Source organism: Megascapheus bottae, chromosome 13, assembly GCF_031878675.1.
Source record: "Megascapheus bottae isolate mThoBot1 chromosome 13, mThoBot2.hap1, whole genome shotgun sequence".
NCBI classification, from domain to species: domain Eukaryota; kingdom Metazoa; phylum Chordata; class Mammalia; order Rodentia; family Geomyidae; genus Megascapheus; species Megascapheus bottae.
In genome coordinates, this window is record NC_143521.1 from 19,206,481 (window position 1) to 19,346,695 (window position 140,215).

The window sequence follows — 140,215 nt, forward strand, 5'->3', positions numbered from 1 at the left end:
CTTCCAGCTTTTTCTGTGTATATGATCCTGAGGAATCAAACCTAGGACTTTGTATGCATGCTAGGCAAGTACTCTACCACTAAGCCACATTCCCATCCTCACTTTATCTTATAACTCAATCAATTTTGCAATTGCTCTTTATTTTATATTTTTATTTGTGGTAATAATGCATTATACATCTTTGTTCCTCCTGCAGAATATAAAAAACACATGCAAACTTTCTTTGAGTTGTGTTTCTGGGCCTTTATTAAGGACGTTTCAACCTGTGCTAAGGAGCCCTAGTGTATCTCCTATTCCTTCCTTTGAAGGTTTTAGAGTACCTGCTTTTATCTCAAAGTCTTTGATCCATTTGGAATTGATTCTGGTGCAGGGTTTGCTTGTTTATTCTTAAATGTCCTTGGCCTTTGTTTTCTATTCATGTATGTGATAATGAAAAATGTGACTATTAACAGTTTGAAGCCAGTGACCTGACTTTTACTCTTGATTTAAAATTTCTTGAACCCATATCCCCTGACAGCATTTAAATGTCCACAGACATACTTGGATATCACCAATGTTGAAACCATTCTTCCAGATTTTCACATTTTAATTCATGCACACATTGCCACGGAAGTTTATTAGAATATAGTCTCTGGTTGGGTAGTATCTGACTGGTAGACCTGCATTTCTAGCCAGTACACAGGTAAAGATGGTGCTTCCTTTCTATTTTTCGACTATCATGCTTCTTGACCTGAACAATTCCAGATGATAGCTCCAAGCTACTTTGGGTTTATTATATTTCAGGTAGTTTAAAGTGTTTTCTTTTATGTACTTGGATTGGTTTTAACTCAGGGCCTTGTGATTGGTTGGATGGTTCTCTGTCATTTGAACCATGCTTTCAGCCTGGCTTTGTTTTTGCTGGTTATTTTGGCTATGGTGTTTCACAGACTTTTCTGCCTGGCCTACCTTAGAACCACAATGTTCCGGATCTCAGCCTCCTGAGTAGTTAGACAGTTTATTTTTATTTGAAAATGGTCAGCAGAAATAGTATATACAGCCAGGTGCTAGTGGTACTATTGCTTTATATTACCTGATTAATTTACTGCTACCTTTTTTGAACTCAGCATCATGCATGATGCTCTCCTGCTCTCCTACTGGGTCATACATCCAGACCTCTTCAGTATACGTTGTTTTTGAGATAGGGTCTTGCTTCTTTTCTGGACACATGCCTAGACTGCAATCACTTAGGCTAGACTTCCCATCATACTAGGATGACAGACGCATGCTGTTGAGATGAAGTGTTGTGGACTTTTCCTGTCTGAGCTGGCCTGGAACTGTGTTCTTTATCACATTCTTCCACATGGTTTGAGTGACAGGCATGAGCCACCATCCTCCGGCTTATTTCCTGATTCATTTCTTACAAACTTCCTTCATGGCATTTCATTTAAACAAGCTGTATAAACTGCTAATAAAACAACTGCTGTATGATATTCCATATTTATGGGAGAAAGAATTGTGCTTAAAAGATAAAAATGATGAAGAGCACTTGATTAATGAGATCCAGAAAAAAATCCCTTCTTCACTACAAATGATTTTCATACCTCTAACATGCTTCTCCGTAAGTCTCACAGGGAACAATTTCATTTGGAAATTTCCACTGGGGAGAATAAAGCTTTGCCTCTCAGGTTAGCAGGCAGGATACTGTTTCTCCTGGGCCCTCGCCAGTGCACACACTATGCAGACAGCATTCCTTGGGGTTCACTTGGGCAGTACTTGCTCTGATGAGAGCTGGCCAAGCTTTGTGTACCCCACCTGACTCAAGGAACCATTCCAGAGAAGGCTTTCCAAAAGATTCGTAGTCTGCAAAGTGTGCAAGCTGAGACAAGCTCAGTTGGAGTGGGGAACGATGCTAAAAATTAACCAAAAAGTAAGAAGGAAAAGAAGGGTGGCTTTTGTATTATGTACTCTTTTCTTTAAAGGGATTTCCTGCCATCTTTGTATCCACAAGTACAATGTACTGTAAATAGAACACACACACACTCACACACCAGTTATTTGGGACTATAAGCTGATTTGAATAGCAAAGTGAAAGCCCTTTGGCCAAGCGTGCTACTTTAAAAAAAAAAAAAAGAGGTGTGGAGCTGGATAATTGGGGAACATGGAAAAACATCTCGCCATATTGTTGATATCTCATTATATTCCTAACATACTTTCATGAAATTCCACTGGGAGAAATATCAGGTAATGTAATAGTCCCCAAGTTTCAGCTCTTGGTTTGCTAGGATCAGAGCACAAGATGAGCAGCACTTATAATTTCATCCTCCGGGTTCTGTGCTGCTATTCTCAGTGTCTTGATCCTTCAGGTCTTGGCTTGAACTCTTTCAGATATGCATAAACTCCTTATTCAAAGGGTGTCCAGGTGAGCTCCATAGGCATCTACACCTAAGGAATTTGTTTCCTTATAGTTTTAAATCAATTTTATCTTTATTCTTGTCAGGTCCAAATGAAACCTCGTGGGTAGTTAGGTGTTTTGTGATCACAAAGTACAAACAGCAATGGCTTATTAAAATGTGTTATTTCTGGTTTGCTGACAACTTTTGATATGGAAGGAAATGAATGGTAGTGGTTTAAAAATTAATGTTTTCCTGCTGTTGCTTTAACCATTGCTCTGTGGCTTTGGACAGGCAATAGCTGGCAACCCCACTCACAACTTTCGAGAATACGCCTTGGCTGCAGGACTGCCTGTAGTAAGTGTGTTAGTGGTTGGCATTATTGTGAGAATCCAGGCAGAGACATTGTCTTTGTTACTTTGAGACTTAATTGGAGACATGCAAAGCATGATTTCCTTTACTAAAATATTAGTTTTAAATTTTTAAGTAAAATATTAGTTTTAAAATTTTACATAAAACATTATTTTTAAAATTTTAAGTAAAATAGTATGATGGATATGAGGGAAGACAAGATATGATAAGAGACGGGGCCGGGAGTTTGGCCTAGTGGTTAAAGTGCTTGCCTAGCATGCATGAAGACCCGGGTTCGATTCCTCGGTACCACATACATAGAAAAAAGCCGGGAAGTGGTGCTGAGGCTCAAGTGGTAGAGCTCTAGCCTTGAGAAAGTCCAAGGACAGTGCTCAAGCCCTGAGCCCAAGCCCAGGACTGGCAAAAAAAAAAAAAAAAAAAAAAAAGATATGATAAGAGGGTTTTCTATGGGAGCTCAGTGCAAGTGCTTGTTTCTCTAAGGCAGAGGTAGTCTCTTCAGTTCATGCTTGTCTTCATCTGGGTCATTTGCCTCAGTTGAACCACTTGCTTGAACTCCACATTTTCTCAACCACTCCTTGGAATACCCAACCCTCTCTGGCTAGCACCATTATCAGCATGCCTGTGCATATCAGAGTGATGGCTGCTCAGCTGTGCCATTGGAAGCAATACCAGATCAAAAAGATAGAGGGAGCTAGTGGTCAAGTTCATGTCTCAACTTGGTACAATCTACTGTAGGCCAAGCTATGGGTTAGAGAGTGGACCTTATACAATTATTTCTTGGATGGGGAAAAAATGATCTAGGTATTAGCACTACTTTAAAGCTGTATTTTAGAGAGTAGACAAGGTGATAGGTGAAGTGTTGATGGCAAGCAATTTGAAATGGAACTGTCAATCTTTCCTTTCTCTAAGTTTACATCATCAGATGCAATGACCAGATAATTGCTTGTTTCTTGGTACTTGTTTTCTAGTAACACCTATAAGGACAGAGAACCAAATTACAACATGCATGGTTCAGCTTTTTTTTTTTTTTCAATTAGGAACAGGTACCACAAACTACTTGTTCTCAGAAAGCAGCATCAGTCATCAACTACAGGAAAACAAAGATGGTGGGCATTTGCAAATGTGTTCAGTGGATCGTGTGATGTATTTTTTTTTTGTCAGTCCTGGGCTTGGGCTCAGGGCTTGAGCGTTGTTCTTGGGCTTTCTCAAGCCTAGAGCTCTACCACTCGAGCCACAGCACCACTTCTGGCTTTTTTTCTGTGTATGTGGTACCAAGGAATCGAACCCGGGTCTTTCTGCATGGTAGGTAAGCACTCTACCACAAGGCCAAACTCCTGGACTATGTGATATATTCTTGACACAAGGCAAATAATTCAGTTACCTTTTGCAATTAATTCAGAATGCATTTTGCAATTCAGGCCTCAAAGATGAAGGTCCACATTAAATGTCAAGTTGACCAGGGGCTCTGGAGATCCAGGGTCATTGGGGATGATATAATTGCTACTAGAAGCTTCACATGTTCTAGGAGAAAAGTCAGTCATGTAGTGGACTTCAGCCAAAGACTTGTCTACTATTTTCTATATGCCACGAATTCAGTTCTGAATACAAACTGGCTATTATACTGGTTCTAGCAGCAAGAGCATATGGGAAGCCACATCTTTACCTAACCTGTTATGTAAAGAGCACACAACCAGAACCTTCTGTTTATACTTCTGCCATTGTCATTAAACAAATTGTATAGTTAAATGCCTAAACATCATGGCCTAAGATCAGAATTAAGCTTCCCTCTTGAAACCTGTAATTAGTTGCTGAATAGAACAATTATATTGCATTGTCTTTCTGTGTTAATGATATTTTTATTGTTCATCAACATTTGAAATATATCACATCAACTTTGGTTTGTGTTTTTTTTTTTGCTTAACTATATGAAAATTTTAAAAGTAAAACAAAACAACAAAAACAGTATACCTGGCCCTGGCAGCTCATGCTTGTAATCCTAGCTATTCAAGAGGATAAGATCTGAGGATTGTGGTTCCAAGTCAGTCCAGGCAGGAAAGTCTGTGAGACTCTTACCTCTAATTAACCACTGGAAGCGGAGCTGTGGCTCAAAGTAGTAGAGTGCTAGCCTTGAGCAAAAGAACTTAGGGACAGAGCCTAGAACCTGAGTTCTGGCCTTTGTACCAGGGGGAAAGAATCTAATGGACCTTTGAGAAGCCTTCCTGGCACTCTAAAGCATGTGACATTATTATTATTATTATTATTATTATTATTATTATTTATTGCCAGTCCTGGGGCATGATCTCAGGGCCTGAGCACTGTCCTTGGGCTTTCTCAAGGCTACAGCTCTACCACTTGAGCCACAGCAGCACTTTCAGCTTTTTCTGTGTATGTGGTACAGAGGAATTGAACCCGGGTCTTCATGCATGGTAGGCCAAACTGCTGGCCTAAGTGATACTATTTTTAATCAACAGAAAATATTAGTGTATGAGATATAGGTACAAAATCCAGCCATAAATCAATTATAATCTATTTTTTTCCAGCAGCTCTTTCATATGTGTGTGTGTTCACGTGTATGCACATGTGTGTTGACACCAGGGCTTGAACTCAGGCTCTAATGTTCTCATTCAGCTTTTTTCACTCATAGCTGGTAGCCTACCTCTTGAGAGCCATGACTGTTTGGCTTTTTGTTGGTTAAATGGAGATAGAGTAACAGATTTTCCTGTCAGATTTTTCTAAACTTTTATACTTAGAACTCTCAGTCTCCTAATCACTTAGAATCACAGGCATGGACTACTGATACCTAGGTCAGAAGCTCTTTCATATACATGAACTTTCTTTTTTCTACCTACTCTCTAGCTTTGTCCCTAAGTTAGTTGATGTATTTTACTTTGTGACAGCTGAGACAAAATACCCAAGATAGCAACTTCAGGGAAGAAAGATTTAGTTTGCTCATAGTTTCAGCCAATAGTTGCTTGGCTCCATGAACTTAGGTAGAAGATGATGGGTGATGGGAATGTGGTGTGAAAGGAGAGGAGGTCAGGGCAGGCCCAGGTACAAGAAACCCCCAAACTACGCCCCCGACCTCCATCTAGTCTCCACCCCCTAAAGTTTCTAGAACAAGTAAAACACCACCTGCTGGGGGTCTATACTTTTAAAACATGAGCCTTGGGGGAATGTTTCATTTTTAAACTAGAATGCCCAAGTTACTATTCATCTGTGTGATGTCAGCCAGGCTCTGTTGTATTGGCTCCTACAAACTTCCTGTCATGGTGTCAGATTTCTCAGCGAATCTCAGCTTTTGTAAGATGTTGCACATTCTTGGATTCACTTTAGATATCACTTACTACAACTTGTTACTTCTGGAAATGAAAAACAAGTTGAGACCTAGAGAAATGAAATGACTTGCTTAATAATCAAAGAGGAGGAAAACAAGCATAGAAGGTGCAACATCAGTCCTGGAAGCCATCTCCTTGGTCTGTGACCACCCTGTGGGAACAGTACGTTCCCCTACTCTTCTCATGGTCTGGCCTTTCTCTCTGTGATTTTTTTTTTTGCCTACCTGAAGTGAACAGTGATGACTAGATAACATCACTGTGTTGGGAGCTTTAAAAGCAGTTCTGAGCCAGGCACCAGTGGCTCACACCTGTAATCCTAGCTACCCAGGTGGCTGAGATCTGAGGATTGTGGTTCTAAGGCAGCCAGTGTAGGAAGACTCTAATCTCTAATTAAACACAGAAAGTTAAGTGGGGCTGTGGCTCAAATGATAGAGCACTAGCCTTGAGCAAAAGAGTTCGGGCACGGAGCTCAAGCGCTAAGACCAGCAATACTAAGTAAGTAGATAAATAAATAAGAAACAATCCACACATGTGTGAGTTCTTTGCTAGCAGAACTATCTCTAAAAGGAATCTATACTTCATAGATGGTGGAACATATTCCAACTTGACTGTCTATACTGAACAAGATACTATTTGTTTCTTTGCATTAGCTCTAAAATTAGAATTAAACAGAATATCACCATTATCGGTACCTATAGCATTATTCTAATATAAGCACTGAGACTGAGTCTGTGGTTCAAATCTAGGCTAACATCCCAGGTTTGAGGATTATGGGTAAATTATCGAATCTCACTGTGGTTGAGCAACTCTGTTTTCTCATCTTAAGATGAAGATCATAATAACTCTTCTTATCCAATAACATTGCAGTGAGGAAGAAATGAGTTTATTATGTGAAAAGCATTTCCAATAGTGTTGATACCTAACCATTGCTGTTATTTTTATAGTCTGAACTAGAATTTCTTATCAAAAGGAATTTATGTCAAGTAGATAAGTATTTATTTATACTATACTTATGCCATTTGCTATTGTGTAACATATAAATCACAGAAAGAGTTGAAAATTGTTGAGACAATTAAATACTTTTGGATCTCAAGAGAGTGTTCTACTGGAAACCCTGGATATCTCTGGCCTAGTTTTCATGCCCTATATTTTACTCTTTGCCTCTTTCAGCTTTATTTCTCAATCTACCATCAATCACTTGGGTAAAGGACAAGCCCCTCTCATCTCCCTAAGCAATACTCCATGTGCTAACAAGCCAGCTTCCATTAACATCTGTGGTCTAAAATATGGATAAGCATACAACAGATATCTTCAGTAATTAAGATTTTTTTCCTATCTAGTTCCAGTGGGATATTGTGTGGTGATCTCTAATAGGTTGTAACAAATTACATTGCATACTCAGTGGTTGGAATTTGTTGTTGTTCTTTTTTTAATTGCTTGATTGTGAAGACTATAAATGCCATTCAATGCTTTGTTGTTGTTGTTTTAACAGTGTTCTGTGTGTAGATGGAAATGCACCAAGACATTTTCTTTCTTTTCATTTTACTTAGTTTGTCACTGGAGGATTTTGCATATGGTCCTCGTTACCATGGGGAACCAGACATTCCACTGAGGTCTCGAATGTTCCATATGTCAGAGTCCCATGTGGGCTGCGGATGGTGTTGAAAATGAAGGTTATCTCTGCAGGGCTTTAGACTAAGACATAGCCAATCTAATTTAGTAAGATGATTCATGTTTCAGAGGTTACTTTCATCAATATTTATGTGGTTACAAAAGTAGTTGAGACAGCGCCAAGATGATAAGAAACTGTGAAGATCCAAATTCGTTTTTTCACTTAAGTACTAATCACTCCTTTTCACATTGGAGAAGGCAAAGTGCTCCTCTAGTAAACACTGGACATGTAATGATACCATAAATACAAATGTATCATGGAAATTGTTAGCAAGTTCATTTCATAACTTGTCCTAGCCAGGGATTTTAAAAGCAATTACTAAGTTCATTAGGAGAGTTCTGGCAACATCTTAGCATTCACTTATTATTTCAGAAACAATAATCAGCTAGCTACATATTGTTTTGAAGGAAAATGGTGGTTTTAAAGACAGTGAGTTGGTAGTAGTTTCTGAAGAAACTTGTGTGAGCTTGAATGACTCTTAATAAGTGTGGGGAAATGGAAACCTATGCTGTAGAAAAGGAATCCTAACTCGTGGCCCAGTGCTCATTTGCTGGTTTTGGGACCCAACCTGCCTGTCACCTGGTTGGAAGGTTGATGGGTCCCCGGATGTGCCTGATTGTCCTCTGGTGAGGAATGGCTGGGGGCCTTCATTCGACCCTTTCCTTTCTCGGCTTGTCCTGGTCAGGCCTGTTCTATCTCTCTTGCAGGTCAGGAGGGACAGAGGACTAAAAACCCCGACAAATAAGTATAGTTACTTATTAAGATTTGAAGAAGAGCAAATGCATTTCCTAAGTTATCCTCAGAAAATTAATATTACCTTCATTAACAGTGGTTGGAGAATGTCAGAAGTCCACCTAATACAGGGTCTTATATTTGAAGAAATCAGGTTAGCTATTTGCTAACAAACTTGTGCAAGAAGTTCCATGACAACTGCTGATATTACTGGAACTACATTTTCCATGTAGTCATTTAGGTGCTATGTTGTCGGCAGTCAAATGGGTCCTGGCTCAGAGCTCATAATTAATTTTACATGGTGAATCGATTTTGTTAAAAAGGAACAATTTAAGAACCAGTCCTACTTCAAGGATAATTAATGTGTAATTTTATGTCAGCTTAATCACTGTTATTGATGTTATTATGTAGGAACATTTGATATGTGATTGCCATTTTAAATCAGATTTTTAACCAGATTATTAATTTAACAGATTATTTTCTACAATGTAAACAGTCCAATTCCCATTCATTAAACACCTTAGGACAAAAAAAAAAGACTGAGATTCCCTGAGGAAGAAGTATGACTTCCTCAGATTGTCTTTAGAGACATGACTACAGCATTCCCATTTCCTGAGTCTCCTGCCTGCTGGCTTTCCAGATTTCAGGCTTGTCAACCCTTGAGTTGTGTGTACCAATTCCTAAGTCAAATCCTGCCTCGCTCTCTCCCTCTCTTGTCTTTCTGATGATCTCTGATCTATGAATTATACTCATCAGACTTTGTTTATGAGCACAGAAAAATTTTATCTTGATGTGACTGTGTAACCTGTCTTAAAGAATTATAATGTCAAAACCGCAATATTGTGGTAACTCTTCAAAGGATATATTTCTTGGCCTGGATATGTAGCTCAATTTTCTATTTGTTTTCCATCACATGCAAGGCCCTGGTTTCCATTCCTAACAGAAAAATAAAAGCACAAACAAATAGTATATAATTTTAACTTATGGGCTTATATTTTTTGTAACACATATCATAAAAATTATTCTTGGTAATTAAGTATATTTTCCTAGCATCTGGTTTTGTTATTTTTAGTTTGAGCACTGCGATTATCCATAGTTATAATTACTTTTTCTATTCTTCTCTCTCTTTATATTAACTATGTAATAATATTTTGAAGTCTGGTTACAATATTCTAATATATGAATACTTTTATTTTTGCTGAATAGAAAATGCCACATTTGAATAGCACACTTCTGATTTATGTTTTATTTAATAAATAATTCAATGTCCATATTATGGACATAACTGGAAATAAAAATTGACAAATGAAGAAAGGCAGGTGGTTATAGCTCACATCTGTAGTCCTAGCAACTTAAGAGGCTAAGCTCTGAAGCCCACAGTTCAAAGCCAGCCTGAGAAGGAAAGCCTGTGAGACTCTTATCTCCAATTGACCAGCAAAAATCTGGAAGTGCAGCTGTGGCTCAGTGTCAGAGTGTACAGAGTAGCCTTGAGCACAAAAGCTGAGGGATAGTTCCCAGGCCCTGAATTCAAGCCCTAGGACACACACACACACACATATACACTTAAAAAATTTCATTTAACTAATAAGTTTATTTATCTCCTTTTTGCTTGAATCTACTGTGTTGAATCCTATTTATTTATTTCTCCCCTCAAAACTACCTTGAGCCACAGTGACACTTCTGATTTTCTGGTGGTTTGATGGAGATAAGGATCTCATTGACTTTAGTGCCTGGTTTTGAACATGACCCTCAGATCTTAGCCTCTGAGTAGCTAGGATTACAGGCGTCGAACTAATATTTACTTTTTTTGACCCACAAAAACGTCACCTTGCTGTAAAAAAAGGTCACCTTTGTTTCTGAGCCTATCCCTTTTTAAAATTTAATTTAATTTAATTTTCTATTGTTGGGGTAATGCATAGAAGGGTCACAGTTTGCCAGTGGTAGGTGCATTACTTCACACACATTGACACCCCTTTTCATGTTTTTGTCCCCATTTCCCTCTTTTTTTTTTTTTTTGATGGTCATGGGACTTGACCATCAGGGTGTTGTCCCTGAGCTCTTCATCTCAAGGCTACCACTCTACCCCTTGAGCCACAGCCCCACTTCCAGCTTTCTGGTGGTTAATTGGAGATTAGAGTCTCATGGACTTTAGTGCCCAGGCCAGCTTTGAACTGTGATCCTCAGATCTCAGCCTCCTGAGTAGCTAGGATTACAGGAGTGAGCTACCATACCCAGCTTTGGCTTATTTTTTTTTTAAGTATTCTTAATGCACATTCATTAATTGTTAAAAACATTTGAAAAGTTTTACAATTCCAACTGTTTAGCTTTGTGGTAGTTACTCTTTATGAATAATTATCTTCCTTAAGCTACATCATTATGTGCTACACAAAACAGAGTTGAAAGATTCCTATTATTTATTCTGTTTAAATACACAAATCTTTACTATTGTGTTACGAATGCCTATACTTATCAGTACACTAGTCCTGGGTACAGGTTTGGTGGAGCCATCAGGCTGTCTTTAGTCTGGTGAATTGTTTGCTACCGTAGGTTGGTATAACCCTGTGACTTGCACAACAACAAAATCACCCAATTTCTCATAAATGTGCTCTCATTGAACACTGTGGGACTGTGGTTTGCTTTAGCATGATAACTCTAGGCATCTCACTTTGAAGCAGATGCTCATGAAGCAGAGATTGCCCTGCTCTAAATTGTATAAAGGGAGAAAAGAAGAGATGTGAAGTTTAGCTACATTAACAGTTTAAATCTGTTCTATTTCTAAACTCCATTGGCCTAGAATCATTTACGGAGGTCTTGGTGCATTTTTTTCCCTTGTTCTTTCAATTCCAGTTAAAAAGATTACTCTAGTTAGTAAGAAACCAACACATAAGACTAGTGTATGTCTGAAATAATGAATGGAAAATGTTGGTTCTTCAGCAGAGGCTTATTGTCTAATATTTGCCTTTGTTCACTTGTCACTTATTAGGCACTTATGATGTGTTTGAGATCTTGGAGTGATGAGACTACAGTGGTAGGATGGGATTCTAGGGGAGTTTATATTTTGGTATAGAAAATAGAAAATAAAATAGGAATGCAACAAGCTTTATGAAGGAAATGAAACAGAGGGTGGCAATCTGTGTACTTACTTAGAGACGGGGAAGAAAGCAACAGTTCTTTCCAGGCCTTATTTTGGAACATTTGATCCATCCTGGAAATTCTCTGATGATCACATTATATATCATGATAGAAAGGAATGCATTTTGTGTTATTTCTCCTCCCTCTCCCCTACAAATTCTCATCTTGATTGCACTCCCCTGTCTCTCTTCTGTGTAGGTAGCAACCAAAATCTAACAGGTGTTTCTTAAGAGTTCATTATGAGCCAAGAACTTGTTCCTGTCCACATTTCTTTACTTTCTGGCACTTTAACCTTTAAATATGCTGAAGTTGCTAGCTGTTATTTGAAAAAATATTCTTAGACTTCTCCTCTTCCTAGTTCAATATTTTATTTTCTCAACATCTCTTATCTATCTCTTTTACCTACTCTGTTTCTTCCATTTTTGCTTTAATCATCAGTAACCTCATAGTCTTTGCTAGACCTTTTGTTTTTTTTTGGTCAGTTGTGGGGTGTGAACTCAGGACCTGAGCACTGTTCCTATGCTATTTATTTACTTATTTCTTAAATTTATTTATTGTGCTCAAGGCTAGCACTCATCATTTTGAGTCATAGATTCATTTATAGTTTTCTGGTTGCTGATTGGAGTGATGAGTCTCATGGGTTTTCTACCTGGGCTAGCTTCAGATCCTCAGAGCTCAGCCTCCTGAGTAGATAGGATTACCGGCCTCATACACCAGGGCCCAGCTTTGTTAGCCTTTTTCTTATGATTTAGATCATTCTTTTTTCCCTTATGTAGTCACTTATTCTGCCCCTTTCTTATTCTTTGATTTGACTTTCATTTTTTTCCTTAGTTACCATTTCCCTTTATTTTTCAAGGTTGTTTGCTCAGTTATTTAATTCTATGCTGCTGTCCATTTGTCACAGTAATTAAGCAAATATGCAATCTAAACTTTTACCAACGTTTATAATTATTTGATGTATTGGTTGGATTGACGCATTCTGGGTGGCTAACCTTGCCATGGAGCTCTATCTGATTTGTTTTCAATGAACACATTTTGTATCTTCCACTACATATTTTATAAATATGTTCTAATTGTGCAGGGACTGAGTAAAGATTGTGATTAAGTATGCTCCAATAGTACCAAACAAAAATCCAAACTAGCCTAGTGGTAGAGTGCTTGTCCAGCATGCACAAAGACCTGAGTCCTATTCCTCAGTACCACATATATAGAAAAAGCAGGAAGTAGTGCCTGTGGCTCAAGTTGTAGAGCTCTAGCCTTGAGAAAGACTAAGGACAGTGCTTAGGCCTTGAGTTCAAGTCCCGGGACTGGCAAAAAAAGAAAAGAAAAATATTAGAAAATCTGAATTGGAAAAGATAATACCACTGAAAATTCATGTGAAGAAAAAAGTATACTTCTTGTCCTTACTCTTTTTTTTTTTTTTGCCTGTCCTGGGCTTGAGCTCAGGGCCTGAGCACTGTCCTTGGACTTTCTCAAGGTTAGAGCCCTACCACTTGAGCCTCAGCACCACTTCTGGCTTTTTTCTATGTATGTGGTACCAAGGAATCGAACCCAGGCCTTCGTGCATGCTAGGCAAACACTTTAACCACTAGGCCAAACTCCCAGCCCCTCTTGTCCTTACTCTTAAAGAAAGGTCCTTACTCTTAAAAAATATGTAAAAGCCCATTATTAGAAATTTCTGTCAGTATAGATTTAGAAAACAATAGTGGTTTTCCTCTGAAACAAAAAAGATTTATTTTTCATTCCCAAATAGACTAGAAAAATTGGAGTCAAATCAGCTCAAATTAGTTCTAAAGCAACCAAACAACTCACTACCATTCTATAGGCAGTTCTATGTTCCCAAGCATTGTGCTTCCATATTCACTTTTGTATTTTATTGTCAGGGTGATGTATGGAGGGGTTACAGTTACATTCATTGGGTAGTGGGTACATTACTTCTTGAATATTGATACCCCTTCCCATGTTTTTCTCCCACTTTCCCTTGTTTCTCCCACTCATCTTATTTTTCCCTACCTACTCTTCACTCATCATCTTGTTGCTTATTATTTATCAATATAAGTTACCTCATTTGTTTCTGAAATGCAACGGGGGCACAAACATCTTTTTTGGTATAGCTAACCATTTGGTGTCACTGTTCGCTCTGTTTCTTCCTCCATATAACTGACTAGAACACAAGCCATTTGGTTGGAAAAGCTGTCACATTTGGAAAGGAGCAGCCAAGCAGGGAAATTAAATTGTTTTTCTTTGTCTGCCTGCTGTTCCAAGTCTCTGTTGGCTTTGCCAGCTATGTGGAGGAGAAGTGTGGGGCTTGTTCAGCTGTCGGTGAGCGTGAAGGAGGAGGGGTAAACTTACACCAGCCCATCATTTTTTTTTTTTAAGCCATGGAATCAGTTACTAAAGGCTGGGCTGGCACTGGACAGGTTCCAGCAGGCAGGTGTGCTGCCCAGAGGAAGCAACAGATGCTTTCTGAAGAGAGAAAGTGTTGCCAGCGTTGGGAAGGTAGTTAAGCTGGCCTATTAGATGAACCTCATACTTTCCATTGTTATATCTCAGGCAGTAAGAGACTTTGTGGACAAAATAACCCTAAGGAATACTATTCACTGAATGGTGAATTTGTCACAAGGTTAGTTTGGTCATCCAACAAGGGTGAAATGAGGAAATAGTAAGAATTTCTTTGTCTGAGTCATTCACTCTAGATGGCCTTGGAGTGTTAGGTCAAATCTGTTTGTGTTTGAACGAGAGCATCGATATGGGATATATTAGAAATGTAGTTCTAAGAACAGCATGGCTGGAAAAAAATCCATACTTGATTAAGAAAAGTTATTGAAGGATATAAAGTTTCCCATGGAGAGTGCTGAAAGATATATGAACCATGAAGCTCAAAAGCTAATATGTATGGGAGATTTAAATGTTTGCCAGATATTCAGTGCTAATGTGTATTTATTTCTAGACCTATTGCAGAGATCAGGGGTACAATTGCTGGGAAACTAATTTAGTGGTTTTAGGACTATGACCTTTCCTATTGGAAAGTGAGTTTGAAAACTATTACTAGAAGAAATTATGTTTAGTTCAGGATTGTCTGTGTTACTATGCTAAGGACTTTGAATGCGCTACATCATTTAGTCTTTATAACATTTATGGGGAATAATTATTATCACCTCCATTTTCTGAATAAAAAATGAATAGTTATTGAAATAGTTTGCCCAAGGTTATGCAGCTGGAAATGGCAGATACTGTTTAGTTTGTTAACTATTTGTTATGTGATATGCATTTTATTCCTAATATAAGTTCAGAAAAAAAGGGGGAGCACTTTATTCTCTTTAAATCTGTTAGTTGTTATAAAAAGGATTATTAAGCCATTGCTAGATTTCTAAAGATCTAGACACAGGAAAAAAAATCATTCCCGGTACAGACCTTTGCAAGACAATGTCAAACATGACCGTAATATACAAGTTTTATGCAGATGGTAGAGATTAGCAAGGTAATATATAAAACATTTACTGAGACTTAGTCATGTGCTAAGCCCAAATTCATCATGTTTCATGGTTTTGAAAACAGTCTCTACCTACCACTGACTAGCTCCGTGAAACTTATTCCTGTTACTTCATTTCTCTGAACTTCATATTTTCTCATTTGTAAAGCAAGGATAAGAGACATTGCCTACTTCATAAGGCTGTTGTAATGGGTGCCTCTATATAAATGAAGATCTGGCACAGAATGAGTTATCATGCTATGACTGCAAACACCATCACCAGTCCCAGGGAATTCTCTCCAATTCTTACATTACTATCTGCCACACGGTATTCTAAAAGCTTTTTGTGCATGAACTTACTTCATGATTGTAACCTATGTGTTAGGCATTGTTAACATCCACACTTGATGAGTGAGGATTCTGGGGCCAGGTTTATGCCCTGGCTCTGGAGTCAGCTTTCTTTGCCATTGGGCCAGGGTTCATAGCTACTGTAAATATTCATTCCAACCTCAGACAGCTAGAAAAGGCCAGAGATGGAATTCACACTATTATTTTCCCACTCTTAAGTCTAGACTGCATTTTGGGGGGGTTATAATTTGGGGGACTGATGGAAGTTAAAGAATTGAAAGCAAGGCTGTACCTATCAATCAGAGATATACTAACAGGCCAACACAGGCATAGTTTCTAGTTCTGTCAAAACTGGATTTTTTTCTGAACTTTAAGAATTAAATATACAGAATAAAATTTAACAAATGAAATACTAGAAATAAACAAGAAAATCTATTACATTAATAGAATAGCAAAAACTAACCATGAACCAAAGAAAATCTCAACAAGGATAAGTTAACAAATGGAAACTCTAAAAGTTCACTTTATCATGACAAAAGAAAGTAGAAGCAAAAGAATTGAAATGTATGTTTCTTTCTTATGGTCTCTATTTTTCTGATCATATTGAAAAGAAATATTTACAAAACTGTATCAATCTTACAGAAATAAGGTAGCATTCTGAATTATTTGGTTTTCTTTTCACAGTTGATCCTGGGTAGCAAGGAATGGTTCAATACATTATGTAAATCAGATTATCTTCTCAGCTGTCACTGAAAACTTTCAATATCCTATTTTCTACCTTTGGAGATGAAAACTACACTATTATTTTTGATAGCCCCTCCACTATACACCAAAATTTCCTGTTCCTATCTAACTGTAGCTCACTACCATTGGTCAGTTGTTTTTCCCCATCACCCTTCAAGCTCTCCCCAGCTTCTGATAACTACCATTCTATTCTCAAGTTTTAGAAGATCAACCTTTTCATATTTTATTTATGAATAGACTAAAAACTATAATGGAAGAAATGCTAATGATTGTAATAAAGATGCCATATGATGGATATCATTTATTTACTGAGGGTTTAAAATCTAACAAAGCACAACACTGAGAACTATGTACATACATACTAGGGCTTGAATTCAGGTCCTAGGTGCCATCCTTTAGCTTCTTTGCTCAAGGCTGTCACTTTACCACTCTACCACTGAAGCTCCATTTTGAGCTTTTTTTTTTCTCCCCCTTTGGTGGGTTGTGAGACTTAACGCTGGGTTTGGGCATTGTCTCTGAGCTCTTCAGCTCAGGCTACTGCTCTACTCCTTGAGCCACAGCCCCACTGCTGATTTTCTGATGGTTAATTAGAGGTAAGAATCTTGTAGACTTTAGTGCCTGGGCTGGCTTTGAACCTCGATCCTCAGATCTCAGCCTCCTGTGTAGCTAGGATTACAGGTGTGAGCCACTACATCCAGTTTCATTTTGAGTTTTTTGTGATTTATTGGAAATAAAACTCAGGTTGAGTTTGACTTGGTCTTCTTCCTGAGTAGCTAGAATCAGTACACATTCTATTTTCAACACTCAAAAGTGTGTTCATTCAGACTTTATTATGAACCCATAGAATGCTAGGCATCTTTCTAGGAGGTGGACTTTTATCAGTGAGTGAAAAAGATAAGGTCTATTTTCTGCTAAAGTTTGTAGTCAACAACAAATAAGGAGGAAAAAAACATAGAAATAATAAAAGCCTGTCAAAATTTGTGATTTGACAAGTTGACCTCTTTACAGTGGTGAAACCAAAGAAGCAAGTACTAGAAAAAGAGAACCACCACGAGAGACCTAGGACAGGGACGTAACTCTGGGAGATCCAGTGTGTCACATGTGGTCACTTTCCCCAAAGAATGCAAACTGAAGGAATAGTGTAATAAGTAAGGAAAGAACTTAGGTTATTTCAATAAGCGGGAAATAACAAGGCAACAATGTTGAGAAGAAGTAGAACTGTATTATCCCACATATAGGGCACTGATGTGAGCTTTAGATTTAAACAGAAGAAGACTATTGGGTCAATCTGTGGTCTAATCATTCCTTATGTCAGTCCAGGTCTAGCCAGTGGTAGGAAAAAGTCTTTATTGCTGGAGGGGACAACTGGATTCCCAAGAGATGATTGCTCTTTCTCCTGGATGAAATCTCCAAAGAGGGAGTGTTTATCAATCACTCCTGTCCATTTTGGAAATTCAAGATGACAGCCTGTTTAGGACAATGCTTAATGACTTTCACATGCCTGTTGGGTGTCTGGAGCAGGATATTGTGCAAGCTGACAGGAAAATACGTCACGCAATCTCATCTTTGTGCACTTTGTGCTGAAAGACTAGGAGATGAAGGTGAAGGATCAACCATTTTTGTGTACACACTACATGAGTGACCAACTCATTCTATGTGCAGAATTAAGTATGAGTCTGACCCAAGGTTTTAAGATATAGTATTGCCTTAATTTATGGGTCCAAATAAGGAGTCTGTGCTTTTTAGCAAAAGTAATTTGTAAGTACCTACTATTAGGGAGTTTCAAGTAGGCAGAAAGTTGACTTTAGTATTCTGGTAGACCATCCAAATGAAATTGACCAAGGAAGAACAGTTGGTGAGAGTGAGTGCTGGAAATGGAGATTTAGGAATGGCCTTCCTAGAGAAGAGAGTGGGGGCAATAGAGTTTGTAACTCAGTAACTGAAAGAACATGAGAGAGGCGATTGAAGGGCAGGAGACAGATTCTTTAGAAACAAGAAAGGATCGAAACATGAGTTGGTAATATATAAAGGATGCTAGGCCAATGGAGAAAAGTGACAAGGCAGTGAGAGTTCTATATGCTGTAGGATTTAACTGGAGTTGCAGCAAAGAAGCCAAATGCAAGAGAAAGAAAGGGATGAGTGGGCAGGAGATAGACACAAGGAACACGAGAAAACAGAAATGAGATTATAGGTTATCAAGTACATTCTTAAGAATAACAAGCCTCCACTTTGATCTCATAAAGTCTCTGGGAACAGCATAAGTTCAATGAAAATGCTAAGGAAAATATTGAGTAATCTGCTTTTGAAAGCAGCTGTTACCTTTCAGGATACCACAGAACACCTAAGAGATTTAGGTATGAATTCTTGAATATGAATGAGAAAACCCGAGTTCTCCAGTATGAAAGCTTTATTTTTTTCATCTCTCTTCACATTGAGATTTATTTTTGCTGTCAGTCAGAAAGGGAAAATTTTCCCTAGTAAGTAGGGTTTGAAGCAAGGGGGAAAATGAAATATACTCAGTCACCAAGCTCCATTTGTATTAGGAAAATAGCATTTTGGCAGGGGAGATGTTATGACTTGTCAAGGAGATTAATCTCAGCAATGAAAAGTCCTAATCAATTGGCAAAAACTTGACTCTTAGATGGATAGGTTGGCTTGAAATTATAGCTATTGTGGGAGTGAACAGACATACAGACAATCTACAAGAATTTAACAGAGGAAAGTCACTAGTATTTGTAGAATCTGTGTAATTGGATTTGTTCAGTATTGGTGTGTTCCTACTTTACTCAACATAGCAGAATAAGCACACACACGAGCTAATGTAAATAGAAAACTATATATACTTACAATAGCATTGCTATAATCTCTTCATTGGTTGAATGACAAGTAGAGAAATAGAGATTTTTTTGAATAAGCAGAAAAGAGTTTCTAGAAATAATATTCAAGAGCTCAAGTTTTTCTTAAACATTTAAGTGGCATTTCAATTGAGGCTATATTAAGAAGCCAGGTGCTGGTGGCTCATGCCTGTAATCCTAGCTACTCTGGAGACTGAGATTGAGAGGACTGGGGATTCAAGGCAAAGCCTGAGAAAGAATTTCATGAGACTCCATCTCAACCTAAAAATCTGGGAATGGTAGGTAGCATGTACATAAATAAGAGGGTTGTGGTACATATGGGCCTGGGCAGAAAGTGAAACTCCATTTGAAAAATAACAAAAGCAAAAACTGCTGTGGGTGGCTCACATAGTATAATGCCTAGTAAGCACAAGGTCCTGAATTCAAAATCTAGCATTGGGAAAAACAGCAAGGAAGGAAGGACGGAAGGAAGGAAGGAAGGAAGGAAGGGAGGGAGGGAGGAAGGGAGGGAGGGAGGGAGGGAGGAAGGGAGGAAGGGAGGAAGGGAGGGAAAGGGAGGAAGGGAGACAGGGAGAGAAAGGAAGGAAAGGGAAGGGAAGGAAAAGAAAGGAAGGGAAAGGAAAGATTTTTTTATAAGGGGGCAAACTCATTCAAATTGTACTCTTTTTTGCTTTTTTTTTTGCCAGTCCTGGGCTTGAGCTCAGGGCCTGAGCACTGTCCTTGGACTTTCTCAAGGCTAGAGCTCTACCACTTGAGCCTCAGCACCACTTTCGGCTTTTTTCTATGTATGTGGTACCGAGGAATCGAACCCGGGTCTTCATGCATGCTAGGCAAGCACTTTAACCACTAGGCCAAACTCCCGGCCCTCAAATTGTACTCTTTTTTTTTTTTTTTTTTTTTTTTTTTGTCTTTTCTTTTTTTGGCACTGGGGATCGAACCCAGGACGTTGCACTTCCTAGGCAAGCGCTTTGCCACTGAGCTACATCCCAGCCCTCAAATTGTACTCTTAAATTGTTTTCTCATTAAGGGATCCTTCAAGAAACATTTGTTTAAGGACAGAACCATGAAGGATATGCTTTAAATATTGGCATGTTCGACATTTAATTACCGTAACTGGTGGTAAAGGCAAATGAGTCCAGAACACAGAGGTTTGGCTTTGATGAAGCTTAGTTGCTTTTTACTTCAAGATTAGTGTCAGCTTCTTATGACTGAGTGTAATAATTACCAGAAGGCTTTGTGGGTAGTAAATAGTCATAAAGAATAATGAAGTATATGAATGATACCTTGTATGCTGCTGTACTTACTACCATAGTAAAAATCTGTTGAAAAATCCTGTAAAGGAATCAAATGGATGAACTTAAGAGATGGATATAGATTCCAAAATATGCTACTGCTAACTACAAAATAGTCACAGCCCAATTCCTCGATATCACTCATATTTTGTCAAAACTGACAGATTATGTACAGTGTTTCTTGCTCTAAAAAGAATTTTCACTTTATTTCAATAATGAAATTTTTAGGGGGGTGGCTTGTACATAAACTGCCACTACTTAATCAAATTGTATTATCTCTCCTTTCAAAAAATCATAGCAACTTGAGCACACCATCTGTTCTTTGTCTGTATTCCTTCTGTGCCTTTCTTAAGCTAGAAGAATGGGTCTTGAAATTCTTACAGGACTCTTTAAAACATTTGCTGCATATTTTGAGAAGCATCTGGTTGGATGAGGTCCCGAGTGCTGTGTTTGTTCCCAGTTGTCTTGTGTGTGCCATGTTTCTTGTGAATCTAGTTTTGTTAATGTTGGGGGTAAATGCTTTTACATTTGCTTTGGTATACAGTTATGGAGAGACTAGTAGGCCGAAGCAAGATGCTAAGGGCCATATTAAAGGCATGAGTCAGTGTCAGGGAAATTTGATTAACTTACCTGCCATCTAATTTGTACAAGGTTACCTGGAAATTGGTGTTTGTTTCTTTAGCTTGATGATTTCAAGATGACCTTGGCCCTTTAAGGAATCTTGGATACCTTGAATACTTGCTTTAACTTCTGCTCCAGTTTCATCAGGGAGACTTCAAGAGAGCTATAATTCACATAGTTGTTTTTTTCTTTTTTTTCAGCAAGCAAGTCACCCACCTGTCAGTAAAACACGTTTTCCAGGGGGGAAAAATGAAGAGCCTTATAAAGGAGCTCTGAATCTTACAGGGTTATAACTATCTGTTAAGTGAACTATGAAAACTCACTACTTTTAAAATTTTCATAGTTTTTGATATTAAATTAGCATGCATGATAAAAACATATAAAGGAAAAATTCAAATTCCATCATGTTCAGAAATAATAGCTGCTTCTTCTAAGATGGTCACTATATAATAAGCACTGGGCTAAAGTATTACTTAGATCATTTTTTTAACTCTTAAGATGCTTTTACTAGCATAGACACTATTGTCCTAAATAGATAATGAAAGTAAAGCACATTTTTACCTTTCTTGCCTGATTTGAACTGTGTCCAGGGTCATACTTCCTAACTTATATAGTTAACTCCTAACAATTTACACTTTAAAACCATTTAGTCTTCCATCAAGCTTTTAAAAAGGTGATCAAGGGTCTTTCATAATTTGACTTACTTTTGTACACTTTTCATGTAACACATTTCATCTTATACCATTTATAAATTTTTGATAAACATGTGTAAAAATATATTTTAATCATTAAACTACAAAGTCCTGTGATATCTCCTCACATAAGCTTACTTGATCTACTAAACAGTAACAGTAGGGAGAAAGAGTTAAAGTGTCATGTGGGTACGTGGTGACTCTAAGGGAATGACCTTAGGTCAATGACCTAGGTATTCTTTCTACCCCATTTTCAATCTCTCCCTGTAGTGAGGCCTGAGCTCAAGGTGTCAAGTTCTTGCTTAGTTTTTTTTTTTTAATTCAAGTCTGGTGCTCTACCACCTGACTCACACCTCCACTTCTACTTTTTTGCTAGTTAATTCGAGATAGGAGAGTTTGATTTGTCTGTCTGGCTTGGTTTCAAATCTAGATCTTCATATCTCAGCCTCCAAAGTAACTAGTATCACAAGTAGGAGCCACCAGCACTCTACTTCAATGATACTTTAAAGTAACAATAATACCAGCAGCTCAGTACACACTGACAAGTCCCTACAGGAAATTGCCCATAGGCAGAGGATGCAGGAGAAAGTAATGGACACAAAATTTTGTGAGCAGTTGTTAAAGGATACTTCAGTATTGATCGTAGAACCACCAAAACCAATTTTTAAAAAATCAAATACCACATCCTGTGAATAAGATTTCCACATATTTCCTTCCAGCTCTTTTCTACAGAAGTTTGTAAGAGCTTGTCATTTGGTTCCTTTCTAGAAGTCAAAAGCCTTTATTAAATCAACAATTTGCATTCTTTCCCATTTTGAATGTACTCCCCCCATCTCCTCCATTTCAACTGTATTCACACTGTGTTCCATCCTTCTCTTCTCTTCCCAGGGTCATCAGTTGTGTGGCACTTGTGTGTTTAGACAAAGCACAAAGTCAGGTTCAGCTATTGAAGCAGCATACCCATTACCGAAGCCCATAGGACAGGGGCTCCCATGATTCTTAGCTTGCAGAACAGAACCATCAGCATCAACGTGATTTTTTTTCATGCACTGCTTTATAACTGATTTTAGTCACTTTAGATGAAGAAAGTATTCAAAATGCGAATAAAGTTGTGGGTTTTTTTTAACTTCACAGTTCTTTTCTTTTTTTAAAAAAATTGGTTGGAAATATCAAAATTGTACTGACAACATTTTAGATGAAACACTCTAATTCAGTTTCTGCCATTTTGAGATGTCATCGGTAATAACACATACTGACAAGTTTTCTATTTTTTTTGTCCTTTAAGTTAGGATTTGGCACTTGTATTAAGAATCTGAGTGAGACCAAATGGCACATCCAACTGTGGTGAAATACCTGTCTTGTAACTTGTTATAGAGACATCCTAGAGCATAAATGGGAAAAGGGGTTGTTTTCTGAGACCATTCCCTCCATCCCTGCCCTCTACCTTGAATCTGACTTGCTCTTCTCAGAGACAGATCCACAGAAAATTCTGCAAGGGTAAGTCTAGACAAAATACCTTTGGATGGTTTGAGCATATTCTTTCAGGTTAGGTCCTGTTGCCAAGGGGTTAATTGGACTCAAACATCTCTCCCCATGAGGTTTGTGAGTCTGTGATATAAATTCCATCTGTTTCTTGAAGCGGTTTATGGGTTTGGCAATATGATGTGTTGGCCTGACAATTGCTTAAAAAAGTCCTTTTTAGGCTGATACAGGTATAATTTTTTATAGTATCCAGATTTATTTTCTTCACCATCTAATTTTAAATTAGAAACCACTCCAGCCCTGCATTGCAGATACTAAATTTATTCAGAAAGTGAATACCACATAACCATCACTTGACCAAAAAATGTGTAACTTTCATACTGGAATGGAGAAATAGAATATTCTTAGTCCCATTTTAATGCTATAAGAATTGGAATGCTATTGTTTTGCAGTATCTCTTAACTATACTTCCCCATTTTCAAGGGAATGTCTTCAGTGGACTTGAGGTTCGGAGACAATCCCTGGCTTATGTGGACAATGTATACTTGAGCAAATCAGGTTTTGTGGCTGTTGTAGCAAATATATGATAGAAACAGTTTAGAAGAGGAAAGATGAGATTTGGCTTATGGTTTAAGAGGTTTCAATTCATGGTCAGCTTGCTCCTCCGCTTTGAGACATGTTAGGACAGAATGTCATGGTAGGAAGTACGTAGTAGAGTAGAACTGCTCTTCTCATGGGAGCTAAGAAGCAGAAAGAGCCAAGAACAAGACCTACCCCTGGACGCTCAAAGAGACTAAGCCTTCAACACATGAGCTTATGGAGAGCTTGTCATATTCAAATCCTAAGAGTACTTACTTTTCACGAATACCTTTCATACTGGTAAATTCATATTAAAAAAGCAAACAAAACAGGGCCAGGAGTTTGGCCTGGTGGTAGAGTGCTTCCTTAGCATGCATGGAGCCCTTGGTTCAGTTCCTTGATTACCATGTACACAGAAAAAAAGTTGAGTGGTGCTGTGGCTTAAGTGGTAGAGCTAGCCCTGAGAAAGCTCAAGGACAGTGCCCAGGCTCTGATTTCAAATCCCAGGAATGGCAATAAAAAAAGAGTAGAAACAAATGCAGAGGGAAGAAAATAGAAATAAGTCAGCCAGAGGGAGAATTGAAATTAAAAAGAAGGAAATCTGTTCTGTCTCTGTCTGTCAGAAGGAAGTGTGTGCTTAATTCTGGCTCTCTCAGCGCATACACACCCTGATTTGAAATTTTACATCTAGATAGTTTAGCTGTATTCCTTAGTTGATAAGGACTTCCTGCAGGTCTACCTGCTTCAATCTTCTTCTGTCCTCTGAAATATTAGCTTTTTATCAGTTCTTCCCTCCCATTTCTAGTAGGTCTGTACAAGGTAAGATATCAGATGTTAGGGTTTAGCTCTGATTCATCTTTCATTAACATATATCTAGTACTTCCCTTGGTTCTAAATAACCTCATTGCTGGCCAAGGAGCTCTGTTCCTTCCGTCTGCACAAACTACCCAGCAAACTTGCTTTCTAGACTGAAATTGACTCTTGAGCTTCATTTATATAAGGAAAGAGAATAAATGTTCACTAAGTGTCTTAGTTCTAGTCAAAGAAAACACTAAATTGGCAATGTTTGGCCATAATAAGGCAGAGTACCTGTTCTATGAGGATGCTGCAGGAACTAACATACCTGCCCATTCCCCTAGCAGATGTACGAAGTCTTCAGCCCCTCTCAACCACCGGAGGAGGTGTCATTTCCCATGAGTTAGACAGCAGCAAGTTTCTGTCTCTAGAGCAAGATGATAGGGCCTTAGGCAGCTTTGTGGACCAGGTAAATAAGTCAGTAATGTTTATTTCTGGGAAAAATATAGGACTGTAACTTGTTGATGTCTGGTATCCACCGTTTTCATCATGGTTCCTTCTGGGCTTTTTGATCTATCTTCTTCAGGTCATTTGATCATTTAAGCATTTTCTATCAACTACTCTAATTCTAGGATTCCAGATTAATATGTTTGTATTTATTTAAAAGAGGAATAAAAGATACTGTCCTTAACTCTGCCAAGACTATGGACTATTCTACTATGGTAGAGTCAGCAACTGACATTGCCACCTGCTTTTGTGTATGCCTGATATCTTGGGCTAATGTCTATTCCACCAGATACCTTTTAATTGTTTTTTATTGTGCCTAGCCTCCCAAGAGTCAGATAAAAAGCCCACTATCCACCTGTTTTTTCACTTAGAACATTTCTCTGGCTCTAGTTCCTGTTACCTCCTCCAAATCTCTCATTAGCCATTACAAGTCATTGTATTCCTTAAATTTACTTGAATTCCACTCCTTTCTAGGTCCTCTCTTCTAGCTCCTCTTCGAAGTGGCACCTTTGTTGTAGACTATCATATTGGCTCTTTTCTAATATTTCCTAAAGGTAGTATTTGAGTAAATGCCTCTGACAAAAGGCCTCAGGATCATGACACTAATTATGGCTCTGGCTTCTTCATGACTGTAGACACTATATCATCACTACCTAACAAATATATAAATTAGACACAGGAAAGGTTACTGTCTCTATATGGCAGTAATAATCTTCTCTAGATTATTGACACATCAATAATGGACTTGCAGTCCATTCTGGAGTGGAAACTCAGTGCTTCATTGTTAACCTTGTTTGTTTGCTCACCAATGGTGTTCTACCACTTGTGCCATGCCTCCAGCCCAACTTTATGCTTGTAAATTGTCTGGCTCTGAACAGTAATCTTGCAGGTCTCAGCTTCCTGGGTAGCTAGTAAAGCAGTTATGAACCACTGGTACCTAGCTTTACGGCACTGATTTTATGGGATGAGCTGTATCAGCTTCAAGTAGACATTAAGAGTCTGTGAGGCAGTGGTTTTTCTATACCTGTTACCCAGTGGGTTGAATGATACCCATAATGTCAACTGGTGCTAGAGCTCAGGCATTCTGCTGCTGAATTACACTTCTGTTATACTGATTGTTTTTGAAATAGAGTCTTGTTTCCATTGTGTCTGCACATCTGTGAAATAAGGACACTGGATCTAACTGGCACCATCTTGGCCAGTATAATAGGGAATTGGGTTAACTGGTACCATCTTGTCTTCATGGTAGAGAAAGGTGAAGTTCCCTGCCCCCCACGTGATGGGCATGTCTGAGTTCCTAGAGGCAGGGGCAGGGACTTGGCAGTGGATTACTGGACCTGTCAGTCTTGTGCCTTAACTCATGAGACTCTAAAGTTTCTGGTGACACTGCCGTCTGCCTCTGAAGCCATTTAGGTCTAGACTAGATTGGGCACCATTATGCCATGCCTCATGTTCCCTGGTTCTCCTCAGTCACCATGGCATCCCACTTTAGTGCTCCATTGGAGTTGATCTTGTGGTATTATCTTTCTGCTCTTTCTTTCCTCTCTTATTCTCATGGCTCAATTTATTTTTTTATTTTTATTTTTTATTGTTGGGGTTACAGTTATATTTGCCAGAGAGTAGGTGCATTTCTTCTCACACATTGATATCCCTTCTCATGTCTTTGTCCCCATTTTCCTCCTCCCACCCCCTCCCAATCATCTTGTTTTCCCCCTTCACTTTCCTATTTCAAATAATCAAATAAATGTATATACAATATGCCAGGTAACAAACAGAGATACTGTAACAAGATAACATTAATCAAAGGGCAACAAAACAGAAGAGAAATAACATAGTACCTTAAGAACAACAATTACATAAAGTTCTTGTCTCTATATCCTAGAGATCCTTTAATTTAGCCTTATCCTATATGACCTTATGTATCTAGGTTTTGAGCTATTGTAATCCTTTGCTAGGAGAGTCCTAGATGTGTACTAATTATTACAAATGAGGGAAATTATTGAGCCTATAATCCTTTGGGTCTGGCTTACTTCACTTAATATGATTTTTTTCCCAAGTCTTTCCATTTCCTTACAAAATGGGAAATGTCATTCTTTCTGATGGCTGCATAGAATTCCATTGTGTATAAATACCACATCTTCATGATCCAATCTACTGAGGGGCATCTGGGTTGGTTCTTTGCTATGGTAAATAGTGATGCAATGAAAAATTATTGTGCTATTGGCTTTAGAATGTCCTTGTTTCTGGACATTTGGGTAAATGCCAAGGAGTGGAATTGCTGGGTCATAGGGGAGCTCTATTTTTAGCCTTTTGAGGAATCGCCATACTGCTTTCCATAGTGGTTGAACCAGTTTGCACTCCCACCAACAGTGTAGTAGTGATCCCTCCTGGCCACATCCCCTCCAGCATCTGTTGTTATTAGATTTCTTGATAATGGCCATTCTAACTAGAATGAGGTGGAATCTTAGAGTTGTTTTCATTTGCATTTCTTTTATGGCCAGAGATGTGGAGCATTTCTTCATGTGTCTATAGGCCATTCTTATTTCTTCTTCAGAGAAGTCTTTAAGTCTTTGCCCCATCTATTAATGGGATGGTTGTTTCTTTGGAGATTAGTTTGGGAGTTATTCAATTTTTTGAGCTGTTGATATTTGTCTGTTGTATGGCTAGTGAAGATCTTCTCCCATTCTATAGGCTTTCTATTTAATTTGCTAGCTATGTCCTTTGCCATACAGAAGCTCTGCAGTTTAATGCAGTCCCAGTCCCACTTATCCAGACTTTCTCTGATTTGTTGTGTTTCTGGGTCCGTATTAAGAAAGTTTCATCCTGTGCCAAGGAGATCTAGTGTATCTCCTGTTCCTTCTTGTAAAGTTTTCAGGGTATTTGCTTTTACCTCAAGGTTTTTGATACATTTAGAATTAATCCTGGTGCAGCATGGCATAGAAGTGATCCATTTAGAATTAATCCTGGTGCAGCGTGACATAGAAGGATCCACTTTATCTGCAAGTGCTTAACCAGTTCTGCCAGCACCATTTGTTGAAGAGGCTGTCTTTCTTCCATTCTATTTTTTTTTTTTGCTAACTTATGAAAGATTAAGTGGTCATAGGTCTGCAGGTTGATTTCTGGATCTTTAGTTCTATTCCACTGGTCCTCAGGCCTGTTCTTTTGCCAGTACCAAGCTGTTTTTGTGACTATAGCTCTGTAATAGAGTCTAAAGTTTGGTATTGAAATTCCTTGAGGGCTGTTCTTTCTGCTAAGGATTGTTTTTGCTATACAGGGTCTTTTATTATTCCATATGAATTTTTGGATTGGGGTATTGATGGGTATTACATTAAACATGTAGATAGCCCTTGGCAGGATTGTCATGGCTCAATTTCTAATAGTGTTAAGTGCATTCTGGGGGAGGTGGGGCTGCAGGTCTTTGAGACAGGGGTCTACCTACAGTTACCAATATAGAATTCCAATTCAGCCTCTCAAAATGTGGCTTCCCTGTTTCTCATTACTGAATTCCTGTACAACATCTATACTTTGACCCATCTATTTTGTGCTACCCATCATAGGTGTGATGACAGGCATAGACTACCATGTTGAAATTAAGGCTTCTTTTCATTAAATTGAGTTTTGTTGACTTTTCTGCTGAGGGTGGGATGAGGTCTCTGCCAATCAGCTTCCCAGTTAAATGAGGATTGAACAGGTATATCCACCATTCCCAGAGAGGAAGACTTGTGAATTTTCTATGCAGCCTGGCCATATACATTTATCTTTCCATCCCCTGCCTCTCCAGCAGCTAGGATTGTAGGTGTGGGTCACTAGCACACATCTCTGAACAACTTCTTCATGAATAAACATACAGCAAGCACAATTTGTAGGTATGTGTGGAGCTTTGAGTCTTCGTTATGAATTTGTTCTAAATTATAAAATGATGGCACAATTGAAGTTTCAAGTGAATTTGATATACCTGAGACACCAACATAAACACAAGTTAGTAGAAAAGCTGTCAGTCAGGGAATGGTAACCTGTAGAACTTACAGAAATCAAAACCAGCAGGACAGTGCAATGAAGGCAAGGAATTACACAAGAATGAGGACGTAAAAAGGATGAAAATGGGGACATCACAAGCCTCACAATGTTAAAGGAAACAGAAAGGAGATGTATCAACCAATCAGAAAATTGTCCATTTCTCACTATGAAACACAAGGCCAAGTTCTGTAATGAAAAGGATGGTTCAAGGTAGCCAAGGCAACAGAGATGGGTGGAAGTGCTATTTTCCCCAAGGCATATCTCTTCCTCTGTTATTTCCTCTGCCATGTACCCTTCACCTGTTATTTTTCTCTTCTAATAAATTTGTCTATCATCTTAATTTATGTTCCCATCTTGCCTCAATTCATCTCTTACCAGACACAAGACAGGGGTTGTTTAACTGCCCTAAACTTTCTGATAATTTTTGGTGCACCAGCTGGAATGCATTAAAATTATACATAAGGTTTAATTTATAGTTGTATTAAAGCAGGGTAGACAGATGATAATGAGACAGGGAAATGAAAATTAATAAACATTAAAGGGCCAGACTCAGATATTAATATCAAGAAGTAAAAATGGAACAAAATAAAAGAAAAGAATAAAAGGAAATAACTATTCTCCCCTCGTAATATTTTAGATGTTAAATTTCAAAAATATGAGATATGGGGGCTACCTTTATTTTTCATGTCCTTTGAGATGTTTTTTAAAAAGCTTTAAATACTTTAAAAATAAATAAAGAGCAATATGAAGGTATTCTTAGCAAAGAGAAGTCCCAGAATCACCACTTGGCGTGTAGTTTGGAAAGCCTAAATCTAATCTCCATGTTTTAAAATGCTAATTAACATCCATTCTGGACAACATTGTTGAAGGGCTAGGGTATTTTGTTCTGTCTCAGAAAATAGAAAGGCCATAGATCACAAACACCATTTTGAGTCTTCGAATCCTATTTCCTGCATGGGGAGCAGAAAATATTTCTCTTCCTCACCCCACCCCCAAACATTTCCTCTACTTTATAAATCCTTTTTAAAATCTACACCTATGAGACTTTTCTTATGATACCATTTGAAATGTTTGTGGATTTCAAGTAATTGATTGTTCCTAGACACTGGGAAAATGAGAGACCCTTCAAGTCCCCACCCACCAGCAATGTAACGGAGTGGTGACACAGAAAGGCCAATGCAATTGGAAGAGATTGTATCACGTACATTTCCTGTGGAGAAGGGTCATGCCATAGCAGGCAAGACTACAGGGCTGTATCAGGCTTTGCTTAAGGGGCAGTAAAGATGAAAGAGAACAGCCTAGGGCTGAGTCTGACTCTTAATGAAGTTTTGTGAGAAAGGTCATGGAGCACAGGGGGAAGGTTTTATGTGGATTTGAATCCCCATTATCTAGAAGATTGTTCAAGTCCTCTAGTTCCTGAGACTGGAGATTTGAGGCAGGAAAAAATATGTTTTTGTTTTTGTTTTTTTCAGTAGGAGTTGAATGGGAGGGGAAGTGGGCTCTTCCTGGATACTTTGCATATGTACTGCCAATGTAGTTCTTTATCATTCTTACAAATTAGCTAACAAATTAGCTAACATTGAAGAAGACAACTTCTTGCTGGTTTCACAAGGTTTCCGCCAAATGGCAGGGACATTTAAAAATAATATGATTAATATAGTAACAATAAAATTGTTGCTCATCAGTACTAGGATCTGTGAATTCCTTAGATAAATCAGGGATGGGAAAAGAGCTCAGGAAGTTGTCTTAAGAATGTCTGGACAGGGAACTGTTACCATAAAATATGAACTGTCTTTCTCTATGTATATGCATACATAGAAGGAGAACCATTGAGGAGTTTAGTTTTTTTCTTTCTGAGGGATTAACATAAGCAGAACACACTGAAAAACACTGAACAAAAGAGCCGCAACATTTGCCAGTGCCAGGGAGCCTGAAAGCAGTTTATGAAAATATCTGCTCAAATAAGACCCAGTCTGTCTTTCAGGAGGCTGAGATTGGAGGATCCAAGTTCAAAGCCAGCATGGTATGAAAGTTCAGGAAACTCTGGATTTGAGCCTAAAAGCTCAGGAGCAGTGCCCAGGCCCTAATTTCAAGCCCGACACACACACACACACACACACACACACACACACGTGCACACTTTCTCTCCCCCCCTCTCCTCTCCTCACCCTCACCCTCTCCCTCCCTCCCTCTCCTTCTCTCTCTCTCTCCCTCTCCTTCTCCCTCTCCTTCTCCCTCTCCTTCTCTCTCTCTCTCTCTCTCTCTCTCTCTCTCTCTCTCTCTCTCTCTCTCTCTCTCTCTCTCTCTCTCTCTCTCTCTCTCTCTCTCTCTCTCTCTCTCTCTCTCTCTCTCTCCCTGTCTCTGTCTTTCTCTTTCTCTTTCTTCCCTGTGCAGCTCATTCCCCTTATCAAGGTTAGACCAGGAGAGACAAAAGGATCAAATAGAAGGACAAAGGTGATCAAAGGTGCAGATCTATGCCCTCTCGCACCTGAACAGTGCATGGCAGCTGCCAAACTGTTCATGGAGCTCCTCAGTTCTAAGCTATTTAGAAGATTGCCCTACTGGACCAAACACCAGTTCATTCCCCTACAGTTTTCACATGCATTTGGCCTTACTCAATGCTTTAATTCACCCCTTTGAGATGTAGGTATAGTCCCTGCTTAGGTAGTTGTCTTGATCCAGCTTATCTGCCTCGTGTTTCCAGATGTACTTACATTTGTAATAAATCTCTTTCCTACCCTTCTATTCTTCTTTGGTCACTTGCTGTATCTGAAGTAGCTGTATCCAAGGACCAGAGAAACACCTGGAACCCCTTACCATTTATAACAAAATCTTTTTTTTAAATATTCTAGGTTCTTTTATTATAATCCTAGCTACTTAGGAAGCTGAGAGTTGAGGATCACTGTTCAAAACCAGCCAAATGAAGAAATTCCCTGTGAGAAACATACGTACAATTACCACTCAAAATCCAGAAATTGTACTGTCCTTCAAAGTATTAGACTGCTAGGTTTGTACAAAAAACAAAAACCAAAACCAGGAACAGTACAATAAATGAAAAGGAAGGTGAAAGAGAGAGGGCCCCATTAAAGAGTTTTGAAACATGGCTCCCATGTGGAATCTTACCTGCTCAGGCCACTGAGATTGAGGATCAAAGTTCAAGTTGGCAGGAAAGTCCATGAGGCATGTTTTAAAGGGCAGCAGTGTTGGTCTTGAACTTGTTGTGTTTGTCTCATGACTAGAGCTCTACTGCTTACTGAATCTTTTATTTTTATTTTTATTTTTTATTGTAATTAGTAAAAGGGTTACATGATATTTGCCAGATAGAAGGTGCATTAATTCACATACATTGATACCCTTTCACATGTCTTGGTACCCATTACCTTCCCCCCCACACCCCACACCTGTCTTGGTTTTCCCCCCTTCCCTATCAAATTTCAAATAACCAAATACAAATAAATTCAATATATCAGATAACAAAGTGAGATACTGTAACAATATGAGATAACCAAGGGACAGCAAAGGAGATGAGAGACAACATAGTACATTAAGGACAACAATCATTCATTGTATGGCTTTTGTTTCAATATCCTGGAGGTTCTTTCAATTAGCTTCATACTATATGGCCTTATGTATCAAGATTTTGCTCTATTGCAAATCTCTGCTAGTAGAGCTCAAGGTTTCTACTGATTATGACGAATGAGGGAAACCACTGAGCCTAAGTTCCTTTGAGTCTGGCTTACTTCACTTAATATGATTTTTTTCTAAGTCTTTCCATTTCCTAACAAATGGGGCGATGTCATTCTTTCTGACAGCAGCATAGAATTCCATTGTGTACAAATGCCACAACTTGTTGATCCACTCATCAACTGAGGGACATCTAGGTTGGTTCCATATCTTTGCTATGGTGAATAGTGCTGCAATGAACATTGTTGTGCTAGTGGATTTAATATGCCCTTGTATAACAAAATCTTAACTTGTCTTTAAAAGTTCTTTCTTTCTTTCCTTCCTCTGTAAGTTTCTTTTCTTTTCTTTTTTGGCCAGTCCTGGGGCTTGAACTCAGGGCCTGAGCACTATCGTTGGGCTTCTTCCTCAAGGCTTGCACTCTGCCACTTGAGCCACAGCACCACTTCCAACTTTTTTCTATGTATGTGGTACCAAGGTATCAAACCCGGGTCTTTGTGCATGCTAGGCAAGCACCCTACCACTGGACCAAATTCCCAGCCTACTCTGTAAGTTTCTAAAACAGGTTATCAAGTAGGCAGGGCAGAAGCTTAGTACCAAGAACAGAGAAAAGGCTGTACTTCTCTACCCATTTCTACCATAAATTTACAGCTTGGGGCATCTTACAAACCTAATCCTTAAGGCTATTTCTAATTTCTATTTTCTTTAAAGTAACTTTGGCACTCTACATTGCTTAAGAGGAAGATGAACAGCCATGGGACACCTGCCCAAGTTTTCATGATGGAGTCAGAGAAATGAAATTTGACAAAAAGAAGTCTTCTGCCATATAAAACTGCCTACAAAGCTGAAAACACCCCACTTTGATAAAGGCCACAGCACAGAGAAGAAATTTCTCCTTTGTATCTTCAACAAAAGTAAAAGATTGAGTCACAAAATAGAATTTGGCATATTGGTTATGAGTTGTAGAAAAAAAAACAACTGAATAATCATAGAATTAAAATATCTAAAGAACATAGAAAGAAACCACAATCACAGGATAGAAAAATAGACTCGTTAAAGTAAAATGTGCACTCAAGGCTGTTGTGAGAATGCTTATAAAAGAGAGCAATGGCTATTGGTATTGGGCACTTACTGAATGCCAAACACAGTACCAAGGTAGAAACAGGAACTTGGCAAGGCCACCTTACATGCCCAGGCCAATAGCCAGTAGGTAACAGAGGAGAACTCACATGGAAGTCTGCCAAACTCCACAGATTGTCTGCTAGGCATTATACTGTGTTACATATGATAGGACAATGCACAGATCTAGGAAATCAGGAGTTAATTCATAGATGACAGGAGCATACAGGGGAAAGGAAGGACAAATGAAAAACACTGAAAAATACATACAATATATTATAATGCTTTCTTGAATTGAAAAATATTCCAAATGAAAGACCTGATCTAGATTCAAAATTAATCAATTATCCTAAAAAAAGAACATTTGTTATGCAGAAGTAGCAATGAAGGATGAAATATAAAAACATTTGACAAAAATGGCAGTGTTTACTTCTGCTAAGAATGTGGTAAGACAAATCTTCACATTCATGAGAATATCAAGTATTATATAAAAAGTATGTATCCTAAGGAAGTAATCTTAAGCTTAAATGAGAACTCATGCAAAAGTCTGTCAATAAAATTAGAAAGGAAATATTAAATATTTACAATAAAAGGTTTACTGCCAATTAAGTTGTAAACATATAATCCAGAATATTTTAAAGTTCAATAAGATTATTAAAATAGAAAAGATATAATCTACTATTTACAAGTGTTTTGTGGTAGGGGGGTTCCAGTACTGGGGCTTGAATTAAGGGCCCTGTATTCCCTTTTGGCTTTATCATTCAAGACAGGCGCTCTACCATTCAAGTCACACCTCTACTGCTGGCTTATTGCTAGTTAATTGGAGATGAGAATAGCTTGGATTTGCCAGCCCAGCCAGACTTGGGACTGGAATCTTTATGTTTATATATAAATATATAACTAGGATTATAGGTATGAGCCACTAATACTTCTTTCTAAGCAGTTACCAAGGGACACTTGGCTGTTAGGATAGATAATATATCAGTGTTTTAGCAGAATATGTAGTCACATCATCTAATTATTTATTTTCTTACCTGTTTCTCTTAAATATCTTTGGAATTTAGAAGAAGTATTATTACTTTCTTTGTAATACAGAGAAAATGACTAAGGGGAAAGGTTTATAAAATATTATGCAGACAGTAATCCAATGGAGGATATTGAAAGCTGTGGGAACCAATTTAAACTTAGCATGGAAAATGATGGAGTTACTGTTACCTTTTTTTTTCATCTTTATATTTTATTTTTTTATTGTAATTAGTAAAAGGGTTACATGATATTTACCAGATAGAAGGTGCATTAATTCACATACATTGATACTCTTTCACATGTCTTGGTACCCATTTCCCTCCCCCCCCCACACCCCCCACCTGTCTTGGTTTTCCCCCCTTCCCTATCAAATTTCAAATATCCAAATACAAATAAATTCAATATATCAGATAACAAAGTGAGGTACTATAACAATATGAGATAGCCAAGGGACAGCAAAGGAGATGAGAGACAACATAGTACATTAAGGACAACAATCATTCATTATATGGCTTTTGTTTCAATATCCTGGAGGTCCTTTCAATTAGCTTCATACTATATGGCCTTATGTATCAAGATTTTGCTCTATTGCAGATCTCTGCTAGTAGAGCCCAAGGTTTCTACTGATTATGATGAATGAGGGAAACCATTGGGCCTAAATTCACTTGAGTCTGGCTTACTTCACTTAATATGATTTTTTCTAAGTCTTTCCATTTCCTAACAAATGGGGTGATGTCATTCTTTCTGACAGCAGCATAGAATTCCATTGTGTACAAATACCAGATCTTGTTGATCCACTCATCAACTGAGGGACATCTAGGTTGGTTCCATATCTTTGCTATGGTGAATAGTGCTGCAATGAACATTGTTGTGCTAGTGGATTTAGTATGTCCTTGTTTCTGGATGGTTGGGTAAATGCCAAGTAGTGGAATTGCTGGGTCATAGGGGAGTTCTATGTTTAGCCTTTTGAGGCACTGCCACACTGCTTTCCATAGTGGTTGAACTAGTTTGCACTCCCACCAACAGTGTAGTAGTGATCCCTCCTGGCCACATCCCCTCCAGCATCTGTTATTAATCGTTTTCCTGATCCTGGCCATTCTAACTGGAGTGAGGTGGAATCTTAGAGTTGTTTTGATTTGCATTTCTTTTATGACCAGAGATGTTGAGCATTTCTTCATGTGTCTATAGGCCATTTTTGTTTATTCTTCAGAGAAGACTCTCTTTAAGTCTTTGGCCCATTTTTTAATGGGATGGTTGTTACTTTGGAGGTTAGTTTTGGAGTGATTCAATTTTTTGAGTTGTTGATATATTTTAGATATGAGGCCTTTGTCCGTTGTTTGGTTGGTGAAGATTTTCTCCCACTCTGTAGGCTTCCTAATTAATTTACTAGCTATGTCCTTTGCCATACAAAAGCTCTGCAGTTTAATGCAGTCCCACTTATCCAGCCTTTCTCTGATTTGTTGTGATTCTTGGTCCTTATTAAGAAAGTTTCGACCTGTGCCAAGGAGGCCTAGTGTATCTCCTATTCCTTCTTGTAAAGTTTTCAGTGTGTCAGCTTTTACCTCCAGGTCTTTGATCCATTTGGAGTTAATTCTAGTGCAAGGTGACAAAGAAAGATCCAACTTTAGTTTTCTGCAGGTGCTTAACCAGTTCTGCCAGCACAACTTGTTGAAGAGGCTGTCTTTCTTCCATTCCATTTTTTTTTGCTCCCTTATCAAAGATTAGGTGGCCATAGGTCTGTGGGTTAATATCTGGGTCCTCAGTTCTATTCCATTGGTCTTCAGGCCTGTTCTTGTGCCAGTACCAAGCTGTTTTGATTATTATAGTGCTGTAATAGAGCCTAAAGTTTGGTATTAAAATTCCTCCGGCGTTGTTCTTTCTGCTAAGAAGTGTTTTTGCTATACGGGGTCTTTTATTATTCCATATGAAATTTTGGATTGCCTCTTCTATTTCTTTAAAGAATGACATTGGGATATTGATGGGTATTGCGTTGAATTTGTAGATAGCTCTTGGCAAGATTGTCATTTTCACAATATTGATTCTTCCAATCCAGGAGCATGGGAGGTTTTTCCATTTCCTTAGTACTGTTACCTTTATAGGAAAAAGAGTAATGGAGTGAAAGATCAGGAAGTAGGGCAAATGTGTGTCAAAGGAAATTATATCCTAACGCAGAGGTCAGAACCTGGAGTGATGGCTTCACTAGATAACTTCCTTAGAGCTGGGTGGTAAACTTGTTTCCCACTGTTTCAGAAAGGATGGCTGTAACAAACCAAAAAGGAAACTGATGAAGCAGTGTCCCAAACATTACAGGCTGATAATATGGGGAGGTTCACATCTGTCTTGAAGTAAGAGCTCACCTTCCTCATTCTATGGAGAGAAAAATCTTCCCTAAGAAGCCACGAAGACACTTTCCAAACCTGCACATTTTAAACAAGTATTGGTGTCCAGGCAGGGATGGGGGACCTCAAGTCTTCCTGTTCCATCTAAGTTTCTGTCCAGTGCCTGGTTGTTAGCTTGGGTCTCTTTTTCAGTCAAAAAGGTCCTGGTAGGAGCTTCTGAGTACTGCACATTGGATCTTCTATTTCCTCGGCTCATTGCTGGCCCTCTGTGTGTTTATAAAAGATAACAGAGAACCTTTTTTCTTCAGTCAAGAGCTTGGCTACTATTTGGGAAGTGTTCAAGAAACCTGTGACAACTATAAAGTATGAGGTTGTTCAATTCTACAGTGATCAGATAATGATAATGTGTGTGTGTGCGTGTGTGTGCGTGTGTGTGTATGTATGTATGTATATATATGTGTGTGTATATACACTTATTTAATTAGGTATGATAAAGAATTCCCTTCTGTTGCTTGGGGGGGCCTTCCTTCTTGTTTGGGAGGTTTTAGAGATTACTCTAGCTTCAGCCTGCCATTGTTTCAGCTCAGCAGTAGACAACACCTGCCAGTGTTGGGTTTTGACTGTCAGTTCTGCTGTAGCCTCCGTAGGCTCTTGTCCCAGGAATCTAATGGATTTGGCCTAAGATTCAGTGGAGGACAAGTGGGAAGAATTTAATTCAGAAGGGAAGGATCTGACTCAATGGCTGTTGCCACTGCCTTGTCTGTCCATCTTCTCTTCCCCAGGTGACTCTCTCTGTATTTCAATGGCTTTGAGTCTAGAGGTTTTTATATTTGGGCTGTGCTCTGAATTGATGATCCTATTATATAAAGCTGTTTTGGAAGGTGACACTTTATGGGTTGAATCCCACAACGTTCTGATAGGTTGTTAATTTCTAATCAGGTCCTTTCTTCAAACTTCTCCTCAGGGTCATGGGAAAGTTATTGAAATTGGAAGAGATTAGGGAAGGGCAGATGCAAGATGTTCAGAAGCAATGTCTCTTTCACATTTGGTCTTGGCCTGCTAGGCCAAGATGCTATCCAGGAGTTATGGGTTTTGAGTAATTTATTCTTTCACATATGCATTTGTGTTTATTAAAAATACCAATAGAGATCAAGTAAGTTTAAAAAATGTGTTGTAGTCATTCCAGTACACTGTCTTATACAGGAGAAAGGCACACACACAGTTCTACCAGAAAGATGGCCTGTTTTAATTGCTAGTTTGAGATGTGCTCAGTGGCCCGTGAAATCACTTCAATTTTTGTAGCAAATTCAGGGAGACAAGAAGTAAGAGCCAGTGGGATTAAGTCACCCAAGAAATCCAGGAATAGCTAAGGGATAGGAATTTCCTTGGGTTTCTCTTCTAACTAAAGACTCTCAGTCTGTAAGTAAGAGATGAACCAAATAGGACTTCTTTTTCCCTTTAATTTGCTCATATTCTTCACAGTCTCTAAACACATCTCAGTTATCTCTTAATACTCTTTTCAGTTGTTGGCTATTGGGTAAAGAAACATTCTTCTTTGCCACAATAGATTAGTTATGTTTTCAAAGCAAATGCCACAATCTGGTTTGATACATAGAATTAAGTAGCCAAACAAATAGTTCTCTTCTTTTCTGATGATCCTGTAGGATTCCTTTGGCAGGTCTAATGTTATTGCATATTGCTGTCTATTTTTGGCAAAGCACCAAGATAGCCCATACCTGATTATAATCCAGAGACTGAGACTGTCCTTGAAATCTTGAAACTGCATAAATATTTTCGTATTAATCCTATATCCATGCTCAGAAAAGCTTTCAGGCACCATGTTTTTGCTATTTCAAATAGTCGAACATTTTACTATGCAACAAACAAATGTCAGACAGATGTAAGTAAATAAGGGTTTTGCTGGCCATTGTATTTATTGTTTGCTTGTTTTTAGATGTCTTTAATAGAGTTTCAAGCAACAGAGAACATGCAGACTTAGAATTCTCTTCAGGTTTGGAAGTATATTTGGAAACAGTTTTCATAATTTTTGTGTGTTTTGTTTCAGATTGTTTTTCCCCTAAATACTAACCAGTTCCTCTAATACTGCTAAACAGTTAAGCTGCTGCTTTAAGGAAAGAGTTAGCTATTGCCTTTCAACTGCATGTAGGAGACTTTTACTCTATACTTAATGCTTTTCAAGGGATCTATGGATATCTGTGCTGTATCGGGCTACAAATTCAATGTTCTACCCAGGAACATAGGTAAGAAGGAAGAAAAGACCACATAGACATTGCTCTGATAGGAAAAACAGCACAGCCAGCAACAGCAGGTAGAGGTCCTGCTCATTAAGTTATCATTTTCCCTTTTCCCTTTCCTATAAATTGATACAGATTGATTCTGCACAGCATTGGGTATAATTAACTAGGAGGAATCATCCTTCTTTTTCTAACTTAAGGTTTCAAGGAGGTCATCTATAAAAGTCCTTCAATATTTAATTTAAATAGTGGAAGTTGGTACTTTAGTTATTTAGGATATGATGTTGCTTTTGCAATGATGACTGCTCAGAACATTTGGCTATTATTTTTAATGGGGAAGCTTTATTTCACCTTTATTCTTTTTGAGGTCTTTGGTAGCTCTGTTCTTGGTAGTAGCATAATATGGTACAGAAAATATTGAATCAGGAATAAAGAAAATTTCCTCAGATTCAGTCACTACCAATATAGACTCACAGGGGAATCAGAGATCCCTAATTTTGTGTCAAGTCCCTCATCTGTAAAATGAGGGGTTTGGAGTAGGCAACTTGTGCAGAAGTCAAATTCTATGATGGGGCAAAATTTCATATCACTCTTTGTTTTGATATTCTTTCTTGTTTTGTTTTATTTTCCTTGCCAGTACTGGGGCTTAAACTCAGAGCCTGGGCACTCTCCTTGAGCTTTCAGAAGGCTAGTACTCTACTACTTGAGCAACAGCACCATTTCCAGATTTTTCTGTGTATGTAATACGGAGGAATGGAACTCAGGGCTTTATGCATGTTAGGCAAGCACTCAACTGCTAGGCCACACTTCTGGCCCATGTTCTTAAATTCTTTACACTGGAAATTTTTTATTGTGAAATTTTTTTTCATATATTTTTATTGTAAGTAATAGAAGGGTTACATTATATTCACCAGATAGAAGGTGCATTACTTCACATACATTGATACCCTTTTCTCATGTCTTGGTCCCCATTTCCCTCCCCCTACCCCAGCCCCTCATCTTGTTTTTCCCCCTTCCCTATCCAACTTCAAATAACCAAATACACATATATACAATATATCAGATAACCAGGTGAAATACTGTAACAATATGAGATAACCAAGGGACAGCAAAAGAGATGAGAGATAACATAGTACATTAAGGACAACAATCACTCATTATATAGCTTTTGTTTCCTTCTTCTGGAGGTCCTTTCATTTAGTGTCATTCTATATGGCCTTAGGTATCTAGGTTTTGTTCTATTGTAACTCTCTGCTAGGAGATCCCAAGGTTTCTACTGATTATGACAAATGAGAGAAACCATTGAGCCTATGTTCCATTGAGTCTGGTCTACTTAACTTAATATGATTTTTCCTAAGTCTTTTCATTTCCTTACAAATGGGGCGATGTCATTCTTTCTGACAGCAGCATAAAATTCCATTGTGTATAAATACCACATCTTGCTGATCCACTCATCAACTGAGGGGCATATGGATTGGTTCCATATCTTTGCTATGGTAAATAGTGCTGCAATGAACATCATTGTGCTAGTGGATTTAATATGTCCTTGTTTCTGGACAATTGGGTAAATGCCAAGTAGTAGAATTGCTGGGTCATAGGGGAGCTCTATGTTTAGTCTTTTGAGGAACTGCCATACTGCTTTCCATAGTGGTTGAACCAGTTTGCATTCCCACCAACAGTGTAGTAGTGATCCCTCCTGGCCACATCCCCTCCAGCATCTGTTTTTAGTAGATTTCTTGATCCTGGCCATTCTAAATGGAGCGAGGTGGAATCTTAGAGTTGTTTTGATGAGTTGTATTTCTTTTATGACCAGAGATGTTGAGCATTTCTTCATGTGTCTATAGGCCATTCTTATTTCTTCTTCAGAGAAGACTCTATATTTTTGGCCCATCTTTTAATGGGATGGTTGTTTCTTTTACACCGGAATTTTTTTAAACTTAACACATTCACTTGGATTTTTTGCTTAAGGCTGTCATTCTACCACTTGAGCCACATCTCCATTTCTGGCTTTTTGCTGGTTATTTGGAAATAGAATCCTACAAATTTATTTGCCTATCAAACTCCAATAGTCAGATTTCAGCCTTTTGAGTAGCTAGGATTATAAGCATGGGCCACCAGTACCTGGCCATACTACAAAATTTTAAGCTATTGTTTAACAATCTGAGATGATAAACAATAACATAAATATTTGGGGGAAATTTCAGAAAATCAAAGAATGTATTTAAATACCAAAAATTACTTCTACCCTAACCAAGGGTAATTACTGTGACATTTGTTCTATTGGTGACTAGTTTTGTTTGTTTGTGTTTGCCAGTACTTGGCTTAAACTCAGGACCTCATGCTGTTGGTTAACCTTTATTAGCAACTTATGCTCTACTCTTTGAGCCATACTTCTAATTCTGGATCTTTGTTGCTAATTGGAGATAAGAGTCATGTGGATTTGTTTGTTTGGCTATGAACCTTTATCGATAGATTTTAGCCTCCTGAGTACCTGGAATTCTAGTCATGAGCCACCAGTGCCCCGCAAGTTTCCAGTTCTCTTCTTTTGCACACATACATGTGCATTTGTTACCATTTTTTCAAACAGGGACCCATATCATTATAAATACATTTTGTAGGTAAACTGCATTTTCAAAAATATGTAGTTGAATTCATATATGGTTTGTGTGCGATTTAGTTAACCTCTTTGTATTATGACTTTCTTTTCTTTTCTTTTCTTTTCTTTTCTTTTCTTTTCTTTTCTTTTCTTTCTCCAGTCCTGAGGCTTGAGCTCAGGACTGAGCCACTGTTTTTTAGCTTTTTGCTCAAGGCTAGGGCTCTACCACTTGAGACACAGCACCACTTCTGGCTTTTTCTGTGTATGTGGTACCAAGCAATCGAATGCGGGTCTTCATTCATGCTAGGCAAGCCCTCTACCACTAGGCTATACTCTCAGTCTCTTAAGACCCATTTTTATGATGATAAATTTCCTTCACTATGACTGAATAACATCTCTTATTAGTACAATGCCTGAAGAACAATCTAGCTGGTTTTAGCTGCAGTTATATATCTATAAAAAAAGTTCATTTAAGAATACTTGCTATTTGGGAACTTAGGTTATTCCATTTCTTTTGCTATTGTATATGATGCTATATTGAGCATACTTCCACATGAATAGATTTTGAGAGCCTGTGTGATGATTACTTTAGGAGAACAAATATTAGTTATCTTTTGCTGCATAGTAAGTCAGTATAACATTTAATGTACTCAACCATTTATAAATACCATCTTACTACTTTTTTTTAAACTATGCGAGTAACTTAGTTGGGTGGTTTTGGCTCAGGATTTTTAATGAAATTGTCATTGGGGTGTCAGCTGGTGCTACAGTTAGATTTGTTTTTCTTTAGTCGGTTATGGGACTTGAACTCTGGGCCTGGGCCTTGTCCCTGAGCTCTTCAGCTCAAATCCACCACCCTACCCTTTTTTTTCCCTCTTGTGAAGCGGTTTATATCAGGTATCTTGTAATAACAGAAAGCTGACAAATACATTAGAGAGAGAGGAAAGATCTCAGACAGCACTGGCAATACATAAAATACACACATGAAATACACACAGGTAGAAAAAGGAATCCTTTGAAAGTCTCTCTGAGAATCCTACAATCTGGGTCCATCTGGTATGGTGATTACCACTTTTAAGGTGAGGTTGTTTTTCTGGTCCATCAATTGGCATCCCACTTAGTTCTCATGCAAAATACTTCTCACAATTAAGATGTAATTTATATATATATATATATATATATATATATATATATATTGGGGGGAGGAGAAGAGTCATAGGGCTTGAACTCACCCTGGGTGCTGTTTTCCCTGAGTTCTTCAGCTCAAGGTTACCACCCTACCCTTGAGCCAAGCCCCACCTCCCATTTTCTAGAAGTTAATTGGAGATAAGAGTCTCAGGTCATTTTGTGCCCGGGCTGGCTTTGAACCTTGATCCTCAGATCTCAGCCTCCTGAGTAGCTAGGATTATAGGCGTGAGTCACCGCCCAGCTATAATTTATATTTTAATGAGTATAAGAGACTGAATTTTCAGTGGACAATTTTTTTTTAATCAAAGTCTTTATAAAGCAATGAGTCTCCAAGATGGAGTATTTTTGGCTTCTGAGTCTTTCAAACTAGATGTTTGGTTGTGTGAACAAATCCAGAGCCTAAGATGTGTAGAAGTGAAGTTTTCTTAGGCAGTGGCTCTCTCTGATCATTTCTCTGGGACTGATTTTTGAGGTGTGGGGTCTTCCAGGCCAGCTGAGACTGTTTCTTCATTGGAAACTATCTCTGGAGGTCCTGGCCCAGATGGGACTCCTGAGTTGTCACTGCCACTGGGATTCTGCTTGCTGCTTTCACAGTCTTCTGTAATGTTACTTAGGTTGTCGAAAATTTCATTCTCATCAGAGAATGGAAAGGAGAAAAAGGGACATGTGCTCTGATGAGGGTGGCCCAAAAAACTATTCCAGGTGCTGCGGGGGCAAGGGTGTACTTGGACTTCTTGTAAATGCACCATAGCAAAGCAAAGCAGCCGATGAGTAGCAGGAAGCCCGCAAAGACAGACACCATGAAGATGATGGGCACGATCCAAGGCGGAGTTTTGTCATTAGTTCGCTCACAGACAGGCTCACTCCACTGCCCCATTTGGTTTCGAACAGGAACAACGCCTTGAACTTGAATGCAGTAAGCTGTCCAGGGTTCCAGGTTTTTGAGGACCTCGAACTCATTCTGAAGAGTAACTTAAATCTTCTCCGCATGTCCATCTTTCCAATACTGCAACTTGTAAGCCAAGCAGTGATAAAAGTCCTTCATGGTCCAAGTTCCTGGTTCATTATGATCTTGGGGGGCTGAGAAATGCATGTGTAAAGAATCAGCAAAGGCTTCTATATGTAATCCAGGAGGTCCAAGAAGGGTGTCATCCACAGGAGAGAAGAGGATGGCCACCCACTTTGAACGTTCATTTGCGAATTCAGCCCTATTCTCAAGGTGTAGTTGCCATATTTGGAAAGACCGACGAAATCACACTGCGTGCTGTTGGATACATTCGGAATCCCCTGTAACTACTTTTCTGCTGAGCTGTGAAAGCCAGGTTCCCTTTGTCAAAAGCAGGTGACTCCCACTGTAGAATGTTCTTGAAATTAACAGAGTTCATTTTGACATTTTTAGGAGGGGGTAAGATCGCTAGTGCTGTAGAAAGGAAGGAAATTTTCAACTCTTTTCCTCAAAAAGGTGGCCCAAGAAAAGCCTCACATTCCATGCTTAGATTTCCATGGCAGCCCTGACACCAGCAGCCCACTGTGCAGCCAGCATGCCAGGATCCAGGCCAGGCCCCACATGGGGCTGCCCCCTTTTTTAAAAATATTTTTATTGTAATTAAAAGAAGGGTTACATTATATTCACCAGATAGAAGGTGCATAACTTCACAAACATTGATACCCTTTTTCATGACATGGTCCCTATTCCCTCCGACCCTCCTCCCTCTTATCTTGATTTCCCCCTTCCCTATCCAATGTAAAATAACCAATTAAGCACATATCAAATATATCAGATAACAAGGTGAAATATTGTAACAATATGAGATAATCAAGGGATAGCAAAAGAGATGAGAGATAACATAGTACATTAAGGACAACAATCACTCATTATATGGCTTTTGTTTCCTTCTCCTGGAGGTCCTTACATTTAGTGTCATACTATTTGGCCTTATGTCTCTATATTTTATTCTATTGTAAATCTCTGCTAGGAGAGCCAAGGTTTCTACTGATTATGACAAATGAGAGAAACCATTGAGCCTATGTTCCATTGAGTCTGGTCTACTTAACTTAATATGATTTTTCCTAAGTCTTTCCATTCCCTTACAAATGGGGTGATGTCATTCTTTCTGACAGCAGCATAGAATTCCATTGTGTATAAATACCACATCTTGCTGATCCACTCATCAACTGAGGGGCATATGGGTTGGTTCCATATCTTTGCTATGGTAAATAGTGCTGCAATGAACATCATTGTGCTAGTGGATTTAGTATGCCCTTGTTTTTGGACAATTGTGTAAATGCCAAGAAGTGGAATTGCTGGGTCATAGGGGAGCTCTGTGTTTAGTCTTTTGAGGACTGCCATACTGCTTTCCATAGTGATTGAACCAGTTTGCACTCCCACCAACAGTGTAGTAGTGATCCCTCCTGGCCACATCCCCTCCAGCATCTGTTGTTATGTGATCCTCTGCTAGGAGAATCCTAGATGTGAACTACTTATTGCAAATGAGGGATGCTATGGAGCCTGTGCTCATTTGGGTCTGGCTTACTTCATATAATATGATTTTTTCCAAGTCTTTCCATTTCCTTACAAATGGTGTGATATCACTCTTTCTGATAGAAGTCAAGCATAGAATTGCAGCATAGAATTCCATTGTGTATAAGTACCACATCTTCTTGATCCATTCATCCAGGTTGGTTCCATATCTTTTCTATGTTAAACAGTACTGCAATGAACATCATTGTGCTAGTACCTTTAGTTTGCCCTTGTTTCTGGACACTTGTGTAGATGGCAAAAGTGGAATTGCTGGGTCATATGGGAGCTCTATGTTTAGTCTTTTGTGGAATGACCATTACACTTTCCGGAGTTGTTGAATAAGTTTACATTCCCACCAACAGTGTAGTAGTGATCCCTCCTGGCCACATCTCAGCCAGCATCCGTTGTTATTAGATTTCTTGATCATGGCCATTCTAACTGGAGTGAGATGTAATCTCAAAGTTGTTTTGATTTGCATTTCTTAAATCGTCAGAGATGTGGAGCATTTCTTCATGTGTCTATAGGCCATTTTAATTTCATCTTCAGAGAATTCTTTAAGTCTTTAGTCCACCTTTTTATGGGATGGTTGTTTCTTTGAAGATTTGTTTTTGAGAAATTCAGCTTTTTGAACTATAGGTATATTCCTCAGTATAATAAAGGCTGTATATGACAAATCTATAGCTAGCATTATACTAAATGTCAAAAATACAAGTCCATTTCCTCTAAAGTCAGGAATGAAACAATGATGCCCATTCTCTCCACTCCTCTTCAATATAGTATTAGAATGCCTAGCCAGAGCAATAAGGCAAGAAGCAAGCATAAAGGGTATTCAAATAGGGAAGGAGGAAGTGAAACTTTCCCTCTTTGCAGATGACATGATTCTGTATTTGAAGAACCCTTTATACTCCACTCCAAAGTTACTTGGGCTGATTTGAAACTTTGGCAAAGTAGCAGGGTATAAAATTAACCCTCAAAAACCAATGGCTTTCCTTGATGCCAACAATGAGAAGAGGCAACTCCTTTTGCAATAGCCTCAAAAAGAAAATGAAATACTTAGGAATTAACTAAGGATGTAAAGAACATTTTTGCTGAAAACTTTAAAATCCTGAAAAAGAAAATCAAAGCAGGGGCCGGGAGTTTGGCCTAATGGTAGAGCGCTTGCCTTAGCATGCATGAAAACCCTGGTTCGATTTCTCGGTACCACATACATAGCAAAACCCCGGAAGTGGTGCTGAGGCTCAAGTGGTAGAGTGCTAGCCTTGAGAAAGTCCAAGGACAGTATTCAAGCCCTGAGCCCAAGCAAGAAAAAAAAAAAAGAGGGTAATGGGGACCAAGACATGTGAAAGGGTATCAATATATGTGAACTAATGCACCTTCTACCTGGCAAATACCATGTAACCCTTTTATTAATTACAATTTAAAAAATTTATCACCTTCATAAAAAAAGAAAAGAAAATCAAAGCAGAACTATGGAAATAGACCCCCCCAATGTTTCCGGATTGGAAGAATTAACATCATGAAAATGGCAATCCTACCAAGGGCTGTCTACCAATTCAATGCGATACCCATCAATATCCCAATGGCATGCATAAAGGAAATCGAAGAAGCAATCCAAAAATTCATATTGAATAATAAAAGACCCTGTATAGAAAAAACAATCCTCAGGAGAACGAATAGCACTGGAGGAATATCAATACCAAACTTCAGACTCTATTATAGAGTTATTGTAATCAAAATTCTTGATACTGGCCCAGGAATAGGCTTGAGGACCATTGGAATAGAACTGAGGACCTAGAAATTAACCCACAGACCTACAGCTACCTAATCTTTGATAAGGAAGTGAAAATAAAAGAACATGAACAAAAGACAGCTGGTTTAACAAATGGTACTTGGCAGAATTGGTTAAGCACCTGCAGAAAACTAAAGGTGAATCCTTCTATGTCACCCTGCACAAGAATTAATTCCAAATGGATCAAAGACCTTGAGGGAAAAGCAGATACCCTCAAAACTTTACAAGAAGGAATAGGAGATACACTAGGACTCATTGGCACAAGATGAAACTTTCTTAATAAAGGTCCAGAAACACAACAAATTAAAGAAAGTTTGGACAAATGGAACCGCCTTAAACTGCAGAGCTTCTTTATGGCAAAGGGTGTAGCTAACAAGTTAAATAGAAAGCCCAGAGAGTGGGAGAAGATCTTCACTAGCCATACACTAGACAAGGGCCTCATATCTAGATTTTCTTTTTTTCAAAGACCAAATGAAAATTTCTTGTCTCCATTTCCTAGAGTTCATTTTGATAAATATTATTTATATGATCAAAGGCCCATAGTTACTGCACCTTTGCGTCCCTCCCCTAAAAGTAACCTTTTTTGATCTCACTGGGTGTGAATACCAACTGTCTTGTATAATGTACTGTGTCCTAGTGCATTTTAGATTTCGCTTCCTCACGTGACAGAGAACAGGTACCAATTGTCTCCCTGTGCTTGGCCTACTTCACTGAGATTATTTGTTCTAGGTCCCTCCATTTTCCTGTAAACACCATCATATTATTCTGCCTAATGGCTGTGTAAAATTCCATTGTGTTTAAGTACCCCATTTTTTGATTCACTCCTCTATTGTCGAGCATCTGGGCTGTTTCCACAAGTTAGCCATTGTGAATAGCGAAGCCGTGAGTATGGATGTGCAAGTGTCTTCAGGAAGATCTTTTTGGAACCTTGTGGCTCCCTTTCCCTGACAGATGTCTCAGTTCCCTGTTCAGAGGTCAAGCTGGACTTCTGTACAGGATATGTGAAGGTCGTGAGAATGTAGAGGATAGCTTGCCCAGGGCAAGGTGACCTAAGACAAAGCAAAGGGAAGCTGTTTGTCTTGTCATGTAACGTTGGGAGTCTTGCTCCACAGTATGTTCATATCTTACTGGTTACACAGGTGACGGCATCAGCATGGGAAGGGTTGATTAAGGATAGATGGGAACATCAGGACATGACATCATTGGGGAACCATCTTGGAGACTGGCTGCTACTGATGATAATAATTCCACATTCCTAGAAATTAGGAGATCAGTTTAGCAAGTGCTCTTAATAGAAAAAGATCACTTTCATTGTTGATATTATTTATTGTTGATATTACTGATATTGTTGATATTATTTATTGAATGGTTGAACTGCCTACCTATATAGGAATCTTGTGGGAAAATCAGAATTGCTCTTTCCCTGGAGATATTGGCAAGTTTTTTAAGGGGGGCATGCTGGGGGTTGGATGTGGGGTTTGAACTTAGGGCCTGGGCACTGTCCCTAAATTCTTTTTGCTCAAGGCTGAGTCATGACGGTAGTTACGGCTTTTGAGTAGTTAACTGGAGGTAAGAGTCTCAGGGAGACTTTCCTGTCTGAGCTGGCTTCCAACCATGATCCTCAGGTCTTGGCTTCCTGAGTAGCTAGGATTACAGGTGTGAGCCACAGGCACTCTGTCAGATATTGCAGATTCATTTTTTTCTATAATTTCATAATTTGACTCCATTTCTACTGCTTCTCTGTATTTCTCTAGAGATACTGTGCTTTTCTCAATCTTTGTCCTTTGTATGATATGATTGTCCTTTCTAGTTCAATCCTCATATGTAAAACAAAACACTTGCATTAATAGGTTTTTATTAAAGATTTAAGGATTTGAGGAGGATTGTAGTCCAAAAAGTTCTAAAAAAAAAAAAAAGAAAGAAAGAAGAAAAAAAACCTTTTCCAGGTGTCAGTGGCTCACACCTGCAATCCTAGGGACTCAGGAAGTTGATTGGTGGAGACTGTGGTTTGAAAACAGTCCAGGCAGGACAGTCCACAAGACTTTTTTCTCCACTTAACCACCCCAAAAGCTGGAAATGGAGATGGGACGCCCTTAAATAAAATAACACGCTTACATAAAATAACTACCCTTAAATTAAAATACTCAGAGACAGTACCCAGGCACTTAGCTCAAGCCCCAAGACTGGTGCAAAAACAAAATTAAAGTTTAATATTGGGCATTGCTGTCTGAAAATTTATCCAGGTCTCATCTTAAGACATTTCTTATTATTTATTTCCTCAAACTCCAGTTTGCAACATCTAGCCTCCTTCCTCTTTTCCTACTTAGTTTTTTTCCTCCCCTCTTTTTATTACTCGAGTTCTGTTCCCTGTTAGTCTGAGGAAACTAAACTTTCCTTTTGAAGTAAAATTTCCCTCTTATTCTATTACACCATTTTCTTCTAAAAATTCACCCATGAGCTAATATGCTTCTGACATTCCTGAGACTTTAAATACAAGTTTCCTAGGCAAAGAAGTATATTTTCTGATATTTAATAAACATTAATAACATTATTAATATACTATTAACAATATATTAATAACTATATTGTTTCCTGATATTACATGTTCCTCTAATTTGCTAAAATGTTTTAAATAATTTTCATTTTACATATAGCAATTTTATTTTACTTTCTCCATATTTTTTCTTCAGTGTTTTTATTTTAACATAATAGTGAATCCAGACTGCTTCAAGACTAGTAGAAAGAATTCATATATGTACTTATCTATATTTCATCAGGTGCTCCCACATTTTAACCTTATCACTTTTATTTTGTATATGCCTATGTGCTAGTACTATTCTTGTACTGAGGGATCCATTCTTGGCTCACGCTTGAGGCCAAGTGCAAGCACTTACAAGCTGTTTGGTGGTTAATTGGAGATAAGTGTCTCACAGGGCTAGCTTTGAACCATGATCCTCAGATCTTAGCCTCCTGAGTAGCTATGAGTCTTTTATGATCAGGAGCCGCCAAGGCCCACCTGTCACATTTACTTTAGATTTTGAGTGCATGTAAACTTGTTTGAGTCCATCTGGGTAGACACTGGGGTTCCTTATCACTAAATATTTCAATTTGTATATTCTAAAATCAAGGACACTCTCTATATTCTAAAACCATGGACATTCTCTTGGAATATCAATATGTACCGATGAAATATCAGATGATTATCACAGATAATTTGTAATATATAGCCTTTATTTAGATTTGGTTTTTGGTTGCCCCCAAAGAGTCCTATGAACAAAACAAAACCCAAGGTTACAGATTATATTTGATTGCCTCAACTCTTCAGTCTCTTAATCTGGAACTGTTCTTCAGTCTTTGTGTTTCACCACTTAGATATTGTGAAGGTTGTGTTACTGATGATCCTTCACTTTAGAGTGTTCCACATCTGCTCATGGTTAGGTTCAGGTAATGTGAATCTGGCAGAAAGCACTGAAGTGACACTTTTCTCCCTTACTGGATTCTATCTTGGGACACGTGCTGTCAATTTCTCCCATTGCTTATGAAGGGGAATATGTTTTTAATAACATTTTCTTCTTTAGAGTCATGGAATGATTCTGAATGGCTACAATGTAATGGTCTGCTGGGTATTTTGAATTTCTTCATTATCAATGTGTTGATTTATTTTAATTTTGAATTAATCTTCTTTCCTGAAATATGCTTTCTTCTTTCTACTTATTGAAGTCTTCTAGTCTTAGTTCAGATTTTATTTTCTTCATGAGATCTTTATTAGCCTATTCAAAAGTTGAGGGGTTTGGGTTGTTTTTAGTTGAATTCTTATAATCCATTTTTTTTGGTTGGTTGTGGGGCTTGAACTCTGGGACTGTGCACTGTCCCTGAGATCTTCAGCTCAAGGCTAGTGATCTACCACTTGAGCCATAGCACTACTTCCAGTTTTCTGTTGGTTAGAGATAAGAGTCTCATGGTATTGAGGTTCACCTAGCATGCATGGAACCACATACACAGAAAGAGCTGGAAGTGGTGCTATGGTTCAAGTGGAAGAGCACTAGACTTGAGCAAAAAGTGTTCAAGGACAATGCCTAGGCCCTGAGTTCAAGCCCCAGGACTGGTAAAAAAAAAAATGAGAATCTCATAGTCTTTTGTGCCTAGGCTAGCTTTGAACTTTAATCCTCAGATCTCACCGTCTTGATTGGTTAGGATTATAGGTGTGAACCATCGATGCCCAGCTTCCTATAATTCTTGAACATAAAAAAACAACCTAATCTTACCTTGTTATTTGATATATTGTATATATGTTTATTTGTTTATTTTGAAATAGGATAGGGAAGGGAGGAAACAAGATGAGAGGAGAGGATGGGAGGAGGGAAATGAGGACAAAAGCATGAGAAAGGGTATCAATGTATGTGAAGTAATGCACTTTCTATCTGGTGAATATAATGTAACCCTTCTATTAATTACAATAAAAATATATTTAAAAAAACAACCTAGCATAAGGGACTGGGTGAAGCCCCAGTTTAGCCTGTTAGACCCCCATTCAGTCCTTAGTATAAACAAAGCAAAGCAAAACACAAAAGATTAACATGAAATCTGATACAATGTAGGAAGTCAGTAACTACTTTTCATCATTTACATTGTGCTTTAAATACTTAGGTGCTTCCTGAACATAAGAGGCTTTTGCCTGTAATCGTACTACTCAGGAGTCTGGCAGAGGATTAAATTTTAAAGCCAGCCTAGACCAAAAAAAAAAAAAACAACAGTCTTTGTGACTACCTCCAAAATAGTCAGCAAAAAACAAGTCAAGTGAGCGACCTTGCAAACTGAGCAATCACAAGGTCCTAAGTTTAAACCCCAAGGAGAGTACATTTATTTGTATCACAGGTTTTAAGATCTGAATTAAAGAAGTTAATTAAAAAGTAATTCTAGAAAAAAATGAGAAAAGAAAGTTTATGTAACATTCTGATGTTGTACCAGAACTACTGTTTAGAGCTTCAGAAATACTAACTCAGAGGCATTACAGGCACAAAGAGGAGTGTTTGGGAATTAACACAGATCTCTATCACTCAGCTGAATAGAGTTCTGGATTGGCTTTACTTGTTTTGTATGTTGATTTTTCCATGGAAGAATTTGCATGAAAAAGGAGTCTCCTCCTAGAACCAAATGCAAATATGGAAACAATTGCTCTGTCTGTTTTGACCTAATGGGCAAACACCCTGCCAGGAAGTCGTCTAAACCTCATGAATCCTAGAGAGGTAAACATACTGATTATTCACTCAGTACATGTATGTACTATGCATTTTCTGTGTAGCAAGGATTTTATTGACATTGAACATGTAGAAATTAACAAGACATTAGAGAAGTCAGAAAGCTGTTTTTGTTTTGGTTTTTTTCTTTCCCTTGGTGAAGCATGGCACCTTCTACCTATAATCTCAGTTCTTAGAAAGGGTAGGCAGGAAGATTGTGAGTTCAAGGCCAGCCTGAGCTGCTGCCTAACCCTGTCTCAAAAAACTAGTGTTGGGCATATAGATTAGTGGTAGAGCATTTACCTAGAGTGTACACATACTGGCACTTAATCCCAGCAACAATGACAAAAAATCAAAACAAAAACCAAACTATCACTACAACCGATAAATAACAAAGAATGGAATAGAGAAAGAAATGCTCTTCTTTACTGAAGTAGCTGAAGTCTACTTTAAGTATCCTGTCTTCAGGTCTCGTAAAAACGAAAAAATAAATCAGCTTAAATCTACCTCAGATCCTTAAGTTTATAAAGGCAGAGATATGTTTTTAAACAATTTTTACTTCAGTAAAAATACTTTAGGGCTAAACTCTGGAGCCCTTTATCTGGCCAATAACAAAGTGCCAAATCAATTCATATGCAACTTGAGAGTCTCCTCAAATTCTAGTGGCCAACAGGTCACTAATCATGGGTAATTAGCATTGTATCCAGTGCTCTCCCTGTGGCCCATAGGAAACAAAGGAAAGTTCCAGTACTACCCACCTTATTATTTTTTGTTTTTGTTTTTTTTTCCAGTCTTAGGACTTGAATTCAGGGCCTGAGCGCTGTCCTTGGGTTTCCTCAAGGCTAGTGCTCTACCACTTGAGCCACAGCACCACTTCTAGATTTTTCTGTGTATTTGGTACCAAGGAATAGAACCCAGGGTTTCATGTATGCTAGGCAAGCACTCTACCACTAGGCCAAACTCCTGGCCCCTACCCACTTTATTTTGCATATCATTACCTTATTGGTGTAGTGTAAGATGATGTCTATTTGCTTACCCATCCAATAGTATGGAACTCATGTATGGTTTTTACAATTTATGAGGAATGGCACATTTTTCCCTCTCATTTTGTTTCTTTGGCTATAAATTTCAAGGTTTTTGTCGTAATTTTTCATCCTAGAATTCTGAGTTTGATATTTCGGATTTTTCCATATATTTGTGAGAAAGTATATTTGATTTTCTTTGTCCTACTCTAACAGCCTGACATATATACTAATGCTCAGCTTAAGGATGATTTGGACCTTATATTGGGTAATGGTTCCACAATGCCTATCAGCATTGTAGCTGTTTGTCTAAGTTCATTCTGTGATGTTTGCTAACTGATGATATTGCCTCACAGAATGTATCTCACAGAATGTATGTATCTCACAGAATGTGTGTCTGGAACCTGTATCTTCAGGCATTCTGCTTTCTGGAAGATTATTGACTATTTTCTACATTATTTGCTACATTCTAGTTTGAGTTAAATGTTATTTATGACCTTTAAGATACTGATAAAAAATAATGAGAGTAAGAGAATTAGAAAAGAATCCAATAGCCTTTCATCAAAAGTTTCTGTTTTTCATACGGTAACTGACTTCATTTCAGTAATTAGCTTTTTTTTTTGTCTACACAGATGCTTAGCTTATTCAACCAACTCTAGTAATAGAAAAATGGGTCCTCTTTTATGCTTGTGACCACAATAAAAATTTCTGTGGACTACTTCACACTCCTTACCATAATAAAATTCTCTGCCTCTGTGAGTTCACATAAGCAATTCTCTTTGTTTTCAGGTATTTTTGGTCACACTGCTGCAAACTAGTAATTAACACACCCAAATAGTGCCAGAGAAGTAGGGTTATTGCTGTGACTAAACCTAACCATGTGGTTGTTAAGCCTTTGGAACTGGTTTGTAAGAGGAATTTGGAAGGTTTGGAGAAATAGGCTAGAAAAAGCCAATGATGCTGTAAGCTGAACTTCATGGGCAATTCTGGAGGGAGTTCAGAAGACCAGAATACCTACGGAATGCGAACAGAGACAGCCAGACACATGAGGTTTCAGATGGAAACACAGGGCATTCGTGTTATATTCTAGCAAAGAATCTGTCTACAGTTTGCTCATGTCCTGAAACTTTGAGTGAGGCTGAGTTTAAAAGTAGTGAATTAATTAGGATTGTGGAGGATTTTTCACGACAGCATAACATTCAGGCTATGTCATAGTCATTGCTAACTGTTTTTTAGACAAGTTTATACGGAGAATTGGGAACAAAAAGAAGAACAAAAGAAACTGGGAAAAAAAGGAGAGGTGGATTTGGCTAGAGAGAAAGTTGAAAGTTCTGGAGGAGGCTGCAGTTATAAAAGAGATTCATGAGGCTCAGATGTGAGGCTCGTGATTCAAATCCAGCCTGGGTAGAAAGACCTATGAGATAATTATGTCCAATTAATCACTAAAAAAAAAAAATCAAACATGGGCTGGGAGTTTGGCCTAGTGGTAGAGTGTTTGCCTAGCATGCACAAAGACCTGGGTTCCTGACTCCTCATATCACATACATAGAAAAGGCCAGAAATGGTGCTGTGTGGCTCAAGTGGTAGATCTCTATCCTTGAGAAAGCCCAAGGACAGTGATCAGGCCCTGAGTTCAAGCCCCAGGACTGGCAGAAAAAAACAAACAAACATGAAACTGTAGCTCAAGTGGTAGAGTGGTAGCTTTGAGCACAAAAACTCAAGGACAGTGCCCAGGTCCTAAGTTCAAGACCCAGGACAGGCACAAATTCCCTTACTCCCTCCACAAGAAAAAAAACCCAAAACAAAAACTGAAATAGATTAATGAAGAGGACAATGATGGAAGGAGTGACATGTTTAAAGTACATTATACTCATAAGTTGACATTTTGAACTAAAACCTCTTTGTACAACAAAGATATTAAAGATTTTAAATATAGCTATTTAAATATTATATATATATATTAAAAAACGATTAGAACTATTGAAGAGATGCCAAGTTCTATTTACTGGGACAATTAGAAAGGTTCCTTGAAGATATCTCAAGAATTGACTATGGGCCAGGCACGGGGACTCACACCTGTAATCCTAGCTACTCAGGAGGCTGAGTTCTGAGGATTAAGGTTCAAAGCCAGCCCAGGCACAAAGAGACCTGAGACTCTCCAATTAACTTCTAGAAAAGTGGGGCTTGGCTCAAGGGTAGGGCAGTAGCTTTGAGCACCCAGGTTGGGTTCAAGCCCCATGATCCACAGAAAAAAAAAAAAAAAGAAAAAGAATTGACTAAGTCCCACCCTCAGACTCTAGGTTCTAAAATTATTTACTCTTTTCATAGACCTTCTACCAAGAAAAGACTGCCCCTGGAGTGCCCTGCTCGTGCAGTCTCCTTCCGGAAATGTATTTCTGAGTTCCGTTGCTCATGCACTCAAGCTAATGCAGCTGCAGTCCAAGTACCTTGGCTATTGCTTGAGCTGGTGTCATCCAGAGCCTTGTTCACATGAGGTTGTTTTTGCAGGCATGTAGAATATAAGAGCTTTGAGGTCATGGAAACCTCCACGAAGATTTCCAAAGAAGGCCTGGGAGGTGAGGAAATATGTCAGCATCCCTGAAGGCAGGGATGATGTATAAAGCCGGAGGGTGATGCTGGAGATGCATGGAAGACCTGGGGTGTGGGAATTGTTAAGAACATGAAGTTATCTTCAGAGCAAAGCTTCAGGCAGCGTGAAGACTAGAGTGGTGGCTCTCATTGGCAGTCCAATAGAGGTAGGCCCCCAAGGCCACCACGGCTCAAATATGCCACTGCATTCCCTGCATGACAGCATGAAGCTGCAGATTTTTGTGTTTGCCATGCTGGGTTTTTGTCTTGCTTTCTCCATCCTTCAAGTCTGTGTTCCCATTCCTCCCTTTCGGAATGAGAGTACTCACTCCGTGCCATTGTTTCTTGGAAATATGGAGCTTTCTTTTTGATGTTAAAAGGACTCACATTGAGGAGTTTGTCTCAGAAGAGTATCTGGGAACAATGAAACTTTGAGGACTTGGGGTGGATTCAATTAATTTCACAGCATAAAATAGCCATGAAGCTTTGTTGGGGGTACAGGAGCAGATGGTTTAAAGATGTAGTGTATCCCCACAGTCTCAGAGGTTAAAGCCTAGGTCCTGCGATAGAGACACTATTTTGAGAGTTTCTGAAAGCACCAGGTGATGCTGGTTGGAGGAAGAAGGTGAATAGAAGTGGGTTCTTGGGGCTATCTCTTTTCCTGGCCGCTTCTTGCATCTACCTTTGTCTTCTTCCTTCCACCATTATGTAATTATTATGCTTCATCCACTCTCCCTACCACAATGGACTGAATCTTCTGAAACGACGAACATATTTTTTCCTTCCTAAAAATAAAAGCAAAGCTGGGCTCTGGTGGCTCACTCCTATAATCCTAGCTTCTCGGGAGGCTGAGCTCTGAGGATTGCAGTTCAAAGTCCGCCTGGATAGGAAGGTCTATGAGTCTCTTCTTTCCAATTGACCACCAAAAAACCCCAAAACCGAAGTCCCCCTAATTTTTCCATATTATGACATTTTTTGATATGTTCCTAAAATCAAGCTGTATTTTATTTTTTAAAATTTCCTAATGTATAATATGATGAATAATCCCAAGATATTGGTAATTTTATTCATTCACACTGAGTACCAGTTAGTTCTTGGAGATGTTTGTCTTCTCATATATCGTAATTTTTTCACATCATAAAATTTGGTAAACAGTAGACGTTTTTAGGACATACTATAATTCAACAAATAATTTTCACAACGTTAACCACTGTGCTACCCTTCAAGAGATACTTCTAGCCATAACTCTGCTATGTAGACATTCAACATAATATTGTAGACACTCAACATAAAATCCTTAGCTGTTTAAGAAGACATCTTTAGTAGAGAAACTGTCTACTGCTTCATTATTATGAGCCTTGGGTCATATTTGCTTCCCTTCTTTTTAATTTTTTTTGTGTGTGGGATGTTACGGGATTTGAACTCAGAGCTTTATCACTTGAGTTATGCCCCATATCTTTCTTGCTTTACTTATTTATTTTGCTCTAATTTATTTTGGGGTGGGAGGAGAGGGAGCCTGGTTGGTCTTGAACATTGAGGGGAATGCTGTACGGCAATGAGGCCATTTTCTATCTGTTGCAAGAGTTGAATTAAAAATACAAGCTATATTTGCCAGTAAAGGTGCTAGGTGAAGTTAAAGGGATAATTATTTTGCATAAAAATGTTAGAATGTCTAATTTACTGCGTAAAATAGATGTGTTATTTCTGTTAAATATTTCTTTGAATAATTTATGAAACTCTCTTGGAATAAACTTTTCAATTAGGGTTTGATAGAAGAGCATTTTACTGTCTCTATCTTTCCCAGAAGTTGTCCTTTATATGTTTCAGAAACTATACATTCAAACTAGAAATGACCATTAAAAAATATATAAGCCAGGAGCTAGTGGCTCTCGCCTGTAATCCTAGCTACTCAGGAGGCTGAGATCTGAGGATCATGGTTCAAAGCCAGCCCAGGCATGAAAGACTCTTATCTCCAATTAACCACCAGAAAACTGGAAGTAGCATTGTGGCTTAAGTGGTAGAGTGCTAGCCTTGAACTGAATAGCTCAAGGACAAGTACTAACACTGAAAATATCAACAACTAAAATAGAATTCTAGAAACAAACTTTTGAAGCTGAGTGACCTGTCTGTAGGCCCCAACGAACATATATATATATATATATATATACATATATATGCATATATATATATATGTTTGCAGATTAAGTGGAAATACGTCAATGAAAACTATTTTGCTTTTTATTGTTCAAAGGATTCAGTAAATGAAAAATAAGTAATGTCTAAAACCTATGTTTCAAAATGTTTCAAATCTGTTTCTCATAGATATATTATGCTGGGTAAGGATATAAAGTACAGAAGTTAAGGAAGAAGACATATTCTAGAGTATGTTTTTGGTTTCTTTGCATTCATTTCCACTCCAACACTCCCCCCAAAAGCAGTTTAGAACCCTAGTCTGTCTGTCTGTCTGTCTGTCTGCCTGCCCGCCTGCCTGCCTGCCTGTCTGTCTGTCTCCTCTCTCTCATTTTCTCTTTCTCTCTCCTTTCCCTTCCTTCCTTCCTTCCTTTTTTTGGTGCCAGTTCTAGGACTTGAACTTGGGGCATGGCTTCTGTTCTTGAGGTCTTTGGCTCAAGGCTAGCACTCTACCACTTGACCACAGCTGGAGGGATATTTTATGGTTAATTGTCTTGGACGTTTCCCACTTAGGCTGTCTTTAACAGTAGGCCTTACATCTTTGAGTGGCTAGGATTACAGGCACAAGCCAAGGGTTCTAGCTTATTTCAGTATTTCACACTGTGGTTTTAATGAATATAGATGCTTTAGAGGCAGTCAAGTTAAAACAATATCTTTTTTATTAAAGAATTTATTAACATTGATTTTTACATCAAATTTCGAATGACATGTTCAACAAACAAGTATTCAAGAAGGGAATATCTATATGCAATCACAGGCACTTAGTTTTTAGAACATAATCAAAATTAGTCTAAGGGTTTGTATATCATAGATACATAGTAATCAATGTAATTAAACTTTGTGTCTATAGAGTCATAAGTTTTTAGGTCTATCTAGTTGTTTTCATATTTCCCGTACCATGTCCGTATCATTGGGTATGCAAATATTGAGTCCTCGCTCTTGCACTGCTTAGCTCTAATAGCCACATATTAAGGATACAATGCGCCTTTTGTTCCTTTGGTCTTGACTTGTCTCACTCAACATGATTCGCACTAGATTCATCCACTTCCCTGCAAATGCCATTATTTTATCTTGTCTGTTGGCTATGTAGACTTCCATTGTGTATATATACCACATTTTCTGTATCCATTCATCTGCAGTAGGGCATCTGGATTGTTTCCATCGCCTGGCTATTGTAAATAGTGCAGAGATAAACATAGCTGAGCAGGTGTCTTTATTATATCTTGGGTTATGATGTTCGGGGTAGATGCCCAGAAGTGGTATGGTGGGATTGTAGGGAAGGTCAATTTTCAGTTCTTTAAGAAACATCCACACTGCTTTCCAGAGTGGCTGAACTAGTTTACAATCCCACCAGCAGTGTAGTAGGGTTCCTTTTTCTCCACAACTCCGCGAGAATCTATCATTGTCTGAGTTCAAAATCTTGGCCATTCTTATTGGGGTAAAGTGGTATCTCAGGGTTTATTTTATTTGAATTTCCTTTATGAACCAACATAGTGAAAATGGTTATACTGCAAAAATTGATATACAAATTCAATGCAATCCCATAGACATTCTTTTTTTCTTTTTTTATTGTAATTAATAGAAAAGTTACATTATATTCACCAGATAGAAGGTGCATAACTTCACAAACATTGATACCCTTTTTCATGACATGGTCCCCATTTCCCTCCCCCTCTCCTTCTGCTCATCTTGATTTCCCCCCTTCTCTATCCAATTTCAAATAACTAATTAAGCACATATCAAATATATCAGATAACAAGGTGAAATATTGTAACAATATGAGATAATCAAGGGATAGCAAAAGAGATGAGAGATAACATAGTACATTAAGGAAAACAATCACTCATTCTATGGCTTTTGTTTCCTTCTTCTGGAGGTCCTTACATTTAGTGTCATACTATTTGGCCTTATGTCTCTAAATTTTGTTCTATTGTAAATCTCTGCTAGGAGAGCCCAAGGTTTCTACTGATTATGACAAATGAGGGAGACTCTTGGGCCTATGTTCCTTTGAATCTGGCCTACTTCACTTAATATGATTTTTTCTAAGCCTTTCCATTTCCTTACAAATGGGGTGATGTCATTCTGTCTGACAGCAGCATAGAATTCCATTGTGTATAAACACCACATCTTGTTGATCCACTCATCAACTGAGAGACATCTGGATTGATTCCATATCTTTGCTATGGTAAATAGTGCTGCAATGAACATCATTATGCTAGTAGATTTAGTATATCCTTGTTTCTGGACAATTGGGTAAGTTCCTAGTAGTGGAATTGCTGGGTCATAGGGGAGCTCTATGTTTAGTCTTTTGAGGAACTGCCATACTGCTTTCCATAGTGGTTGAACGAGTTTGTGTTCCCACCAACAGTGTAGTAGTGGTTCCTCCTGGCATCTGTTGTTATTAGCTTTCTTGATCCTCGCCTTTCTAACTGGAGTGAGGTGGAATCTTAGAGTTGTTTTGATTTGCATTTCTTTTATGACCAGAGATGTTGAGCATTTCTTCATGTGTCTATAGGCCATTTTTTATTTCCAAAGACATTCTTTACTGAAATAGAAGATACAATCCAAAGGTTCATATGGAACAAGAAAAGACCTAGAATAGCCAAAACAATTCTAGGCAAAAGAGCAATGCAGGTGGTATTACAATACCAGAATTCAAACTCTACTATAGAGCCATAATAACAAAAACAGCATGGTTTGGCACAAAACATAGACCAGAAGATTAATGTAACAGAATAGAAGATCCAGAAATAGCACCACATACGTATAGTCAACTTGTTTTTGACAAAGGAGCCAAAAATATACAGTGGAAAAAACACAGTCTATTCAATTATTGGTGCTGGCAAAACTGGGCAGCCACATGCAGAAGACTAAAAAATGACCCCAGCCTTTTGCCAAGCATGAGCATTAACTCAAAGTGGATCAAGGACCTCAGTGTCAGACTGGAAACTGTAAAACTGCTACATGATAGAGTTAGTCACTGGAACTCATAGGCACAGGCAAAAGATTCCTGAACAGAATCCCAGGGTCACAACAGATTGGAGAGAGACTCAATAAATGAGACTACCTAAAAACGAACAGTTTCTGCACAGATAAAAGCATAGCCACTAAAGTGGAGACAGCCAACCAACTGGGAAAAGATATTTACCAATAATACATCTGACAAATGCTTAATATCCAGTATCTACAGGGAACTCAAGAAACTAACCCCCAACCTCCAAACCCAACAAACCATTCACTAAATGGGCAAAGGAACTAAAGAGAGACTTATCAAAAGAAGAGATTAAAATGGCAGAAAAGCACATGAGAAAATGTTCATCACCCATGGTCATAAAACCATATCTTTAGGGCGGACTTTCATCTGATGTTCCTAGTGTCTTTGCAAATGAGAGGCAAAGATAGACTTGAATACAGATAGGGAGAATATCATGTTTCCATAATATCTTTTGATATGAAGAGATATCATCCCTTTATGATATCTCTTGTCATGGAGAAGGCAGCCAACATGCTAAGAGAAAAACAGACCTTTCTGATAAAATTGACTCTGCTGACTTACTGACCTTGAGTTTCTAAAACTGTGAGAAAATATATTTGAGTTTCTAAACTACTCATTTTAGGATATTCCTATGGTAACACTAGAAACTCCCACAAAGTATATAGGGTATATGTGGCTCATTAGTATAAAAATGCTCAGTAGTAAGCATTTATAGTGAATGAGATGTATTCTCATGCCTATGTACTAGGTACTTAGGACTATCTGTGTAGTCTACATATATTAACTGATATCTTTATATCTTTATATATATTTAATATTTTTATTGTAATTAATAAAAGGGTTACATGATATTTGCCAGATTGAAGGTGCATTAATTCACATACATTGATACCCTTTCACATGTCTTGGTACCCATTTCCCTCCCCCCATCCCCCCATCTTGGTTTTCCCCCCTTCCCTATCCAATTTCAAATAACCAAATACAAATATATCCAATATATCAGATAACAAGGTGAGATACTGTAACATTATGAGATAACCAAGGGACAGCAAAAGAGATGAGAGATAGCATAGTACATTAAGGACAACAATCATTCATTATATGGCTTTTGTTTCACTATCCTGGAGGTTCTTTCAATTAGCTTCATACTAATGGCCTTATGTATCAAGGTTTTACTGTATTGCAGATCTCTGCTAGTAGAGCCCATGGTTTCTACTGATTATGACAAACGAGGGAAACCATTGAGCCTATGTTCCTTTGAGGCTGGCTTATATATATTTTTATATTATCACCTTTTCTTAGATGAAGAAACTTGAGTCTCAGAAAAGTGAATAAGACTGGCTGTAAGAAGTCAAGTTTGAAGTTGAAGTAAGGAAGTAGTTTCCAGAGTCTATTCTTTTTCTACTATACTGGAAACTGCACATTGCCTAGAGACAGGTCACTCAGCTACAAAAGTTTGTTTCTAGAATTCTATTTTAGTTGTTGAGATTTTCAGTTAGGACTTGTATTTTCATCTTGAATATTAATTACACTAACAAATTTCCACAAAGTTGGTGACTTAAAACAACAAAAATGAGTTTCCTCAGTTTTAGTAGCTAGCACTCTAAACTCCCAGGTCAAAATCCTCTCTCCTTCCACTGCTTCCACTTCTTCCTTCCCCAGCTGGTCCCCTAGAATCTAGTAGAGAGGTTGTCTTGGTGTTTCTTCTAAACCACTCTAATCTCTATCCATTGCGTTGTCTCCTCCTTTTCTGAATATGTGAATTCCCTCTGTGTGTCTCTTATAAAGATGCTTTCTGTTGAATTTATGACCTAGATAACCATGAGGATCTCCTTATCTTAGGATTCTGAGTGTAATTACATCTGCCAAGACCTTTTACTAAATTAGACATGAAGGTCCTCTTGGGGAGGTATGCTCTAGTCCTCTTGATGTTGCTTTGCCTTGGATTATTTACATAGACTAAGGAAGAAGCTAAGTAACAGGAAAACAGGAAAGAAGAAATGGAGGGGAGGGAAGGATTAAAGGAAAGGAAACAAAATTGTATCCAGGGATTCTGCACAATATGAATGACAATATGGATCAATATTTGCTATCAAAGTTGAACAGATACTGTGATTTGGGAGAGTTGACTAAGCAAAATCTGATCATTGGGGAAATATGGTTAATTGTTTAAATAATATATGAAGAAAGGATTTTTGAGGCAGTTGATATATCTTAAAATTACAAGGTCTTTAAGAGTATAATTCAGGTGCTGGAAGTTTGGCCTGGTGGCAGAGTGCTTGCCTAGCATGCACTAAGACCCAGGTTCAATTCCTCAGTTCCACATATATAGAAAAAACTGGAAGTAGTTCTGTGGCTGAAGTGGTAGAGCTCTAGCCTTGAGAAAGTCCAAGGACAACGCTCAGGCCTCAAATTCGAGCTCCAGGACTCAAAAAAAGGCACATCATAAAGAAACAAATTATAAACTACATAGACATAAAACATATGATGAGCTATATACTCTATAGACATAATGTTTTATTATATATATTACATATATATTAATATGTATTTATGACATACAAACCCTCAGCTTAATTTTTATTATGTTATAAAATCTATGTGCCAGTGGTTGTTTTTTCATATATTTTTATTGTAATTAATAGAGGGGTTACATTATATTCACCAGATAGAAGGTGCATTACTTCACAAACATTGATACCCTTTTTCATGTCATGGTCCTAATTTCCCTCCCCCTTCTCCCCGCTCATCTTGATTTCCCCCCTTCCCTACCCAATTTCAAATAACCAATTAAGCATATATAAAGTATATCAGATAACAAGGTGAAATATTGTAAAAATATGAGATAACCAAGGGACAGCAAAAGAGATTCCCTTCTTGAATACTTTTGTTCAACATGACATTTGAAATATGATGTAAAAATCAATGTTAATAAATTCTTTAATTAAAAAATGAAACATTAAATTTAAATCAGAATCACAGACTTCAATAGATCTAGTCCAATGCCTTGTTTTTATAACTACAAAATATTGCATTTCAACATAGTTTTGTATTCTTACAAGATGAAGAAGCAGTTTGTCACGCAACTATGAGGGAGTTTGTCACTAGCACATTAGGAACTGTGACTGCAAAACAATGGGTTCTACATAGAAATGTCCATTACTTGTCCCAAATCTAGATTTATAAGAAATTGAAAGATTATTCACAATAAAAGGTTGGAACATTCTTAAAAGCTTTTCATACCCTAATCATAGTGTGACAATAAATATGAGCAAGCAGTTCATTTAAAAAAAAACCCACTATAAACAGTTTAAAGAAGTTCTAACTCAATAACAAGGAAACAAAACACTCAACACATTTGGGCAGTGATTAAAAAGAATAAAACCCAGTATTGTGAAATAGGTAAACGAAAAGGCATTCTCATGATTGCTGGTAGGATGTAAATTAGGACCACTTATTCCATTCAAGCTGGATGCATGTACATCGAAGTCTTTAGTTATGCAGATCCTTTCTCTTTTAGGCAGTGATCCTAAGGAAGTAAAAATGCATATAGGCTTTATTCTACTGTTGTTGCCTCCAATTTGTAAATAGCAAAATCTATATTCAACATTATGATATTGGATGAACTGTTTACATAGTATCCTCACATAATAGCAGCAGTGATAACTGTATAATTGTGTAGGAATACATTTTCTAAGTCTCCATTTTTGGGGGGTGGAGATTTTACCAGTTTTGGGGCTTGAACTCAGGGCATGAGCACAGTTCCTGAGCTTTTTTGCTCAAGTCTAGCACTCTTCCATTTAACCACAGTTCCACTTCTGGCTGTGTGTGTGTGTGTGTGTGTGTGTGTGTGTGTGTGTGTGTGTGTGTGGTTAACTGGAGACAAAGTCTCATAGACCTTTCAGCCCATGCTAGCTTTGGACTGTGTTCCTCATATCTTATCCTTCTGAGTAGCTAGGATTACAGGAATAAAGCACCAGGCCTGGCTCCAGTTTTTGTATTTTGTTGTTATTTTTGTTGTTGTTGTTTCAAGAGTAAAATTACACATGACATGTCTCAGGAATGTATTTTCTTTATACCGAGAACCTCTGTGTTAGCTGGGTACTGGCGGCTCACACCTATAATCCAACAACTCAGGAGAATGAAATCTGAGGGATTATGGTTCAACACCAGCCCTAGCAGATAAGTCTGTGAGTTGCTCATCTTCAACATAGTCAGCAATATATTGAACTAGAGCCATGGATCAAGAGATAGAGTGCTAAGAAAAAAGCAAGCTGAGAAGAATGTGTGGCCCAGGGTTCAATCTTGGTACTCCCCCTGCCAGTGAAGTTTTTGTGCAAGTTTTAATAGTTAAGAATGAATAAATAAAAATATCTTATCCAGTACCAATGTAATCCTAAATACTCCAGAGGCTGAAAATGGAGACAAGTCCATGAGATGCCCACCTCTAAGTAACCAACAAAAACCAGTGGAACTGTGGCTCAAGGGGCAGAGTGGCAGTCTTGAATGGAAGAGTGAAGGCATAGGTGGCCAAGCCCTGAGTTCAAGACTCAGTATGAGCACACAAAAAAATCCATAACTTGAAAAAAGATTGGCTGAGTGATACATTTACATAAGAGGACCTCTTATGGAACATAAAGATGAATATCTATTGATATGAAAATTAAATAACTGATAACACACTGACAAAAGAAAAGAGGTTACAGAATGACATGATGCTATTGTGAAAAGCATATTTTATTTATACATGTGATTTGGGTCTATATATTTTACAAACGTCTTCTAAATGTGAATATTATTGGTTGTATTATAAAGGATATAAATAATTTTAAAAGACTTAGGGAAAGACAGTCTGATTATTTTGAATTTTGTATGCATTATTGTATGCATTAATTCTTTTTCTTTATTTTTTTAATATCTGCCTTAGCCTCTCAAGGGTTGAGATTATAGACATAAACCAGCTCAGTTGTTATCATTTTCTACTGATTAATTTTTATGTCTTTGAACTACATCTAAAAATAAATGAAGTGTTTTGGAGGTGCTTAAATATGCTCTGCAATAAGTTTTCCATTTAAAAGAACCAATACATTAGGTGGTGTTTTGCAGGCAAAATTTTGAGATTTGGCTGAATAAATTTTGCACTGTAAACACATATAGTTAATAGAAAACACACATGGAGAAAATTTTATAATTTATTGGCATAGAAGAAAATAAATTTCTAAAGCTAAAAAGGCAAAATCCCAGTAATGCTTTTCTGCTTGTTTCTGAAGAACTGCCACTTGGAATTTACAATGGATATCAAATTGACAAATCAAGAATGTGGTTCAAAAAATAGAAGGAAGGGAAAATAAACAGGTATTAAAATGAAGTGGAGTTTTTTTTCTGATCTTATTATTTTTCTATTCCTGAATAACACATAGCCAGGACAATTATTTATATTCAGTTTAATTTAGTGCATATATTTTGAATTCAGAGAAGTCACCATGTTCAAAAAAAAAGCAAGTAAACCGGCCACTGAGGGTAAAAAAATCACTCTCATGATCAAGCAATTTCTTGACACATACATAAGAGAAGCTAGTAGCACTCAGAAACATGATATGGATAATGTGATTATATAAATATAGAGTATAATATTATGTTAGATGTGTATATACATCATAGAATGTTTAGTTAGATCAGGCTAATTAGCATATCTTTCCCTTTTCATAACTTTGTTTTTGCAGAATATGGCTTTTTTTTTTGCCAGTCCTGTGGGTTGAGCTCAGGGCCTGAGCACTGTCCTTGGGCTTTCTCAAGGCTAGCGCTCTACCACTTAAGCCACAGCACCACTTCTGGCTTTTTCTATGTATGTGAGGTGCTGAGGAATAGAACCCGGGTCTTTGTGCATGCTAGGCAAGCACTCTTACCACTAGGCCAAACTCCCGGCCCCAGAATATGGCTTTTTAAGAAGAAATAAATGATTCTTGCAGTCCTAAGTATTATCTTGGATTACTATTTCTTGTAGCACCATTTTTGTTTCCTAAAGTTGATGATGGTTTTACTTTTTATTAAAGGATTTTCCTATACAATTATTCTATTTTCCACCTGACTTTCAGCTGATCCATTTTGCTGTAAGAAAATGCAGCCCACTTCTACAATGGAACAAAACACATTGTCTATACTACTAAAAAGAAAAAAAGCAAGCAAGCAAGAAAACAAGAAAGCAAGCACACAAGAAAGAAAATGGAACTCAATGTTCCAGGGCCTTGATGACTGCTGAAGGAGTTCTTTTGTGTATCATCCCAAATTGGGCCCACTGTTTCTTGGATCAGAGTCCTTATTCCTCTTAGTATACATTTTGGTGTAAAGATTAGCATATTCTTAAGTACTAAAAGGTGCATACAGAATAATGATATTTGGCTATCCATATCTGATTGTGACATAGTTAGTGAATTGGTAGGTCATAAAAACAGGTAAGGATCTCTTAAATTATAAGAAGAAAAGAGAGATAAGCATAATATTTTAACATTTGACCAATATGTGTTCCAGAAAAGAGACTAAGAAAATATGGAGCAGGATATTAGATAGATGGTATGTAGATAGGCTTAGCTTTCCAAGGATTAATAGAATGTTGTTACATTCTTCCTGAATTTTTCTTCATGTGCTCTAATATAAGGTCTCTTCTGAGGTGTACATTTTTATCCCTCTGGAATCAGCCTTTTGTTTTAGAGTTTCTTGTGACCTGTCAATTCATGAAACCTATCCTAGCTTTTGATCATGCTTTAATTGCATGTCTTATAATCATCATTCATCAAGTACATGTTATGTGCTATGGGAGGTACAGCACAAATATAAGAGGGTGAGGCTCTGCCCTAAATAAACCTAATTTACTGGAAGAAAAAGATCACCACAAATATTGAGAAATATAATATAACATGGAACTATATAGCAGTATAGTCCTGTAGTCCTTGGTTTACTCTGAATAATGGCAATATTTTCAACTCATAGAAGGAAGACATTTTGCTAAGAATGACATGTTACAGAACTCAGTCTGTTCTTGAATATGGTAATTTTATACACTGACTGGCTAATACAAAGGCAGGATCTTGAAGAACAAATACTCCAGAGCCTTAAAGTTTAAATTCCATGTCATAGTAGGATGAAAATTTATAAAACATATGAAGTATTTGTATATTCCATTGCACTTTATCTCTTGGATCCCTGTTCTATAGATAAGGTGCCAAGGTGCTGATAATACAAATTTTATCTTATGTAATAATAGTATTATTTTCACATAAACTGTAAAACTTTGATTTTTTCATATATTTTTATTGTAATTAATAGAAGGGTTACATTATATTCACCAGATAGAAGGTGCATTACTTCACATACATTGATACCCTTTCTCATGTCTTGGTCCCCATTTCCCACCCCTCATCTTGTTTTTCCCCTTCCCTATTCAATTTCAAATAACCAAATGCAAATATATCCGATATATCAGATAACAAACTGAGATACTGTAACAATATGAGATAACGAAGGGAGAGCAAAAGAGATGAGAGATAACATAGTACATTAAGGACAACAATCACTCATTATATGGCTTTTGTTTCTATATCCTAGAGGTCCTTTCATTTAGCGTCGTACTATATGGCCTTATGTATCTAGGTTTTGCTCTATAAACTTTGATTTTATAGAAGTAGAGAGTAGGATGCTGGTCACTAGAGGTTAGGAGATGGTAGGGAGGAGTTGGGGATGTTGATTAAAGACCATAGAAGATCTGTGAGATAGGAGAAACAAGTTCTAGAGGCCGGCGTGTTGATGAAAGGTAGTAATCAGAGCCGTAAGTGAATAGGCTCCCTTTGTATTATCTAGGCTCACTTCTCATTACTTTTCTTGTATTCACAATGTTTTCCAATTGAGGCTCCTTTACTCTTAACTTCACTAACCCTACTCCTCTACTCCAACAGAACTGCACATCCATTGGCTCTACCAAGCACCACATTCTGCTTAAAAAGAAACATTTGTCAAGTTGGAAGTTAAAAGTATCTACTCGTGGCTGTATTCCATATTTGCCTCTCCTGTTGAAATGTGTTTCAGAAAAGCAAGAGGGTGGAGAGGGAAGGAATCATTTCTTTCTACCAAGATTTGGTACATATGTTTTCTGCTCTGCTTTCCCCACCTACAAGTGTGATCACAGAGACAGAGCAGGGCATTCTTTGTCCTTGAAGAAGATGATGAATGGGCATTTTTGTTGGATCTTGGGCTTTTGTGAAAACGGTGCTAAATCAGACAAAGAAAGCAGGGATGGAACATTTTAGCATCCTCCTGCCTTCCCCTTCTTTCCATCCCCAAGAAATTTAAAAAAAGTCCCACTGAGAATATACAGCACATTCCAAGAGAATTGATCACGAGTGTGTTTTAGCAGTCCTTAAGGTTTATAAAGAAAAAACCAAATGAACCTGGCAGAGCCCACATTCATATCTTTAGCTTTCCAGTTGCTCCTATTATTGCTCTGGGCTTCACCATTCTTATTACTGCAAGCATGTCAGCATGTTTTCAAACAAAAGCTTGGCTACCATTTCTGAAAAAGCCATAAGAACTAAGCTCCCTGTAAAAACTTAAAGGAGGGCCGGGAGTTTGTCCTAGTAGTTAAAGTGCTTGCCTAGCATGCACGAAGGCCCGGGTTCGATTCCTTGGTACCACATACATAGAAAAAAGCCGGAAGTGGTGCTGAGGCTCAAGTGGCAGAGCTCTAACCTTGAAAAAGCCCAAGGACAGTGCTCAGGCCCTGAGCTCAAGCCCAGGACTGGCAAAACACACACACACACACAAAAAAAAAAAAAAAAAAAAAAAAAAAAAAAAAAAAAAAAAAAAAAACTTAAAGGAAACATTTAAAAACCCAAGCTGCCCAGGTTCAAGCTGAACTTTATTAATGGCTTTCTTGAAACCAAATAGCGGTCTTGTGAGGCTCAGTAGTGTGATCTGGAGACACTGAAGGCCTATGTACTTCCTTGGAGTCCAAAAATGCCTTACTTGAGCTGGCGACATTCCCTGGTCTGTGCTGTCTGAGGCCTTTACTGGTCCAGGTAAATTTTACTTCTTGTTTCTTTCTCTTGATTCTTTTAGCAAAGAAGAAATATAAGACAGCACCACCCTGCCTTGTGATTTAAGAGCCAAATGAAGACCCTTCTTTATAAGAAAAATGGACACATTTTCTGTATAGGGCATCCATTTAGCTTCATGGAGACTTGTCCAGTTGTGATTCTTTAATTAAGAATACAATACTACCCACTACCTATTAATAAGCATTAATTTCTAATGGATATCATTTCTTCACAGAACCTAGAATGTATTGGCATCTTTCTGAAAGGAAAATTTATGAAGCATCTCATCATTTCTAGGCTTGGTGATCAGAGCCACAGATGAATAGGCTTACTTAATTTTTTTTGTGGTAGTACTGAGACTTGAACTCAGGGCCTAGTTGTCATCTCTTTGTTTTTTTTTTTTATTCCATGCTGGTCTACTACTTGAACAACAATACTTTTGGCTTTTGACTGAGTACTTAGAAATAAAATTTTTATGCACACATTTCTGTTCATGTTGGCTTTGAACTGCGATCCTTGGATCTTAGCTCTCGTGAGCATCTGGAATTCTAGGCATAAGCCACCAGCACCTGGCTAGGCTCTCTTTTTGAAAAAATAATTTTTTCCTCTTTTAATTTTATTTCTTTTATTTCTCTTTTGTCTATATGGTACTGAGGAGTTAAACCCAGTTCCTTGTGCATGCCAGGCAAGCACTCTGCCACTATGGCACATTCCTAGCCCACAAGCTCACTTTTGAATAGCCTGTTTCCAACTGGAATAGTAATGGTTTTTATTCACTCATTGAGCTAATATGATGTTCGGGGCACTATTCTGGGAGACCAATGATGAGAAAGGAAGAAAAAAAATTTCCAAGGAACTTGCAACAGAGCTGTGAAGGCAAACAAAAATACACACACACGCACACACACACACACACACACACTTTTATTTTATGCATTGGTAATCCCTCTACAAAAATTAAAGCAAGATTATAGCTATACATTAGTGGGTGGATATATGAGTGGTAGGTGTGGCAATTATTTCAGATTTTTCAAGTAGGAAGAAGTTCCTGAGGATTTGCCATTTGATGGGCATGTAGACGTAATGACACAATGAGTGATGGATATCTAGAAACACAGGATAGCCTCTATAGGATAGACTGAAATTAACAGAAAATATTAAAACTAAATTATCAAGGGTAAAATGTATATCTTATTCCATGACAGGCTGGTGACTCCCTTGGCCTATGAAAAATAGGCGAAGATAACAGGAAGTTGGTTCTGCCCAGAGGCTATAAGACATTTGTCACCTTATAGCTTCATAGAGACAAAGTAACAGAAGTTAGACTTATGGCAACAATTTTCCTAGGTCCACAGCCTGAACAGTGATTCTGCAGGAATGGTTGGCTAGAGCAAATCCATGCAGTAACTTGCAGAGCTGTGAGCATAACTGGTTAAAATACTTGGTTTGATATAGTTTTAAATACTGCAGCATTGAGAAAGCAACTAATCAATACAGGGATCCAATCTCTTAGGGTCTTCTGGACCCTATAATCCTAGCTACTCAGGAGGCTCAGATCTGAGGCTAGCAGTTCAAAAGTCTGTGACACCCTTATTTCCACTTAGCCACCAGAAAACAGGAAATGGTGCTATTGTTCAAGGGGTAGGGTGGTAGCCTTGAGCTCAAGAGTTCAGGGACAGCTCCCAGGGCCAGAGTTCAAGCCTCATGACAAAAAAAAAAAGGAAAAGTTTTACACCTAGATCAGTTTGAAGCCAGCTAAGCTAGCCAAATCTACAAGACTATTACCTTCAATGAGTTATCACAAAACCCAGAACTGGAGGCATGGCTCAAGTGGGGAAAAAAAAAGAAGAGCGGGAGCTCAAGGCACTGATTTCAAATCATAGTACTAGCACCAGACAAACAAGTAAAAAAGGGAGAGGAGGAAAGCAAATAGAGTATGGATAGTAGATACAAAACCAAAGTTCTGATCATTTGTTGAAAAGTGTAGCAGCTGTGAAATATAATGTAGGGAAAGAAAGGGAGGGAGGGAGGTGGGGAGGGAGGGAGAGAGACAGAGAGAGAGAGAGAGAGAGAGAGAGAGAGAGAGAGAGAGAGAGAGAGAGAGAGAGAGAGAGAGAGAGAGAGAGAATGAGAATAGAACTGATACACTGCTGCTCCTATACATCTACATTCTTGAGATAGTAGAATTCTTACAGCATCCTTCTGTTTTGTTTTTCCTAACAATAAAGTAGGATACTTAACTGCCTTAACCTGCTTATGCTAAGAATTACATACACTCAAGCACCTGGAAAATTTGCAGAGTACCATACCTGTGGAAAATATAATTATAACATTTAAAAACTGGTCAAGGTCTTTGCTAGTAAAAAAAAGAATTAGAATTACACATAGGCGATTTTCTACTAATTTACCTCAAATATGAAAATTACTCTCATATCTAGTGAATATCTACTTGAATATAGGTTAGAATACCTCTGAAAGGGCACTGCCAAGGGTATCTGCTCCTACATGTAAATTTTGAGTTCATATGGCTTGACACTCAAACAGGAAAGGCAACAGATTCTTGGGCAACAGACTCTTACAAGTGCTTTACTACTGTGGCAGCTCAGGGAAAGATTTGGGGGCTCTTAGAGATGTTTTTTTTTCTGCATTAAAGGAGGAATCAAAGCAGAAAATAAAGCATAATCCATCTGATTTTCTCTTTTAGAAAAACATCAAACTTAACAGTGATCTCCTCACTCCTAGCCCAGGCACGTTGTTTATTCCGTTTTAAAAGAAGAGATAAAAGAAGTAGAAGCTCTTCAATCTCTGGTGCCCACTCTACCTACATCATTAGAAAGGTTGTTATAATCCACTGAAAAGGGATTTGTATGACCTTCATTCAAATTGTCATATCTTTTTGTGTGTGTGTGCCAGTCCTAGGGCTTGAACTCAGGGCCTGAGAACTGTCCTTGGGCTTTTTTTCTCAAGGCCACTTTTTTTTTTCTCTGCCACTTGAGCCACAGCACCATTTCTGGCTTTTTCCCATGTATGTGGTGCCGAGGAATCGAACCCGGGTCTTCATGCATGCTAGGCAAGCACTCTACCACTAGGCCAAACTCTCAGCCCCTCGAATTGTCATTTTAAAATAAAGCTGCCACTTATATCATCCACTCAAAGTAGCCTTAGTCTTATGTTCCAAATTAAGCCACAATAAGACCTAAAGTGGAACAGTTGGGTGACATTATTAAGGTTAATGTGGCTGCTGGCTTCCTCAGACTCCGAAGCAGAGGGGATTGAGAAAGGAACCATTTGTTTCCTTTCTTACATTGTTTCTCGTCCAATCAGGCAAAGGGACCTTTCTCCAGCCTGGATTTAGCCCTCCTGCTCTCTAATTTTGGAACTGGACCTTGACTCTATCTGGGACTCCTTGCCAGGTACAAAGTGGTCTTGTGCAAGCTGACAAAGGACCCAACGTTGGTTCTAATTGTTAAACAGCAACGGGTTCTTCCTTTCTTTACTATTTTGGTGGTCCTATCATCAGATGTTGTGGGAAATTATTAGTGGAAAAATCAAACTATGTCTTCAAAAAGATTCTCAAAGGCAGGCATAGCTGTGACTAATCACACCTGCCAGGATCAGGCTGGGTTCACTCCATGCATTGTCTTCGTGATATCAGTACTTGAATAGTTCTCTTTCAATTGGCTTATGTTCTTCCCTGCTCTCCCCTTTAAATTGTTAACTGTACAAAGAGATCTCATTTGGACATTTCTTTTGTTTTCTATTTGTGCCAGTCCTGAGGCTTGAACACAGGGTCTAATAGTTATCCCTGATCCTTTTTTTTTTTTTTTTTTTTTTTTTTTTTGCTTAAGGCTAGCTCCCTACCACTGAGACACAACTCTACTTCTGGCTTTTTGGGGGCAGTTAAGTGGAGATAGGAGTCTCACAGACTTTCCTGCTTGAGACTGGCTTTGAACTGTGATATTCAGTTACCTACGTATCTAGGATTACAGGTAGGATCCACCAGTGCCTGGCTTTCATTTGGACATTTCTGTATAAGCAGAAAATGTACTTCAATCAGGTTCATTCCTTCTTTTACACTTTCTTATTCCTCACCCTCCTTAAAAAAACTTGTTGTTGTGTTCTGGTCTTAGAGCTTGAACTCAGAGCCTGGACACTTTCTGAGCTATTTTTGCACAAGCCTCATGCTCTACAATTGAGCCACAGCTATTATGTGTGTATATACACACACACACACACACACACACACACACACACACATTTGTTTATTTGTAATAATATAGGGAAGGGGGGAAAACAAGATGAGGGGAGGCGGTGGGGGGAGGGAAATGGGGACAAAAACATGAGGAGTGTCAATGTTTGTGAAGGTGCACCTTCTATCTGGTGAATATAATGTAACCCTTCTATTAATTATAAGAAAAAGAAGGAAAAACAACGATCCACAGCACCACTTACAGATTTTTTTCCTGCTAGTTAATTGGAGATAAAAGTATCTCAGACTTTCCTGCCTGCGCTGGCTTTGAGCAGCGATCCTTAGATCTCTGCCATGTAAAATAATTTATAATAGTTTAATTACTCTTTTTTTTTCACAAACTCATATAAAGTACTCCAGTCATAATCAGCCCTCTTCGTCCTCTTCCATCTTGTTGGTTCTCACCTCCAAACGACACACCACTCATTCTACCTGAGTTGTATTATTTTTTATTTTCATATTATCCTTTGCCTTTTTGTTCATTAAGGTTGCTTATATCGCTTTCTTAGCAGTGATCTTTGAATTCTAAGGAGAATATTTGGACAGTCGAGTGTCTAAACAAATGCATGTATGGTAAGAGATAGAGGATATGAAGATTTCCCAGGGAAAATGGGCCAGGTACTATTAACCTAATAAAGGTGTTATAAATCCAGTCAGCTTCAGAAGGTTTGCCTTAAGGTAGGAGGGCACCATGGGATATCATAAAAGGTAGGCCCCCGTCCTGTGTCATCAGGGGACTGGACGTCTCATCTGACCACACTTGAGTCAGAGCTTTATTTCCTCCTGTGGATCTCATATTCAATAATCCTCTGGTTGATCACCTGGGGAGTCTTTTAAAATTACACTCACTATCTTAGTAATGAAAGGAACTCAAACAATCTGTCATTTTGATATGAGCCTTCTTTGCACCAGAACCAGAACCAGGGGAATGGAGGAGAGAGGATAAGGTCAGGAAAGGAATTAGAACCTGGAAAGCTTTGCTTTGTTCATTATTGGGAATCACAGATCCCAGTTGTAGGGACTCTGCCTGCTCCAGAAAGAATTTGGAATGTGTAGTAAAAATGGTATTGATTTTAATAACAGAAAGGCTTTTTAGAGCTGTCTTCCTAGCTCTAAGTGGAGGACTCCATTCAAATGTGTAAACAAACCAGTAGGGTTATTTTTCCTCCTTTTACTTGGTGTTTTATTTCATTTGATTTGATTGTCCCACTGGCACTTGTACAGGCTCAGGCCTTCTTGTTTAATTGATGGAAGATGAGCCTTCTTTCCTGGAATCCTTAGACCATACAAAAGTTGGGTCAGGATCTTCTTTCTTTTCCACTGTCTTATTATTCTTCATCAGAATTGACAACAGCTTCCTCTGATCTCCAGAAATATACTTGCTGGTCCTGGGGCTTGAACTTTGAGGTTGGGTGCTGTCCCTGAGCTTCTTTTTTGCTTAAGGCTAGTCCTATATCACAGGAACCTCAGCTCCACCTCTGGCTTTATGATGATTACTTGGAGATAAGAGTTTTATAGGCTTTCCTGCCTGGGCCAGCATTGAACCACAGTCCTCAGCTTGCAGCCTCCTGAGTAGCTAGGATTATAGGCATGAACCACTGGCGCCTGGCTTACATTTTCTTATTTCTTTTATATGAAAGGAATCTAATGGATAGAAGAACTGTAAGATGTTGAAGCATTTTCTCCCTTTAGACATAAAGAAAACCAACTGTTGGCCATAAAATTTAACACTTCTCAATTTCATTAGAAAGATTAGAAGCAATATAATCCAATATAATTGTATAATACAATATAATTATTTTAAAATAATAATATTGTTCTGGTGTTGGAGGAAAGTAAAAATGACTTAGGAATATTACTGGAAAATCTAGAGTGAACATTTGACCATATAATTTATTCTCCAGACACTATTCTTAGACACTAAAGGCCAAATTAAAATAATCTTAATTCTCAATTTTTAAAAAGCAATCTAACTTCTTTTTTAAAATAATTTTTAAAATTTCAATATACAGAGGAGTTACAGTTATATTCACCAAAGAAGGTGCATTACTTCTAACACATTGATATCCCTTCTTATGTTTTTGTCCCAAATTCCCTCCCCCACCTTCCCCTCATTTTTCCCCTCCTATTTCAAATAAACAAGTAAACATAATATAATATAATACACCAGGTAACCAAGTGGGATACTGTAAAAATATGAGATTAACCAAAGGGCAACCCAAGAGAGAAAAACATAATACATAACATATAAAGTCACTTATAATTAAGCTCTTGTTTTCATGTCCTAGAGGTCCATTAATTTGGCCTCATCCTATATGGCCTTATGTATCTAGGGTTTGAGCTACTGTAATTCTCTGCTAGGAGAGTTTTACATGTGTACTGATTATTACAGATGAGGGAAACCATTCAGCCTATGTTCCTTTGGGTCTGGTTTACTTCTCTCAATATGATTTTTTCCAAGTCTTTCCATTTCCTCACAAATGATGCGATGTCATTCTTTCTGATGGCGGCATAGAATTCTATTGTGTATAAATACCACATCTTGTTGATCCAATCATCAACTGAGGGGCGTCTGGGTTGGTTCTATATCTTTGCTATGGTAAACAGTGCTGCAATGAACATCGTTGTGCTAGTGGCTTTAGTATGTTCTTGTTCCTGGACCAATGGGTAAATGCCCACTAGTGGAATTGCTGGGTCATAGTGGAGTTCTATGTTTAGTCTTTTGAGGAAACGCCAGAGTGCTTTCCATAGCGGTTGAACGAGTTTACACTCCCATCAACAATGTAGTAGTGATCCCTCCTGGCCACATCCCTACCAGCATCTGTTGTTGTTGAATTTCTTGATCCTGGCCATTGTAACTGGAGTGAGGTAGAATCTTTGAGTTGTTTTGATTTGCATTTCTTTTATGGCCAGAGATGTTGAGCATTTCTTCATGTGCCTATAGGCCATTTTAATTTCATCTTCAGAGAATTCTTTAAGTCTTTAGTCTACCTTTTTATGGGATGGTTGTTTCTTTGAAGATTTGTTTTTGAGAAATTCAACTTTTTGAGCTGTAGATATATTATAGAAATGAGGCCTTTGTCTGTTGTATGATTAATGAAGATCTCCTCCCACTCTGTGGACTTTCTATTTAACTTGTTAGCTATGTCCTTTGCCATACAGAAGCTCTACAATTTAATGCAGTCCCATTTGTCCAAGCTATCTTTAATTTGTTGTGTTTCTGGGTCTTTATTAAGAAAGTTTCAACCTGTGCAGGAGACCTAGAGTATCTCCTATTCCTTTTTGTAAAGTTTTTAGGGTGTCTGCTTTTACCTTGAGGGCTTTTATCCATTTGGAATTAATCCTGGTGCAGGGTGATATAGAAGGATCCAACTTTAGCTTTCTGCAGGTGCTTAACCAGATCTGCCAGCACCATCTATTGGAGAGGCTGTCTTTCTTCCATTCTATTTTTTTTGGCTCCTTTATCAAAGATTAGGTGGCTATACGTCTGTGGGTTGATTTCTGAGTCCTCAGTTCTATTCCACTGGTCCTCAGGCCTGTTCTTGTGCCAGTTACTATAGCTCTGTAATAGAGTCTGAAGTTTGGTATTGAGATTCCTCCTGTGCTGTTCTTTCTGCTAAGAATTGTCTTTCCTTTATGGGGTCTTTTATTATTCCATATGAAATTTTAGCAATCTCACCTCTTAACCCATAATGCTGACTTTCTGAGTCACCATTGATTTCAACTTTTAATTCTTTGAGCCTCCTGATTTTTCTGCTGAAATACTGTGTTTTATTTTTTCCCACCTTTTGAATAGCCACTGGTCGAGAAATATGTTTTTTTAACAGATATAATCATTTATCTACTCTCAATCATAGAAAGCATATATTGTCATCCTTCAAAAACTTAAGGGATTCTTTTCTCATATTTTTACTGTGTCTGACTTTGTTACCTGGTATATTGTATATACATTTATTTGATTATTTGAAATAGGAAAGGGAAGGGAGGGACAAAATGATTGAGAGGGGTGGGGGGAGGAATATGGGGACAAAAACATGAAAAGAGGTATCAGTGTGTGAGAAGTAATGCACCTACTATCTGGCAAATGTAACTGTAACCCCTCTATACATTACAATAAAATTTTTTAAAAAATTTAAGAGACTTTTGTAGGCATGCATGAGCTATTTTTTTCAGGTTGTATGGAAGTTTCCTAGTTCCCATTTCTTTTTAGGACACTCAACTAAGATTATTTACTTGGTAACTATCCAAAGCCAGAAAACAGAGAAAGAAGGAGTACTAGAAAGACTATGTTAGTACTGACACGAATTGTCTGGCAGACATATTTTAATGCTGTGTTTATTTCAGAACACTTCGCTCAGAAGAATTGAAGCTAGTCAACAAAAATGGTTAAGTAGAGAAAATGGGAGGCTAGTCCCTACCTTTGAGAATATCTCCCATCTAGAGGGTGGTCAATGAGTTTGGCCTGCCTGGCAGATATCAATTTCAAGTGGGCCTGCTACTGTAGCAGCTTTAAACAAGCAGAGGCAGACTGCTGCTAGAACATCCAGCAAACTCATCTCCAGATCAGACTCTGCCATCCACAGCTTAGTCCTGCTTCACTTCTCAGAACTTGAGACTCAGACTGGGCCACAGATGCTCAGATGCTGCTTCCAGGACCTGAATTTGCTTTGAGTTTGACATAGACACTGATTGTCAATATTTTTTTTGCCAATCCTGGGCTTGAGCTCAGGGCCTAAGCCCTGTCCTTGGACTTTCTCAAGGCTAGAGCTCTACCACTTGAACCTCAGCCCCACTTCTGCTTTTTTTCTATGTATGTGGTACCGAGGAATCAAACCCGGGTCTTCATGCATGCTAGGCAAGCACTCTACCACTAGGCCAAACTCCCAGACCAGATTGTCAATAATTTTGTTCTTGTGATTAATAGAAGGGTTACATTATATTCACCAGATAAAAGGTGCATAACTTCACAAACATTGATACTTTTTCTCATGACAATTTTTTAAAATGATTCCATTATAATGTTGGAATTCTTAGCCATATCTGACAGATATCTTTCCCCTTTTTCTTCTTTTCTCTGTTCTTCTGACCCTTTCTTTCTCCTCTTTCTTCCACTCTTTCTCTCTCTCCTTTTCTTTTTTTTTCTTTTTTTTTTTTGTGTGTGTGTGCCAGTGCTGGAGCTTGAGCTCAGGGTCTAGGGCACTTTCCAGCTTTTTGGCTCAAGCTGGCATTACACTTCTATCCACCATTTGAGACACAGTTCCAGGTCTGGCTCTTTTTAGTAATTAACTGGAGCTAAGAGTCTCAAGGACTTTCATGCCTGGAATGGCTTGGAACTGTTATCCTCAGATCTCAGCCTCCTGAGTAGCTCTGATTAGAACACAATCCACAAGTCCCTCGCTCTTTCTTTCTTTCTTCCTTGTCGTCTTCCTTCTTTCCTTCTCTTTTCCCTCCCTCCCTCCATGCCTCCTTTTTACCCATCTCTCCTTTTCTTCTTTCATTCTCACTTGTAAATAAATTGTTTTTGCAAACCTAATCTTATTGTAATGCTCAGGGTTAGGCATAAGATTTGATTTTAGAGATATGCCATGTTTGACAGAAGATCTCCAAGACTCAGAAAATAAGCTAAGGAGACAAAGTAGGGGAAAAAGTTTTTAGTTATATTTTCATGCTTCTAATAAATGCAATCCTTTTAGTCCTCAGATTTATTTTTCCTTTTCCTTTATAATCAAAACCAGTATTGCTCAAAATCCAACATCTGTTGGGGTTCTGTGTTTAATTAGCTCTTTTTTTTTTCAGATGGCCATGAACTTTTGTCTTCATGTGCATTTATCCTTTCTCTTTTCAAATATCCTTGCTGGCTTATTATATTCTTCAAAATACTCTCCCTTCTCATATTTTACAAATGAATAGTTTTTTAAGTTTTTTTGTGCAAAACCCTTTTATTCATTTTGAAATGTTTCTTTTCTCTAATTTGTTTTACCTGAAGTAGAGTCTGTTCACTTTTTTTTTCTAGAATGTCATGTCTGAAAGGCATGACATTTCCTCCTGCTGCTAAGTGCATGCCTTTTCCCCTATGCTCAAAAGTAGTGAAGTTTCTTGTAATCTATAGGATAAATGTTCTTAGTATTTCCTAAGTCTTCACTAGCCCAGCCTTATCTTACTGTCCACCCTTCTCATGGTTTTCCATGTTTTTTTTCCTAGTGCTATTTTCTTCACTTTCTGGTCTTCAAGTGGGTGTAACCAAACTTCATACAGTTTCTTGAAATTTCTGAAGCATTTCTGAAATGCTTTCTATACACAAGGATTGCAACAAATTTTGTTATGAGGTATAATTTCTTGCTCAGGTTTCTGTGAGTCATATGATACAGTAACTTTCTTTACAACAAACAATAGCGTTGATTCTTCTTGATAAATCCCAATGCCTGGCACAGAATAGATTTCCAGATGTACACCAATTGAATACTATAACATTGTTTCTCTTTCCTCTATCCTGATTCTCTTCTTTATTACAAAGGTATGTGGTGGCTGGCCTATACTGGCTGAGTGTTGAGCATTCATGAAGTTTGCAAGCTTTAATTTTAAAAGTGAAATCTTATAATGAGGTGCATTATGCTTAAAGCAAAAGTAATAAATACTTAAAACTCATCATAATGTAATCATTTTGTATACATTTTATGCAGAAAATAATGTATACCTACTATTTATACCTAGTGCACACTTACTGTGTGGTAGAAAGGCAATCATTTTGTGCTAAGGTGTGGTACCGCTCAGTAGTGAGATCGAGGATTGACACCGTAGGATAATTTCCACCACAAATCTGTCAATCAAACTGCAGATCAAATCTCAATGTACTATTTTGTTGGTTATATTTAAACATGAGAAAGTAGTTGTGAGAAGGTTAATAATGAAGATCAAAGTTAGAAAGTACATTTTATACATAGCACCTACAATGTGAAATAGCACCAAAAATAGGGGAAATCTTTGTTTTTGATATTCAAAAATCATATCATTCATCCAAAAAGTTTAACAAAATTGGGGAACAATTGAAGTTTCAACAAAGGCCTTATTTTTTAACTCATATTCATGAACACAAACCAAGATATTTCTGCAATTGCATTCTTTAATCATGTTCAACAATTGCCACTTTAGGTTGGCTACAGAAGACAGCGGTAGGAGAAAATGGAAGAAATGATTCATTTGGTGAGAATTATTTGGCTTTAAGGAATTGAAAATAGTTTCTTGCCCTCTATTCTTATTTGTAAATTTTCCATACAGTTTTTCTGTCAAAAAATAATAAAAAAAACTATGGGAGTATATACAATCTATGTGCAATTTTCTTAAAGATTTCCCCCATTTATTAATTATTATTTATCTTTTATGATGTCCTCCCCCCATCTTCAACTTATTTAACGCAGGTCTTCTTTTTCTTTTTCTTTATACTGTTGACCATTAATATATAGCCATCTAAAGAGTTTTATAATTGTATGAGGAGGGTAGTAAGGGTGGTGGCATAATTTCATAACATTTAGGAGTTTGCTTAGAGAGGAACTAATGTCTTAAACACTGATGTTTGTAATAACATTTTTAAAGTGGATTGTAGTCCCCCAATTGTATAAGACGATTGTGCACTGGGGGTAACTGAGCACTATACTGGTATGCTGCCTGCTCAGCGCTAGATTAACTATGACTGGATGTCCCGTTTTACTAGTAAAACACTTCCGTGGAAGTCAAAGTAGCTCTAAGTTTTGTGAGGTCTGAAACTTAGGTTACTTAGTGGGGCCCACTTTAAAAAGAAAATACACAGTTATGTGTAAAATATTAGCTTTCAAAAGTGAATATTTAGGTCTGGAAATGTAACTTAGTGGTAGAGTGCTTACCTAGCATGCATGAAACCCTGGCTTTGATTGCTCAGTATCACCTACACAGAAAAAGCCGGAAATGGTGCTGTAATTCAAGTGGCAGAATGTTAGCCTTGAGCAAAAGAAGTTCAGGGACAGTGCCCTGAGTTCAAGCCCCAGGACAAGCAAAGAAATGACTATTTGGAATACAAATGACAGAAAATTATAAATTTTACAAATATGAATGTTTTCATATGACTATCAAAACTTTGGGGAAAGTTCATAACTGTAAGAAGGTAATTTTTGTTCTAGTGGTAGAACAACAGCCTTAAGACAGAAAGCTTAAAGACAATATCCAGGCTCTGAGTTCAAGCCCCAGGACTGGCATCCATCCACACACACACACACACACACACACACACACACACACACACACACACACACCTTTAACCCACAATTCCTAAAGAAGTGTATTATCCTACAAGTTTCCATTTCAACTGGTATGCCGAAACAAGAAAAGAAAAGAAAGAAAAAGAAAAACAGAATGGCATCGAAAAGGAAGATGAAGATCAATCATGTACAAATAAGAAAATGGCTTTAAGAATATGCCCGTAACTCATTCATCTTCAGCAAGATGGCTGCTTTTGACAAACTCCAACTTATTGGAAATGGCCACAAAGCAAAGGAGAGCCTGCACTAACTAAGTATCCATAATGCATGCTCACCTTTACAAAACAATACATTTGGTAGGAGATATTTTTAAAAATGAAGTTTCTGTCTTCTAAAAGTTAGGCCAAAAAGTATTTGTTCTTTTCTAAATGAGTAACACTATGTTTGCAATTTATTAAGTACTTTATGATTAGATTAAACACTAAACCTTCTAAAGCCTTGTTATGCAAGGCTTTTATTTTATCATATTACTTCTCCTCTATATTCTTCTTCCCTGGAATGTGTTTTCTTTTTTCTGCCAGGCCAGTGGTTGCCAGCTCTGGATGTAAAGTAGAATCATTGGAGATCATGTTCAAAAATACCCATATTCTTGCCATGCATATAGGTATTTGCCACTGTGGGAAATAACCTAAATAATGCTGATGCTTGATGAGAAAACCAATATATCAAAAGAAAAAAATCTCAGGGCAAAGCCTCTTTAGTTTAAGAATCCACATTTCCACAACTGTGCTAGAATTTTGAAAGGAAGCCAGTCAACAAGCATCATAGCTCCACCTACTGGGAGAAAGGGCCATTAATAAACTAAATAAACTAAATTCAACTTTGATTAACAACTTGTTTTCTAGGTTTGGATAGACTGCTATAACAAAGATTTCTTAAACTCGGAGGTTTATGAACAACAGAATTTCTTCCTAGAGTCTGAGAAGCCCAAGTGGAAGGCATCAGTGCATGTGGTGTTTGGGAAGAATTGGAGCCATGTACTCTGTTGAAGGATCTGTTTGAGACTTCCTTCATAAAGATACTAATCCCGTTTGTGAAAGCCTTGCCATTATGATGTAATTACTTCCAAAGACCTCCTACTGCCATATTGACAGGATTTCAGTATGTGGAGCTGGAAGGACACAATAATCATACATACAATAATCATACTGCAGTAGTTAATAGCTAACATATTTTACAGTTAGGCCCTTAGCCCAGTTCTGTAGCTGGCTATTGTGAATTGTGTTGTTATGAACATTGAGTATGTAGGCATTTATATACTGGCTTTGATTTTGTGTGTGTGTGTATGCCAAGAGTGATAGAGCAGAATCAAATGATAGTTGCAGGGCCGGGAGTTTGACCGAGTGATAGAGTGCATCCTTAGCATGCTTGAAGCCCTGGGTTCGATTCCTTGGTACCACATACACAGGAAAAGCTAGAAATGGTTCTGTGGCTCTAGCACTAGAGCTAGAGGACTAGAGCCCTAGAGCACTAGCCTTGAGTAAAGTCCAAGGACAGTGCTCAGGCCTTGACTTCAAGTCCTACACCTGGCCAAAAAAAAAAAAAAAAAAAAAAAAAAAAAAAAACACAAAAAAACTCGAAACCAATGCTAATTGCTTTTAGTTTTTTGAGAAACCTCCACACTGATTTCCGTAGTGACTCATTTACATTCTCACCAACAGTGTATAGAAAGGTGGTCTAGTCCCTCCATCCCTGCATCCTCTCCAGCACTTGATTTCCTTTGATGGTAGCCATGTTGACTGTGATGAGAAGGAATATGTGTGATTTGGATCGACATTCCCTAGCTTGCTACAGATGCTGAACGTCTTTTCACATATTGATCGACCATTTGTACTTTCTCTTTTGAAAACTGCCTATTCAATGTACTTGCTTGTGTTAGATAGGCTTCTTGGTTTTGTTTTATACTTTTTCAAAATAGGTTTTTGAGATAGGACCTCACTGTGTGACTCAGGCTAGTCTAGAAACTGCTATGTTGCCCAAGCCTGGTTTTAAACTTATCTCTGGGGATATTTTTGTTAAAGGCATTGATATTATTTATTGTTAAAATATTTATAGTGTGGCTGGGAGTTTGGCCTAGTGGTTGAGTGCTTGCCTAGCATGCACAAAAACCCGGATTCGATTCCTCGATACCACATACATAGAAAGAAGCCAGAAATGGTGCTGAGGCTCAAGTGGTAGAGCTCTAGCTTTGAGAAAGTTCAAAGACAGTGCTGAGGCCCTGAGCACTGGCAAAATCCCAGGACTGGCAAAAAAAATATATTTTTATATATATTTATAGTGTTCATTTTGTTAGCTTATATTGGTTGCTCAAAACATTTTCATTATGATATTTTTATACTTAAATACAATGTACCTTGCTCAAAATCACCTATTCAATCACCCACTATCTTAAAACAATCTCAACAGCTTTCATTGTTCTCTTCTAGTGCACGGTATAAATTATTTCAATCATGTCTACTGCCTCTATACTTTACTTTTTCCCTGCCTTAGGGATTTTTTCCCCTAATACTAAGACTTGAACTTGGGGACTCTTTTTTCATATATTTTTTTGTAATTAATAGAAAGGTTACATTATATTTGCCAGATAGAAGGTGCATTAATTCACATACATTGATACCCTTTCTCATGTCTTGGTCTTGGGGACACTTTTTTAAAAAAAAAATTTATGTGTGTTATGGGGCTTGAACTGGACCTGGGCACTGTCCCTTAGCTCTTCAGCTCAGGACTACTATCTTGCCTCTGGGCCTGGGTGCTGTCCCTGAGCTCTTAAGCTTGAGGACTCTTATATATACATACTCACTCAGTTGTTTTGCTCATGGCTCGGTGCTCTTCCACTTGAGCCATGCCGCCAGCTATCCTTTTGCTGGTTAATTAGAGATGCAGTCTCTAATTGAAGAATTTTCTGCCTGAGTTGACTTTGAGTTGAAATTGTTTGGACCTCAGTCTTCTGAGTAGCTAGGATTACAGATCTAAGCCCTTGAGGCCTGACTGGGATATTTCTTTTAAGTGAAAAATTTTTCCATCAAGTGTGTGCTTGAGGTTAATATAGAAAGACATGATAAATGCTGGCTTCTTTTACTTTATTTCATTATTTTCAAAATAATGAATTCATTCCCTAATGTGTTTCAATGCTGACTAATGAGAGTCTTTTATCATAGCTAAATGAAGTTGAAGAATATTTGATATGCACCATCTTTTCTCATTATTATTTTCACTGATGTTCAGATCATCTACTTTCACCCATCAGAGCTTCTTGAAATTGTTTTATAAACTCTTTAGACTTAATCCTCATTGCTGTTTTTTGCTTTGCCTTTTCGCTTTCTGCCATGATATGTTGTATTAATCTCATATCTTGTAGTTTCCATTCTAGATCTAAAACAAGTTACTTCTCCAGGGAATTCTGGTTATTTGCAGTGAAAAATGGTATTGACAAACACTAAGATGACAGGTGTTCATTTTGTTATTGAATTGTCATTGGAGACATATATATTTAAGATTAACATGTATCGTGAGTTCATGCAAATGAATTCAGAGCTGTCTTAGTCTGTTTGAATTGCCATAATAATATACTGTAGGTGGTTGACTTCAGTAACTGAAATTAGTTTGGGAGGTTCTAACATACCAAGAGAGACTGCATTAAGGAGTCTCCTTCTGGCCTGCAGACAGCTGCCTTCTTGTTTTCACATGATCTTTTCTCAGTGTGGGCACAAGGTGAGGGGAGGTTAACTAATTGAATTTAACTTAAAAATATACAAATGTAGGATCCTTGAAGATCATACTCAATGGGATGTTTTCATGCTTTAAGTGTGACCTATGCATGCCACTTAATTATTTGCAGCCTCATGTTCTTAATATAAATTGGGTCAGGGAACCAAATAGCTCTTTAAAAATACCTTTATTTTATTTATGGGTGCTGGTGGTTGATGCCTGTAATCCTTGCTACCAGGAAGCAGAGATCTGAGGATCACGGTTCAAACTCAGTCCCAGGCAGAAAAATCTATGAGACTCTTTTCTCCAATTAATCACCAAAAGGCCAGAAATGGAGCTGTGGCTCAAAGTGGGAGAATGTTAGCCTTGAGCATAAAAGCTCACGGACAGTGTCCAGGCCTTGAGTTGAAGTTCCAGGACTGGCAAATAAATAAATAAATAAATAAATAAATAAATAAAATCTGGGCACAGTTGGCTAATGCATGTATGTAATCCTTGTTACACAGGAAGCTGATATCTGAGGATTATAGTTTGAGCCAGCCCAGGTAGGACATTTCAGGAAGTATTTATCTCTGAGTAACCAGTAGAAAGCTAGAAGTAACGCCGTGGCTCAAAGTGGCAGTGCACTAACACTGAGTGATAAAGCTCGGGGACAGAACTCAGGCCTGAGTTCATGTTGCTAGGATGGGAACCACCACAAGGACCTATTAACACAGAAGTTCAATTCTCACTTGGGCAGGTTTGAGCTAACCTGAAGAAATCAGGAAGATACCTTCCCCCTGACCCCTGACTGCCACTACAGCTTTTTTGTTTTTATGTACAGATGTACATAACAATAAAAGCCAGTCCTGAGCTTGAGCTCAGGACCTGAGCACTGTCCTTGGACTTTCTCAAGGCTAGAGCTCTACCACTTGAGCTTCAGCATCACTTCCAACTTTTTTTTTTTCTAAGTATGTGGTACCAAGGAATCGAACCCGGGTCTTTGTGCATGCTAGGCAAACAGTTTACTACTAGGCCAAACTCCCAGCCCTGACTATTTTTTTTTCTTGCATTTGTCTTTGTTGTTGTCATTGCAACAGAAGGGTTTTTGCTCAGGGCTTTTTACTTGATAGACAGCGTCTGTATTGCTTGAGCCATATTTCCAGGCCAACTTCTTTTGCAAGACTCACAGGCAACACTTTAAACAAGAACACTAAGTATTCCTATCATATAAAGGTATGCCATTTTCCTCTGTACCACCTCATTTTAAGCTCTAACGAAGAGAATTTTCCTAATTCTCTTAGCCACAGTGTATTTTTTAATCATTAGTAATTTAGAGATGAATATGCTGATAGACGCTATGGTGAAGTGGTTATGCTGAGAATCATCAACTATTGAAATAATGAAAAGTTGGAAACAGAACAGAGAAAACCCAGTTGTGATTGCAATGACTTGTTAGAGAGCAATTATTGTTTGTATAGAGGAGGGTAAAGGAGCTTGCAGAACAGAAAAGAAGATTCTGCTTTAGTGGCAATCATAACTGCTCTTACATTTGAGTGTGTAGGAATTCTTGGGGCCTTTTTGTCTTTCTTCCCTCTTCCCTTCTCAGGCTTCAGTGATCTTTGAATCTGCAGTTGTGAGTAGGTAGGAGTAGTTTGCACATTCATTCATCAGATGCACATTACATACTTTATAGCAGACGCTCTGAAGATATGGTAGGTTTGTTGGGGAGAAGATATGTGGGAGGTTATTTGAGTTCCTTTCTCTCTTTGCCATTTAAGCCCAGAGGGGTGATGACTAAAAGGTTTAATGAGATACTGGAAACAACTCAGACCTATTCATTTCCACAAAGATATGATCATTTGGTAAGAGAATGAAGATGAAAAAAGCCATACTATTAATGAGATGTCTACAAGAACAGCATATTAAAGCCTTTTCAAGGCAATATAAGTAGGAAAGGATTCACATAAATATGGAAAAATTTAAGGAGCTAATATAGTGGGTGGTCTGACTTGATTATCATGGAAGGAGCAGGATGAGATAAAGGAGTTGCAGAGCACAGCATCTGTTGTAAATATTTTTCTCTTGATACAATGTCATAGACTCATTTCTGAGACTTATGAAAAGAGGTGCTTCTACTTCTACCAAGGCCTTGGCCTTGGGGCTACCACAAAGTCTTGGTATCCAGATGTGAGGCAGCAGTAAGGAAAGGAAGATTTCTTGTATCTTTGTTCAAGTACAGTATCCAAGGTTTGGCAACATCAGAAACATTAGAAGATAGTAGTCTTGACTCAACCAGCAGGATTGCCTTTCCATGTTTTTGCTTCAAAGAGAAAGCAGCAGCCTCAGGTGAGTTCATAGACAGTGGGCTTTGATAAGTGAGTTGGAACAGGAAGAACTGATTGGATTCTGGATAGTAAATATGACTAAATAGTGATTAGGATATATGGACATGGTCTCTGACATAAATAAGATGAAGTCACTTCAAATGAATCATGGTTATTAATATCAAATCAAATTAAGACTTGGAGAAATTGGGATCATATAGCCTGAAAAGTACTTGCACTGAAGGATAAAAATAGTCAATGTTCTAAGTCCGTACTCTTTTGGAGCACTAGAAAGATCTGAACACCTAAAGAGCTGAGGAGCATCTAGAAATTAAGCTTCTTTCTCTGTCTTCAAAGAAAGGCAAAACAGCTTTTTGGCAGTTAATCTTTTGGGTCTGTTATACCTCATCTATTAAGAAAACGAAGAGCCAGCTAGGTGCCAGGAGCTCATGCCTATAATCTTTGTTACTCTGGAGGCTGGATCTGAGGGTTGCAGTTAGAAGTCAGCCAAGGCAGAAAAGTCCCCATGAGACTCTATCTCCAATTAACCACTCAGAAACTGGAAGTGAAGCTATAGCTTTTAAGTGGTAGATTGCTAGCCTTGAACAAATGAGATCAAGGTTAGCACCTAGGTTCTGAGTTCAAGTTCCACAACCAACAACAGTAACAAAAACAAAGAGAAGATGTATGTAGTGATAAAAGCCTTTAATCCCAGTGTTTGGGAGGCTAAAGTAGGACAAGGCACAAATTAGGGCCAGCCTGCATCCCACAAAATGAGGCCTGTCTCAAAAACTGAAAAGGGAACAAAGTTAAGAATCAATTAGTAGGTAGGAATGAAGGTTTAAGAAGTAATGAAAAAAATAAAAAACAGAAGTAATGACATGAAAACCAGAGAACTGGGGAGGAAAAATAATAAGAAGATAGTGGCCCAAACATCTAGAAAACTATCCTGGATGCTTGTCTAAAAAATAGAGTATATTGACAGAGAATGAATATTGCTTAGCAACTCTGCCATCTGAGTGAACTTATAAGGCAAAGGAATTATAATTACACAAATCTTTTCTTTCTTACTGCATTATAGGTAAATTCTAGACTCTGTACATTTACCAGACATCTACTCATAAAATACATATGGGTGAAACTTGGCTCCATCAGGACACATTTCTTAGTTACAACATTTTGGTTGAAATACTTTAGTAGAAAGTTCAATTCTAATGATACCAATATAACACTTCAACTGCAATGTAAAAATTACATTTAGTTTCATCTTTTTAAAGGATGATAAAGCCTTGATTTGCTTATATGTTTTGTCTTATTCTTTCCCTTCAGAGTATAAGCATAATATTGACTGGATTTACTTGAGTTTAATTTTGTCTGTGCTCTATGGATATGTGAAACTGGTGTATAATCCATTTATTTTTATCCAGAAAACTTCATCTGATGGTGAAGGGAAGATGAGTCAGAAAGAGTTTAAGAATGATAGGCATTGAAGTCATCACTGTACCCAACAATGCTTATGAATGTTTAGACAACAAAAGACAAATTAAAATTGTGGACCATTGTACATAACATACATTATTATAAAATTAAAAATTAATGAAAACCAGTAAAATGCTTTTTAGGGATACCTACAACATAGAATGGTATTTTTAAGAGAGAGAAAGAGTTGAGGGCATGAATCAAGTGGTAGAAAGTATGAAGCCTGAATTGAAATCTTAGTATCACTAAATGTAGAATAGAAGATATGCAAAGGATACAGGATAGTTACTCCAGTGAGAGTTGAAAGAGGAAAGGATGGTATAGAATAGTAGAGAAAAATACAAATGTGTTTTAATATTGTCGTTTTTAGGCCAGCTGCTGGTGGCTCACGCCTGTAATCCTAGCTACTCAGGAGGCTGAAATCTGAGGATTGCAGCTCAAGGCCAGCTCAGGCAGGAAAGCATGTGAGACTTATCTCCAATTAACCACTAAAAAATCTGGAATTGCAGAGCACTTGACTTGAGCAAAAAGCTCAGGGACAGCACCCAGATCCTGAGTTTGAGCCTCAGGATTGACAAAATAAAAAAAAATACATACATGTACATCTTATATATATTCTAGTTTTTATGATAAGTGTAAGAAATACATATATATATACTCATATTTAAAATGTCTGTTATATGTATTTACCAAGTAAGCTGTGTGTAGACAAATAGTGACAGTGGGTTATGAACAAAAAATTATGATTAACTCAATTTTGAGACTAAATGAAAGAAACTCCAGGGTATGGAAACAAAGGCTTTATCTCGTGTGATTGTTGTTCTTAATGTACTATGTTATTTCTCTTCTCTTGTGTTGCCTTTTGGTTAATCTCATATTGTTACAGTACCTGACTTTGTTGCGTGGCATGTTGTATATACATTTATTAGTTTATTTGAAATAGGGAAGGGAAGGGGGTAAAACAAGATGATTGGAAGGTGATGGAGGGAGGGAAATGGGAACAAAAACATGAGAAGGAGTATCAATGTGTGAGAAGTAATGCACCTTCTATCTGGGTAATATAACTATAACCCCTCTGTATATTACAATAACAATAATTTTAGGTAGGATCACTTATAAGAATTTTTAAATGACCAAACCAAATAATTAATTTTGAGTAACACAGTATACTTTGTATGATTATATCTCTTTCTACTTCTTGAGATGCTTTTCTTTTACTTCATGCTTTAATAAAATGCTTTTGTTTCAGAAAAATATTCTGTTTTAAATATATTTGACATATAGTATGAAGCTAATTGAAAGGACCTCCAGGATATTGAAACAAAAGCCATATAATGAATGATTGTTGTCCTTAATGTACTATGTTGTCTCTTATCTCCTTTGCTGTCCCTTGGTTATCTGATATTGTTACAGTATCTCACTTTGTTATCTGATATAATGAATTTATTTGTATTTGGTTATTTGAAATTTGATAGGGAAGGGGGGAAAACCAAGACGGGTGGGGGGTGTGGGGGGAGGGTAATGGGTAACAAGACATGTGAAAGGGTATCAATATATGTGAATTAATGCACCTTCTATCTGGCAAATATCATGTAACCCTTTTACTAATTACAATAAAAAATAAATAAATATATTTGAACATCATTCATGGTAACTCAAGTATCAAAACTAAATATATGTGGTCATAAGTCTTGCCAATTCAACTAGCCAAATATGGCTATTATAACTATGATTCATTTCCATATTAGTTGTGCTATGACAATACTGAACATCAGGTTAGTTTTTTAACACTCAGCTTGTCCGTCATGTGTAATGAAGTTAGAGGTAAAAAGTTCATTTTTCTTGCATTTTAGAGGAACAAGTGAATAGGCCAAACTTTAGTTACCATTCACCGGAAATTTCTCTCTCTCTCTCTCTGTCTCTATCTATCTATCTATCTATCTATCTATCTATCTATCTATATATATATATATTTTTTTTTTTTTTTTGCCAGTCCTGGGTCTTGAGCTCAGGGCCTGAGCACTTTCCTTGGGCTAGTACTCTACCACTTGAGCCATAGCACCACCTGTGGCTTTTTTCTATATATGTGGTACTGAGGAATTGAGCCCGGGTCTATATGCTCACTAGGCAAGCACTCTACCAGTAGGCCAAACTCCCAGCCCTATTTTTTTTTAATGAGTAAGAAAAGAGAACATAAAATAGTTTACACATAATTACGAGTGATCTCAGAAGGCTAACTGGACACTGATAAAGTAAAGCATCATTGACTGTTGATGGATAAAATTGCGTTTTATTTGGGGCAAGAGAAAAAGTATCATGAAATACCCCTTCACCACAATCCTAAATGGGTGATAAGTTCCAGGAAATCTATAAGAGAAAAAGGAAAGTAGGCCTGGGCATTCCTTTGGAGGGGATGGTAGAGGTTTCCCTTCAAACATGATTCCTATTGTGAAGCAATGCGTTGGAAACCCCTACACTTAAGCAAATTGCTTTATAAGAATGCGTTCAGAGACTCAAAAACAGGTCCTATGTATAATAATAGAACACAAGTGGATATTTTTAAAGAATGGACTAGAAGGAATCTTATAGGTGCTAAGAAATTTGATGTTTTTTTTAAAAAAAATCAGTATTCCTTACTTTAAGGTCTCAGAAGTTAACCAAAAGCAAGCTAAAAGAATGGCATCCCTGATTTCATTTTCTTTCTGTCTCCTTTGTGTTAAAATTGTGAGTCATATGCTTGCTTAGCACATAGCTGTTAGTCACTCGAGGAGTGTGTGTCTGAAAGCCAGGGATACGAAATCCATCGCATCCCTCTTCAAGGCTACAGGCACAAAGGTAACAACTACTGAGGCACTTTTTGTCAGCTTTCATGATATCCGGTTCTTGACCCCCTCAAGCCCACAAACACCCAGGACACCTGACAGCCTTTAGTCATGGTCCTAAGCAGGCAATCTCCTGGGACTCTGGGAAAGGCCAGGATAAACGTCTCTAATCAGGAACCTAAAGGGCTCCAAGCCAAGAGGAGCCTAGAGGAACAGGCCACAGCCCCTACAGACCGGAGGGCAAATTCCCAGGCTAGTGAATAGCAGGAGCCTTCATCTCCTGGGACCAGCTTGTTCTCAAGTGATGTCAGAGGTGGTAAAGTCTCCAGAGACTTCAAGAACCAACACTCAGGCAATAACCAACCAGACCACAGTTTGACCAAGACTGCTTGGTTATGCAACCCTCTCATCCCTTGCCCTAATTCTTCCTCTGTTTTAAACTTAGGGTTCGTACCAGTACTCTGAGGGTAGACTTAGGGTCACAGAACTCCTTTATCTGGTTTGACTTGTCTCTTTAACTGGTGTATGGGGATGGGTGGCTGAGCTCAGTCTTACTGGCATACTTGAACTGGGATTTTGCCTTAAAACTCCAGAAACAGGAAAGCTCCAGTGTGGGGGGAGGATAACAACCATGATTCTCATATCTCAGCCTCCTGAGTGGCTTGGATAATAAATGTGAAACACCAGCATGGGGCTCAGAAATGTCTTTTTAGATAATAGTTACATGCTGGATCATAGGCATCACCAGTGATAGTGAAGGTAATTACGGAGGTAGTAGTAGAACCTGGAGTTCCAGAAGCACTGTTCCTGGAAGTTGCTTCCATTTTGTATTTGTTCTTTGCTAGAAAAGAATACCACATACACACACATTCTTCATATAGAAAGCTGGCCTATATACAGAGCTAGGTGCAGGTAGCTCACCCCTGTAATCCTAGCTACTCAGGAGGCTGAGATCTGAGGATCACAGTTCAAAGCCAGCCCAGGCATGAAAATCCATGAGACTCTTATCTCCAATTAACTACCAGAAAACGGAAAGTGGCACTGTGGCTCAAGTGGTAGTGGGGTAGCTCTGATCTGAATAGCTTAGGAACAGTGCCCAGGCCCAGAATTCAAGCCCCACAATGGACCAAAAAAGAAGAAGAAAGTTGGCCTGTATAATCATAGAGCTATAAAGCCTGTTAGAGATATTCTAGGGACAGAACCTGGCTTTTCTAAATCTATGAATAGCCTCTCAGTCTCTGGATGGCAAGCAAATGGCAATGGCTCTGAAATCAGCTCTTGGTTGGCTGTGACAGTAATTGCTGGTTTCCACTAGGGTCCTAACAGAGACAGCATGTGGAAGGATGGCCACTGACAAGGTACATCTGTGCCCCAGAGCTCACTGCTGGCTGTCACTGACACTAAATCAAGATGAATTAGGACTGAGGATTTTAAAAAAAAGTTAGGCTTCATTAGAAGTAAGAAAGGAAACTTGAACACACAGAAGCAACTAATTAATCATCAGCATTTGCAGATGAGAAATCCTTTAGGAAATAACTTGATTTAAAAAAGAAAAGTTCTTAAGTACAGGCCCCTAGATGAGCAACTGCAGCAGGAACTGGGCCAGGGAAGGGTTGGGCTGGCACAACCCTATGCATATATCATTTCTCCAGGATCAAAGAGATAGAAAATCTTGTCAATATGTAGAGTCAAGAAGGAAGGCCCCCTCATTTCTGAAGGATGCAGAGAAGATGGACACTGGGGAGAAACACATTGCAGCCTCTCCATTTGTTGATTTCTCTGCATGTTTTTCCTCAGGCTCACCTCTGGTATTTAGAGGCCTTAGACGGATTTGAAATCATAGCCTGCTTCCTTCATTTTCTGCCTTCACACTATCTCATAACAAATGAGAACACCTTGGCATGCTCTCATTTGGACACTCAGATTACAAATATGAGGTGCATCCCAGCTTCTCTACGAGGTACCAGGACTCTCTTGGCTACCCTTTTGGCTCAGGGTTCAGAGCAATCTTCCCTTAGAGGAAAGAACTTGAGTAAGAAGTCTACATTGGCCTTGAAATGGGCACAGGCCGTGTGAGCGTTAGGTGTGGCTTTGGAGAGGGCAGCGTGGACTCTGGTGAGCAGCTCCATTCCCCTTTGGGTCTTTTACTTAGTGGTGAGAGGGTTACATGCTGTGCCAAGTAGGGGACTGTTCTCAAATTCAAAGGCCAGGACTAGACCTTGTTACTTCTCACCTGCTTTTCTCCTACCTGTCTTCCTGGTTCTTTCCCTTGTTCTTCTACTTTATTCAGGATGCAGAAATGGAGAATAATGTTTAAAAGTTTATTGTTATTATAAAGGTGATGTTCTCTTCACCTGTCTTATGTAATTGTAAGCCCACTGTACATTTCTTTTTGGACAATATCACCCCTTCCCTTGCTCTCTCCCTGCTTTCCCCTCCCATCCCTGCCCAGAAGTTGTAAAGTTCATTTTGAGCATAGGGTCTAGTGAGGACCCCTGTTGCATTTTCTAACCCTTTGTCCCTCCACTTCTGGTCTCCCCTTACCCACCCAAAGGCAGAGAAACCAACAAGGGAAAAAGAAAACCTCCAAACAAAAAATGGCAACAGAGCAAAAATCTCTTGTTTCCAATTCTTGGAGAGAAATCCGGGATAATTTGCAATCACTTTTGAGTTGTTTGTTTGTTTTCCCAGTCCTGGGCTTGAGCTCAGGGCCTGAGCACTGTCCTTGGACTTTCTCAAGGCTAGAGCTCTACCACTCAAGCCTCAGGACCATTTCCAGCTACTTTCCTTGTGTGTGGTACCGAGGAATCGAACCTGGGTCTTCGTGCATGCCAGGCAAGCACTCTACCTCTAGGCCAAACTCCCAACCCCACTTTTGAGGTTTTTATTTCAGTCCCGGAGACATCAAAAGACTGATCATCAAAAAATTTTGAACAGGGGCCGGGAGTTTGGCCTAGTGGTAGAGTGCTTGCCTAGCATGCATGAAGACCTGGGTTCAATTCCTCGGTCCCACATACATCGAAAAAAGCCAGAAGTGGTGCTGAGGCTCAAGTGGTAGAGCTCTAGCCTTGAGAAAATCCAAGGACAGTGCTCAGGCCCTGAGCTCCAGCCCAGGACTGGCAAAAAAAAATTTTGAACAGTATTGGTCATGGAGGATGTTCACATTTCTATAGTAAATGGACCTTTTAATTTTTTAGTAAATTGCTAAGCACAATAAAGAACAAAGAAATATGTGTTGACAGGACAGCACAAATGAAGATGGTTTGGTAAAAAGAAAACATCTGTGTCTCCATTGGTTATGTATGTTCTATCAGTGGGCCAGGAAGACTTTTGGGGTACCATGCAATTTTCCTTATCACTTATTCTGACAAGGAGTGGCTGTGTAAAGGAAGGAAGGAGAGTAAATTATTCTCACTTGGGCAGTGTTCCGAGGTCAAACAGAACCAATTCACAAGAGCTCATTGTTAAAATTGCAGGAATTTGCAAGCTAAAACTATGTTAAACACAACTCATGTTAACAACTAAATAATATAAGCTCACAATTAGCTTTTAGAACAAAGGGAGTAGCTACTAAAAACTCACTACTCTCTAATCATCTTACCATATATTATGATTTCTTTGTCTTACAATTATTTGCAATGTTTCCACCTGTATTTCAATTGAAGTGAAATATGCACACACTCAAAACCTAGTGATATCACGTTGATAGCTGGAAACTGACCATGGTGAATGTCTTTATATCACACACACACACACACACACACACACACACACACACACACAATAAATGGCCAACAATACAAATCAAGGCTTCCTTGCTTTCAGAGAGCCAGTTGTTAAATATTTATATTTAGTGCCACAACTAGGTAAAAGAGCTGGGTAGGCTCATGTGTACACGGGGCAGAAGGGAGAACAGGACAGAATTCAAAAGATGAAATCTAAAGTCCTTGGTCATTATTGAATATGACAAGGGGATTAATGGAAAAAACCAAGATTACTCTCAAGGATTTTACTTGAGCAACTGCTATTAATCAAAAATATGTGTGTGTGCTTATGTCTAAAAAGCTCCATTTTCTCTTCCTCAAGTGGAGATAATACATACATTATAGAGGTTTTTTTTGCAGCAATCAGATATGCAAATCTTGACTTTTATTCATTTCCTCCTTCTAATATTTGACAATATATAATGAACATAGCTACTTGCCAGGTATCGTATTAGGTATGTAACAGTGTATGTAGATTTTTAAGAAATGGTGTGTTTCTAGCATAAAATCAATAGAAATTAAAGACTAGAACACTAGAGAATTCATCCCAGAATGTAGCTTACTGACTTTAGTCTGAAGCCATAGGATGAGAAAATCAAATTTGCTATGAACATATCATTTATACTCCTCAGTTATTTACACTGAAAAACAAGTAAAGGAAAAGGTTTGTAAGTATTTAGCATGTTCTAAGACAGGTTATAGACATCAGTATACTCCTCTTCTTAGAAAATATGAGAAGTGACTATGCATATTTCTATTTTTTTAAATTTTTTCTTTTGAACATTGTTACCCTCTTCCTCGTTTTTCTCCAGATTTTTTCCCTCTTGCCCCCTCTCTGTTTACTTTAACACGAATACTAGAGGAATAAAAATAAAATAATGTTTTCCACCTGATAAAAATATAAAGCAAAGAAGATAATTCTTCTGCACGTGAAAGGAGAGGAGTTTAAAAAAATCACCTTGGAAATACAAAACAGATCAAAGGACTTGATATGTACTTACTGTTGATAAGTGAAAAACTCAAACCCAATCCTTAGTATTTGAAAGCCACAAGGGAATCTGAGCACTGCTGTTCAGGTCTTTACATTTTGCAGTCAGATTTTGAAACCTAGAAATATTTACCTCCACACTGTTATTAAGCATTAAATACATTTCTGATTTTGCTGGTATCCATTGAAGTTTTTAGTTATTTTATACATACTTTTAGGCAACATTATTCTCTGTGAAACAGCTGAGAAATGGAAGATACAGGACAAAATCATTATATATATGTATTGTATATACTTTTTCCATTTGAGATCTAGATTGTTTATATTTAAAAATTGAAGGACTTATCAATTCCCTTAGTATATATTAGTATAGTTTCATAACACATTGTTGTCCACAACTGTTTCAACCACTAAAATTGTTTTATTTGTTTGGCTTTTGCTTAAAGGAGTAATAAACACTTTCCACTTCCTCTGTAAAATATAATCCTAAATCCTAAAGCTTCCTGAAGGATTTGACTAAGAGACTACTCTTTATAATTCTATACACTTCAGCTCTCACTTGTTGAGTCATAGCTTTATTTATTCCCAAACAGCTTATTCCATTGTTTAACAGTGTGTTAAATAATACAAATTATCGTGATTATAGAATTTATTTAAATATTTGTGAAAAACAATCAAATATAGATGGGAGTTAGGAAAGAGGTATTTGCATGAAAAGTAAGTTAGATATTAGTATGAAAATTAGATTCCTGCAATGGTCCAAGGAAAATGAACAGCTAAAAAATTAATGTCATATTATGTGCAGCACGGTATCTAGAGAAGATTGTAAAAAAACCCCTACAATTTAAATTTATACAAATATATTTATATGTAAATTATATGTAAGTATAAATATAAATAAATAAATATATCGTGTAGTAGTGATAGGAATCTTACAAATTTAACTGCCAGCTTTGAATCATGGTCCTCAGATCTCAGTCTCCTGAATAGCTAGGATTATCAGCCTGAGCCAACTCAAGTCCACCTTGATTAAATATATATTTTTCTCTATTGCTTAAAATAGTTTTTATTATTATTATAAAGGTGAAGTATAATACAGAGGAGTTACAGTTACAGAAGTCAGGTAAAGAGTATCGGCTCAGGGTCTGAGCACTGTCCTTGGACTTTTTTTTTTTTTTGAGAAGACCCACTGATTGCAGTATATTTATTGAAACATTTTCATAGATAATTCATATACTATGAGTGCATTGTAAGATTCTTACAACATTCCAACTAGATGGCGGAAGACTGGAATAGTTCAGAAAAGTCTAGCTCTTAAGAACTAGATAAAGCTCACAGAGTATTTCAAAATACATTTAAACAAGTGTAACTCCAAGAAAGGAAGCTTTAGAATCAACACAAGTACAATACTTTGAGTTGCTCAAAACATACAATGCACAGGAACTCTTTAGTTATATAGTTCACTTGTTGACCAGCTGGCTACAGTTCAGTTACTATTGTAACATTTGTACCTAATAACTTCCAAAACTGCTTTTAAATAAAGACATTAAGTTGTAGCAATAAACAAAACATGATACTTAAAACAATACTGCTCTTTATAAAAAAAAAGCATAAGAAATTCCAACTCTTAATCGTTTGAGTTATAAAAATCAATGATTTGGCTGACTTTTAAACAAGTTTTTCATGTAATTATTTGCATAACTAGTAATGCTGTAAGAAGCAGATATAAGATCAAAGTATTTTAAAAACACTAAAAACATAAAAATACTTAGCCCCATCATTTATCTGTAAGACATGTTCATTTATGCCTACATTTCAGTTTTGTCGAGATTTTTGTGTGTTGGTCGTGGGGCTTGAACTCTGGGCCTGGGGGTTGTCCCTGAGCTCTTCAGTTCAAGGCTAACACTGTACCACAGTGCCACTCCCAGTTTTCTGGTGGTTAATTCGTGTTTGGGCTGGCTTTGAACGGTGATCCTCAGATCTCAGCCTCCTGAGTAGCTAGGATTACAGGTATGAGCCACTGGTGCCCAGCTCAGTATTTATTACATTATGATTGTTTTATTTTAAAAGTCACATCCAAAGGATAAAGCAAAATGACCTATGAATTGCCATTATTTGTTTATTTCTTAGTTTGTGAAAATGTCCTTTACTTGTCAATATAGCAAACAAATTTCAACTCTGCTATGCAAAAGAACAGAAGATAATCTGCTTTGCAATTAACTCTTTATAGTTCAATTGCACACAGGCAACATGCTAAATGTGAAAAAATTACTAACTGAACTATAGTTATTAAATACTGAAAAAATTAAGTTTATTATAATTTATTTTATTTAACAATCTAAAAAGTTTGCAGCCATCAGTAGTTCCAGTGCAATTTCAGGTGCAATTGGGAATTCAGGAATCTCAGTGGAGCTGTTAGTGTAGCGAACCTTGTAGGTAAAATACATGCACACTTTTGATAGCACATGTGAAGGGATCTCTCTAAAATTGACCTCGTTGGTTTCATTCTCAGCAAACTGGCCTGGGCCACTCAACATGGCTTTTATTGTTCCTGATGTTAGTGCATGTTCTCTTTTTACGATAAATTCGTGACCATCAGAAGATATTAACTTAACATACATGGCATCAGGGCCTTCACAGCCACCATAGGTTTTCTCCTCTCCATCCATTATGTTCTACAATTTTACTTTGGTTCCTCAGGAACTTGAATAGCTTCTTGCCAATTCCGCCGCTAATGCAGTCGCCTCAGCAGTCTTCCCCGACGTACCTCCACAGCCCCTTTGTCCTTGGACTTTCTCAAGGCTAGAGCTCTACCACTTGAGCCTCAGCACCACTTCCGTTTTTTTTACTATGTATGTGGGACCGAGGAATCGAACCCGGGTCTTCATGCATGCTAGGCAAGCACTTTAACGACTAGGCCAAACTCCCGGCCAAGAGTATCTTTCTTTTCAGACAATGCCTCGCCTGCCCTCAGGCTCTTCCAGTTTTTCCTTCCTGTCCCCACCACAAGTTGTACAGTTCATTTTCAACATAGTGTCTAGTGAGTGCCACTGCCGCATTTGCTACCCTTTGTTCCATTTCTCCCTCCTAAATACAGATAAGCAAACAAACAAAAGGAAAGAATACCAAAAATCAGCAATAAAGCCAAATCCCCTTGTAGATCTGGTCATCTGAAATAAATGAAACATATGGATATGAACTCTAGGAAATGGAAACAAAGGTTTCTTAAGTCACCAAAGTATTTCATTTCTTTCATCCTTGAAAACAAGAAAAATGGAATTGGCATTTTTAGTTAATAATATGGGTGTGGTTTATGTAAGAAAGTCCAGCTGAATTTCCTACATTCTCAAAGGAAAGGTTTTTTTCCTATATTAAAGGACTAGAACTTAACATACATTTATATTTACTTTATGCTAGCATAACATTTAATTCGTCTTAGTAAGTGAGCAAAAGCCACTTTTTTTCTTCAGTTCTCCTGAGGATGTATGCCTGATGATTTTTTTAAATGAAGAGAGAGTCTGCTGACTTAATATGAATATGCTATTAGTGGTACCTGGAGAGTTATTTTATGAAGTCACAGAAGGGTCAGGTAATTTTCTGTGTTGGCAATGTTTACAGTGTATACCCTTTCCATGTGATTATTTGAAAAATTGTAAAGCTTTCCCCAACCCTACCCTTATCTACACGTAACTCATGTATTCTCATTTTATTAGCAGCTGACTAGCCTGTATATGTGTGTGTGTGTGTGCATGTGTGCACAGGCTTTGGTGCTAAGATTTGAACTTGGAACCTGGTTGCTGTCCCTTAGCTTTTGGGGGCAGGTCCAGTGTTCCCCCCGTTGAGCCACAGCTCCCACTTCTGGATTTTTGGTGGTGAATTGGAGAGAAGAGTCTCACAGACTTTCTCCTGCCATGCCAGCTATGAATGGCAATCCCCAGATCTCAGCCTCCTGTGCAGCTAGGATTACATATGCCAGTCATTGGTGTCTGGCCAGCCAGACTAATTAGTTTTACAAACAATTGCAACATATCTCAGGTTTGTGTTGTAACATAAAAGCCTGGTTAGTTTTCTAAATAAGGAAAAGGAAGTCTACTGTAGACCACCCTCTTAAATTACTCTTGAGCTTCAAAGTGTTGTATTATATAGAATATATCAGTTGTTACTCTTTTGTTTTCTGACATAATTCTGTCTTGTCATTTCATTAAAGAACAGATAGCATTTCAAATGTGTGTATATGAGGGAAATATATACCCTTCACCTTATGACAGCCTAGTATATATTATTATTTGTATTTGAAAGGTTAATAGCAAGCATGTGGGTGCCATTTGTTCTGAAAATGAAGGAGCTCAGTTATTAAATGCACCATAATACATACTTAACCAATTAGAGTATTGCTAGAAAAGCTGACTTCCGGAAGGAGGCTACTTCACAGATTTTACAGCCAAGTATGTGGCAAGGGCATTAGCAAAGGTTGGAGTTTCTGCTTCAGGATTTAACTCCTCACATGCCAGGATAGAATAGCATTCTCAAGTTCGTTTTCGCCTTCATTTCTGCACTGACAGCAGCAGAAATGATTCTCATATGGACCAAATTCAAGTTACTGCAAGAGTTCAAGTACTAGAAAAACTGGAATGGACAGTTGTATCATTTCATTCTTTCTTTTCCTCAAAGCAGAGCATATTTGTCTTAAAGTTTTGGATCTCCATTGTACCTGGCATCTAAATGATTCTTATAATAATTCTTTTTCTGTGTGCATACAAAAGGTAACACACTTTAAGTGCCTTTTTCAAAAAGCATCCTGCAGACACTTATATTGATCGTTTACAAAATACAAAAACTTTGAAGTAAAAAAGTATGAAGTGGAGGCCAGGAGTTTGGCCTAATGGTAGAGTGCTTGCCTAGCATGCACAAAGACCCGGGTTCGATTCCTTGGTACCATATACATAGAAAAAAGCCAGAAGTGGTGCTGTGGCTCAAGTGGTAGAGCTCTAGCCTTGAGAAAGCCCAAGGACAGTGCTCAGGCCCTGAATTCAAGGCCCAGGACTGGCAAAAAAAAAGAGTATGAATTGATGTCTGGGGCTACATCACCCTTGGCCAGTACTGGAGGAGACTGCTCTGGCTGAATGAATTCTGACTAGGGAAACAAAACATAGGCATTGTAAATTATCAAAGATATAAGACTAGAAATAAATAACTTTGCGAAGTAGCTATAAAACTCCAATGTCTGGAGGCTGGCTACATATAAACGAACATTATTGTTGATAGATGTCCAGTGCATAGCTGTTACTAAACAGCTGAGAGATAAAGGGTATTTTTGTTTTAGCCAAGAAGAAAAAAGCATTGTTTTCAGCTATAGCATTTATATGTATAGTTTTTAGGCTTTTTAAAATTATTTTCTTCAAAACTTTGCACACAGGAGTTTCTTTTGTTCTTTAAGTCATTGTATCTCAACGAGTCGAGTATCTCAGTTTAACACAATGATTTATGGGTACAATGCATCTTGATCACAGTCACCTCTTCCATCAGTCTATCCCCACTCTGTCTACCCAGGCCCACCCATCTCCTCAGGTTTCTCCTGCAATCCAGGCTCAGAGAAACAAAGGGCATATGTTTCCTCTCACATGTGGCGTTAGACTTCAATTCTAAACACACTTGTAAACACACAGTGTCACACACGTATTCACATGCCCAAACGAACTAAAGCATGTTACACACAGGATTCCATGGTGTAACCCTTGGTACAATGATCACACAGATTAACAAAATGAATATCAGGAAGCTGAAACATGTCTTGGCTGAAAGGAGTAAGGACAAGAAAGACAGGGGAATGGACAAATGGAAAGAGGAATGGTGGATGAACATGACCATAGTGTATTCATATATTTTTTGTATATGAACAGTGTACATACCTGTACAATGTATAACAATTTGCATATGTGGACACTGAACAACAATTTGCATATGTGGACACTGAACTAGAACTTAACATTTTTTAGATAGTTCCCTGAATATATCTTAGCACTATCATGTGCCATGTTGTATTCAAGTGGCCAGCAGTATACTGCATAAGATTTAAGAATGAGTACTCTTGAGACATTTCCTCCTTTCATACCTTTTCCTGTGCCTCCGTTTTCTTTACTATAATATGGGGGGTGGGGGATGGGCAAGAGCTATAATGACATAGTTAACCTTATAGGTCAGAGATGGCGATTGGTAAGTTAGCTGTAAGTGCATCAGAACAGGCCTGATCTGGATAAGACACTCAAAGTACCTTCATTACTTGCAAAGGTTCCTTTCTTCCACTAGAACTGGGCTATGAGGTTTTTCAGGGCAGTCGTCCCACAGCCTTTTTCTTTGTGCTCTCAGTAAATTGTCTGGGCATTAAAGAGTTTTGTTTTTAATTGGAGGGACCATCTTGTATTTCGGGTTTTCTTTCTGTCGGTGGGATTAGATGGCTAAGCGGGGCTATGGGAAGAATTAGCAGGGAGGAGTGGATCAGAGTGATACAGCAGGAATAGGCTGACAGCTTGATGCCCATACTGAAAAGTTTTCTGCTTTCTGTCTTCCTACTCCACATGCCTGCTGTGCAGCTCAGAGAGAATAAAAGAATAAAAGGAGAAGCACAGGGCCTCTGGGTTGAGACTTGAATGCGTGGGAATGTGGGAGGTAATGTGAGAAAGAGAATAGAGGGATGGGGCTGTTAAAAATCTATAAATGAAATTTTAGAAGCACTGTAGCTATTGATTACTAGTCTAGCCCTAGGGACCAATTAATCTTGCTGTGATTTCCCAGTAAGTTTGGGGTTAATAGATTGTCATGGAAATCAGACAAATGGAATCAAAAAGTTGCAATTAACTGCCAGGCCTCAGGAACATCTGTTTTACAGTTCTAGTGCTTTCATAGTGTCTATATTATCTGTAGTTCTATTGTGTCACTATTCTGTTGTACTTGTTCATCATAATATCTGTCCCAACAGATGCTATGAGATCATAATTTATTCATCTTTGATTCCTAGCGTCTACTATGGTATTTTTGCAAAATAGTAGAAATAAACCTTTGAGGATAGAAAAGTAAGAGGCAGACTAAGGAAAGGAAAGAATGGAGAAGAAGAGAGGAGGAGAAAGGAAGTAATGGAAAGGAGGACAGGGAGGCAAAAAGGAAGAGAAAAGGGAAAGAAGAGAAAGAACAGTGCTTATTTGTATGGCTACTGTTAATGACTGCAGAGAAACCTCCCCCATCTGTCTCATAGTTAAAAAGATTAGAACTCACATTTGCTATTTCCTAGGCAAGTGCTATACCACTTGAGCCTCATCCTTGGTCCAGCCTAACTTCTCTTCTTTTTTTTTCCTTTTTTTCATATATTTTTTATTGTAATTAATAGAAGGGTTACATGATATTTGCCAGATAGAAGGTGCACTAATTCACATTAACTTCTCTTCTTTAAAAGGCTTGGAAAAGATTATTCTATCATCTTTCCCAAAGTTATACCCATAAGTAACATCTCTGTTCTATGAACACCAAAGATCACTATGTAATTGTTACTGTAAGATCAAGTTTCAAGAATAAGAAATATGTTAAAGTTTTCTTGATCCTGGCCATTCTAACTGTAGTGAGGTGGAATCTTAGAGTTGTTTTGATTTGCATTTCTTTTATGACCAGAGATGTTGAGCATTTCTTCATGTGTCTATAGGCCATTTTTGTTTCTTCTTCAGAGAAGACTCTTTTTAAGTCTTTGGCCCATCTTTTAATGGGATGGTTGTTTCTTTGGAGATTAGTTTTGGAGTGATTCAATTTTTTTGAGCTGTTGATAAATTTTAGATATGAGGCCTTTATCCGTTGTGAGGTTGGTGAAGATCTTCTCCCACTCTGTAGGCTTCCTGATTAGTTTACTAGCTATGTCCTTTGGTATACAAAAGCTCTGCAGTTTAATGCAGTCCCACTTATCCAGCCTTTCTCTGATTTGTTATGATTCTTGGTCCTTATTAAGAAAGTTTTGACCTGTGCCAAGGAGGTCTAGTGTAGCTCCTATTCCTTCTTGTAAAGTTTTCAGAGTGTCAGCTTTTACCTCCAGGTCTTTGATCCATTTGGAGTTAATTCTAGTGCAGGGTGACAAAGAAGGATTCAACTTTAGTTTTCTGCAGGTGCTTAACCAGTTCTGCCAGCGCAACTTGTTGAAGAGGCTGTCTTTCTTCCATTCTATTTTTTTGGCTCCCTTGTCAAAGATTAGGTGGCCATAGGTCTGTGGTTTAATATCTGGGTGCTCAGTTCTATTCCATTGGTCTCCAGGCCTGTTCTACCAAGCTGTTTTGATTATTATGGTTCTGTAATAGAGTCTAAAGTTTGGTATTGAAATTCCTTCTGTGCTGTTCTTTCTGCTAAGAAGTGTTTTTCCAGGAGGGATCACTACCACACTGTTGGTGGGAGTGCAAACTCCTTCAACCACTATGGAAAGCAGTATGGCAGTTCCTCAAAAGACTAAATATAGAGCTCCCCTATGACCCAGCAATTCCACTACTTGGCATTTACCCAATCATCCAGAAACAAGGACATACTAAATCCACCAGCACAAAAATGTTCATTGCAGCACTATTTACCATAGCACAGATATGGAACCAACCTAGATGTCCCTCAGTTGATGAGTGGATCAACAAGATGTGGTATTTGTACATAATGGAATTCTATGCTGCTATCAGAAAGAATGACATTGCCCCATTTGTTAGGAAATGGAAAGACTTGGAAAAAATCATATTAAGTGAAGTAAGCCAGACTCAAAGGAACTTAGGCTCAATGGTTTCCCTCATTCGTCATAATCAGTAGAAACCTTGGGCTCTCCTAGCAGAGATTTGCAATAGAGCAAAACTTTGGTACAAAAGGCCATATAGTAGGATGCTAAATGAAAGGATCTCTAGGATATAGAAACATAAGCCATATAATGAATGATTGTTGTTCTTAAGTACTATGTTATCTCTCATCTCTTTTTTTGTCTTTTATTTTTTATTGTAATTAATAAAAGGGTTACATGATATTTGCCAGATAGAAGGTGCATTAATTCACATACATTGATACCCTTTCACATACCTTGGTACCCATTACCCTTCCCACACCCCCCCACCAGTCTTGGTTTTCCCCCCTTCCCTATCCAATTTCAAATAACCAAATACAAATATATCCGATATATCAGGTAACAAAGTGAGATACTGTAACAATATGAGATACCCAAGGGACAGCAAAGGAGATGAGAGATTGGTTATTTGAAATTGGATAGGGAAGGGGAGAAAACAAGAGGAGGGGTGGGGGTAGGGGGGAGGGAAATGGGGACCAAGACATGTGAAAGGGTATCAATGTATGGGAATTAATGCACCATCTATCTGGCAAATATCATGTAACCCTTCTATTAATTACAATAAAAATATATTAAAAAAGAAATACGTTAAAGTGGGGGGCAATGGTTTGGGGGAGAAGCAATAAATCCTAAATATTTTGAATGGTGTAATGGAAATCCCATTGTATATTTCCTTGGGTCCTGCTGAAACACAAATAGGAGCTTTCTACCTATTTTTTAATCCAAAACCATTTTACTTTTGTTAACCCAGAATACCTTTCAAACTTCTCTTAGCCTCTTGAGGTTAATGAATTGTTTCTTGTTAACCACTTCGGTTGCCAGAAGGAGACATTTTAATGAGACTTTGAAATCCAAACATGAAAAGTCTTACATATTTGGAAGAAATGTTGTATTTTACTTGGTGAGGAGTGGTTAACTCAAGTTCAAACTAGCAATGTAAATTCAACTCCTAAGTCACAGGCACCTACCATGCTACTCCTGTCAGCACTCAAGGAAAATCATCTTTGAAATGAGGTTAGATAGTGTTAAAATAAACCTAGAGATTAAAAAATGGTGCTACAAGACAAAAATATAATTCCTTTGTAAATGTTCATTCCAGTAAGATGTCAAAATTTTTATCGATGAAGGAAAACATGTCACTCAATTCAATTTCCCTTGGATATGAGGAGAGAACAAATACCTTTTACGTTTTTGTGTTGTTTTTAGATTGGCTGAACAAAGAGGAATAAGCTCAGAACCTTTGCGTATGATGTGTGAGGGCCACATCTCCAGCCTCTCCCTTCCTCTCTCCCTCAAGGAATAACTTCAGACTTTTCTGGCATGTAACTTCTAACAATATACTATGGAATGTGATATATGGATATTTGCAGTACATAGCCAGTGCCCAGAAAAAGGCAGCATTCAATAAATGTTTGTTGAGTTGAAACTGGTAGTTAACTCATCCATGTGAATGAGTGAGTGGTCGTTGACCTTTCTGTTGTCTACCACAGTTATTCACTGTGTATTAGCATAGCATATCAGGCCCATCAGTCTAGAATCCATTGCAGAAATAAAATGTTGCTCTACTTAGTAAATGTCCCAGTTTCATGGGCCATGTATATATTGTATGAATTAAATAGCATTTAACGAATAACAGCTAAACACACACACACACACACACACACACACACACACACACACACCTTGTTTTTGTTTATGAAGTGCTGCTTTTCCTAAGCAATCTTGGACTTGACTTTGGACACTCATTGGAAGAAAAACTGAGTTTGAATATGACTGTGCATCCATTGAAAGAAAATAAAATGGTAATTTATCATTTTTATACTGGAAAAAAGTATATTTATTTTCTTGGAACTTAAGGATTGTTCAATTGCTTTTCCTCATCCTTTCCAATTTAAAAAAAATGGGCATTAAACAAGAAATGCGTCTGTTTAAAAATGACTTTTTTTTCAAGAGGAACTGCCAACTGGGCATAAATTAGAAGTGTGAAAATGTATGGTGAGTTTGTATGAGGCTTCCTGGGAAGACTGCTTGCAGGTAGAATCTCAGCAACTTTGCGATTCCTTGGCTAGTATTGCTTTAGATGTGAATTATGACTATTTTGGTGATTTCAATTGTACAACCAAAGGTGATATATATAATATAATATATATATGTGTGTTCAGAATATTAGTAGTCATATTGTCACAAATGCAACAAAACCCTCAGAATACAAAGGAATCTGAGATAGGTTACTCAAGCTGAACTGATCAGCAAATGCTTTTTGAAAATTATTTTCATGTCTACTTTGGAACGTATATGGGGAAATAGTCTTACTTCTACTGATCAGTAAATGTTTCAGGGAAGTTCCAGAATGAGAATTTTAAAGGAAGAAAATATAGTAATGATGATGATGAATCTGTTCATCTGTGCTGAGGGAAGAAGAACAATGCGGACAGATATGAGAGCTAGAAAGAAAACATTCTGTTGTTTACCTCTGGCACATGTCATTTGCTTGACTTAAGATTTACTTAGGCTTCTGAACTTTTCCCTTGGGTCCATTCATTTTGGAAAAGGCAGTTCTAGCAAGGAGACCCTGACTCCATTCATATATCTATTCTCACTTTGAGATTTCAGCTTTTCTGGGTAGCAAACATTACAGGTGTGGCCCGCTGGCACCCGGCTGTGAGGTCACTCTTTGTAAGATGATGTAAGAGTAATCGCCAATTGAGGAGATTGTAGACTTTATCCAAATGTGTGGGCCCTAAACACCTTTTCTCCTTCTAACACTCAACAGTAAGAGACAAAGGTATGATCTTAACGGTAAAATTGTCTAAATGAAGTGCTTTATCTCATCAGATTGATTTTTCAGACTGTATGGGGGGCTCTGTGGGTCTCTGGGTGTCTCTATATCTGTCTGTCTTTCCCCTGTCTCTTTGTGCCTCTCCTCTCTTCTCCTCTCCTCTATCCTTTCTCCCCTCCTACATCCCCCTTCTCCCTTTTCCCTTCTTTGTGCCTTCCTCATTCCAGTCCTCACTGTCTCTATCAGATATGCCTCCTCTCATTTTTGCCCTGAGCTGTCATTCTCTCAGGCCCACTCACAATCCATCTCATACAGAACCAGAGTGGCACATCATTACCTTCACCTGCTTACCTGCCATCTTTTCTCAGTGGTGAATCCATTCCACGGCGTTCAGACCACTTTGGTTATTCATTATATAAATTCTTAAGAATGTTAGAAGTTTCAGCAAGCAATTTATGTAACATTCAGGTCATTTTTTTTGTGGGTCATGGAGCTTGAACTTGGCCTGGGCGCTGTCCCTGAGCTCTTCAGTTCAAGGCTACTGCTCTACCCCTGGGCCTGAGTATTGTCCCTGAGCTCCTCAGCTCAAGGCTGTTACTCTAGCCTTGAGCCAAGCCTCTCTTCCTTTTTTCTAGGGGTTAATTGGAAATAAGAGTCTCAGGTTCTTTCGTGCCCAGGCTGGCTTTGAACCTTGATCCTCAGATCTCAGCATCCTGAGTAGCTAGGATTACAGGCATGAGCCACCATGCCTGGCACATTCAGCTCATTTTTTTAAATCACATTTGTAATAAAGGAAATTGAGTATTTGAAGTTTTGAAAATGACAGTTATAACTATTTTAGTAAACATAATTTATGAATTAATTTGAGCAGATACATTTTGTTCACTCAAATGTTATTTTTTTTCTTGGTTTCTTTTTTTGAAACACTGACTAAAATTTGAGCTCAAGACCGCCTTTTCAGGGAGACTACCACTTGAGCCATACAGCCCTTCTTAGTCTTCTGATTCATAAAGTGCTAATGTTCTGGGAGTATTAACTAAATACTAAGGACATCACTGAGCCCCTAATCATAGTTAATTTTTTTTAAATTCAAGTGCTAGGTTACTTCCTGTCCACATCATACAACTTCTGGTATATTTGAGCCATCAGGGAAGAAAAGAGGTAAGTTCTAACTGGATCCAATCAAAGCTTTAAAGAAGTCTCAGTGCAGAGAGGTGATAGAGTACGAGGCTGTGTCAAAGCTGTGGTACTGCTTTTCCTTCCTGACACAGCATGTTGTTGCACTGACTTCGGCATAGGCACCATAGATGTTTGATTGCAGGGCTTGAGATGGAGGCCAGGTTTGTACCCTGCCAAAAAGCACAAGCACAGTTGCCAGCATAGAGATCTCATAAAAGAGGCACTCAGCTTCATCTCTTCCTCTTTATCATCTCTTCTATCAAGTCCTACACCATGGCATACACCAAGATGTCAGCAAATACCTCACAGAAAGAGACCACATGCTCAAGCCTGTAATCCTGCCTACTCAGGAGACTATCAGAGGATTGTGCTTCCAAGCCAGCCTGGTAGAATGGTCTGTGAGATTCTTATCTCTAATCAACCACCAAAAAAGCTGGAAGTGGAGCTGTGGCTCAGTCCTGGGACAGAGCTCAGTCCCTAAATTTAAAGAAAAACATTAGCCAATTGGTTCAAGCCAGGTTCTCCTCCCCCACCCCCAACCAGTGGCCACCACCCAGGAGAAGGTCTTTGGTCTTGCCTTAAGTCTGGCTAGACCTGCTACAAGTTATCATCTTATGGCAAAAGACTAAGGGAGGGTCTTGCCTATTTTAAACAAGCCAATCATGATCTGATAAATTGCCTAAAGAGAGTACAAATGGGAGGGGGAAGGGAGGGAGAGGGAAAGAAATTGATTTAAAATTCTAGCCATAGCATGCTCAGTGACAGAGCCACATGTTCCACTTGGAGGTTATCTACTAAAAAAGGATCCTGAATGTTCCAGGCTTCCTGACTGCCCTCTTCTGCTAGACTTCCTCTTAATAAAACAACTGTAGGCATGCTCATTTTCTTCCTGCTGGTCTCAAATGCCAATTGTCTCAGGATGGCTTTCAGTAGAGGCTTTTCTCTTTGGCCATCCCATATTATTTTCAATCAGCAGCCTATGACATAATAAAAGTGATTTAACTGGTAGCTAAACCATAGGGGCATAGGTTTTTTCACTTTGCCAACTGGGAGAGGCAGTTTGGGGAATGTGGCATGATGTGGAATTCGAATGTGATTTTGCTAGATGGAATAGAGACGCTCATGTATGTACTACAGGAAATTTTTGGCTTGACAGTTGATTGACTCATTCAGGGCACAGTAAGCCAGCATCCTGATATGGTTCTTCATTAAGACTTCAGTCTAATTTTCAAGCAGCAATATTAATAAGGGAAAGAGGAAAGGGAAAAGTGAGGCATAGCATCCCAGGCAAAATTAGAAGACTCTTTCAAAATAATGCTAAAAATTAGAAAGACTGGGGGTTGCATCTCAACTGGTAGAGGGCAAGTCTAAGGTCCTGAGTTCAAGCCCCAGTACTGTAAAACAAGGAAACAAAAACAAGAATATCGTATGTCATCACTAAGGCTAAAGAGTATATCTCTGGAACTCATTTCTCCTGTTTAACTCATTTGGCATACTTTGGCTAGCATCTCCACTTTTCCTTTTTACCTACTCAAGCTTGTGGACACTATCATTCTTCTCTCTACTTCTGTGTAATCACCCTTGTGAAATTTCATGTATAGATGAGACCATGCTGTGTATGTATATATGTATATATGCATATGTATATATGCATATATATGGTTCATTTTATTTATGTCCTCCAATTTCATTCATGTTGCTACAAAGTACACAATTTCCTCTTTTTTAGTACCTATATAGTATTCCTTATCCATTAATCAATTGATAGTGGAAATATCTTTTTAATGTACTGATTACCCACCCAGGAGTGAGTTTGCTAGATTATAAAGTAATTCTGTTTTTAATATTTTAATTTGGAATATTTCCAAAATGACTTTATTAGTTTATATCCCACCAACAGTATGTAAAGGTTCCCTTTACAAAAACTGGGAGAGCATGAGGGAATGAGTGACAAAAAGAAATGTAATCTTTATTTCACTTGTATTACAGTAACCCCTCTGTATATCACCATTATAACACCATTTTTAATTTCCTTTCCTTTGTATCCTTGCTTATCTTATTATCTTTTTACACAATGGACTGAAATTAAATACATCTTAAGAGCACATGTGAAGTGAGAATTTTTGCCCAAGGGTAAATGGATTCTACACCTTAGATTTCTTTTTTTTTTTTTTTTTTTTGATCCATCGTGGGACTTGAACTCTAGGCCTGGGCACTGTCCCCGAGCTCTTCAGCTCATGGCTACCACCCTACCCCTTGAGACACAGGGCCACTTCTAATTTTTCAAGCAGTTAATTGGAAATAAGAGTCTCATGGATTTTAGTGCCTGAGCTGGCTTTGAACCTTGATCCTCAGATCTCAGACTCCTGAGTAGCTAGGATTATAGGTGTGAGCCACCTCGCCTGGCCACCTTAGAATTTTTTTGTCACTATCTTCTTCACTTCAAAGAAATGAACATTCCATACAAATGAATATTATATTGCTGTAGAATTGCAAATCAGGCTTACCCTATGACTTACTCACCTCTTTTATTCCTAGAACACAGAAGAACACCAGGTCCTGAGAAATATCTAAAATACTTATTGTAATTAGTAAGAGGGTTACATGATATTTGCCAGATAGAAGGTGCATTAATTCACGTACATTGATACCCTTTCACATGTCTTGGTACCCATCTCCCTCCCCCCTCCACACCCCCCACCCGTCTTGGTTTTCCCCCCTTCCCTATCAAATTTCAAATATCCAAATACAAATAAATTCAAAAGTTTGGCCTAGTGGTTAAAGTGCATGTGTAGCATGCACAAAGACCCAGGTTCGATTCCTTGGTACCACATACATACAAAAAAGCTGGAAGTGGTGCTGAGGCTCAAGTGGTAGAGCTCTAGCCTTGAGAAAGTCCAAGGACAGTGCTCAGGCCCTGAGCTCAAGCCCAGGACTGGCAAAAAAAAAAAAGAAAGAATAGAATCTTTATTTGATTCTTCTTTTGAAGTTATCACCATTTCTCCTTAGGAAGAGATTTTGTGAATCACTGTAATATGGCCTGGATATTATATTAAATGGCTGTAAGCCTGGACTGATGATCAGGAGACAGAGGAGATGGTTCAGCAATTTCAGGAACAGGATCACATTTTTAAGTTGTTCTCTTCCCAGTGAGCAGTTCCAATTCAGGGACTTGCAGTTATAAAACTAATTAACTAAGTGTGTGAGATTCTACAGAAGAATAAGACAATTCTCTGGTAATGTCAAAAATAGACTTATTTCTATCACCATTTGTTTTGTCACCTGTGATATATTAATTTATGTATTTATTCACTTACGTTTATTTATGTTAAATTAGTTACTATTATATAATTTCACTTTCAACATAGTGTCTAGTAAGTACCACTGCCCCATTTGTCCCTCCATTTCTATGCTTTCTCTTACCCTCCAACAAATAGTTAAACAAATGACGAAAAGAAAAGAAAACAAAAATAACAGCAAAGATTAAACGCCTCTTGTTTTCACTTCTGGAGTTCATTTTGATAAATATTTATATGATCAGAGGCACATAAGCATTGTGCCTTTGTGTTTCTCCCCTAAGAGAATCCACCTTTGTTCTCACTATGTATAAATGCCCAGAGTTATGTGTATATGTTAATAAATTCCTTAATAAAAAATTTTAAAAAGAATACAAGATATTTATAATTTAGTTCTCTTATTATTAATTTATAGTCCCTCAGATATTTTGTGAGGTATCCTTATCACATCTAATTTTAGATGCATTAAATATATTAAAATGAAAAACGCATAGCCAGGAAGGTCAAGAATCTTGATCATGGTGACACAAACAGCTAAGTAGACAGAGATGTGGACATAACATTTTCTCATTCCAAGTATTCTTTCCACCATGTCACAGATGCCAGAGAGTGGCAGAACTCAGAGGTGATTCAGGCAGAGATTCCCCAAAAAGCATGAGATCATTTGCCATGGCTGAAGGTAGAAATTGGAGGGATGGTCAGATAAATCATCTAATTGATGCTGGGAAGATAAGGAATGAGGACTGGCTTTCACCCAAAGAAATGGGGAAATCTTCAAGGATAGTTGTGTGAGCAGGACTTTTAGGATGCTGAGAATTTATGAATTTGGATTCTATGGGAAGATAATCTTAAACTAAGGAAAGCACATAAACAAGGGTAGGGCTGTGAACAGTAAGTAGCTCAGCTTGGCAGGATCTGAAATGGGTGTAGTGCAGAATATAGTTGGAAAGGTCAGTTGAGGCCAGATTGTGAAGGAACTTGAATTCCAGATGCAGGCATTCACATTTATAAGGGAGACTGTGATTTCTGGGGGTGGAAGTTTCCTGAGTGGACCACTGAACTTGTCAAGCAGAGAAAATTATATGGCTGGATAGTGGATCCCATTTCTATGGGATCAAATAGGCACACACCTGTTTCATTGGCTAGGGTCGAGAAATCCTTCGTTATTTCCCCAGGGTGATATTTTCCTTGTATACCTCAAAAGGGGGAAACTGAAGATTCTGTGAGCATTTCCAAGAACTGGGCTGTCCCAGGACAGAGAGCCCTGACTTCTGCAGGACAAAGCAGGCTTGCTCTGGGCAGGCAGGGTTTGCACAGCACACATTCACTTGATAGCAATGGGAAAAGCAGATATTCCACTTGTCTAGCGATCAAACACATAAAATCACACAGGAATGTACAGTATGCTGGTTTGAACAACATAGACATTTGCTTCAACCAGAGAGAAAACACCTGCCTATTTGTATCCCCTGGTAAGGACATTAGTGCAGGAAAGCTTTGATGTTTAAGCAATCATATAATTGTCTCTACCATTGGACCCAGAAATAGAGGGTTGGTTTCAGGAATGAGCACTAGACATTTCCAATATCTCTATGAATACATGGAGGTGTGTAGTGAAGCTTTTTAATTGTGGAATATTATGATTATGCAGATTTTGAACTTTGCCAGTATGGCTAGATTTAGGTTATCCATATTATTTCCTTAGAAATCTTAAAGTAATGACAATAAAATAGTCCACAGACTCTTAAAAAATGTGATGGTCAGAATATTTTGTGCGTTGTGTGTATGTGTGTGCATCTGCCGTTATGAAGATGTATGTATATATATATATATATATATATTTTTTTTTTTTTGTCGATCATGGGGCTTGAATTCTGGGCCTGGTCACTGTCCCTGAGCTCTTCAGCTCAAGGCTAGTGCTGTTCGTTCCCCTTAAGGCACAGCACCACATCCGGTTTTCTGGCAGTTAATTGGAGATGAGTCTCACAGACTTTATAGTGCCGAGATGGCGTTGAACCTCCATCCTCCGATCTCAACCTCCAGAGTAGCTAGGATTACAGGTGTGAGCCACAGCACCCAGCTGAGATGCACATTTTTGCTCAGCTTTTTCTCTCACATCTGGCGCCTTACCACTCAAGCCACACCTCCAGCTCAGCTTTTTGCTGCTTAATTAGAAATTAAGTCTTAAATATTTTTCTTTCTCAGCCTAGCTTTAAACTGAAGTCCTCAGAATTTAGTCTCCTGAGTCGCTAAGATTACTGAGATGAGTCACTGGTATCTGACATTTGTGCAAAAGTTAAAGGTCAGGATAGATAGGAAGGATTTAGATGATTGTAGGATTTTGTGAGGACAATTGGGACCAATTTCTTACCCTCTTAGTTTCACCTCATATATGAGGTACAATGAATTTTCCTAATTCATCCCTGACAAAAGTACAACTCTCTGCTCCTTTCTGTTACCAGCTGACTTGAGGGCTTCATTACCTTTTTCCTGGATGAGTGTGATAGTTTCCTAACAGGCTTTTCTGCCTCTAGGCTCCTCTCCCCTTTATCCAGTCTACAAAGTATTTCCTCTTTTCCCTGTCCAGCCTGCAACTAATCCAGGCTAATATTCTGAAACTCCGACTGGTGCTCTACTCAACTATGTAGACCACCTGTGTACTGCACAGCTGGTCACCCAAGGAACTCTTGATGAAGCTCACCAAATAGCTGACCCTCATCCATCTCCGATTTTATCAACACACAGCTTTCAATCTTCTGTATTCTTTTTGTTCCCCTGAAAATGTGAATCATTTCCTAACAAATGTTCCAGTTACCATGCTTTACTTCTGACCTTCCTTTTCCTTAACCTGGTTCACACTTGTTTATGTGGATAGTCAAGTTCATTTTCATTTCTAACTATTCAGAATGCCTCTCCAAATTTGCATTTGAACTCCCGACTCCAGCACTAAATTATAGATTGCTTTATTTGTTGAGGTTATCATTTTCTCGTTGAATATTGTATCAGAGAAATTTTATGTACCATGAGGGCAAAGATCACTTACAGCTCCGTTTGTGTCTCTTCCATGCTTTTCAATAGCTTTGGAGAATCCAATGACTAAGTTTTAAAAATAATGTTTATAAAAATAATCCTTGCTAATTTAGGATTTTTCTCTTAAATCATCTTGTAGGATATTATAGAAAAAAGACTGACCACCTGCTCTATAATTTCAATGAAAATAAATAAGAGGAAAATAAATATTATTTTGAAAGGTAGGTCTTGTTTAGTGGCATAAGTCTGGAAACAAAACATTCTCTGATTATGAATTATGGTTACATAATTTAATGTCTGATATGTAATATTTTATATGACTCTTTTCAAAGAATCTCTGGGAGAGTTTCATCCATTTATTTATTTGTTTATTTATTTCATCCATTTTTTGTGAATCCACATGATACTTCAGTAATAGAGAAATGTTTGGCTTGGTTAGAGCTAGTAATTACAAGCTCTCAAGGACTTGTCTTAACCCTTACTGGGTAGAACTTTAATAAATGTCAGAGAATGAAGTGAGCCTTGGAAAAGGAAGGACTTCTTCAATCCATGTTTGAATCATTTCAGCAGATATTCTTCCTTCTATGTAGGCAGGCAAGATCTCACCTCAATTTATGCACTGGACATGGTTGTGCCTACCTGTGTTTTAGTTATTTAGAAGGTATAGGAAGGAGAACTGGGGTCTGAGGACACCTTTCTCCCAGTGAACAAAATAACTGAAGCAAAAAGGGTTAAGGATGTGACTCAAGTAGTACAGTACCTAGTGAGCAGGGAACCCTGAGTTCAAATGCATACCTACATACATACATATGTACGATGTATATACATACATACATACATAGTTAGGAATTTCCTTTAACAGAATTGGTGTGGTTTCAGGCCAATATGTCATAAAACATTTCTTTAATTCACAAAGTTGGTTGAGGTGAATATACTAATCTTATAATAAATGTAGTATGCCAAATGAGAGGTGCAAATTGCTTCATAGAAATTTCCCTTCAGTCTACCCAGCCTCATTCCAGGTTTTTCAAGGAGAAAACTAAGGGGTTTTAGTCACTTAGTTCATTATTACCTGGAAATGTTTATTCCTCACAGCTGAGGGAGGGAGTTGTAGCTTTTGATGTTGATCAGGGACACTGGGCAGGACAGGGAAGATGGCATCTTGGAGGAACAAAATTATGGCTGAAAACAAAATCTGACCTGTTCCAGGTTTGTATCATCCTTTCTCATGGGACCCCAAATCTCTTACTCAACACTTCAGGATTTTAGCTAAGAAAGATTAGTAAGATAAAAGAGGAGTAGCTTTCAGGCTATAAGGATTAATTTACTTTCTATTCTGAACCTCTTATTATATGATCTTTCTCCCAGCCTTCTATTAAAATTCATAAAAGGAAGCTATGAAACAATTTGTACATTTCATTGCTCCAACAATGGAATAGAACAGAAAGAGATGGTGAGATTGCTGATGGAGGCTAGCATGTTAAGACTGTTCTTTGGAAAAGGATTCATACTTCTATAGTGTGTGTGTGTGTGTGTGTATTGGTATTGGGGCTTGACCTTAGGGCCTAGGTGCTGTCCCATAGCTTTTTTTTTTAATTCAAGGCTTGTGCTCTACTATTTAGCGATACCGCCACTTTTTTTGCTTATTAATTAGAGATAAAGTCTCATAGGCTTTTCTGTCTGGACTGTCTTTGAACCACCGTCCTCAGATCTTAAAATCACCAATGCTATGCCTGCTGTAGTCTTATTGAAGAAGTCCTAATTCTAATCACAAAGGAGCTGCTACTTGATTGGTGGTTGCTTACCGTGCATCAAACACAGTAGTAGATTTATTTCAAACTGTGTCTCAAAATACACTCCTGAGGCATAGTTCTTAGATTCTAATTAAGAATTTCTCAGCTCCTCAGATTTTGCTTTGGCTATTTCCTCTGCTCAGAATCTCTTTTCCTTTCAAAGCTACATAAAAAACTCATTCGTCATTCAGACTTTACCATTACCCCTCTATCCACATTGGAGACTTCTAAATTTCTTCAATCTGAAAAACATTGTTTGCTGTGTTAGTTAACTTTTCATATTGCTTTCATAAAATGCCTGATAGAATCAACTTAAAGGAGTTGTTTTGCTCACAGTTTCAGAGTTCAGCCATCATAACAAAGAGATGTGGTAGAGAGGAGAGTTCACATCTTGATGGTCAGGAAGCAAAGGAAAAGGAAATGAAGAAAGGGCCACAGCAGCACATAGCCCTTAAGGATACACTCCTGTGAACCACTTTTTCCAACTAGGCCTCACCTTTACCTCTCTCCAACTCCATATAATTTATCATTTATACATTCATCAGGAATTAATTTGTTCATTAGAGTTCTTATAATCTAATCATGCTTGGAAAACACCCTTACAAGTATGTTCAAATATATTCAAATTTATTAATATAGGCTAAGTAAGTTGATAAATAATGTTTAAGTAAGATTAACCATTACCGCCTCTATCCTTTAAAGTAGGTATTAACCATTTTTACATAGAACACAATTTTTGCCTTACATTAAAATGTGGAAGGACTTGAGGCCTATGTGTTATTCCCTTACTGCAAGATAAACATCTTTAGAGAAGAAACCATTTTCTCTTCCCTATTTTAAGTTTTTCTTCCAAGTTTGTAGAATAGATCTCTTACAAGAGATCTGGGATGTCTGTGGAAAACCTGTATTACTGGTTGCCACTTCAACTTTGCTGAATTACATCAGAGGATGTAGGACTGACAAACACTTAAACCAGAATCTTAAATAATTTGTATGTTCACTAATGTTTGGGAATCACTGTCTTTATATGAAGTAGTTATTCTCAACTAGGGAACTTTTGCCCCGAGAGGACATTAGACAACATCTGGAAGCATTTACCTCATGTCAGGATAGGAGTTTGTGCTACTGGCATCTGGAGAGTAGAGGCCAGGGATACTGCTCAAGATCCTGTGATACACAGAACAATCCCAGGACACTGAGACACAACATCGAGTGGGTGTGGGTGATCAATAGATATTTCCTGAACCACCAGCTTGTAAAGTTTGGTGAGAGCTCTGCTTCATTCTATCTGATAGGATTGCTTCATAGCTTTGAAATTTCCTACTTCTGTGTGGTCCAAAGGGAATGGGGTCATGAAGACCAAGAACCTTTTATAGCTCATCTATTCCAAGAAAAACACATTACACTTAGTGACTTACATAGAAGAGCACCATTCTTTTAATGTTCACCTCATAATATTGATGCAGCTTAACCTTGGATGTCAACTTGATTGGATTGAGCGATGCCTAAGATACCAGTGAAGCAAACCTGTGAATATGTTTGAGGGGACATTTCCAGAAGGAATTGACATATGAGAGAGGAAATGAGGAGGGGAGGACCGTGCTGAATGTGGATGGCACCATCTATAAGCTAGGGAACCAGAGGATACTAGTAGAACTGAAAAAAAGAGGAAGCCAGTTGACACTGGCATTTCCTCTCTGCTTTCTGACCACTATGAAGTGAGCTGCTCTGTCATCCCCCCTCCCACCAGGATGAACTGAAACCTCTTCAATCCCCAGGCAACCTCAATCATTCCTCCTTTTAAGTCGATCCCCTCAAGCATACATCACAGCAACATTCAACCTCATATTTTTATCCTCTGTTAGTTCTTTGTGTGGTTTCTTAAGTTTTAGATAACTAAAACCCATTCTCGCAGGCAATCTCAGCTGTCTTGGCATAGAATGTAGCAGCATTCTCTATTATATACCCACAGAGACCCACTGAAAGTAGTTTCAGGTTTTGGAGTGAATCTGTGTCTTCAGATAAGAACCTGCTCTCTTCTACACAAATGCATTTGGTTTCTCAAGTACTTATTTTGACATCTTTGGTCATTCATTTGAAATGGAATTCTGAATCCCAACACATGCTTTGAAGTGTCTGTTTACTTTTTTGATAGTTCAATTGTTTATGAATCACCAACCTCCTCAACACTGTATTAATTTCCTTGTTTAGAGAGAGGTGTTCACATTGCTATTTAGAAAAAGTCTCTGGGAGCTCATTTGACAGTGGTTGATTTGGAAACTTAGGGCAGGGATTTTTCTTTTTTTGCCAGTCCTGGGGCTTGAACTCAGGGCCTGTGCACTGTCTTTGTACACTTTTTGCTCAAAGCTGGTGCCCTGCCTCTTGAGCCACAGCGTAACTTCTGGCTTTTTCTGTGTATGTGGTTCCGAGAACCTTTGAACCTTTCCAAGAAGGTTTGTGCATGCTAGGAGAGCAATCTACAACTAGGCCAAACTCCTAGCCTGTGGGATTATTATTATTATTGTTATTATTATTATGATTTTGTGGGTTATAGGACTTGAACTCAGCTTGGGCTCTGTCCCTGAGCTCTTCAGCTCAAGTCTACCACCCTACCCTTGCGCCAAGCCCCTCTTCCCATTTTCTAGAAGTTAATTGGAAATGAGTCTCAAGTCCTTTTGTGCCCGGGCTGGCTTTGAACTGATCCTCAGATCTCAGCCTCCTCAGTAGCTAGGATTACGGGCAAGCGTCACTGTGCCCGGCCTGTGGGATTATTATTATTATTATTAGTAGTAGTAGTAGTAGTATTTTGCCAGTCCTATGGCTTGAACTCAGGACCTGAGCACTCTCCTTGGACTTTTCTCAAGGGTAGACCACTTGAGCCTCAGCGCCACTTCCAGCTTTTTTTTTCTATGTATGTGGTACTGAGGAGTCAAACCCGGGTCTTCGTGCATGCTAGGCAAGCACTGCACCACTAGGTCAAACACCTGGCCATTGGGATTATTTTTAAATGTAAGTTTTTAGGACTTTTGCAATACAAGGAAAGTATGTATTTTACAAGGATAAGCTCCAGAAATTATGTTTCAGCTACATGTACATATCTATATGTGTCTGTATACATAAATATAAATCTACAATATAGAAACCAAAGACCTAAAAATTAAATGATGGTTTAAACAGGAAAATTTATCATCCTCTTCCATCATAATTTTTCTTTTTTTGGGGGGGGGGGCGAGTGGGAGCTCACAAAACACCCAGTCTGCTGTGTATAGGTGACAAATGCTATTCTGAAATCTGAGAAGTGAAGAATCATAGGTCCAAGTCTGGCCACATAGAAAACTCCATGAGATTTCATTTTCAAAAAAATCAGAGCTAAAGGCATTGCTCAAGAAATAAGGGATCAGATGAGCTAACTCAAGGCCTTAAGTTCAAACTCCAGTACCAACAAAATGTATTCAACATTTATATGTGAAAATGAAACCACATGAAAGTATGGTTGGGGTTGGGAAAGATGAGAGTGAACCATGGAGGGAATGACATTGACCAAGATGCATTTTACTCATAATCTGACTTGTTGAATTGAAATGCCTTCGTATAACTACTTAAACATAATATAATGTTAAGACAAGAACAACAGCAACAAACCACCTATCACTGGGCACTGGTGACTCATACTTGTAATGCTAGCTACTCAAGAGGCTAAGATTTGAGGATCACAGTTCAAAGCCAGCCTAGGCAGAAAAATTCATTATACTCTTATCTCCAATTAAGCACCAACAGCTAGAACTGGAACCTTGAGCATCGAAGCTAAGGAAGAGTGCTCAGGCCCCCAGTTCCAATTCCAGGACTGGCAGAATAAAACCAAAACGCATAGTCAGTGTTGATAATTGGGAGAGCCAGGTACGCAGGAGTATGTAATATTAAGAAAAATCTCTGTACCTACTGCACCCTAAAAATGAAGTCTATATAAATGCTTTAAAGCTCCCATTTTGGCTGTTCTCTGTTGAGGTTCTCTGGCATTTGGATAATGCTTTGACTACAGACCATCAGGAAAGAAGAGAAGGAGGATTTGGTTACAGGTTTCCTTGTTAAAATAAATTCTCATTAGAAAAAGATATTTATTTACACAGGAACATTTTAGGATATAACTACATTGTAGATTTCCTCTACAACTTCTGTGCAGAATTTGGATGTAGACTTTGTTATTTTCCTTTTTTGTTTTTTGCTATATTTAAGAAATTCAGTCCTCATATATTCAGACCAGAAGTTATTTTTTAAAGAGTTTAAAAGACTGGAAAATATTTAATAGCACAGAAAAAAACATTTTCCTTGGGTGGTCTCCTGAAGCTCATCTCTTCTATTTCCTTTCTTATCTAATCTATATTTTCAAACATGGACAAGGGGATTAGGGAAATAACTTCTTAAAAGAAATGCATGTGAACAGAGGGAAAGACACAAAGGCTAATTAACTGGATTTTTTTTCTTATTTTTCTTTTCAGCATGTAGCACAAGGATAACTTTCACTGCTGTCTAATAAAATGAACCAAGAGTGAAAAGTTCAAATATTAGGCTTTCCCGTGAAGCTGGTTTCTGAGCAGCCAGAGCCAACATCAGCGGAGTGACAGAAGGGCGTTCATGTTTCTGTCTAGTCTGTGGTAGACTGTAGAGATGGCTACTTGGGGGCAAATAAAACCCCCCAAACCAAAATTTAACCTGCACCTCAGAAGTTCAGTGACCGGAGGTTAAAGAACTTTGCTTTAAGTCTCCACTGACTTCCTCTACTTTCCACCAACCCCTCTCCCAAAATTGCCTTCTTAAAGCTAAACAAACAAAAAAAAAGGCAAAACACCAGACTTCTCAACAAAAGGCATTTTGTTTTCTACCCAACTGTTGTGTAGACTATATGAAAGTAGCAGTCATTGGCAGAAGGGAAACTTACATTAAATTAATGTTCCCCCAAACAACTTACAATCAATGGATGTGTTTTCCTCCAGAGAAATCCATAATTACCTTGGCTTCCATACAGCAGAAAATAACAGAGTATCATAAACAGTTTTTGAGTCCTCGATGGTTCAGATCAAGGGCCACATGAGCTGCTGTAATAGCAAATAACTATAGATGACCTAGCAGACCATTCCACAATTTAACTGGTCCACACCAAAACTTCCAAATAAACTTAAATAACAAGTGCTTGTTTCTGCAGGTACCCTGAGATGACCAGCACAGAACATTAAAGTCACAGCTCAGTGATTTAAGCCTGTGTCCTTAGACTAGGGTTGCCAGACCAAACACAGAGTATCCATTGAAATTGGAATTTCAGACAAAATGATATTTTTTTCACAATAAGTATGTTCCAAATATTTCAGAGGGCATTCCATACTAAAAAGATTGTTGTTCATTTGAAATTTGATTTTAATTGTATGTTCTGGGTTTTGTTGTTGTTTTTGTTCTATTCATTTTCTATATCTGGTAACCTTCAAAGATACTTTCAAACTTGTTTTTTTAATCCTGTTACCTAACACTAAAACAGCTGACAATGTAACTAAAATGTGTAGAATTGATGGGCAGTGCTAGAATCTCAATGTGTACAGAGAACTGATAGATTGAAATCAAGTCAGATTTTCTTCAGCTTGACTCATCCCCCATCCAGGTGGGCTTTCTTGTGCATAATTATGACAGTTTTGGTCATTGACAATTACCCATCCGGAGATTATTCACAAGAATTAAATATTGAATTTACTCTTTGGCGCTCTCATGAACATTGCTTACTTGATCTGAATTTAGAACAAAATCAAATCCCTTGATAAATACAACTAAGTAGCTATTCTCAAAAATATAAACTCCAGAATAACACTCAATTTTTATAAATTCTTAGTGATTAATGCTGCTTGTTGTCGACCAGGATTGTTACTTGTTTGAATTAGAATAATTAACTGACTGCATGATGAAAAAGAGAATGTAAGCTCTCTGTCAGATAATTGTGACCTTAGTTGTTAGGCTCTGGGTTTCCTGGGTACCAGGATCCATTCTGCCCTGTTCATGGGACAAAGCTAATCTAGGCCCAGTGCTTGGCATATGGGATGATGGGAGGAGCTCATACATTTATTAGATATCCCTTTTATAAATAGCTGTAGTGTAGAGAGTTCTAGTAATCCACTAGAATATTTGATAAATTCTGGAATGTAATATTTTAAAAGAGACTTGCCTTTTGTGAGTTACTGTGGGTTTGGGTTTCTGGACCTATAGACATTGATATTTTTACACAAATACACTTCCTTTTAGGAAATTCAACTGCACAGCTCTTGAGTGGTCCTACTGGTAAACCTGCTGGGCGGTAGCATAAATGTCGATGTTATAAACTGAGATATTTTCAATATTTCCTTTTTTATTAGTATCAATTATGATGAATTTTGCCTATGAAACATTAGTGTTTTGATTATGTAAAACATGGATTTTGATTTAACTGTGATGTGTGATGTTACTTAGGTGTTTCTGGAAACAATAATTTAGAGCTTGGGAAAGATTCTAATTACTGCTATTGTTATCCGATGGGCCCTGTGTTTCAGATCACCAGAACCCCTGGGGGAGAAAAGGCTGTGCTCTCTCTTGGAGGAAATAGGTATTTTCATCTTTGACTTTACTGGTACAGGAATTAAAAGTATATTGAAGTGTCGAGGACAGGACCTACCATTCTGTAACAGAATTAGAAGGCTAAAGATAAAAACTTGGAAATGTCTAAAACACAAACATGTGGAAGCTTGTGGAGGTCGACCTGGTAACTGCCATGGGGAAATTTCTTGGGAGCTTGGGTAAGATTCCAAACTCAAAAATATCCATTGCTGGGGCCGGGAGTTTGGTCTAGTGGTAAGAGTGCTTGCCTAACATGCAATAAGACCCAGATTCGATTCCTTGGTACCATATACATAGAAAAAAAAAGCTGAAAGTGGTGCTGAGGCCCAAGTGGTAGAGTTCTAGCCTTGAGAAAAATAGAAGGACAGTGACTGGCAAATATATATATCCGTTGCTGTTAGCTATGCTGGAAACCAAAACTTGCATTTTTGTTGACCCTTTAGTATTCAATGACATTTTATACAAAGCTACAACAGGAACCTGATCACATTTGGAAAATTAATCATGGGATTAACCTGATTAGAGAAAATGGGGGCAAGTAATACAAGCACTGATATGATATGACTTGAAAGATGTGTGTAGCAAAAGTTTGCAAAATTAAAAGAAGGTCATTAGGTTTGCTTTGTAGACTATCCAAGAATTCCTGGTACACTCCTAGAAATCACTCGGGAAGTGAAGGATAAGAGTGGGCTTCCTGAAATCAATTTGGATACTTCAAAAAGTATAATCTTACTTCATTACAAGCTGGTGAAATCTGGCAACCTATTCATTATATTGGCAGCCAAAAAGGTTACAGCTAAAAGTCTTGCTTAGGTGTTATCATGATCTTATCTGGAATTCCTAAAATCATTAGGAGCTACCAGTAAGATAAACCCAACTATAAATACTTCCTCCCTCTTAAGTGGTTTATGACTTTTCTCTCAGGCTTTATTATTACAATACATTTTTGTGTTACATAAAAAGGCCTGGTTTATACATTAGCTGGGTTGTAGATATGGCATTTTCAGTAAGCTGAGCAGTCCATTCAGAAGTGCAACAAAGAAGACTCCTGAGAGAGATGCAGTCAATCACAATAATAACCCAACAAAGTTGGAGGAGTGATTCTGGGTATCATCATTTTTGTCACTTGTGAAGGTTAATTTTACATGTCAACTTGAGTTAGAAGATGCCCAGATGGCTGGTAAAACATTATTGCTGGGTGTATTTCTGAGGCTATTTCCAGGAGACGTTAACAATTGATTTGGTGACTGATTTAAACATCACAACTGATCAATGTCAGTACAGCTCAATCATTCAAAATTCGATTTATTCATTAAAGTGTGTTATATTCCCATTATTAAAACTGTCTTCCCATTTTTACTTGAAGAAGTCCTTACTAAATTTAAATTGCTAGATCTTGGCAAGCGGTAAGAAGATTTAGAAAGGTAATTGGAGACTTTAAAGAAGCAGAACATGGTTTAAGCAGTGTTTTGTTAAAGCTACCTTTGGAGAAAATATCCAAGCATGAATGGTGACATAGGGACATGTAGGGTCAAAACTATGATGAGACTTCCCAGGTTATTTCAGAAAAACTAGAGCAGACATGAGGTCTAATACACAAACGAAGAAGAAGCCAAAGTCAAGAACTGTATGTTTGCTAGAGCCTGAGCCAAGGATTAGTAAGTAGAGAAAGCAGACGATGGTAACAAAGGCAGTTCCTAGGACTTTCACTGTTGCTTCTGGAAGGGTTTCTGAAGAGTGACAGCACATCATTTAAAGCTCCAAACAGGAACTCACTCACTACACACTATCTTAAAGCTGATTTTCTATACCTGAAGATACACAACCTCAATCTAATCTTCTACCCTTTCCACACAGGGTTTAATTACAAGACCAAAGAAACAAGGCCTCTTGAGTTATTGAGGTTGTCAACTTGGTATGAAACAGCCTTTCTGATCGATTTATTTAGACAGTTTTTTAAGTCCACCTGGGTTTCCCATCACTGGTTCCTTGGCTTAGCAGAGGGCCTGACAAAGCCTGGAAAATAAGATCATGTTTCTAATCTATTGTTTTGAAAGTAGAAGTGTGGACTCCAAGGTTTTATAGACCAGGAACTTGCGGAATGGTGTGTTCATCTCAAGCTTTGAGAAAGGAATAGAAGAAGAACTTGGCTCTTAAATCTCAGGACTCAGAAATGATCAGGGAGACTTATTTAGGTTTGGCCAGGTAATGCGTGTACTACTCTGAGGATATTTATCTCTATCATCTGTGTAGTGGAAAATAGATGGTCTTGAACTTGTGTTCCTTTATCTTGACCCTTAGCTATTTTAATTGGACCTAAAATAGATGAAACTCTGGACAAATATCCTCACAATCTGTGTTTCCAACAACCACATTTAAAACATTTATTACTTTTGCCAAAAAATGGAGGCCTCAGGCCTCAGAAGGAAGGGCAAGGACAGGGGGCAAATGCATTGTAAATGGCAGAGACAAATATCCTCCTACTTGAACACAGTAACTTCTGAATCATCAGAGTTGTGAGTCTGGAAGGATTGTGGAGGAAAGACCAGGAAGGCAAAAGACAGGGCCTGGTACCTTTAGTTCACGCTTGTAATCCTAGCTACTTAGAGATGGAGATTAGGAAGACTGCAGTTCAAGTCCACCCTGGACAAAAATGAGTATGAACTCATCTCAACCAATAGCTGTACATAGAAGTATATGCTTGCCGTGCTTTACTTTCAGTTCATATGTCAGATAGCTGCTTATATGCATACAATACATTGTATGGCAATCAGGCTTGAATTTCCTTTTAGCAACTGCTCTGCTCAGAGTTCTCATGATCACTTGATTATGATACTTGTTGAGTCAACAGATGTGAGCAGCACAGAACAAGCTGGGTATGTACAGTACCTGCAGCCCCAGTGTTCTTAGCAAAAATATAGCATTCAGCATTGAGATATGATTCCATAGTCAAGGAAGGATGTTCATAGGTAAAGTCAAAGGCTGTTCTAGTGTATGCACTATGTATTCCATGCTTCGGATGATTAATAATTGATAATGATATCCTGAGGATATTACTTTACCTTTCCTGGGCCCTTACTTTCTCTCATTTCAGTTATCCTTGGCCAGCCATCATCCAGAAAATATGAAGTGGAGAATATCCCAAAATAAATATTTCCTAAGTTTTAAATTACATACCATTCAGAGTGTGTTCCTCTCTATCCTAGAGAGAATGAGAACCTTTGTCTAGCATCTTCATGCTGTGTACACTGCCTACACGCCCAGTCTGAGTTGCCATGTTGGTTATCAGAATGACTATTGTGATAACTCAGTACTTTTCCTCAAGTAACTCTTGTTTGATTTAATGACGGTCCAAAAGCAGAGTCCAGCTGCTGGCAAGTGGGATATGCCAAAGTCTTCATATAGAAAGGTATGGATAGGTGAGTGCGAGTGATGTAAGGCACAGAAGGCTTTGTATTACCTAAGTTTCAAGCATCTGCTGAGGGCCTGGAAATATGTTCCCTAAGGTGAAGGGTGATAAGGTGTTACAGTAGATACAACCTGGGCAAACCTCTGTCATGAGTCTCCATTATGCAACTTCCGCCCCTTGAGGATAGATAGGGCTTGTGATTAGCTTCTCAACAGTAAAATATGACAAAGGTGAAGAAGAATCTCAGATGTAACTTAGGTCTCTTAAGTCCATCAGAAAGGTAGGTATGCTAGATGGCCCACATCTAATTAGGAGAGCCTTAAACAAAATTAAAAAGCAACCTCAGCTTTTCTGAAAGCTTGGATTACCAAGCAGTGGACACTGGTATTTTCTCTGCTTCTTGCTTTTAGAAAGCAAGCCACAATGATGTCTACCATGTTAAGGAAATAAATTCTGCTGGCGACCTGCAAACACTTGCAAGTTGATTTTTCCTGAGCAGAAAGTGCAAATGAGAACATGGTACCAGAATCTCATTCTAATTACATCCTCCACAGAGGATCAGCCAAGAGGTACCCAGACATTTGACTTATACAAACAGTGACTAAGAAATGTGATCACTTTAACTCTCTGGGTGTGTACTAATTTGTTATGCCACAATAGGAAATTCAAAAATTCATCAGATATCAAAGGGCCCTCCTCAGAAGGAAAAAGAATTCAAGTTCACCATTCAAGACAATGTTCTTGTATTGAGATGAGTTTCAAGTTGCCCAACCTAGCCTCAAACTCTCAGTCCTCCTGACTCAGCCTCCATAATAACTGGATCAGAGGTGTGCCTCTAACTCATAGATTAAAAAGTCCTCTTGAGGTTGAGCTCCACTTCTGGCTTTTTTGATAGTTAATTGGAAATAAGAGTCTCACATACTTTCATTCCTGGGCCGGCTTTGAACCCAAGGGATCCTTAAAGAAGCCTCATGAGAAACTAGGATTACAGACATGAGTCACCAGTGCCAGATCTATTTTTCTTTTTTTTCTTTTCTTCTCCTTCCTTCCTTCCTTCCTTCCTTCTTTCCTTCCTTCCTTCCTTCCTTTCTTCCTTCCTTCTTTCCTTCCTTGCTTGCTTTCCTTATTTATTTACTTTTGCCCATCCTGGGCTTGAGCTCAGGGCCTGAGCATTGTTCTTAGACTTTCTCAAGGCTAGGGCTCTACCACTTGAGCCTCAGTATCACTTCTAGCTTTTTTTCCCCCTATGTGTGTGATACCAAGGAATTGAACATGCAAGGCAAGTACTCTACCACTAGGCCAAATTCCTGGCCCCTTCTTCAGTTTCTAGATAGAATCTTGTGCTTTTTGCTTGGGCCTGGACTTGGACAGACTTCTCTTATGCCATTTGAGAAGCTGGAATAAGCCACCATATATGGTATATTTGTTGTTGCTTTTTTGTTGGTGGGGTTTTTGCCAGTCCTGGGGCTTGAACTCAGGGCCTAGACACTATTTTTGAGCTTTCTCAAGATGAGAATTCTACCCTTAAGCCCCTTACCACTTCTGTCTTTTCTTGTAAATGTGGTATCAAGGAATCAAACCCAGGGCTTTGTGCATGGTAGGCAAGCAGTCTACCGCCAAGCCATACTCCAGGCCCCAGATCTATTTGTACTTTTATCTTGTAGTTTTGAGATAAAACACAGATTGTTTCTACCATAGAGTAACACTGTCAGACCCTGCCCAGTTTTTTTTTCTTGCCAGTCCTGGGCTTGGGCTCAGGGCCTGGGCATTATCCTTGGGCTTTCTCAAGGCTGAAGCTCTACCACTTGAGCCACAGAACCACTTCCAGCTTTTTTTCTATGTATGTGGTACAGAGGATTGAACTGGGGTCTTTGTGCTGGGCCAAACTCCTGGACCCTGCCCTTCCCAATTTTTTAAATAGGATATCACACTTAAGAACTCCTTCAAACATCTAACTTACCATTTCACAAAATCTATACCAGAAAGCTGAAATATGTGTTGGGCAGAGGGTCTAGTCAAGGAAAGAAAGAGCAGATGAGTGGAGAGGAAGTACACGTGAACACAGTCATTATATTAACAATATACATATGTAAGTACAATACAATAGAATATCAAAATGTTTTGAATTTTGGAGAATAATGTTTCGTGGATTGGTCATTCTATTTTTTTTAGTTAAGAAAGTTTCTTAGTTAATAAGTTGTCTATTTTTCCTGTTTGTTAGCTAACGAGTTTGTTTGTTGTTGTTACTGCTGCTGCTATTGCTTTAAAGTCATCTAGCTCCTGTCACAGCCTCACAGTGCTGCAAGCACAGGCATGTACCACCATATCTGGCTCTGTCTCAGAGGAGTTTCTGTTTTCTAACTAAATGTTTAATTTCTCCCCTTTGGTTTACTTGGTTGGCTTTTTCCTATTATTATTTTTTTTTTTTTTTGCCAGTCCTGGGCTTGAGCTCAGGGCCTGAGCACTGTCCTTGGACTTTCTCAAGGCTAGAGATCTACCACTTGAGCCTCAGCACCACTTCCAGCTTTTTTTTTTTGTATGTATGTGGTACCAAGGAATCGAACCCGGGTCTTCGCGCATGCTAGGCAAGCAGTTGAACCACTAGGCCAAACTCCTGGCCCCTTCCTATTATTTTTGAATAACATGTTTTATTCATTTGTTTCATTTTCTTGCTCTATGTTTTTTTATTAGTGTCTATTAATTGTACACAGTAATGGCTTTCATAATGACATTTTCTTGCATGAAACATTTTAAGAATTATTTGGAGAATATTTTATTTGGTTTCTTTAAGCAAATACGTGTTGAACCTATTCACACCCCTGTTACTTCCTTTCCCTCTCTTCTCCCTCTTCCATGATCCCCCTCCTTTTTCACTGTATTTTCATTTTTATTAACATTTTGTTTTGTTTTCTGAAGTCCAAACGAGGGAAAACTTGTGGTACTTGTTTCTCTGCATCTGGATTATTTCCTTAACATGATGATCTCCAGTTTCATTCATTTTCTTGCAAAAGACATGATTTCATTCTTGTTTATGGCAAACTTGTATACACATACCACATACCACATTTCCTTCTCCATTCATCTGTTAATGGGCGTGATCCAAGACTTGACTATTATAAATAGTGCCTCAATAAATAGGGGTATGCAGTTCTCCCTGTTGCATGCAAACTTTAATTCCTTTGTATGGATATGCCTAAAATTGGCCCAAGTCATATTGGGAGTTCTACTTTTAGCTTTTTGAGGGCCCTCCAAACTGATTTGCATAATCCTAAACTATTTTGCATTCCCATCAACAGGATATAAGCATTTTCCAGACTCACCCACATCCAACTCAGCATTTTGTTCGTTTGTTTACTTGAGAATAGCCAGTCAGACTAGAATGAGATAAAAGCTTGAAGTAGATTTGATTTGCATTTTCACTAATGGTCAAAGACGTGAATGTTTTTTTCTTGTACTCACTGGCCATTTGTACTTTCTCTTGAGAACTGCCTTTTCAACTCACTTGACTTTTTATTTTATTTAGTTTATTTTTGGTTGTTCTGAGATTGAACTCAGGGCCCCCAGCTTGCTAGGCAAGTTTTCCCATATGTTGAAAGGATTGTTTGCTTTTTGGTGTTTAATATTTTGAATATATCCTCTGAATATTAATCCTTGCCATATATGTAGGGAGTAAGATTTTCTCCTATTCTAAAGGCTGGATTTTTACTCTGCTAATTTTCTCAATTGTGTAAAGAAATGTTTAAATATGATTTAATTTCATTTGTCATTTATTACTTCCTGAACAGTTAGAGTCTTGTCCAGAAAGTCACTTCCTGTATCATATGCTTCCCTATGATTAATTTCTAACAGTTTCAAATTTTCATGTTGTACATAAATGTCTCTAATTTGTTTGAGTTGACTTTATACAGGGTAAGAGACTGGGATTTCACTTTAGTCTTCTACATATAGATGTGCAATTTTCAGGAACTACTTGTTAAAGAATTTTCTCCAAAGTATCTTTGGCACCTTTGCCAAGAATCAGATACCTGTAGTTACATGGGCTTACTTTTGTCTTTTCTATTGATCTATGTATCTTCTATGTATGTGGTTTTTTTTGTATCAGTACAATGTTGTTCTATTTACTATGGCTCTGTAGAATTATTTGAAATCAGATATTGTGGTACACCGAGCATTGCTTTTTATCAGCCTTCCTCCTCCATTATTACTTCCACAGAAGGATTATGCTTCCATATGAGTTGATTATTACTTTTTTCAATGACTTTTTCCACTGTAATTTAGATGGGTAATCACTTTCAGTAATGTGGCCATTTTTACACTATTAGTTCTGCCATTTATAAACATGGAATGCCTTTCCATGTTTCTAATATTTCTTCAGTTTCTTTCTTCAGTGTTCAATAATTTTCATGGTAGAGGTCTTTTGCTTTTCTTGGTCAAGTTTATTCCTTTGGGTCTGGCTTACTTCACTTGATATGATTTTTTCCAAGTCTTTCCATTTCTTTACAAATGGGGCGATGTCATTCTTTCTGATGGCAGCATAGAATTCCATTGTGTATAAATATCACATCTTGTTGATCCACTCATCTACTGAGGGGCATCTGGGTTGGTTCCATATCTTCACTATGGTAAACAGTGCTGCAATGAACGTCGTTGTGCTAGTGACTTTAGTATGTCCTTGTGTCTGGACATTTGGATAATTGCCAAGGAGTGGGATTGCTGGGTCATAGGGGAGCTCTATGTTTAGTCTTTTGAGGAACTGCCATACTGCTTTCCATAGTGGTTGAATGAGTTTGCACTCCCACCAGCAGTGTAGTAGTGATCCCTCCTGGCCACATCCCCAACAGCATTTGTTGTTATTAGATTTCTTGATCATGGCCATTCTAACTGGAATGGGGTGAAATCTCAGAGTTGTTTTGATTTATACTTATTTTATGGCCAGAGATGTGGAGCATTTCTTCATGTGTCAATAGGCCATTCTTATTTCTTCTTCAGAGAAGTCTCTCTTTAAATCTTGGGCCATCTTTTAATGGGATGGTTGTTTCTTTGAAGATTTATTTTGGAGGGCCGGGAGTTTGGCCTAGTGGTTAAAGTGCTTGCCTAGCATGCATGAAGACCCGGGTTCGATTCCTCGATACCACATACATAGAAAAAAGCCAGAAGTGGTGCTGAGGCTCAAGTGGTAGAACTCTAGACTTGAGAAAGTCCAAGGACAGTGCTCAGGCCCTGAGCTCAAGCCCAGGACTGGCAAAAAAAAAAAAGATTTATTTTGAAGAGAATCAACTTTTAGATATGAGAGGCCTTTGTCAGTTGGATGTTTAGTGAAGATCTTCTCCCACTCTGTGGGCTTTCTATTTACCTTGCTAGCTATATCCTTTGCCATACAGAAGCTCTGCAGTTTAATGCAGTACAATTTTGTCCAAACTTTCTTTAATGTGTTGTGTTTCTGGATCTTTATTAAGAAAGTTTCATCCTGTGCCCAGGAAGCCTAGTGTATCTCCGATTCTTCTTGTAAAGTTTTCAGGGTATCTGCTTTTACCTTGAGGTCTTTGATCCATTTGGAGTTAATCCTTGTGCAGGGTGACACAGAAGGGTCCAACTGCAGAAGCTACTGGTTTTTCTATGTTGATTTTGTGTCCTACTGCTTTTCCAAAGTGTTTATCAGATCTAAGAATTCTCTAATTCTTTAGAATCACATTATCTACAAATAAGGAGAACTTGACTTCTTTTGTTTAATTCTTTTTTTTGCCTTATTATTCTGGCTAAGATTTTAAGCAGTATATCAAATAAGATTGATGAGTGTGGACATCTCTGTGCTACTCCTAATTTTGGAGAAAATGCCTCCCATTCATTTCCTCTTCTCTGACAGTATAATGTTGGATATAGGTTTGTTGTATATATCTGTATATATACCTGAGGTATGGTCTTTCTATTCCTGTTTTCTTTCATTGTGAATTTCCTGTTTTTAACTCTATGAGTTACTTTGGAAGGATGTTTTCAAGTTATATTGCTTAGAGTCTGGACATATGCCTGTGTGGTACTGAATTCCACTTCAATTACTAAATTATGTTCCAGTTTTCTATTGCTTCATAGCAAATTACCACAAACCAATGGCTTAAAACAGAACACACTTGTTTCTTTACAATTCCTATACATCAGAACTCTAACAATGGCTTAGCTAGATCTTTTGTTTAGAGACACTGTTGGCTACAATCACAGTATAATCTGAGTTGCATGCTTTTGTGGAGTGAGTAGTCTTTTTTAACTTCACACGATTAGTGGCAGAATACAGCTAATTAAAGTAAACCAAAGCCTGCCTTTTGTTATTTAGCCCAGACAATTCTTCTCTATTACAGGCTTCTATAATTATGTGCCATGTGTTTCTTTTACAGAACTTCTACATGGTAGTTTACTTCTTCAAAGGCAGCAAAGAACAGTGTGTCATTCTACTCTGTTGAGACACATATAATATAACCTAATAAGAAAGGGATCACTACCAGGAACCAGTGGCTCATGCCTGTAATCCTACCTTCTCAGGAGGCTGAGATCTAAGGGTGGCGGTTCCAAGCCAGCCCAGGCAGGATAGTTCATGAGACTCTTATCTCCAATTACTCACACGCAAAAAATGCCGGAAGTGGTGCTGTAGCTCAAATCGCAGAGTGCTAGCCTTGAGCAAGAAGAGATTAGGGACTGCACCCAGGCCCAGAGGTCAAGGCCCAGGCCCTGTTTAAAAACAAAAAAACAAAAAAATCAAGTGCTCACCTTTATTAGTGGTGGCAAAGGAAATTACAGGTCTGCCTGTTCACAAGGTGGGAAGATTATACAAATGTAACTCATCATGGGATCATCCCCAGATGTGATGTTATTTCTTTGTAGATAATTTGTCTTTTCTCTGAACCTTTGTCTTTGATGTTCTACAGCTTCACTCTGATGATTTGGTATAGATTTGGGGTTTCTTCTCTTTCCTTTCTCTCCTTTTCTCATTCTCTCTTCCTTCCATTCTTTTTCCTTTTCTTTCCTTCCTTTCCTTTTTCCTTTTTCCTTTTTCCTTTTCCTTCCTTCCTTCCTTCCTTCCTTCCTTCCTTCCTTCCTTCCTTCCTTCCTTTCTTCCTTCCTTCCCTCCTTCCCTCCTTCCCTCCCTCCCACATTCCCTTCCTCCCTTCCTTTCTCCCTTTCTTCCTTCCTTCCTTCCTTTCTCCCTTCCTCTTTTTCCTTTGAAACGGGGTTTTACTATGTAGTCCAAGCTGGCCTTGAATTCACTATGTAGCCCAGAATGACCTCCAACTCATAAGCCTTCTGCCTCGGTCTCTCTGGTGTTGACATTACAGGTATGCAGCACCAGGCATACACAGATTAGGTTTTATTTTTTTACACCATTCACCATTGTGTTTCTTTTAACCAGGAATTCATATTTTTCCATAATTCTATAAATTCTTAGGCATTCTCTTTTTTAATACTGTCACAGGAGTGCTGGGTCCAGATAAATTTGAATATTGGTCTGGTATTTCTATGAGCACACGAATAATAGGAATATGAATCCTAAATTTTTGTGACAATTATGTAGTCTTCAGTTCTCAGTGATTATTTATTTTACTATTATTATCATTGTCTGGCCTTTTCTCATTCTTTTTCTTACTTTTTACCATGCACTCTGACTTCCAGAGACAGAGACAAGTGGATTTCCTACCGGTAGGCCAGTTTTTCTCCATCAGTACATATAGCCTGTTTGGTTATCGCCATTTTATGGAGGGGTTTCAAATCAGCAACCCTATTTTGGTCAGGCCCCAGGCACATTTTACTGTTTTTCCAAGTACATTCACAAATCCTTGATGATATAGGTTTCTACATAGATATTTTTTCCCAGACAAGCCTGCACTCTACTCCACTTAACCATTCTAGTCTTTGTTAATAGTTTTCTGTGGTGTGTGTGTGTGTGTGTGTGTGTGTGTGTGTGTGTGAGAGAGAGAGAGAGAGAGAGAGAGAGAGAGAGAGAGAGAGAGAGAGAGAGAGAGAGAGAGAGACATTTGTATTATTTTGTCATCATTTATATAGTATTCCATTATTTTCTAGCTGGATGATATTTTAGGATATAGTCATGTTATTGATGTGGAAATGCATATGTTGAAACATTTTTAGGCTTTATTCTTAATCTAGCATTGATTTTTCTTAGAAAAATGGAAGTAGAACACTTCTTTCTTTTCTCCTGAATATGTATCTTGGCAGCACAGCTTCCCCTCAGCTGGCTTGGGTCTTTCATATTCAACAAGTTTATCAAATGATAAAGACCTTTGACTTGTTTGTTTCTTCAAAGAGAAAGAACATCTTTTAGCAATAAGCTTCATGATAAAGTCTTTATTGTGGAGACAAGAGAAGACAGAAAATTGGTTTGCTACAGTGAGTAGTCAAAAAACGTTTATTCAGGGGCTGGGAGTTTGGCCTGGTGGTAAGAATGCTTGCCTAGCATGCACGAAGACCCGGGTTCAATTCCTCAGCGCCCCACATACATAGAAAAAGCCAGAAGTGGTGCTGTGGCTCAAGTGGTAGAGAAAGCCCAAGGACAATGCTCAGGCCCTGAGCTCAAGCCACAGGACTGGCAAAAAAAAAAAAAAAGAAAGAAAAAAAAAGATTAAAAAAAGTTTATTCAGAAACAGCTGAAAATACTTTGTTGTAAGTTTAATAGAGGTAGACATTTCTTTTACTACCTTTTTTCTTACACTTACACTAATCTAGTCTCTACCTTATAGACTGAAAGTTAGAATACAGTTTTCACCAACTGCCAGGAAAAAAATTATGATGGTAATTTGTTGGTAAATGACGTTGTGAACTCTGTTTGCCTTCTGAATTGAAGGTCTGCTGCAACCTTTGCAATTGAAGGCCTAGAAGAAATTCAAATTTTTCAGTACATTAGAATATCTGAAGGTACTAAGAATGGCTTTTATAGCTTATATACTTTTTCTTTTTCTGCAAGGTAGGTAAAGCTACGATTCACATGATTTTCTTAACAAGAACCCTAGGTGAATCTGATATTCAAGTACTTGGATAATAATCCAAGAAAATGCTGTGGCATATTGATTCAACAAATCTTGTAGTCAAAACCCCTTTCTCTTTTTTTTAATGCGTGGCTGTTACAGTGCTTCTGACTTGAGTAAGAGACATCAGAAGACTAGCCACATATTGAACTGAATCAGGCTTTCAATCATAGCCTACCTTCATGCTGATTGCTTCCAGGCCTATACAAATTTTGTTTCATGTTCTGGGTCTGTGGAACTTATTTTGAGTTGGGCATTTTTGTTTTATTAGGTTCCTACTTAATATTGAAGTAATAAATTGTAGTTTTGACATTTGATAACCTTCTTAGAAGTTAATTTTCTCCTTTCGCTATACAAATTTGTGTTTCATTTTTTCCAAATTCAGTATCAGTCCTTTTCTCCTTTTTCTCCATTGGGAACCCTGTTGTTGCAATATAATACCCAGAGTTGGCTTTCAAATCCTTCTAGTCATGCTACTTAGATATATGTTATTATGACTTTAATTATCTTACGATTTGCTTTACATACTTTGTCTCATAATATCTTATTTATAATGACCTTTTAGCACTATCCAATTTTTTCATAAAATGCAATTGAGGGTAACTAATAGGATTTTCTTATTAAATTTGCTCAATGTAATTTATAACTTGATAGGATACATTTTTGTTGTTTTGCTTTCTTGAATTCACATACTTAGTTTATCTTCTGATGTCAAATATAAAGGACCATAATTTGATTTTCACTGGTTTTCCTTTCTGTGGTAATTCACTGTAACATTGAATAAGTCATTCATTGAATAAGTCACTCAAAGTAATTTCTATTTTACTGCTCCCAGAACAATAATAATGAATATTGAAAGTTTAGAGTTTGATCTCTAAAAGAGACTAGATTTACAGTACACGGAGTTATTCACAACCCTGGTCTGTATTGTTTAAACTTAGTCTAGTATGTTTTTCTGGTAAGGTTCAGGAGGGTGGCCCGAGAGAGTAAATCCAGCAGTTTAAGATGTCACCCCGTTGAAGGAAGTTCAACATGAACAATATGAACCAATAACTGCTTTCTTTGTCACACTTCTAGCAAATTTACCTCATAGTGAAAAGGAAAAAGGCAACTCCCCAGGGGCTTTGTGGATGGAGCCTGTTGTCTGCTCTTTGGTGGCTGTAGCCAGGTATCCTGGAGACTTAGCTATCACGCTCAGGCATGTGGGGCAAGAGCTCTTCATCTGTGAAACATGGCAGTATGTGTATGGAACTGCAGAAGAGGAGAAGAAAATACTTCTGGACTAGCAGTAGCACAGCAGCAACATCATAGTCTCATGAAGAGTGGAAAATGGATGATGCTGTGGATTTTCACCACTGCTTTTTTTAACTCCAAATCTTATTTTTGTTATATGTAATTGTTCTCTATTTTAGTAGGCTTTTGCCTCAGAACTGATTATTTACATAACTTGTGTGAACTTCTTATCAAGCCACACAAAGACGTAGTTTTACATTTGATCCTAAGCAATTAAATATTGGTTGTCAACTACTGGAATTATTTAGGTACAAACCCCTATCCACACCTGATATAGTTCTGAGTCATGACATCTGGTGCATTGTTTTGCATCTGAGATCATTAAAGCCAATTAATTATAATGGTACCAAATGCACTATCAAAGTCTGTGGGGTGAAAGTGGTTTTAACTTCTTAACTCTTTGGGGTTCTCTGAAGTTACAGCTTGGATTTGTTCAGCAAAACTCATGTGTGCTGTTTCCCCATTCACTAATGCCCATTCAACCAAGAAATTTCTGTGGGTATGCCAAAACTTGCTATTGCAATAAAGAACATGCATTTGTACACAGAGACAGAAACTTACAATCTTTGAGACTATAACTAAAAATGAGAGCTTGAATTTGAACAATAAATATTTGCTCAGTTACATAGTTTGCTCATATTTTGCTCGTACTGGAATGAGTTAAAGAAAACATTTTTTATACTTCAAATCC

The 140,215-nt window shown here is 38.1% G+C and overlaps 1 protein-coding gene and 1 pseudogene across 1 annotated transcript; both read right to left on the reverse strand.

The window, feature by feature from the left end:
- Positions 1-43,666: 43,666 nt before the first annotated feature.
- LOC150055625 (interleukin-10 receptor subunit beta-like) lies at positions 43,667-94,325 on the reverse strand (annotated as a pseudogene).
- Positions 94,326-100,568: 6,243 nt separating this feature from the next.
- Positions 100,569-101,028, reverse strand: LOC150055626 (elongin-C). The gene has a single exon (XM_090344036.1). It carries the CDS (start codon positions 100,920-100,922, stop codon positions 100,584-100,586), a length of 339 nt encoding a protein of 112 aa, XP_090200162.1. The 5' UTR covers positions 100,923-101,028; the 3' UTR covers positions 100,569-100,583.
- Positions 101,029-140,215: the final 39,187 nt, after the last annotated feature.

What these genes read in the sequence shown, in the direction of transcription:
- LOC150055626 (XM_090344036.1), bottom strand. Translation starts at nt 100,922, where the DNA reads ATGGATGGAGAGGAGAAAACCTATGGTGGCTGTGAAGGCCCTGATGCC.